The 105,146-nt window shown below is 56.5% G+C and overlaps 1 protein-coding gene and 1 long non-coding RNA gene across 2 annotated transcripts; one reads left to right on the forward strand and one right to left on the reverse strand.

Annotated features, from left to right (window-relative positions):
• Nucleotides 1-631: 631 nt before the first annotated feature.
• On the reverse strand, nt 632-64,783 carry DAGLA (diacylglycerol lipase alpha). Its single transcript, XM_087422801.1, has 20 exons — nt 64,708-64,783; nt 26,300-26,438; nt 25,899-26,110; nt 24,390-24,491; nt 23,882-24,020; nt 20,626-20,713; nt 18,424-18,558; nt 17,745-17,822; nt 15,840-15,964; nt 11,767-11,920; nt 11,156-11,239; nt 10,958-11,035; nt 10,427-10,507; nt 9,483-9,625; nt 9,135-9,203; nt 8,704-8,776; nt 7,239-7,435; nt 6,330-6,459; nt 5,569-5,759; nt 632-4,081 (listed from the first exon to the last, which is right to left on the reverse strand). Exons 2-20 carry the CDS (start codon nt 26,392-26,394, stop codon nt 3,136-3,138), a joined length of 3,120 nt encoding a protein of 1,039 aa, XP_087278927.1. The 5' UTR covers nt 26,395-26,438; nt 64,708-64,783; the 3' UTR covers nt 632-3,135.
• Nucleotides 64,784-99,239: 34,456 nt separating this feature from the next.
• Nucleotides 99,240-100,004, forward strand: LOC147912562 (uncharacterized). Its single transcript, XR_015549787.1, has 2 exons — nt 99,240-99,357; nt 99,692-100,004. It is a non-coding gene; the product is annotated as an uncharacterized LOC147912562 (long non-coding RNA).
• The last annotated feature ends 5,142 nt before the right edge of the window (nt 100,005-105,146 follow it).

Raw genomic sequence — 105,146 nt, forward strand, 5'->3', positions numbered from 1 at the left:
CTGGCAGGAGGCCCAGCTGCCTGCCCACCGCAGCCCCACAGCTGCTCCCCAGGCCTCACTGTCCTGGAGCCATGCTGGGCTGGGTCCTCGGGGTGCCCTGGGTCTGGCCAGGTATTCTGCACCCTCCTCGGGAAGCCCTCAGCAAAGACTTACAGTGGCCCCTGATTTCAGTGCTCCCCACACAGGGTTTACCAGAGTCCTTCCCCCACCTTCCCCCCAGCTCGCAGCACTGGGGGGAGGGACGGGCACTGTCAAACCAGCCTGGTACCCCATTGCTGGCTCTGTGGTCTTGGGCAGCTTACTCACCCTCTCTGAGCCCCAGACCTCTCAGGGAAGAGAAAGGAGTAACAAGCCCCATCTTTCAGGGCCCTAATGAGGTCACAAACACGGATGCCTGGCACATCCCACACAGGCAGGGCTCAACAGGGGGCTGGCCCCATTCAAATGGGGCTTTGAGGGTCTTCCAGTCCCTCACTGAAACTCATAGTGTGGCCCTGGACCAGGGCATCAACAGCAGCGAGAGCCAGTCTCAGAGGTCCCCTCCGGCCACTCTGCCACTGACCTCAGCAGCAAGCCCCTCCTACGCCCCCGCCGCCACCTGCTGGAAGAGAGGTCACTCAGGACAGCCAGCATGCTTCTACATCCAGTTTATACACAGCTCTATACAATATACAGAAACCTTTATATACAGATATATTTATAGAATAAGCTATATTAATTTGTCTCTCCTTTTTACAGCAATATTAGTTTGGATCTTTCATACATTAAGTACAAAAAAAGTCATGGGAGAACAGCACGTCGAGTGCACGAGTGTCTGTGGGGTCGCCGATTGCATATGGAGGTCCCCTGGGAGGAGGGGCCAGCTCACGGCTGGGAGAGCTTGTGCTGCGGGTCTAGGGGACAGAGTGGAGGTCGGTCTGAGCCGAGCCGGGCTGAGGGGGGTGGCTCAGACCCCCCAAGTGTGGTGTGGGGAGGAGGGGAGAGATCCAGAGCAGGCCTACCCTTCAGGGGCGAGGTGGGGAGGGAGCAGGTAGCGGGGCTGCCCCAGGGGCATCCAGGGCTGAGTCCGAGCCTGCCCCAGCCCCAAGCCTGTAACCCCGGTATGGCTGCAGCCTTGGGGGTGGGGAGTCTGTCCCTGATGGCTCAGTCCTGGGCAGGGGTGGGCACCGTGCCCTCTTAGAGGTCCCAGGGCCCACCATGGCAGAAGAGGAATTAAAAGGTGCTTCTTTGAACTTGACTCTGATTTATGATTTGTCTTTTTTTTTTAACTCTAAGAGCCACTGATTGTGTCTTGCCTCTATGCTGGGCCCTGGCTAGGCCAGCAGCAGGGCTCTCAGCAGGGGCAGGGTCCTGAAGCCTGGGGAGGGTGAGAGTCAGACAGAGTGAGGGAGGCCCAGCTCCCAGCTCTCTGTCCCCATCTGTCAGGGAGCGAAGGGGTCCCAGGGCAGGATCCGGGCCAGTCCCAGCTGTGTGTGTGGGGGGGTCAGGACGCAGGGCCCAGATCCCAGTGGTCATGAGACGGGGGGGTCTTGGTCAGGGGAGCCTGGCCGACCCGGGGAGGCGATGGGTGGGGCCAGAGTGGGGGGCGCACGCCTCCAAGGGGACGAAGGCACAAGCGGGTGGTCTACGCCTCGGCACATTCAGGTTTTCCAAACCGGGGGTCAGAGCAGCAGGCAAGATAAGGGGAACGGGCGATGTCCGACACTGAGCTCGTCCGTGTCCCTGCGCAGGCCCCCATCGTGTTTCCTTGGCAGGCTGAGAGGGGTGGCAGGCAGGCAGAACGGGCAGGGTCGGGCGGGCACCCCAGTAGCCCCTCCTCAGGAAGGGCGCACGCTCATGCACATGCACACACACGCCCCACGCGAGCATGCACACCTTCCCCACTTGGCCTCTGGGGAAGGCCATGTCGCCCCCTCCCCACTGCTTCCCCAACCCCACAGGGAAGGGACCCCTCACATGGTGGCTGTGGAGGCTTCAGGCTAAACCAGGACAGCCCCAGAGCCTGTGGCCCTCCTGCCCCCTCCAGCACCCCCTCCCGGGGACAGTGGGCAGAGGGTCTTTAGCCAGGTCCCACAATACTCCACTCTTAGCCCTACTTCCTGCCAAAAGGACATTGGGGGTGGGAGGGAGAAAGCCCTGCTCCCAGGAGAGAGCCAGCGAGGAGGGGGAGCTGAGGGAAGTTGGGGGGGGGGGGTTGGTTTCAGATCCCAGGGCCTGGGCTGCCTGGGCATGGGGGGTAGGTGATATAAAGTGGTTACATGAGGCCCTCAAGGGAAGGGGGATTTTGGTGCCCTCCTTCCTCCCAGGGCCCTGACTCTGCAGCCAAGGGTGGTCACACTTGTGCCCTCCACCCTTTGAGTGGTCAGGATCCCTGGGGGTAGAAGGCAAGCCAGGGGCAGGGGGGGCAGGCCTGAGTGCCCAGGACCCCGTGACAGAGGGACCAGCATGAGGGGCACCGAGCAGAGAAGGCCCTGGAGGCCCCTCGGCAGCCTTGGGCCTTGTGGAGGCTGTCCCCTGCCCTGCTCAGAGAGGGGCTACTGAACACATGATTGGGGGGCTTGCAAGCCCAGGAAACACCCTGAGCCCAGCCCAGCAGCTTCTGTAAACATACACAGCACTGCGGGCCACCTTCATTGGGGGTCATCCCCGGGGGGCTGGCCAGCAGGCACCAGATCTAGGGGTGGCCAGGGCAGATGCCAGCCTGACCACAGATGAGAATATTTGGGGAGGGCACTGCTCTCCACCTTGGCCCTGGGAGAGAGCCAGAGAGCAGTGATGGGGAGTCAGCACACCCATTGCCCATCCTGGAATAGGGGGTGCCAGGATGCCCCTGTGGGGGGCAGTCAGGCTGAGAGAGTGAGTGTTGCCCTGCCCACCTGGCAGGCCACCCCAGGCTCCTCCCTGCTCCACACCCCTCCCCTATCTGGAGGGCCCAGATCCCAGCCGCCTTGGCTTTGGGGGTCCTGAGCTGAGGTAGGGATGCGGACCCCCAGCTCAGCAGCAGCCCCATGCATGAGGCTAAACTGGCCCCTGGGGGCCTCTCCTCAAAGCTGCCCGGCCCTGGGGGCAGCCACCAGGAGCCCGAGGGGCTACCTGCTCTGCCCCGGGCCTCAGGCGACAGCTGCTCCTGGGGTGCTAGCGAGCCGAGATGATCATGTCATCCTGCTTGGCGGGGCTGGCCCCCCGGCCGGTGGGGGTAGAAGTCCGGATCTTGTCCACGGCCAGGCACTCCTGGCTGCTGAGGCCCGTGGGCGTCAGGTCCATGAGCTCGCCCGAGGAGCTGAGCGGGAAGGAGGGCGAGAGGGAAATGCCCGAGGAGGGGTCGGCTGAGCCGGCAAAGAGCCTCGGGGGCTTGGGCACCAGGTTGGGCTCGAACTGGGCGCGGAGCAGGATCTCCTGTTGGCTGGGGGACTTGGGGCCCTCGGCATAGTCGCTGGTGGGGCTCTCGGGCACCACCATGCAGTAGAGATCCTGGAAGGAGCTGCTCTTGCTGTCCAGGTTGAAGAGGCTGTCGATGAACTCGGCGAACTCCAGCACCTGCGGGCTGGGCGAGTCCCCCAGGCGCCCGTTGTGCAGCGCCAGTTCTCCGCGGGGGGCCGCCCCCCCACCCGCCTCTTCCTCCTCCTCATTGGCGGCAGCGCTGGGGGGCCGCTCGGGGGTGGCACCCCCGCTGCCCGGGGCCGCCTCCAGGGGCTGGGTGTCCTGCGAGTGCTTGGACAGGCTGTCGGCCGCCAGCAGCTCAGTACGCGAGCTCAGGGAGGGGTTCTCCTCGGGGATGGCGGGGTCGATGTAGAAGAGGTGGCCCTCGTCGCGCTCCAGCACGGCGTGCAGGCTGGGCGAGCCCCGGATGCTCCGGAAGCCGGAGGAGCGGCGCGAGTCAAAGCTGTACAGCGACTCGGTGTCCGAGAGGCTCTCCATGGTGGCCAGCGGCGCCCGCCGGGCCTGCAGCTCCGCCGCCAGCCGCTCCTGGGTGGACAGCAGCAGCAGCTCCACGGGGTCCTGGCGGGCTGCCGAGGCCACTGGGGACAGCAGCCGCCCCTCCGAGAAGCCCTCCAGGCTCATCTCAGACTGGGACTTGCTCCTGCAGAGGCAGGGCAGGGAGGGTGTGAGACCCGGGAGGGGCGGAGACCGACCTCGCTCCCTGGCTGGAGGGAACTTGGGGACAGGGACAGGGGGAGTGAAGTTGGCGGTTGTTCAGTGGTTTGGGGCATGGAACTCTGATTTCTAAAAAACAACTCACAACAACCCAAGACAGAAGATAAAAGGGTTGAGGCTGAGTTGAGCCAGGGTGGGGGCCCTGAGGGTCTACAGCATCAGGGCTCCGGGAGCGCTGCTGGGGGACCCTGTACAGGCGCCCTGTCACTGTACTGACGGGGGACTGAGGCCCAGAGAGACTGGCCACCCAGGTCACTCATGAGGCAATGTGGAATGGGAGGGAGGCGGGGAGACGGAGGAAAAGGGGGGAGCGGGAGGGAAGGGGGTGGAAGACTGTCCAGAGTGGCCCCCCACTGGTTCTACTCCCACCCTCAGGGCCAACACCCCTCTGTGCCCCTCCCAGAGCTCCCATCTCCCTCCCTCACACTGGGGGCCCTCCCGCCTTTCCCGTTGGTTGGAGCCCTCTGCTGAACAGGGAGCACTGGAGAGCCTGCAGGGTATGGGGGACACAGCTGTTACTGCGGCAGCGAAGGGACTCTTGCGCCCTCTTCTGGTCACCCAGCTGCCAGAAAAAATGCACAAACGGAGGGAGAGATGTCCAGGTGCCCCCACTAAGGGCCGGGAGGCAGCGACTACCCTTCTCAGCAGCCTCCTGGCCAGATCTGTGACCTGGCTCAGGACCTAGGCGGGAAGGGTCCCAGAAAGGCAGGAGGATCCCACCATCAAGGCAGAGGAGCCACCCCTCCAGAGCCTGATCCCCCAAAGAGTGTGTGTGAATGTGGGGGGGTGGGGTCTGGGAGCCTGTGTCCACATCTCCATGTGTGTGTACAGTGTGCGTACTATGTGTCTACAGTGGCTCCCGTGTTCGTGTGGGTGGGGCTGACACAGGTACATTCGTGCATTTACACGCATGGCTGCCCATCCATGCACGTCCTTGTGTACATGTGTCTTGGTCTCTGTCTTGGCGTGTGTCCTGTACATGTGGATGTCTGTATGGGACTACCTGTGCACTTAGAGCTACTACTTGTGAGCGTATGTATATGCAAATGTGAGTGCCAATACAAATACATGCGTGTGTGTGTGTGAGTGCACGGGTACCTAAGTCCATCTGTGTGGATGCACATAGGTATGAGTGAATCTGTGTGTTTGTGGCCAGGGGGCCGTGTGTCCCTAGATGCCCGCTACCCACGTGGGCTTCAGTGACGGCAGGCTGGGAGCCACGGAAGCAGAGAGAGAGCGCGAGCAAAGGAAGCAAGTTCGACTCCTCCCATGCACGTGTGCAGAGCTGCGTGAACATACATGGGCCCAGTACACGCCTGGAACACATATGTGCACAAGCAGATGTGCTCTGAAACCACCCCGGTGGGCCCGGCATGCACTGTCTGGGCCGGGGCCGGGGTGGGCGGGACTCACCTGACGCTGCTGTTTCGGTGGTCTGCGGCGGTGGGCAGCTCCACGGCGAGGCCAGCAGGCACGGGGGGCCCCGTGGGCAGCGGCTGCTGCTGGAAGATGAGCTCGGGCGTCAGGTCCACCTCGGTGGGGCTCACCATGACCTTGGCAGCAGAGAGCAGGGCCGTCTTCCCCTTGTTGTAGTTCTCCAGCACCTGGGGACAGGACGGGGAAGCTGGTGATGGTGGAGGGGTGACAATCATGTGTGGGGGCAGGGCGGCAGACCAGGCCTCTCAGGCCAAATAGAGCCTCCTGGGGTCAGCCGGGCCCCACTCTCCTCTTCCCTCGGGTCCCTGCTCCTCCAGGGAGGCCTGAGGTTGGCCCTGCAATTGTGCCTCACCCCACAGGGGGGCAGTGTTGGAGTTTTCCTTGCCTGTGGTCAGCCTTTCTGTGGCCAGGCGATGGCCAAGGATGCCCTTGCTTGCGCATCTGTCAAGTGCTAGGTGGCCTTCAGGGCCTCTGAACTCAGCCTGCCTCGGGGACAGGTCCCTGGGAGTCTCCAGAACTCCTCCCCACCACGAGGCCACATGGCAATGTGGACAGAGCAGGGGTGAGGAGGCCACGACATGAGTGGGCTTTCCAGCCCCACCGCAGCCCAGCTGGGGCCTCTGGCTGACCTCTCTGAGCGTCCACATCCTCAGCTGTAACATGGGGATGGAGATTCGGCACGCAAGGCACCACAGGGCTCGGAGGCAGTGTCCCCGCCCAGGCTGCCAGGGGCTCACCTTGTTGAGCCCCTCCATGACCACGTAGGGGAGGTGCTCGTGCAGCATGGCCGGCGAGATGATCACCTCGTTGAAGGCCTTGTTGTCGCCCCAGATGGCAAAGTAGGTGGGCTCCTCCTGCTCACAGCAGCTGAGGGGCACAGGTGCCAGATGGAAACTGAGGGCTGGGGGCAACCCGGCCCCACCCCCTGGCCCCCGGCTCTGCTCTTTGTCCTTGCTTAGCAGGGGTGGGGTAGACGTGGAGCCCCCGGCCCCGTCTGGCCAGCAGGGCTATGGCCCTGGGCTCCTTGTTCCTGCCTCGCCCTCCACCCAGCCAGAACGTTCATGCCAAACAGAGGCCGGGAAAGGCTGACCCTGAGCCTCAGCCACGGTCCCCACATAGCCTTCCACTTGCTCTGCCCCAGGCAGGCCCTTTTGTCAGGGCAGGCAGCCCACATGCACGGGAAGGTCCAGAGCCCGACCCTCTGCAGGAGCGGGAAGTAGGGGAAGTCTGTGTGCTCGCCCGCTCCTTCTCTCTCCCTCCTGTCCCGTCCCCATCCTCGCTCCCAGCTGTCTGCCATCTAATCCCCACGGTGATGCCAAGTGACAACCAGGGTGCGAGCTGGCGGGGCCTGAGGGTGACCCCTCGGGGGCATCCACAAGCAGGGAGAGGTGCCCTGGGGGAACACAGGGAAGGGCTGACACTGGGGACAAGGGCTGGGACTGTGAAGCAAGGAGCCTGGGGTCTCGCTCTGGACTGGCCTTTTGTTCCAGGATTGGGGCAATCCCTCTGTGGGGGCCCTGGGCCATGGTTTCCTGGCCTCTGCCCCCAGCCCCGAGGGGTGACTGAGCGAAGGCCGGCCCCCGCCCCACTCCCCTGGAGGACGCAGCCCCTGCCCTGGCCACTGCCGCCCCTGCAGCTGCACCCACCAGCACTGCTCCGCGGGGTGGTTGTGCACCACGTGGATGATGCGGCCGGGCGGGTAGAGCGGCGTGCTGGCCGACAGGGCGATGGTCAGGTCGCTGGGGTGCGTCCAGAGCCGCGTGCTCGCCAAGGTGGTCACCTCCACCTCCTCGGGCAGCTCCGACTTGGGGATGCATTTGGTGGCCCCCACGATGATTCGCCACTGTGCGGGCAGGGGGAGATGGGGACGGAGCTGAGCAGTGCTGGCAGGGTGGGCAGGGGCTGAAGGGTGCTCAGAAGGAGGGCTCACAGGTGAGTGGTGGGAGCTGGGATGGCCATGGGGCAGAGGGGAGGGCAGTGCCCACCTGAAGGGGCAGTGGCTGAGATGTACGGGAGCCAGGATGGCCAAAAAGACGCCAAGTACAGATGCCATGGGATCGTTGAATTCCAGAGCTGGAAAGGGGCTGGCAGACCAGCCAACCCCTTATCCAGAGGATTGGGAAACAGGCCCAGTAGGGGAAGGCACTTGCTCTAGGTCATTTCACAAGTCAGAGGCAGAAAAGGCCCCGAAGTTCAGTCCAGCTGCACCTGCCAGGCCTGGTGCGTCTGGGTTGATCCCCAGCCACCTGCCTCCTGGGCCTGACAAGTACCCAGGACGGGTCTGATGGGAGCAGTTCTACATCCTGGAACCAGGCTCTTCCCGACAGATATGGTCCCCCCACTAAGGCTTCGCTGCCCTGTCCGCCCCTGGCACCTGGTCAAGGGCCCTGCTTGCCAGAGGGTCACGGGCACCAAGGCTGAGAATAGTCCAAACCGGGCCGAGACGGTGAACAGGGTGAGGGCCAGCCTGGGGGGGCACAGAGCACCCGCTGGTCCAGGTCAGGCCCTCCTGCCTGCCTCAGGGCGCCTGGCCACAGCATCCCCACCCCCTGGCCCGGCATGCTGAAGGCCAGCTTGCCACAGGAAGAGCCACGCAGTGTCCTGGGAAGACCCGACAAGGGATGAGGAAGGGCTGATCCTCTCCTCTTGGCCACAGGGTAAATTCAACCAGCTGCACCCAGATCCACTCCACAGGTGATTCTAGCCTCCTTGAGCTGGGGAATCGCAGCAGCCTTTGCAAGAGGCCTTCCCACCACACACTGGAAGCGCTGAGCCTTGGGGACAGCTTTGTCCTGACTTTAGGCAGCTGTGTGACAGGAGCCAGGACTCAGGAGCCCTCAGGACCAGTCCTGACTCAGTTACAACTTGCTGTTTGAGCAAAAGCAAATCCTTGCCCACTCTGGGCCTCGGTTTCCCCGTCTGTACAAGGACAGGCAGGGGTAGACGGGGTAAGCTCAGAGATGCTGAGGGTCTGACGGCCTGAGGTTCCCACGACAACAACCACACCCCAGCCTGGCCTTGCGCGGCGCGGGCCTCTTGTGCTTTGCGCCCAGGGACAGGCAGGGCACGAGAGGGACAGGTGCCTAGGCCGGAGGGCGGGGCAGGGCTCACTTTGGGCTTGGTGCTCCGCTGCAGGACATCCAGGAGCTGTCTGCGGAAGCCTTCCAGCTGGGAGAGGCCGATCCTGGGGGAGGGAGCGAGACAGGGCGTCAGCCGGGCTGGCCGGGGACCCGGAGAGGTGCGGGCTGAGGGGCAGCTGGGCAGGCCCATGCCCGGCCCCCAGGAACAAGAAGACCAGGCCGGCAGAGTCACAGGGTGGGCAGAGGGGAGCCTGCAGCCCAGCAGGGCCCAGCCAGGGACAGGAACGCCAGGCAGGCCAGGTCCCCTTTGTCCTCTCACCCTGAGCACCTGAGGACTGGGAGGGGCCTCTGGGGTCCCTCAAGGAGATGGGTGACTGAATGAGAGAGACGTGGTGCTCGGGTGAGGCCCTGAGGAGGCAGGAACAGCCCAGGCCAGGACAGTGGAGGGAGGGAGCCACTCGCCTGGGGACGAGGTCTTTGCCCAGAACCACGGCGGTCACAAATTCCTTGGAGTATTCCATGGCATCCTCACTGCAAAGGAAGCCAAGGGGACGCTGAGGCCGGAAGGGGCCCTGCCCCAGCACTCCTGGGCTTAGTTTCCTGGTGGGCTGCCTGCTCCCGGCCCCACAATCCCTGCCGGTAGGGCTTTGCCGGGGGTAGACGGTGGGGTCCACCTGGCATATGACAGAGCACCCCCCTCCACTTACCAGGCCATTCCCAGGACTCCAGGTGACCGCAGTCCAGCCCCCGCCAGCCCCAGCCCTGTCCAGCCCCCAGCCCCAGCCAACTCTGAGGCCCCGGGCAGCTCACCTCAGCAGGCCCCCTGGTGGGGAGTAGGCGAAGCACTTGAGGGTCGGGTACTGGGGGCGCAGGAGAAAGGAGAGGATGGCAGCGGTGCCTGCCCCCAGGGAGTGGCCCACCACAATCAGGCCGTAGTGTTTGGTTCCACGGCCCTGGGGACCAAGACAAGCCTGAGCGCCCTGCCCCGCTGCCTGCCAAACTGACTGTCTTAGCTGACACCAGGGGCCAGAGGGGTCTTCCCGGAGTCCTGGGATCATGTCTATGCTGTGCAGTTGCTGGGGCAGAGGAAAAGCCAAGCTAGGCCCCCACAGAGCAACTTCTTGGGGAGACTATTCTAACAAACTCCTACTTATCCTTCAAAACCTTGCTCAGAGGTTACCTCCTTGCAGAAGCCCTCCCTGGTTTTCCAGGAGAGGCTCTCTCTCTCAACACTGCATCTGTACCTGGGATGGATCTTGATATACAGTGATCACACTCTGTGATAATCATTTGGTCTCCTGCCCCCATCCCTGTGCCCTGACAACTAGAGTGGGGTCCCCTGAGGCCAGGGACTACTTGGCTTTGGGAAGGGCAGTTGGCAGCACCTCAGGAGATTGCCCCCAACCAGAGTAGCACCCCTTCTATCTGCTCTGTAATTATTTTTTTTTCTGCTCTATATTCTGGAAGCCCCCATCCAGAACCATCTTTGTGTCTCTGGTGCCTGGCACGGAGCAGGTGCGCATAACTGGGTGGGGCCCAGCAGGGGGGCCGAGGAGAAACTGATAGAAAAAAGGAAGGGGTCAGAGGAGGTGGGAGGGACCGAGCAGGGGGCTGGGAGCCAGGGATCAAAGGAGTGTAGGAGCCTGGCCTGCGGGGAGGCTCCATCGTTCTCCCATCCTGTCCCCCACCTGCTGCCCTGGGGGAGGGAGAGCCGGGGGCATGCGGAGGGCTCAGTGGCACGGAAAACTCCTCACCAGGTCTCGCCCGAAGGCCTGGGACAGAACCATCTCCTGCTCCAGCTTCTTCTTGATGTACTCAGCCGACAGGACCATCCCCTGGGTAAGGAGGAACAGAGGTGGGTGTCTGAGGAAGGGAGGCCTCTCAGGGACCAGCAAAACCACAGTGACCAGCAGCTCACTGACTATTTCCCCCTCTGGTCTGCCTAACCACCTGACTGTGGGGCTGGTGACGTTTTATCACATCGTTTCCATTTCACAGATGAGGAAACTGAGGCTCAGAGGGTTGTGTGTCTAACTAACCAGTGTGACGTCCCCCCAGCTGCCTCCTCAGGCTCTTCTGGGACAGGATCCAGGCCCAGCAGGGCTGTGGGGGCCCCAGAGAGTGGGCCGCAGTGGACCTTCCAGAAGAATCCACACCTCTCTGACCAATCTCTCCCGGTGAGCCCAGTGAGCAGGGAGGAGCCCCCACCCCAACCACAGGACAGGTCTGTGTGCCGGCAGGGAGGAGAGAAGGCAGGGGCGTTGGGGGCCCACGAGGAGGGGTACCTTGTGTCCCAGCCAGGTGCCGTGGTGTCCCTCCACGGGGAGACGCTCGGCGTCACCAGTCAGGTCTGTCAGGGCGTCCTTGTGGGGAGAGAGGACAGGGGAGGGGCAAGGCTGAGAAGAACAGAAGGAGGAAGGGGGGCACCCCTCGGGGGCTGTGAGGGGGTCCACGGGGTGGGCTGGGAGCCACGGGCAGGGTACCTTGGGGGACAGAGTTCCCCGGATGCTGATCACCACCTTCTTCTTGTCATGGTCCACTGCCACATAGAAAGGGGTTTCGTAGACCTAGGAGGAGGCGGCTCGTGAGGCTGAGCAGCCCTGGGAGGGGCCAGACTCGGGGAAGTGACCTAAGCAGGTCTCTGTCCTGGTCAGGAGATCTGACTCCATGGGCCACTGGGCCCCTGCAAGGCTGCGGGGCTCCCAGCGGTCACGGTAGATCCCTCTGACCAGCACGTAGCCTACCTGGCCCTCCCGGCATCGCTGACTCGGGCAGCCCTGGGTCTGCCGTCCCGCCTGCCGAGTCCAGAGGGCCTGCCCCCTCCCCCATGCTTCACTGCTTCTTCCCATTTCCTCCCCCCAAAAGGCTGGGGCTGGGAAGCCCCAACACTGGGTGCAGGGCTGGGGTTCAATTTTTGCCCCAGAGGGGATACAGCCCAGGGTGTGGGGAGAAGGAGGGCCGCCCCCACCATCTGCCCAGCTTGAGGAAGCCTGCAAGCTGCACCCCAGCCCTCAGCTGCCTGCTCCTGACCCCGGCCCCCAGCCCCGCCTGCCCCCGCAGCCCACAGAGAACAAAGGCCCACCCGGCCCCTCACCGCATCATGGCAGGAGGTGTAGACGATGTCCACCGCGGTCATGTTCTCGTCCAGGAAGTGGCGCCGGATGGCGATGGCGTTGCAGCCACAGCAGTTGTCCTCCTCAATGGTCACTCCGGGGGCAAACCGGGGCCGCGCAGGGCACAGGCAACACCTGGGGTGGGGAGCAGAGGGCTCAGGGCCAGGGACCCCTCAGAGAGCAACATCCGCCTTGAATCCTCTCTGGAACCTGCTCTTGCAGCACTACCCCACCCCCCCACCCCCGCCCCCATCTCCAAACCTCCCTCATGAAGTTCCACCGGCTAGTTCTCAGCCCTCTCCTGACTTGGCCTCTTGGCAGCATGTGACCCGGTGGGCCTCTCCCTGCCCCTTAGAACGCTATCCCCACTCTCGGGAGGCAACTCTCTCCTGGGTGGCTCCTCCCTCACTGGGGAGGGCCCAGAGGGCAGCCCTGGACCTCCTCTTCCCTCCAGCTACACTCGCTCCTGCGGGCCTCACCCAGGCACAGGCTTTAAATACCACCCGTGTGCTGATGAGCCCTCCCAGACCTGCTATTGGCCTCCAGATGCTTCCACCCAACCACCCCCTTGTCTCCTCTCAGACGTCCCACAGGATCGCAACCTCTCCAGGTCCCAGTCCCCGATGGCCCGCCCCTCGTGCTCCCCTCAGTCTTCCACACCCCCGCTCATTGCTCAGCCCCACACCGGGAGCCATCTTCAGGTCCTCGTCCCACCTCACATCCCACGTCCAGTCGATCAGCACATCCACTCGTTCTGCCTTCAAATTCAGAACCTGACTCCAACTGCTTCCCTTGCCTCCACCCCCCGACCCCGCTCCCAGCCGCCATCATCTCCGCCTTGCGTTGTCGCAGTGGCCTCCTGATGATCTCCCTCGTCTACGTGCCTCCTACATTCTCAAGCTGGCAGTCAGGGTGAGCCTTTAGGATGTAAGTCAAGCCACGCCGCTTCACTCAAAACCCTACAACGCTGCCCTCCTGCCCAGTGTAAAAGCCGGAGTCCTCACAGGGCCTGAGGGCCCTGCCCCATCCGGCCCTGCTTCTCTGGCTGGCTGCCTCCAACCCCTCTCTGGCCACACTGGCCGTCTTTCCTTCCCTCAGATGCATCGGCCATATTTCTGCCTTGGCGTCTTTGCACACATGGTTCCCTCTGCCCAAAATGCTCTTCTCTCAGACACTGCACGGCGGGACTCCTCGCTTCCTTCAGGCCTCTGCTCAGATGTTATGTTATGGTGAGGGCCACCCTGGCCACCTCATCTAACAGAGCCAGCCCCCCGCACAGCGTTCCCCGGCCCGACGATGCACCCGGCTTTATTTTTCTCCGAAGCACCCTCTGCGCTGACGGGCCATGTTCCCTGGTCTGTCTCCCCACTGGGCAGTGTGATCCACAGGACAGGGTTTGCTCTGGTTGGTTCACAGCTCTGTCCTCAGCACCAAAACAGTACCAGGTACACAACTGGCTCTCCCAAATGAATGGATGAGCGTCTGAGCAGGCACCCAGATAGGAGTGCAGCTGCTCCTCCAGCCACCAGAGGGAGCAAGCACCCAACAGATGGGGCCCTGCAGCGCCGAAAACACGTGACCCACGTCTGCCAGCAGTCTTGAGATGACAACTGAGATTTTTATCAAGAACCGTGAATTTCAACGAAAGGTCTGTCTTCACTTGAGCGGCACCTGAGGGACTGTTACATACTTTCCAACAGGGAGAGGCGTTGATGAGAAAACCCAGGGTCAGGGCAAGTCTGGGAAGCCACCGGGCCTGGGGTGGGCAACCACCTCAATGCACGCTAGGAGGGCTCCCCCTAACACTGCCTGGCCAAGTGGGGGCGCGCCTTGGGCTGGGGGCTGGGCTGTTCTCAGGCAGCTGTCTGCTCTTCGTAACCTCAGCCCTGTCCTCTGGCACTGAGCATGTGGCCGCCACAGTGTGGCCTTTGGAGACAGAGACCCGGGCTTGAATCCTTGCTCTGATGTGACCCTTCCTGACTGCGAGGGCCTGGGGGGCACTAAGCTGTCCGAAGCCTCAGTTTCTTCCTCTGTAAGAGCAGCTGCTGACAGCTACTTCACAAGGCTAGTGTGAGACCAAAGGCCCAAGATGCAGAAAGCCTAGCGTACCACAGGCACTCCATAAATGGCGGCTCCCCCTCTCTCCAGCGAGAGCGCTGCTCCTGAGTCAGTGGTCTGAGGCCAGGGGAGCCGATGAGAGCAGCAGGGCCAGCCATCTGGATGGGAGGGGCCTGCGGCATCTCCGAGGACAGCACTCCTACAGAGAGGAGGCCACGGGAGCCTGAGCCCCGGCCTGGTCTACGGCGGGGCCTCTCCCGCCCACGGGAGACTGAGAACACACCTGGTCTACGGCGGGGCCTCTCCTGCCCACGGGAGACTGAGAACACATCTGGTCTACGGTGGGGCATCTCCTGCCCACGGGAGACTGAGAACACACCTGGTCTATGGCGGGGCCTCCCCCACCCACAGGAGACTGAGCACACGCCTGGGGCAGGGCTGGAGCCGAGTGGGGTCTCCCAATGGTGGCAGGGCCATAGGCAGGCCTGGCTTGCATGCTCTGCTTGGGACGGGAGAACCACTGCCAGGGGAAAGGCATAGGCCTGAGGCGGGTGGGCAGCTCTCCTTTCTCCCGCCAGTGCTGGCACCCTGGGCCACTGTGGACAGGCTGGGACTCGGAGAAGGGGGCCCAGCCCCCTGGCCTCCATCCCGACACCCTTGGCTGCAGGCAGGATTTCAGGCCGGCCTCCTCTGTTCCCCAGGCACCTGGCTGGGCCCTCACAGGGTCCGAGGACTGTCTGCCCCCTCTCCCTGCAGCAGTGAGAAGCTGATACAAAAGACCAACGTTCCTCTTGTCTGCAGGGCACTTCAAGGGCCCAGCCTGCCAGTGGCCCCCGGCTTCTGAAATATCTTATGGGCAGGCAGGACAGACACTGCCTGTACAATGATGTCCCCACTCTGCCAGTGAGTAACGGAGCAGGGACTGTCAGAGCCCAGGTCTCAGGACTCCTGGTCCAGTGCTCATTTTGAGAAGCTTCTCAGCCACGGCAGGGACTCCCAAAGACACTGGGAGGAATGCCAGCTGTGTGGGGGCTGGCAAAGATGGGGAGGGGGTATGGGGTGCCCTGGTCCGCTCTGTCAGTCGCTGGGGGATGGTGAGAACAAAGTCCAAGAGCCACCCACTTTCTGCGGAAAGGTAGGGCCCTGCGGGAGGCGGGTGGCTGCCATGGGCCCCAAGGGCAGGGGTGTCGTGGACAGAAGCTGCCTGCTCAGCATGCCAGCCTTTCCGGAACAGGGAGCCCAGGGAGCTGTCCTCCTTCTGCCTAGCCCAGGAAAGGGCCAAGACACCAAGGACGGGGAGAGGGGCCCTCCTGGAGCTGTGCCCTCCTCTGGCCCACTTAGGAAAGCAGAGGCCACCCGGGCCCAGGCGCTTCGCTGAGGGCGGTGCCCAGCCACAGGCAGGTCCAGGGCTGAGTCTCTGCCAACTCCCAGTGAAGAGGATCAGAGCCTTCCACAAAGGGCCTTCTCGAGGCCCTTCCAGAGGCCTCTATGGATTGGGCCTCTACCAGGAAAGGCCTTTCTTTCGGAAAGGCAGAGCACAGGAGGGGAGCCAGGAGGAGGGAGCTGTGGGCAGAGGGGAGGGGTTGAGAGGGGCAGGAGGGGAACCAGCAGTGCCAGACACTGGGCGGCTCTCATCAAATCCTTTCAAAACCATTCTAACAGGTATGTCTCACCATCCCCATTTTACAGATAGAGAGACTGAGGCTTACAGAGGTAGACCGACCTGCCCAAGACTGCAGGCGACAAAGTCTGGACTCAAAGCTGGAACTGTGTGATTTTGAAGCCCACACTCTTCCCCGCCCAGGGATAATGCAGGACTAGAAAGGTGGAGGCCCAGAGATGGGGCGGAAGAGAAGCACCGCAGGCTGCAGGGGAGCTGGGGGCAGGCAGCAGGCACAGGCCGTTTAGGGAGAGCCTCCCACGGGCAAGCCCAGCTTCACGACCTCAGCCTCAGCCACACACACTGGCCGGCCGGGAGGACAGGATGGGTACTCACGAGCAGGACCGCGCTAGCTGGCAAAGGCCGCAGGCGGGCTTCCGCATCAGGTACATGGGCCACCCGTAGGCAGCCAGGGCAAAAAGCATGTAGTAGCACACCTCTTTATAGCGGAGCATCTCTTGCTGGAAGAGAGGAAGCAGAGGGCGGTCACCTCTTGCCCTTCCCGCCTGCAGCCTCAGGGCGCACGGGCTCCCCTCGATGGGGGAGGGAGCTGCCCCCCGAGGCTCCCCACGGGCTGCAGACCCCCCCCCACCCCGCCCAGCCTTAGAGGAGGAACCGAGCCTCCAGACGATAATTGCATTTCCCTAATTATCTCCGTGCAACCAGGGCACAGACCAGCCCGAGACCTGGCCTGTTGCTCCAATCGCAGAATTAATGATTTGGGAACAGAAAAATACTCAGAGCACTGGATCGATTTTCTTGCCCATTTTCTTGAGAAGGGACGAGAAGGGGAGGCACGAGTGGCAATCACCCTAACTCAGCCACCAGGCCCCGTGAAGGGAAATTTAACCCTGAGAGCCCTGGGCCCTCCAGCTGGGGGTGTCCAGGCCCTGAGCAGACACTGGACACACTGACACGCTGGGCGACCAGACACGTCGCCAACCCTCTCGGCCCTCAGGTCCTCTGTCCGCAAATATAGGGAGACTCCGGCTTGTCTCATAGAGTCACGGGCTCCCAAGGGGCGTCTGGGGCAGATAGGGATCTCCCCGGAGACAGGCACCAGTTGGAAACCCAGTGTCTGTGGCGGGTGGCTGCTGTTATCAGTCTGAGGGGCTGGAGGGAGGCAGGAGGCACAGGTGCCCAAGCAAAGCGGCTGCCAGCAACCCGGTGCCCCAGGCACTGGAGGACTCCTGCACTTAAAAGGAATTAGTCACCTTGTAAAAGTTCAAGAGGGCCATTAGTCATCTTGTGAAGTGAAACAGGTAGTGTTAATCAGGGCCCAGAGGGGTGGAACCGTCCCTGGGCCGGCTCTGCTGCTCTTCAGGAACGAGCTGGAGAAGGTAACTATCCTCCTGCGGCTCAACAGGGCGGGGCGCGGGCGGCGTCTGCCAGGTGGCTGCCGGGACCCCAGCCCCTCGAGGCTCGGCTCCGGTCCCTGCCTCTCCCACGGGTCAGGGGCAGAGGGAGCGGTGGTGAGAGTGAGCCGGGCAGCCTCGGCCAGCTGGGATGGGCTGTTTCCAAGGGGGACACAAACGCCTGCTTGAGGGGGTGGGGGCAGACGGAGAACTGGGGCTTTCCCAGGGGATTTAGGTGCAAGGGGGGGATCCTTTCTAGCAGCATCGTTTACCGGCACCGGGCTGGGAACTGGACTCAGGATGGCTCGTTTCCTCCCCACCGGGGCTCTGGGTGGGCGGTATGCCCAGCGCCACCTTACACCTGCGGGAACAGGCTCAGAGGGCATCAGGGACTTGCTCAAGGGCACGGCGTGAGGCTGCTGCACACCCAAATCCGTCTGCTCCAGAGGCAGGGCCGGCCCTCCCCCACGGGGCCAGCCCACCTCTACCTGTGACGCACAGGCTGGATTTCTACTAAAGGTGCCTGGAAAGAGGTTCTGCTCCCCAAAAAGGCTTGGAAACCAAAGTGCTACGTCTGGCTGCCTTTCTAACAATCACCACCACAGCAGTAATAATAGCAGCTCGCCCTCATGAAGCACTTTGTCACCTCGAGAGGCCAGGACCAGATATTCTGAGCACGGTTAGGCTGATTCTGGGGTTCACTTATAGAACCAGCATGATGGGGGGTTCTCGGGAGGAAGGGGGCGTGAACTGAGGAGAGAGGCTGTCTGGAGAGCTGAGGGGGCACTTGTGACAGAGCACGTGGGGCCGATGCCGTGATGCTTAGGTCATTTGGCAGAGGAAGAGGGATCCGGATGGGGGGGTTGGTGGCGGGATTTTGACTCACCGAGTTCTTGAGGTCGAGGTACTTGGTGTTTCTGGTCACTGGCATTCCAGACAGGAAGGCCAAGATGTCATTGTTGGCCTGTAAGACAGGCGTGTGAAGGTGGCTGCCCAGGTCCAGCTACACGGCTGAGACAGCAGGGTCCAGGCCCCGGGCTCTACGCTCTGCCTGCTTCCCAAGGGCCTGAGGAGCCCAAAGGAGCGTGTGGTTTCTCGCTCTTCCAGCCAGTTTTCCAAAATCGGAGGTCTCCCCATATTTCTCCCCTGCCCCCCAGAGCATCAAATCCCCAGGGATGTTCCCAGCCCAGGTCAGGGGAAATGCATTTTGCATGAGATGCTGGGAGACTCTAACTAGGATTGGTGTGTTGGCAGCAGAGGGGATGGAGAGGCAAGTGCAGAAGGCCGAGCACGCAACAACGTCATTCATTAGGCCCCTATGGTTGGAAGTCCCTTGTGGCGGCAAGGGCAGCAGCCACACACGGCCCAGCAGAGGGAAGTCAGTCAAGCAGAGCCATGAGTGTCTGGCTGGAGGGATGAGCTGGGGAAGGGAGGGGAGCGAGCGTTCACAGGTGACCTCCAGGGCCCAAGAGGGTGCATGGAACCTGGGGAGCAGGGGGCAGCAGTGAGGGGGCCTAGGAGGCGGCTGGTGCAGGAGGCAGCCTGGAGAAGGGCCGGGCGCTCACCTCATCCAGCACGGCGTTGCGCTTCGCCCGCTGCCGCTGCCGGAGCAACACCAGGCCGGCAATGATGTCGGATGGCACAATGTCGAGGTCTCGGAAAAACTCGGCAAAGAGGTAGGCGATTTCCGAGTAGGCATCCTGTGAGGTCCAGGGAGGCAGTGGCAGAGGAGCAGGAGAGAGGATGGGAGACCAGGTGTGAACTCCCAGGGCTGGGTATCTGCTCTGGGCCCCCTGCCCAGGTTCACCCCGGCAACCTCCTCAGCACCAGCTGGGCCCGACACCGTGCGGCCCTCTGCGGCCCTGACCCTGAGGGCCCTGTCCTGGGCTCTGGGCCCCCAAGGACCTGGCAGTGGCTGTCTGGGATGACCACTGACCCTTCTCCGTCCTCCACCTCCCAGCCCTCTTCTGTCCTCGAGCTCCTACGGCACTCACCGTCTACCACGCACAGGTGCCACCGTGAGCCATTTCCTGTTCTTTCCCCAGACACTAGGAATCAAGGCCTGCCCAGCCGGCTTGTTTCTCCTCCGGCCTTTTTCTCTAACAGAGAAGCCAACACTAAGCTCCTGGCTGTGTCCTCCCCCACCTCCCGCCAGCTGTGACCTTGAAAGGCCCCCCAAGGGCTCTGTGGAGCCTCCTGGCTCTCATGCCCCCTCCCAAGGCTGCAGGCTCACGGACCCCCACGTGTGCCTGGAGAAGGGTGTGAGGCTGGGCCAGTGGCCCCTCTGACTTCCCCGCAGCCCTGTCCTCAGCCAGCCCTGCCTAGGAGGCGAGGCAGACAGAGGCAGCCCTGCTGGCCGTGCTCTGAGCCTTCCCTGCCTCACACCAAGCTGGAGGCTGGAACCTCTCCCCTAACCTGCTGGAGAGGCTGCGGTGGGAACAGACTCATGGCACCCGGTTCTCTCCCGCTGGGTTTCTCCCTTGAGTGTCTGGCTCTTGTAAGAGAAGAAAAACCCAGGGTTGCAAACTCAAACGCCTAATGGGGCCAGAGAGAAGCAGCTACTGCTCAGCTCCAGCCTACCGGCCCTGTGAGAAGCTTGCGTTGCCAGATCCAGGAATACGGAAGTTTACACAAACGCTGCTGATTTTTAAATGTTGGCATCCAGTTCAAACGTTTAAGCAACATAGCACGGGCTGATGAAACGCGCTGTGGGACCGGACCTGGCCGCTGGGCCGTCAGTGTTTGATGGGACCCAGGCTCTGGGACCCCAGGGACATGCTGCCTTTTCACCAGGCTCCAGCACCAGACTCCTGTGCCAGGAGGGGTGGGCGTGTCCCCACAGGCCCTGGCAGGGGCCAGGTGGCTACTCCCTGCCCTCTACCTGGTCTGCCTGTGGCCCAGGCCCTAGGCTGTGACCCCTCAGGCCCCCCAGAAATGCCCATGGGGGTGATCCCCGCCCACCAGGGAATCTCGGGGGGCTTTCTCACACTTGATTACTCACTCTACAGCTCACCAGGGGCTGCTGGTGGGAAGGAGCCACTCAAGGCTTCCAGTGGCTTCCTCGGAGGGCACTTTGCTGTCTGGCTCAGAGAGGAGTGGTCTCCTGCCCTCACTGGCTCTGCCACTAACTAGCTGTGGGACGCTGAGCAAGTCACTCCACGTCTCTGGGCCTCAGCTGCCCGATCTGCAAAACGAGGGGTGGCTAGATGGTCTCTAAGGGCACTGCCAGCGTTGGCGGTTCTGCCTCGATGGCCTGAGGGCCCTGCTCTTTCCCGCCCCCCGGGGCCGCCCCAGCCACCCTGCCTTCCTCCTGCGGCACCCTGGCACTGAGACCTCCTGGGCCCTCTGGTTACTCCTCAGAGCGCCCAGGTGCGGAAGGCTGACTGCACGTCAAGGACCACAGTGAGTGCTTCACAGCCGCGACGGATCTTCCAGAGAAATGTGCAGCTGGTGGTACACTGCTTCATTGTCTCCGGGTCGTCCTGATTCTTGAGGCTCTCTTCTCCTAAACTAGACTCTGAGTTCCAAGGGGTCAGTGAAAGGTCTTCGAACCTTTCTGTTCCCTTGACAAAGCAAGGGGTCGCCGTTTCACGTGCTGGAGGGAGTTGCTCAGTGAATACAGGTCCTCGTGGGGGCAGGCTGTCACCTACTACTGCTCACAGCCCAGATCCCTTCTACCAGCCCTGCCCACCTGGCTCTGCGAGGAGCTAGGCTCCTGAGTCACCAACAGCAGGCTGTGACCCAAGGAAAGCAATGTCAGTACTTACTGACTGGGAGTCCTTCGTCCGAGTGCAGCAGAGGAACACTTTGAGCCGGCGTGACCAGCTGGTGGCCTGACCCTCCTCTAAGCGGTGCCTGCAAAGGGGGAGAGTTGCTATGTGTGAGGTCAGAGGGCTAGATCAGACAAGCCGGGGCCCGGACGTTACAGAAACAGGGCGGCCTGTTCCCAGGACCCCACCAAAGGGCTCCCTGGCAGAGGGTGTGGGGGAGAACAGGGCCCAGACCTGGCCAAACTGGGTGGCCAGTGAGCTGGCTGTCAGCCAGCAGAGCACTCCTGCTGGCCTAAGATGTTGTGCCATTGGCCAAGGCCTGGACCCATGCTCCCAGCTTCTGGCAGACTGAACACCAGCACGCCCTGAGGCTTCAGAGCTGGGAACCCAAGGTGAGGGCTGCTCTGCGGCCCAGGTGTCCAAGGGCTCAAACCAGGAGCCCTGGGAGATGGCAACAGGGCACAGGGCCTCTCTGCTGACTCGTTCCAAGGCCTGGAGCAGACCTGCTTCCCCCAGAAAGGATTTCAGATGCTTACCTTCTCAGCACTTGGGGGAAGATTAAGGGACTGAAGGAGGCTCTGCATTTCCCAACTCCTTGGATCTGTTCCATTAGAGGGACAGGACCTCCACCCTTCACTGCATGGCTGGCCCTGTCCATTTCCACCCCCACCTCCAGCCCCAGTGAGTCTGGCTGCTCGGATGGGGAGTCGGGGTATCCAGGAGTCTGCACCCCGAGGCAGGGCGATTGGCCAGTTACCCACGGAGGCCCTTCGAATGCCGGGTGCCAGAAGCCAGTGTGTTTTGAGCATAAAGATAACAAATCCAACATTAAAAATGTACATTTCCAGACTGAGCAAGAAGGGGCTGACTTGCTTTTGTGACATGTGCCCTTCTGCCGGCCCCTGCAGAGCCTGATGCTGGGGGTCAGGAGGGAAAGGCATGGGTGACCCCGAATGCGTGCAAGGCACTTAGCATCCATCAGGAGTGATGGCCGGGCCCTCCTTCCCGACCTTCTCGCCTCCTCTCTGCGGCAAAAGGCCGCCTCCTGCTCCCAACCCTGGTTACACAAGACAGCGGCAGGCAAGGACAGGGAGAGCCACGGGGCCTTCCATGGCTACAGGAGGCGGGTAGGAAAGGGTGCAAAGGAATTGCTGTTTCAGGGACCTGCCAGCCCTGAGGGACCTGGGTAGCCTTACATCCTAAACAAACGTCCCACCTGCTAGGGGCTTAATGAAGGGAAAGCATTCTGGCCAAGCTGGGCTCCCAGAGCATCACATTCTTAAACCCTTTCTAACCTAACGGGGCTTCAAATGTTCACAGAGAAGTTCTGCTGGTCTCCGGCTGAGGGAAGCGCTGACTGTACACTTTACTGAAGTACCCTTTATGCCCACCAGGGGGCAGGCGGAGATGGTGACAGGTTTGGCCTACCGCATCAGTTAGGCTACGGAGACCCAGTCAGGGAAAGACATACTAAATCTGGACATAAAGTTCACAGACCCGGCACCCCTCTGTCTGGTGTCTCAGTAACATGAAGGGAGGGCAGACACTCCTTCTGCAAAGATCCAAGGTTAAGGCTCCCAGGGAGTAGTGCTGAGAATAACCCATCTCCCAACCCCCACCATATTTCACTGGAAGGAGAAAGGGCCAAGGAGTTAAACAGCTTTCAGACTTCCAGAAACTAAAATAACCTGTTGCTGAGGTGCAGCAGGGCTGTGTGTGAGCCCAAACCTGGAAGTGGATGAGGGGTCGGCGGGCTTGAAACATCCTGGTTAGAAACACTGTTGGTTTCAGAGCAGAGGGAGGGCAACTGGAGAGCAGCCTGAGAGGTGGTCACATTAACCAAGCCGCGGCCTGGGCTGCCCTCCCGAGCCCCGCCCAAGAGCTGGCGAAAACGCCACAGGTCGGGCCCAGAGACTGCAGGAAAACTTTCTAATAAAAATGACAGCCATCGCCAACCCCCACCGCAAAGGCGTCGGCTGCCCCAGGCCCCAAAGGCAATTACCCAGAGTCAGGGAGGGGAGATTTTTTTCCAGGGCCCCAGGAGCCCAGAAACCAGGTCAGGTGGGGGCGTGTGCTCAGAGTGAGCAAAGTGGGACGGGTGGCGGCCAGCTGTGCGGCAGGGAAAACGGGCTCCGGGGCCTTGGCTCCGAGACCTGGCATTTCGGGCTGGGTGGTGGCCAGGCCAGGCGCGGGTGTGGCTCTGGCCACAGCGCTGAGCTGACGTGGAGGGCCTGGCGGAGCCAAAGGAAGAGGCCTGGAGGGTGGGGTAGGGGGAATTCCTGCTGGGCAACCTGCTCCCCTGGCTGAGGGCTCCTGACCGGATGCTGGAGGCTGGGGATGGAGCGCCCCCATCGTGACCTTGGGAAATGTGACCTGCCCTCTCTGGGATTTGGACCCCTCATCGGTAGAATGGGTCTCACAATAGCACTGGGGTTGGCCAGAGGAGGAAGCGGACTGCTGGTGGAAGTGGCTCAGGGCGGGGGCCTAACTCACGGCAGAAGCTCGATTATTGGGAGTTACCGTGACCCCCCCCCGGAAGCCCTCCTCTCTTTTTCTTTCAGTAAACAGGAACTACTGTGACCCTGCCTGAACGCCCTCCCTCATTTTCTCTGCCATGGCACAGCTTTCCCCCTTCTCAAAACACCATGCATAATTTACCCCTTCCAGGAAGCCTTCCTTGATTAACCTCCTCCAGCCTCCTTAATGCTAGAGGCAGCCTTGCCTAGTGGTTAAGCGCAAAGGCTCTCCAGCCAGACTGCCTGGCCTTGATCCAGGCCCCATCATTTACAGGCTGTGTCACCTCAGGCAAGTCACATAACCTCCCTGTGCCCCAGTTTCTTCATCTGTATTACGAAGATGATGATAACAGCTACCTCATAGAGCTATTGTAAGTTAATAAATGCAATGCTTGGTCGGCGTATCTGTCCTCCCACTATTACTATCGTTGTTATTAGCACTGAAGACGATGACAACGCTAACAATGGCTACCGTTCACTGAGCGGGTACCAAATGTGAGCATTGGGGTAACCACTGTGCTCGTATTATCTCATACAAATCTCAGGACAGCAGCATGAAGCAGGAACTGTCATTATTCCCACTTTATAGACCAGGAAACTGAGGCCGGGAGAGGCCGAGCCTTTGACTGATACCCTGGTTCACATGAGCTGAGACACAGTTCAAGAGGCGCAGGGCCAGCCTCTGCCCACCCGTCTGCAAAGCCCCGAGGGGACTGCCCACCGCCCCGCCCACTGACCGCAGATTGTAGGTCCGCAAGTTGCGCTGCCTCCTCTTGGTGGCTCTCAGCTTGACGAAGGTGCGGCCCGTGGGGTCGAAGACGCAAAGGACAGTGATGCAGACGCTGAGGATGACCACCCAGTTGCAGACGACCATCCCTGGGGGGGGCAGCAGTGGGAAACAGGAGGTGGAGGTGCTGGGGACAGCTCCCTGGCTCACCAGCTCTGAAGAAAAGGGTGCTGTAGCCTCCCGGCCCCCAACTGCTTCTGGGGCCCAAGAGCCCCTGGCCCCAGCCTCTGGCCATGTGGCTGCCCCTTGCTGAGCCGTGACCCTAAGGCGCACCCCTGGCACAGAGCAGACGGCTGTGCCTCCTGTGCACCCCCAGACCAGGGGCACCTGAAGGTGGACAGCAGACCACAAAGATGAAGGCCACAGCCCGCCCAGCCAACCTGCCAGGCGTCCTCACAGAAGCTGTTCCCCCTGGCCGTGCCCGACCCCGTCACCTCCGCCCCGGGTGGCTGACATACCAAGGGTGACGTTCTTGGCAGTGAGGTCGTCGCAAGAGGTGTAGTACTGGGTGAGCCAGACGATGCCCACGATGGCGTAGATGAACTCAATCACCAGGATGGCTGCAGGGAAAGCAGGGCCCTGGCTGGAGGACAGCCACGGTCCATCCGTCCACCCACCGAGGAAGGGCCCTGAAACCTTGGCCCGGCCCCTCCTAGCACAGGGCCTCCAGCCAGCTGGGCAGCAGGGGCATCAGACCCCTGTCCATCTGGTCCCCCTGTCGCACAGGCCTTGTGGGGAGAGGGCCCAGGGAGTGGCTGTCCCGCCACCGTTCTGTCCTGCTGGGAGGTGCCCGCCTCATGTTCTAGCTTATGTGCCCTCAGGCCCCCGACGCCCCCGAGAAGCTGACCAGGTGATGACGAGGTATTTCCCTGCTCTTTCAGGATTTTAGAATTACATCCCAGAACTCCAGAATCAGACGTATCTTAGACAAATTACCTAATTTCTCTCAGCCTCCCTTTCCTCGCCTGTAAAATGGGGTGACAACGTCTACATTACAGGACTGTGTGTGAATTAGATGAGAGGGCTCATTTCACAGAAACTGCCGTTTCCCAGGAAGAAGTCTCCACACTTAAGGCAAGAGAAGGGAGGGAGGGAGAAGCCTGCTCAGGCCAGAGCACTGAGCCCAGGGATGCGATGGAGTCGGGGAGGGGGATTCGGCAGCCCCGCAGGGGGCAGGGTTGGAAGCCCCAGTTCCACAGGCAGGACCGTGCGGGAGCTAAGAGCCCAGGCTGTGGGGCCAGACAGCCTGGTTCAAACCTCAGCTCTGACACTCACACCCTTACTAGCTGTGTGACCTTGAGGGAGCCCATGAACCTCCCTGGGCCCCAGACTTCTCATCTGTAAAACAAGACCTATAACAGCTCCTCCTTGAGTTAACAGGGGGGAAAGGGCTTAGCACAGTGCATAGGAGCGCAGGAGACATGTTCACTAGGAATGACCAGGAGAAGCCCAGGAGAGGACAAAGGCTGGCCCTCCAGGCCGCTGGTTCAGGCACCTGAGGGCTTCCCCGGAGGGGGGACTGTCTGGGGAAGGATCACAAAGCAGCTGAAGAGATGCGCACGACCTATAACAGAGGCTGGCAAACTTTTTCTGTAAAGGGCCAGAGAGAAAATATTTTAGACTTTGCAGGTCCTACTCTCTGTCACAACTACTCAGCTCTGGTGTTGTCATGAGAAAGCAGCCAGAGACCGCAAGTACATAAATGAATGAGTGGGCCTGGGTTCCCATAAAACTTTATTTACAAAAACAGACGGCAGGCCGGATTTGGCCTGAGGCTGTGGTCTGCCCGCTCCTGTCTAGGATGTAAGCCCAGTAAGTCTGTTGGTTCGCTGCTGTACCCGGTGCTGACACAGGGCCTGGCCCACCGCATGTGCCCATCACCTGCAGGCTGAATGAACGATGGAGCACAGGAGGGAGGAGGTGGGGGTGGTCCGGAGCAGCCCCCACCCGAGGCGGGTGGCCCTTACCCAGGCGCACGTAGAGCACGTACTGCATGGATTCGCGGGGCTCCGTGTAGAGGATGCCCCCGCGCATGCTCAGCCAGATGATGGCCATCTCGGCGATCATGCAGCTCAGCAGGATGCCCAGGTAGCCGCGGCCGTGGTCCACCAGGTTCAGGGAGCAGGCCTCGTGTGGGTTGTAGACCAGACCGAAGAGCACCACAGACAGGATCACAAACCTGGGGAGACACCTGCGTTAGGGCCAGGCAGCCTGCACACCTCCGTGGCCCCTGCAAGCAGGCCCTGCCCACGTGGGTAGCATCCCAAGGGAGTGGGTGTTTCAGACACCTCCTCCTGGGAGCATGACAGGGACAGGAGAGATGGCCGGAGAGCCTCCTTCCAGGCCTAGGCGTGGCCCCGAGACTCACCAGGTGGTGTGCAGGAGGAAGAGGAAGATGGCTGGCAGGACGAGGTCATCGCTGCCCACAGACCAGCGCCGCCGGAACACCACGATGCCGGGCATGGCTGGCTGTTCTGCGGAGGCTCAGCGGGCCTGATGCTCACCTCCTGAAAGAGAGCAGGGCACCTATGGCTGCCCGGGCCACTGTGGCACCAGGGCACGGCACTCCTGGCCAGGTGTGTCCAGCAGCACAGGCATCTCTCCCAGGCCCCACGGCCCAGGGGCTTCCAGGCCACTGGAAATGCTGACCCATCCCCAGGCAGGACCTGTCTCCTGCCCTCTCTACCCGCCAGAGCCAACGTGAAGGACCTCAGCAGCCAGACACTGGCTTCGGCCTGAGGTCTCTCCTGCACCCAAGACTGGCACTAGCCCTTTGGGATCTGCCTGGGGTTACCCCAACAGTAACTGCTCGGCTCCATTCAAGACCTGGGCTCACCCTCTACCTCCCGTACATGGATCAGGGGACCCCCAGGCCCCCTACTGCCTTTCGTCAAGGAGACCTGGCCCAGTGTGCGCAGTCCTGGGGGTAGGGTGGGGGGTTTCTCAGACCAAGCGTGAGCCAAGCAGGGCAGGTGGAAGGCTGAAGGCTGTGGGGAAGGCGGGGGTGAGGGCACGCATAGGGCTGCAAGCATGGAGGGTGGGAGGGCTGAGCACACAGTGGGTGCTCAGTAAATATCTGCCGAATGAGGTCTTCGCTGTCTTGCTCTGCTGGAACCCTGGGAGCATGCTCTATGACTTGGTTTTGCACCCATCAGACAAAAGTCCCAACCACAGCTACGTCTCTCGGCAGGGACGGACACGGGCGAGATACGGGGTCAGGAGCATGGCTGGGGCACCCAGCCCCACTGCTGGAAGGGCAGCGGGCGAGCCCCGCAGGGTAACCCACCCTCTCGGCACCCACACCTCCCACACCACCCTGAGCCAGGCAGCCTTTACTGCCCACTTCCCAACACTCTGAAGTCACTGAATTCAAATCAGCCACAGGCAAGCTCAGAGAGCAGTGCCCAGAATCTGGGGCCCCACTCCCTAGAGCCCCAGGAACAAGGGTAGTGGTGTGGGCCAGGGGGCTCCCCACAGGGGGCTGGTCAGGAGATCCCAGGGAGGGGCTCCTGTGCTGAACTGTGCAGAGGAACCCCTGCTGCAGGGGGCTGGGTGCCCCGCGGGTGGGCAGGCGCCCCCAGGCCGGCAGGGGCTTACACAGCACCTGGTCCAGGGGCGGGCAGTAAGTCCAGGGAAAATGAGTGTCCGCAGAAACCAGCATCACTCGGGAAAGAAGTGGACAAGTCTCCCCCGCCGATGGGCAAGGCCCTCAGGGTGGGCGAGGGGACGTGGGGCCCGGTGATGGGCCGCCATGCCCAGCCCGACTCGTCTCCATCTCCCTTTCCCTCTCCTGGGTGCAGCCACTTCATCCAGCCGCTGCGCTGCCAGGCTGCTCCCGGGGAGCTGGCGGCCTGGCAGGCTGGCTAGCCTGCTGGGGTCGTGCCTACTCCTCCCCCCACCCTCAGGAAGTGACATCATCCCACTCTCTCCCAGGAGGAGTCAGAGCACGGATTCTGGGAAGAAAGGAGAAGGATGGAGAGCGTGGGAGTCACATGGTGGGGTGTCTGGGGTTGTGGGGGGTGGGTCTGGGACTGCATGGGGCTGGGGCTCCAACGGTGTGTCTGTGACAAGCAGCTGACAACACCAGCTTCTTTTCAAAATGACGGGATAGGAGGGGCTGGCTCACCGTGGGTGGCAGCAGGGCTGGGGCAGGACAACACTGCCAACAGCTGGTGTTTCAGCCACCAGTTCTCTACAGCCCCTCCCGTCTCCAGGTGGCTCTCAGAGGGTAAGGTGGAATGCAGTAGGGGGGCTCAGGGAGCCCCCCTCACACGAATGGAATGACTGAGAGGTCTGGGGCCAGCATGATCCCAGCAGGTGCTGCAGCTCCGCATCCCCTCTAATCAGGCCAGGCCTGGGCCGAGGAAGGGGAGTGCTACCCCAGAGGGGCTGGCGGGCAGGCCAGGGTCCTGCCCCTGCCAGCAGCCTCAGGTATGCCCCTCGGAGGGCCCTCCCAAGCGTTCTGAGGGGCACACACCTCTCGTCCCCACCCTTTACCTCTTGGAGTCTAGAGCGGCTAACACTCCTTCAATTCACACGTACCATTCATGCAACACCCTGAAACTCACACGCAGCCCCACACGTGCACACGGCCCCGGCCTCCCCGCTCTCAGGCGGGAGAAATGGGGTGAGCCTGGCCCTGGGCCCTGCAGAGGCGGGCACAGATCCACCAAGACACTGGAGTGACACGGCCATGGCAGCCTCTGCCCCAGCCATGATCAGGGCCAGTGCCCACCTAGATCACAGGGCAGGGCTCCTGCAAGCTGACCCTACTGGGGGCCCCATTACAGGTCTGGGGACCACAGCCTGCTCCCTCCGGCCTGCGCCCAGAGCCAGCCCACCACCGCAGAATCTGAGGCAACAGCGCTGGGAGCCCAGGCTGCTTGGCTTCAAACCTGGGCTCCACCACCCGCTAACTGTGTGACTTACTAGTCGTGCCTCAGTTTCCATAGCTGTAAAAATGTTGGTTATCCCCAACTGCTAGTGTTCTGGTGAGGACCACGTGAGGGAACCTCTGCAGAGGCCCTGGCCCTGCTGCGTAATGACAGCGCCGTCTCAGCGGGGGCAGGTGAGGCAGAGCAAGAGGCCTGAGCCCCGACCACCACCCTCGAGGACCAGCCGCCCCACCCCCGCTGGGCTAGCTGCTCCTCCAGCTGGTCACCAGCAGGTCACGGGCTGGGGTGGGGGTGACAGGGCCTGTGCTGCTGCTGGGGGAGGATGAGACAGCTCTACTCCATGCGGATTCATAAATCTCAGGGCTGCTATTTTTAAGGGCCTGAAAGGCACCCTTTCTCTAAGACCCCAGCCCTTCACAATGGGGCCCTGTTCCCCTGCTGGGATGTGATTTCATCTGGAGGAAATGTCTCCGGATGAGGAGGGCAGAGGCTACTTCCTGGTCTGGGGCTGCCACAGAACACCTCCCCTGGCCCTCTTCCCCCTGGGCACAGGGTTGGTGCCCTCCAACGACCACGGTGGGGGGCACACACCCTCCCTCTCCTTACCCCAGACAGGGCACGTCCAGGGCAGGCGTGGTGCCCCCTTCAGCAGGGGAGAACAGGGGCTCTGCTGGGGGCCCCCTAGCCGCAGCAGGTGTGAATGGGGTGCCGGGACCCCCATCACACGGAAGGAATGACTTGATCAGCCCTGGGGCCCCTCTCTTCCCCCACCTACAAAGCCCAATTTTCCTGCTGGTAATTCAGACCCCTTGGGTTAAGCAGTAACCATTCGGGGAGTTCCTCTTTCTAAAAACAGAGAACTGTTTTTAAAAATGCACACGCTGTCCCCTACTTTAAAAACCACCCGTGGCTCCCCCTGGCCTGCAGGATGAAGTCTATGTCCCTCAGGCAGTAGCTCAGGGCCTCAGTCACCAGCAGGCAGGCTGTGCAACCTGGGGCAGGTGCCTTACCCTCTTTGAGTCCTGGAGCAGGAAGATATTCCCCAACGCATGGGGACAGACTCCAGCAGAGATCGCGCCCCTAGCCGGTGGTTCCTTCTGGCTAGGGAGGTGCTCTAGTCCCTCCTCACACTGCCCTATCCTCCTTTCCCAACCCCCCAAACTTGCTGCTCCCTAAAAACATCTCACTGGAAGATTCCATGCTTTGCTTGCCCCAGTTCCTCTGCCAGGCAAAATCCCACTCATTTTTCTAGGCCAGGCAAAAGTCACCTCCTCTCTGAAACCATTCCTGACAGCCCCACCCACCCCACCCTTCTCAGGCGCAATAGGTTACTCCCTTACGGGACCCCCAGACCCCGCACCCCATTGAGGCCCTGGGCACACTTTCTTACAGGAAACCTGCTGACTCCTTGCTGTCTACCCCTGCCCCAGCTCAACTGAGAGTCCCAGAAGGCTGGGTTCCCACAGCATTGCCCATCTCCACACTCCCGCTCCGGCCCCTGGAGTGTGACCCAACCAACCTCAAACCCAGCCCTTCTCCTCGGAGCAGCCCAGCCCTGCCCCAAACCTCTACTCCGTGCCCCTGAAGCAGCTACACCAGCAGGTTGGACAACAGCTCCCCTCCCTGTCACAAGGGCCCTCTCAGCTCACATCCTTTTCCCTTCTGGAAATGCCCCACCCCAGGGCCTCCCCTGATGGCTCAGGGAGAACCACCTTCCCCTCCTCAGGCTATCTTAACTGTTCTAGGGCTTCAGTTTCTTCTGTCTGCAAAACGGGGACCGCACCATCCCCTCAGGCTGTATGGAGAACTGGCTAAGATGACGTCACTGAGGGTTTGCACAGGTCCTGGCAGACCCCAGGGCTCCATTCGTGGTGGCTGTCACAGTCACAGAGCTCCTGAGGGCCTTCTTGGGGACTGCTTGGCAGGGTTATCTGTGACTGGGTGCCAGGGTCTGGGCAGGTGCTTGATGCCCATGACTGGCTCCAGCTGATCGGAAAGGACCAGACTGAGCAGACATAGTCCTGAGTGGATAACCCACGCCCGCCATTGGCCTTCGGGGGCTGCTAGGGGGTCAGGCTGGGGCTTATTCCCTGATCCTAAGGTTCCCTTAGGCTCGGCCCTGGGAGCAGGTTTTGGGGAGAAGAGCCCCTTGGCAGTGGGGCCCAGCCAGCAGGATGCCAAGGGCCCCCAGGGGATGGGGAGGGCATGGGCTGCTGCAGCCGCTTCCAGATGGCCCAGCACAGCGAGTTCCAGCCCGGGGCTGGTGGGAAATGGGAGGTCACCTTGCTTGCCTGCAGTGGGGCCAGGTCACAGGAGTCAGGCTGCCCCAGTGCCCACAGTGGACAGGATGATGTGCTGTGAGAGTCCCATCCACTGCCACCTCCAGCCTCTAGGTCAGCCCATGAGATTTCCCACCTGACGGAGGTGGCCTCGGTCATCCAGGCCCAGGCATGGGCTGGAGATTGAGCCTGAAGAAAGGGATAACAGCCAGGTCCAGGCCACAGGGACACATCTGACATCAGCTGAGCACCTCTTGTGTCCCAAGTCCTAGACTAATCACCTTCACCCTCACAGCAGTGACACAGGGGTAACAGCGTCACTCTCACTTCACATGCTCTAAAAATGGGCTGTGTCTGAGTCCTGGCTCAGCACTTACTGGCTGTGTGACCTTGGACGAGTTACTTAACCTCTCTGTGCTCAGTTCCTCATTTCTAAAATGGGGCTAAGAACAGTACCTGCTTCAGAACTGTTATGAGGGTCCAATGTCATATACCTAAGACAGCACCCGTCACATAGTGCGTGCCCTTCCATCGTTATTACTATGGAAGAACGAGGAGGTTGAGGCTCAGGGACTTTGACCCCTTCCAAGGGGCAGGAGGCTGAGCCGGCAGGAGGCCCAGGTCCTTCCTGCTGCCATCCAAGGTCCCCACCTCATGCAGGAACGTCAGAGCTAGAAGGGGCCTCAGAAACAGTCCACTGTCCCCTTTTCTGGGTGAGGAAACTGAGGTTCAGAATGGCCCCAGAGGCCCTGGCTTTCCTGTAACGTCCATGCCTGCGATGTCACCGCCACGCGCTGGACATACAGCCTGGAGCCCCCAAGCCGGCCCGCTGCCTTCTCCTTCCTCGCAGCACACTCCCCTCCAACCCCCGAGAGACACTGCAGTGAACAGAGTGTCACCCCAGGGAGCCTGGGTGAGATCCTCTCCTTCATGCTCTTCCAGATGCATCACCCTCTCTCGGAAGCCGCCAAAACCCACGTGAGCTCCCCCCTGGAGATCAGACCGCATCAACCACGTGTACAGCTTCGAACAGTCATCTATGGCTGGTCTCCACCTCCCGGGGGGCAGGGTCCCCATCGCTCTGCAGCTCGGCTGGCGAGGGAGAGGAGATCCCCGGACCCAAGCCCAACTTCCCTGACCCCCAGTTCACCCCTGCCTGCTGAGGCTGGTGACCGGGCCAGCTACAGCCACACCCCAAAGCAGCCAGTCCTGGACCAAGAGGAGCGTCCCCAAGCCAGAAAGTCACCTCCCCTCCAGGCCTCCGTTTCCTCTTCTGAAGAACGAGGAGCCTGGACCGATGGGAGGCTTGTACTTTTGTATTTGTTAGTTTTGTGTCCACAACCAAGGGCTGCATGTGCCTTATCGGAACCAGAACCAATGAAAAAGTAGAGTATATATTTAAAAACAAACTTCAGAGCAAAAGCTAAGTAAATTAAAATAGAACGTTGGGGAATCCATTGCACACATGCAAGACACAAAGACCCACATGGGAGCGATATGGAAAACTATCATTGGACCGAACTTCCTGGCAGCCAAAGTAAAAAGGGAAACTGAGGAGTCTGTAAGGGCTCTTTTAGGGTGTTTTGAATCAGGTGCCCTGAGGGGAGAGCCCAGGACTCCCATTCCCATGATGAGTGGGATTCCTCGTGTGAAAAGGCTTTGAAAGTAGAAGGTGCTCTAAAAGAGGTAATAGGGACAGGTACCTGCTGGCCCCTGGTCTCTCTGATTCCCAGTGTTTCTGTGTTGGGCACTGGGGCTTGTCTAGTCTTGCGGGGGCATGTGACTTAGGAGACTGACCGCAGTGAGGCTGGGCACCGGGCAGCCTGCAGGGCGAGTGGTGGCCCCTAGAGGCTCCATCCTAGCTGGGGTGGGCTCACCGGCGGGCCACCCTCTTGCCTGACTGAGCTGGCAGGCGGCTCCTGCTCTTGAGCCGTGGTAGTCAAATCCCAGCTCCTCCACTCAGCCGCAGGGCTAGTTAGAGGGCTGGCGAAGCTCTCTGCTCACTTGTGTGGCTCACAGGAGAGCACCTGCAGAGTATGGCTTGACACACAGCCCCGGAACCGCTCACCATACTGCAGAGCAGTTCTGCGTGATGGCGGGGAGATCTCAGCCCACCTGTAAGTTGGGGGCCCGTCGTTCGCTTCCTCTGGCATTTGTCGGTTGCCCACCATGTCTTGGGCCTCATCTAAGCCTGTTACAAACATAACTCATTAATCCTCATGATGACTCTATGAGGGAGGCACAGATGAAGAAACTGAGGCTCAGAGAGGCGCGATGGCTTGCTCAAAGATCCTACGACAAGGACGAGGCAGAGCTGGGATTTCAAGAGCCTCTTTAAATTACTTGAAAGGAAAAAATCTGTCTGGCCATCAGTCCGACTCCTTATTCCCACGCACACAGACACCGAGACCCACACGTTCCTTCCACCCCAGATGCCCCTTCTCCTTCCCAGGTCCGCGGCCCCACACAGAGGCTGGGCTCTGGAAGGCACTAGAATGGGGAAGGCGGCGGGGGAGGTGACACAGAGAAAGCACGCATGAGCTGGGGGCCACGTGCGCCACCAGCCTGTGCCCGGGTGTGCGCAACCCAAGTTAGGGGCCCGAAAGCTGTCGCTTTTCACACGTCAGCTGTACAGGAGCAGAAGGCAGAGCTGAGCCTGCCCAGGGCTGGGGCTGGATTTCAGCACGAGATGGGGCCTCACATGCCCAGGCCCTGGGACTGAAACAGTGTGCTTGGCGCGGCCGAGGGCAGGAGGGGGACGCCACTGCCACTTCGTCCCCATCGCCCCCTAGGGTCTTAGACTTACAAGCACCTTCCCCACCCTCCCTGCCAGGATGGCCTCGAAGGACCAGGGGAGGCGCCTCCTACACCCCGTGGGTGTGTATGGCTGTTCCCATGTCACAGATGGGGAAACTGAGGCTCTGAGAGGTTAAATAACCTAGTGAGTGAGGGGCCAAGTGAGGCTTGGAAGCCAGATCTGTCTGCTATGTTCTCTCCGCATCAGTGTGCTTGTCGGTCAGAGCCCCTCCCTGCAGATCTGGGGCCAGGCAGAGAGTTCAGGGAAGACACAAAAAGGAGCAGCTCCAACTCCTGGGGGCCGTGCCTATGGCCACCCTGGGCTGCACCCGGAAACAGCTCCAACAATTATTCTACCACCTGTTAATATTTTAAAACTCTTAGATAGCATTTACCCCACATCAGGTACCGTAGCAAGCAGCTCACAGACATTACCGCCTTTAATTTAATCCTTTTAACAACGCTATGAGGTAAGTGCTATTCTTAGCCCCATTTTATGGATGAGGAAACAGAGGCCCAGAGAAGTTAAGTAAATTACCTGAGGTCACTCAGCTAGTAAGCGGCAGAGCCAGGCCGCGAGGCTCTGGAGTCTGCTCCCAGTCCCTCTGGAGGAGCCCTCCGCAGGGCTCCATTTATCACAGGGGCTCCAGCTTCTCATTCTCACGCTAATTATCTTCCACTCATCTACAACAAGCAGAATTTGCCATCTGCCACTGGCCCTGACACTGACACCAGCTAACTCCCTGGGAATCAATTGGGGCCATTCGTTGCCTGCTAGTTGTTCTGGGAGGCCGGCTGGCTGCCGGGGAAGGGGAACAAGGAGGGAGGGCCGGGAGGGCAGCAGAATCCCCGCCCCGGCCCCCAGGGCTCACTCAGTCCTGGGCCGGAATGGATCTGTTTCCAACAGTGGAAGAGGTTCCCCAGGTTCTGGCCAGGCCAGGTTTTGTTTCTAAATCTCCCTTGGAGACCGTTTATTTTCCTGAAACTAGGAATGGGCCCTCGTCCCACACTCATTCCAGTGCCCAGAGCTGCGGGATCCGGCCTCGTGATGAGCACTGCCCGGCAGCCTGGGTCTCCGAGTCCCAGGCCACTTCCTCCTGCCTGTCTGTGGGAGGACACAGGCGGGCAGGCACCCATCCCAGGGCTGCTTCTGTTCAGGCGGAGTCCTTCCTACACCACCCTGCAGTCTTCTCACACCCTAACACTCGAACACATCTCACCTCACTCCCCCAGGACCCCCTCCTCTTTCAGAGGCGAGCACCTGGAGGGTGGTGGCCATCCAATGAGCCCACTGCTGCCGTCCCCCCGGCCCTGGAGTGGGCAGCCCTGGGGTTGAATCTTGGATCCACCACTACTCGTGGTCTGTGATCATCACTTCTCTGAGCCTCCGTTTTCTCATCTGCAAAATGGGATGATGAGGGTACCGCTGCATAGAGAGTCATGAGGAGTAAATAAAACAATGCATATTGAACACTCAGCTCAAAGAAAGCATCAGTGGCTTCATTATTATTAATCACCTCTCCTGAGAGTGCTCAGACCTTTTCCTCCCTGCTCCAAGACCCTGCCCCCGAGGTGTAGCAGGAGTGCTAATCTCTCTGCCATTTAAGTCACCCTCCAAAGAGAAAGGCCCTGTTCTCTATCACTGGTGTCCAGGCTGACCCACGCCTGCCCTCACCCTTGCCAACCTATTAACGCCCCGACCTACCTTCTCGGGCATGGGTGGCAGCAGCTCCTAGGAGCCCCACCCGCCCAGGCTGAGGCTTGGCTGGCCCTGCCTCCTTCATCCACAACGAGCTAGGGAGATGGAATCACCATCCCAGGGGTCAGCTCGGACCATGGAGCTCCAGCCCAGGGCCACGCCTTGCTCCTGCCAGAATGCACCATGTCTGTCTGTTCTGAGTTTTCAGGGCGTCCCATGGCAAGCCCCTTCCCAGCTCAAACTCTGGACACCCCGAGGAGCAGAGGCCCACCGCTCATGCCCACTGCCCAGTCCAGCATCCTACCGGCTCCCCCAGGGCCTCTGCTCTCCTGTGACGCCCCCACCAGGCAGTGTGTCTGCAATGCTCAGGCCTGGCTTCTCAGAGCTTCCCCGAGAGGAGACTCTCTGTGCCAGGTGCTGGCAACACCTCTGAGAGGAATTAGCACCTTCCACTTAATGAGAAGCCGTTAATGAGGATGCTAAATGGGCACACCTAGCCTGACACCTCTGTCTGGGAAGCCCCACCAGCACGCCCAGCATACCCCGTGCCACCGCCGTCCTGTGCACCGCCTCAGGCTGTGGGCTGGACCTCGGGGTCTGGCCTGCATTGGGGGAAGTGCTTCCCAGACTCCAGGAGGCCGCCTGGGCCATGGATCCAAGGAGGGGCCACCTCCCTGGGCAGCATGGCCATGTAGGGCACAGGACCGCTGCTCGGGCTATTGGGTTTCACTTCGACCATTCCCTGGGCATCGCAGAAGCAGGCAGGGATCGAGTGGCAGCCTAACACAAGCTCTTTCCCAGGGGAGCAGGTCTGCAGAGTTCCCATGGGTGACAGGAAGGGCCACCTTCCCCTGGCCCCACGGAGCACGGAAGGAGGTGGCACATGCTGCTTCCAACAGCACATGGCCCCAGCCCAGGCCCTGCCCCTCGAGGCACTCCTCTCCCATGCCCAATGAGGGGTGTCAGTGCTCTTCAAAGCGGGTTTCTGGAAACCCTCAGGACCCCCAGGTGACGGGAGGCAGTCACAGCAGGCGGGGGCTTGCGGGCTGTCAGTAAGAGCAGCTTTTAGCTGTTGTACGTATTGAGGTTCCTTGTAATATTGCGTTGAACTCAACAGTCTCAATGCTTAAAAATGTTCGAGAGGCACTGGACAGGATGACCTCTTGGGTCCACTCTGGCCTTGACTGTCAGAGTTCCACTTGCTGTTTTGGTGCAGGACGGCCGAGGGGAGAGCCAGGGGGCTCCAGGCAGGAGCCCAAGCTAGTTCGACCGTCACTAGTGTCTCCTGCCCTGGCCTGAGTCACGAGGGCAAAAGGGGTCACAGAAAACCCTGACCCAGGAGCTTGGAGACGGGGACTGTGGCTGACTCTTCTGTCCTTCAGACCCCTTCATTTCCTCCCACCTCCCCGGGCATGACAAAGCTGGACCCAAGCATAAGTGACCAGAGGTGTCCCAGAAGGGGTGGGGACTCAGAAGGCCCTCTGCCACTGGGTGGAGGACACAGCTAGACCAGGCTCTTATCCTAGAGCCTCTGTGCACACAGACGTCACTGAGCCTCGACCTTCAGAGTACAGTGCAGGAACCTCTTCCCAGGACGAGTCACCACCGTGTCGTCATCCATAAAAGGGAGACGGTGATGACAGTGCCTCCCTCATGGGGCTGCTGTGAGGACAAAGTGAGTTCAGAGTTGTAAAGTGCTGAGAGCGTTCTCAACACGCACACAAAGTTTACAATTTAATTAAATCAATCCCCTCCTCAAAAGCAGGTTATGGCTCTGAAATGCCCTTTAAATAAGATTAAATCTCCCAACCATTAGCTATAAAGCTCTCCACCAACCAGGGCCCCCCTCCATCCCTGCCAGCGGGCAAGCCCATTTCCTGCTCCCATCTTCGTCTCCCGCCTGCTCATCAACAGAGCGAGCCGCTGCTCTCCAGATGGCCCACCCACTTCAGGGGCTCCTCCTGGGAAAGCTTGGGGCCGTCCCCACTTGGCCTTAGGCCTCAGCCCTGGTTGATCAGCCCACTAAGGATCAGTGAAGTCAGGACCCACTTTCCTGCAGGGTCCTGGTGCCCCTGCCTCACCTCGGCCTCCCCGAGTGGGGGATGGGCCCGCAGGCTCTGGGCAACCAGAGACTGGAACTAGGGGGGGAGCCCAGGAGGTGAGCACTGGCCCCTGCAATGGGGGCAACCCCATCAGGCACCTGATAAACATCAGCCTTCTGCTCGCTCATGCCTGGGTAGGACGGAAGGACCCGCTTTCTGTCTGGGTAGACAAAGGCTCGGAGAGAGCAGGCCCCAGCCGGCCCAACCTCAGACTCCAGAGTTTGGCATCACTTTCCCTCCCAGAGGATTCACTCTTAGCACCTGGGGCATCAGCCTCGTCACACTGTCCCTTGTGCGGCCTCTGCTTCCCAGCCTGCTCCCTGAGTGCGGAAAAAGGTGCAGCTGGGGCCGCATGCCTGGCACAGCGCTGGTGACCACAGGCTGGGACTGCTGCCCTTCCAGCCCCGAGTGGCACTCCATTACCACTTAACAAGGTCACAGCAGGGAGGTAACGGGCATTTGGTAGGGCCTCCTCCCAGTCAACCTGGGGCAGGGGCCCACAACCCCATTAATTGCCTGCTACTAGTGGGACGAGGCAGGCCTCTGGCTGACCCCTGCCAGCCCCAGGGAGGTGGGCGAAGCTGCCTGTGACTCTGGGGGATGAACCTTTCAACAAGAGCTGACAGTGCCATCAAGAGACAGCAGCAGGGCCGGGCGCTGAGTGCTAATGGGATGCCCACCCGGGGCTGAGGAGGCAGACAAGGTCCTGGCCAGACAGGATGAGGCCGAGGCTCCTGCCAGGCAGAAAGTGGCACCTCGCCCCCTCCAGGGCTTAGGGAGGCAGTGTGACAAGGCCTGTTCCCTGAGCAGGCCTAGCCCTTCCTGGGACGAGCTCTGGAGTTGGGGGTGGCAATGAGGGAGTCAGCGAGAGCTAGGGGACCTGGGGGTGGCGGCCTGCGTCATAGCTCCTGCTGACTTCCCCTCCCTCAGTGGCCACTGGCTGCTATAAATACCTCTCCTGTCTCTGGATGTTGCAGGACGTGACCTAGAATTCTGGGCTCCGGGGCCTCCTGGGTACACCCTCCCTGCCAGCATCAGACGGAGCCTGCCTAGCCAGAGCATCCTCGCAGCCTGGGAGCCCACCCCCACAGTGCGCAGGGCCCTGCCAGGAACGGGCAAACCCTGACACGGAAGGAGACAGCTGCAGTCCCAAACCCAAGTCTCCTACGACCAGCATTTCTACCACCTTCATGGCAAGCGCAGAGGACACCGGGCCCCCGGGGAGCAAAGGCCTGGCGGCCTGCAGGGGAGACGCAGCACCCAAGGCTGCCAGCTCAACTCGAGACCACCCCACCGCAGCGCCAGCCTCAAGCTCCAGCTCAAGCAAAGGCTCCAGAGTCATCCGGTCCCAGGCCCTCTCCCCAACTTCTCAGTCCCATGGTTCCTCCACAATCCAACCTGGTTTCCACACTTGTCATCATCCCGGAAGCCTCCTGGGGCATACTCTACTCTGACAGGGCATCTGGCTGTTGTGCATTCTTCCAGTGGGTAGCAAGCTTCTGAGCAAGCCCTCCCTCCTCCAGAGACCGCAGACAGGCCCAGGCCCCAAACCCCAGGCTTGGCTGACCCAGGAGCACAGGACAGGAGGTGACCCCGGGCCCGGCTGTTGTGAGGACGCCAGCCCTCACATGTGGCCAGGGTTTGATCCAGACCCCCTGGCTGAGGGCAGGGCCAGGATTTGAGGGGGAGAAAAGTCTGGAAACAGCTCCAGGGGTGGGTCCTGGGCAGTGTGAACACAGGTGAAATCTAGTTAAAATTAAATTCATGCGAGCAGCCCTTCTCCATCCATCTCACAAATAATCAGAGCGCCAACTATGCATCAGGGGCCACGGCAATAAATAAAAGCCGACATGGGGCCAGCTCTCACGGAGCCAACAGGAAGGAAGGAAAGAGAGACTTCAAGCTAATCTTCACATACAACAATGAAACACTCTATGACGCGTGCTCGGAAGAGGGGTCCCATCAGAGCCTGAGTAGGGAGGTGAGGGCAGCTGCCCTCAGAACTGGGAGCCAGACGGAGCTGAGATCTGAAGGACGAGCCGGAAGAAAGAGGGCACAGGAGAGGAGAGCAGGGAGCAGCATGGAGGACGCCCCTTGGCAGGAGGGCCTGTGTGTGAGGACCATGGAGGACGGAGCAAAGACCAGACCAGCCGGACAGGAGCAGAGAGGAGGGCCGAGGTGGAAAGGCTGGCGGGGCCTCGTGAACCAGGCCTGGACTCTGAGCTTTATCCCGAGAGCAACGGGAAACTACGGGCCAAGGCAGGCAAGAGCGTGGAGAGAAATGGGGCCCAGACTGAGATGCAGTGGACGATGGTGACAGGAGGACAGGCCAGTAAGGGAGAGGGCGCTGTCAAGGACGCCCCTGCCTAATGACCCGTGCAACTGGACAGGCAGGGGGGCCCTCGGCACCCTGGAGCACTTCCTGCTCAGTCTCTTCCTGCAGGCGGGGAAGGATGGACGGCGCCCTGGTTGCCCAATCCTGGAGGAAGCTAGGAGAACAGAGGCCTGGGGCAGCCTGCCCCACCCCAACAGTGACTACTCCCCCAGATGTGCAGCAGGCCTGGGCCTCGGTCCAGCAGGCACCCGCTCAGGGGTGGTCACTGGGCTCTGCTCCCACACCTGAGGGTCCCCACAACCAGCTGGAGGTTGGAGGCATTTCCTCCTGAACATTTAACTCCCTTTTCCTGCCACCTGGCTCTGCCCACGAATACGGCCACGCGGAGGGGGCCTTAACCCAGGCGGAGAGCTCAGAGCTGAAGCAAACCCCACACAGGAGGGGAAACGGAGGCTGGCAGAGAGGATGCTTCTGTCCCACCTACCACTTCCAGTCACTGCACAGAGCTCAGCACACTTAGAAAATCTGCCCCTTCTTCCCCTGGTCTGCAGGTCCTCCTCCCCTCCCACGCCGCCCTGCCCATGGCCCTCCTCTCTGTCCCCCAAACAGCCGAGCGTGGCCTGTCTCAAGGCCCAAGCCCTCGCACGCCCCCACACCTCTGGGTGGCTGGCTCCCTCGTCATTCACTTCCAAGCTCAAATGCGCCCCCCCCACCTTCCTGCCCAATCTCAGGTGCCCCCAGGCCTTCTCCATCCCATCACTGTTTTATGTTCCTCAGCACTTTCCACCATCTAACACTCTCTAGTTCATTCATTTGTTAATGTGTTTACTGTCTGGCCCTCCCCCCCAGGTGTGGCTCCCGGGGGCAGAGGCCCCTCCTGTCTTCTTCTCTACTGTGTCCCCAGCACCCAGCAAAGGGCCTGGCAGGTGGCAGGAGCCCATCCAAGTCCCTGCTGCCCGAGGAAGAGCCATGTCTGAGCACGGCCCGGCGTAGCCAGTGCAGAGCTGAGCCCAGAACCCAGGGCTCCTGACTCTCGGCCCCGGGCTCTTTCCACACCCTCTGTGGCCCCCGGGCTCTTTCCACACCCTCCGTGGCCCCGTGACCGGGGTCCAGGCTCAGTCCTGAACTGCCCTCCCACAGCAACAACCACACACAGGGCTTCCCTGGGCCCGAGGTCCATGCTGTGGGCGAGGCCGGGAAGAAATGCAGCGTCTTCGTTTCGCTGATGCGGAACCTGTGGCAGGAAGAGGGTGTTGGGTGGTTTGCCTGAGGTGACACAGTGAGCAGCAGAGCCAGGACCATGACCAGTTATCCAGGGAGGTCCTGCTGCCCGAGGCACTCCACAGCACAAGCCTGCTCCCCTCGCCTCCCAGCCCCGCCCTGGCCTCCTGCCCGTCTGTGGGAGGGTGAGTCTGTGGGAGGGTGACTCGTGGTGTCCACCGAAGGGAGGGAGCCTCTCCCCAGGGAGAGCACCAAGGGCCATGCTCTCGGGACGTAGCTGGGCTCTTTTGCCCCCTCCCAGCACCAGGCTCCCTATGGGACTGCCTGGCCGGCCTGCAGCCCAGGGCTGCCAGGGGGGCTCAGCAAGAACCCCAGGCCCATTGTCAGCAGAAGAAAAGGGAGGACTTAGGAAATGACTTCTCTCAAATTCGCTTTTTTATTTCCCCCGAACGATCCGATGGTCCCCAGCCTCTGCTGAAGGAATACAATCCCACAGAAGACTCAGAAATACTGACACCACCTCACGGCCACCCCGGCAGGGAGATGGGCCTGCAATTACCAAACTGCAGCCCAGAGTTTTAAGGGCACCAACTTGTGAAGCCAGTGAGGACTAAGTTCAAAACCTAACCCGTCATGGACTTGCCCGTGACCTTGGGGCATCTCCAAGCCTTGGTCTCTCCAGACACTGAGACACAAACGCTCGCTGCCTCCTAAGCTGCTGGGGGGGCAGAGGTGACGTGGTAAAGGGCCTGTCCTCCAGATCCTCATTCTGTCTTCCTCCCCATGACCCTGATCTGCTCTCTGCCAACTTCCTAGGATTGTGAGAACCAACAAGATACAGCGGAGGATTCTTAGGAGGAAAGCACTATAAAAAGCCCCAGCAATATGATTACTTCCCTTTAAGACAGAGCTCTGGGCTTCCACATCCTGGCCCCCCGGGGCCTCATCCGGATTCTCCCAGCTTCCCACCTTCTCCTGGCTCACACCTGCGCCATCTCGAGGAGAGCAGAGCAAGAGAGCTGGCAGCACCAGGAGGCACACCGCTGCCCCAGCATCTTCCCTAAAGAGGCAGAGGGCTGAGGTGTGTGGCAGGGGCTGCCGGGAGGGTGGACTGGTTGTTAGACCCTGGGCCTGCTCCGTGCAGCCCCTCCTCCACCCTCAGCACAGGGTCTCCTTCCAGCTCTTTGGGGCCTTGGGAGGATGCGTGAGATCACATCTGGGACATGCTATGAGCTCCTCAGAGAAAAGGCCAGAGAGATCCAGGGTGGGATGAATTAGGTGTCAATGTGCTCATTTACTAGTACTTCGGTTTGTTGCAGAGTGGGAAATGCGTGGGGCTTGGGGTCAGAGAATCCAGGCTTGGCATTGGGCTCAGCCACTAATAGGTGTGGGCAAGTCACATCCTCTTGGAGCCCTACTTCCTGTAGAAGGGAGATAAATGACATCTGAGTGACGCTGGTTAAAGTGTGACACAAGCAGGAGTTTCCATACCTGCAATGGGGATGGCGAGGGTACCAGCGTCACAGTGTTACTGTGAGGAGTGATGCTGAGTGCTTGCAAGGGGCTGCGTGAGCACCGTGAACGTTACGGACCCTCAGTACTGCTGGGGAGTAGAGAGTTGTGGGACCAAAGGCCTGACGATGGGGCTACTGCAATGCTGCTCAGGCCTGGAAACTCTGCATCCACCCCTAGGCCAGCACCCAGCCCTGACAGCAGCAGGAGAGAGGGCTGTGCAGGGCCCGGCAGCCACAGTGACTTAAATGAGTTACAAACCTCAGGAGGGCCGGCCCCGTGGCTTAGCGGTTGGGTGCCTGCGCTCCGGTGGTGGCGGCCAGGGTTCGGATCCTGGGCGCGCACCGACGCACTGCTTCTCTGGCCATGTTGAGGCTGCGTCCCACATACAGCAACTAGAAAGATGTGCAGCTATGACACACAACTATCTACTGGGGCTTTGAGGGGAAAAATAAATAAATAAATAAAATTAAAAAAAAAAAAAAACCTCAGGAGACTAGCACCCGCCTTCTTCCTTGTCAGTCCCGCTCCTCAGCTAAGAGGAGGTGGTGGAGGGACCTGGGGTCACCACAGCCAGGAGCCAGAGGCTACCCTCACCAGGCCAGGCTGCCTCCCCAGCCCCAGCACATGGCTGGCGTGGGAGTAACCAGGCAACCTCCGACAGCTGTGCCCACCTGTAAAGGCTGTGCCCAAGCCCGAGCGATTACACTCGCAGCTGCCCTCTGTTTACAGAGCTCTTGGCCCATGGAGGGGGCAGCACAGCTTCCTGGTGACAGCCTGCTCATCCTCACAGCTTGTCTGACAGGTACCGAGTGGTGGAAAGACCACGGGCCAGAGCAATGGGTTTGCTAAGGGCCACAGTGAAAGGGCCATAGGTGGACACCCTATGGCAGTGCGGGATTCCTCATCCTCACACGACCGAAGCCACTCTGTGCAGCTGGCCACAGGCAGGACTGTACAGAGAGAGGCCCCAGCTCCCTGCCCAGCTAACACAGGCCTCTCCCTGGGGTCCCAGTGTGGGGAGAGGAAGCGCTCCCTCTTCCCTGGGACGCCAGGTCCACCTGGCCTCTGTTTACCTAATCTGTTCCCCTCAGTCCCGAGGACCAGACTCATGGCCTCCAGCAGCCACCAGCACATTCCCCGGTCAGTGACTGCCCACGCAGGGGCACGCTCAGGCAGACCAGGGAGAGGATGCTGGAAGGCCACTCTCAGGAGGGCAGACAGAGGGGTGGGCCTGGGCCAGGGAAGAAATCCTCAAGATCCTGGGGCTGATTCATCTGAAAGGGGGTGAAGGGCAGGGTAGGGCAGGGATTGGCTGAAACAAGGCAGGCTCTCCTTGCTGGGAGGAAGGGTGGGGGCTGCGGACAGACAAGGCAGCTCCAGGAAAGAAAGGGGCGGATGCGCCTGTCTGGGACACTCCTGGCTTGGGCCATGTGCTCCTCTGCCCCTGGCCACACAAAAATCCCATTGATGCCGCCCTTCGCCCCCGTGCCCCGGGGCCAGGGCCCAACACAAGGGCTCTGGGGACCTCTCCTGCTCCTTGCCGACCGTCCAGCTGCTGCTGCCACTGCCACCCAGGCACGTCAGGCATGTCAGGCTCAGCACTACCAAGTCACATGCTGTGCGCGGGCGCGGCCAGGCCCCGCTGGGGCAGCACCCAGGACTCTAAGTCATGGCGCTCACGGGCACTGCAGCCCTCCTGGGTTATGCAGAAAAGCTGGAAGCCCAGAAGCAGCAGACTACCTGCCTGCCACCCTCACCCAGCCCCTCCCATCTACCTGGAGGGCAAATCCTTGGGCAAATAGTCAGCCAGGTGTGAGTGGCACAGCAAACGCAGGTCTGGGAAAAGCAAACACCGTGGGCACCTCTCTGCTGGGCCCGCTGCCCAAGAGGACGGCACTCGGCTGTTTGGAGCGGCCTTGCCTGCAGCTGCCGCTGGGGCCCCCAGGGTGAATGACCTGGCTTTCCCCTCCCCTCACCCCAGAAAAGCCTGAGTGTGAGGTGAGGGGAAGGCAGCAACAGAGGACAATGGGCCTCTGATGCTTCGGTGTCACCCCCCCACCCCCCAACGCATACTGAGCCTTCCCTAGGGCACAGGGTACGTAACCCAGCAGAAGGCACGCTGGGGAGGGTCAGGCTGACCTGGGCCTGGAGCCTCTGCTTGGCCACCTGCTGGCTGGGTGACTCTGAACAAGTCTCGGGACCTTGGGGCCAGTGATGCCCACGTGTGCGGCTCTGTGAAGGTTAATGGGACGAGGCCCGTGTGGGAACCCGTAGCGCAGAATGTGGCACAGAAGAGCGTCTCGATACGTGGATGCTCTGCCCAGTGTCACACGGACGTGGGGTGGAGGGCAGGTCACAGAATGAGGGGCAGCACTGTGGAAGTCTGGGCACCACGGCACCACACCCTCCGGGGGCATGCTCCCTCAGCTGCTCCATGACCCTCTAGCCTCTGGCCCCAGGCCTTCTGACCTGTGGCTGCACCAGCAAGGGCTGCTCCACCAGCAGGGGCTGCTCCTGCGGGCCCCCCACTCAGGGCAGCCACGAGCCAGGTCCCAGAACTCCCTCCAGCTGAGAAAGGCTGTACCACCATGGGCCCCCGCACGGGGCTTCTGCTTCAGGCTGACCTCACCCCACAGGCAGTCAGAGCAGCACTGTCTCCTCCTGGACGACCCTACCTTGGGCTTGAACCGCACACGCTGATGAGGCAGCCTGGCCTTTATCCACTCCACTCCTCGCCACAGTCGGGCGCCCTGCAGGGTCAGAGGTCTCCATGCCTCCACGCCTTTTCACAGGCTGCTCCCTGCACAGAATGCCTTTCCCAATCTTGCTCTCCTGGGACCACCTCAGCCTTCCAGGGCTTAGCCTAAACACCACCTCCTCAGTGAAGCCCCCAGAAGCCTGCCAACCCTGAGGCAGACCTGATCAGGGCCCCTCTATTCCTGCCCCAGGAACCCGGATCCCCACCAGGCTGGGAGCTCTGGGGCGGCCTGCGTCCTTGGCACCCAGCACAGCGCCTGGAGCCTAGCAGCTGCTCAAGAAACCAGGCCCTGGGCCCAGCTCCCGTGTTCCTCTGCGATCACGCTGCCAGCTCGTTTGGCCAAAGAGACTCAGGCAGCGTGCGGGAAGCAGGGCAGGACTGAGCTTCCCTGACGAAGCTGGCAGGGGCTGGAGGTCTCTCCTTTGGAAACTGTCCATGCTCTGAGAACCAAGCCTCAGCACAGTCAGGGGCGGCCCTCGGGGCTTGTCAGCTGCCTCCTCATCTCCAAAAGCAGAAACCTGAGTTAACAGGAGGGCTGAGCAAAGGGAAGTGCAACCGGGACCACGGGGAGAAGGGCGTTGTGGCTGCCATCTGCTGTGAACAAGATGTTTGGAGAACACGCACTCCCCGGCTCCGAGGTCTCCCAGCCAACTTGTAGAGGGTGGGCCACCCCTCTGCAGATGGGAGCCACGGCTCAGCCAAGCCGAGAGGTGCAGGCCCCCGCCGGCCCGCCCAGACCCTCCGCTGCCCCCGTCTGACCCGATTCTCAAGCAGAAGAGGGTGGGGAGGGGAGGCAAGGATGCCAGCCCAGGACACGAGCCGCACCGCAACTTCCAGGGAGCCCCCCCGCAGGCTCTGAGGAGCCAGCCCCAGAGTAATGATGATAATAACTCAAACGTAATGATAATAAGGGCAACAATACAAGCTATTGTTTAAGGAGAGCCCAACAACCTGCCAGAAGGCACTGTACTGGGAATGTCTTCATTATCTCATTTCACCCATCACCCGGGGAGGAGGGGGGAGGAAATGGAGAGTCCAAGAGGGGACCCCTGCCCCAAGCCTCACTGCAGAGGTACCTGGCCACTGAGGCCCACCAGGAGAAGGTCCTGGGGCCCTGCCTTGTTCTCGAAAGCCAGGGGCTTAATAAACAACAGAACATCCGGGCGGGAAGGCACCTTCTGGGCCACTGAGTCACACACGCTCATTTTAGGAAGGAAGGTGAAGTGCAAGGATGCAGAGACATGGCCCAGGCAGCAGAACCTGGAACCCTGGCCGGAAGCCCAGCTCCAGGGCCTCAGCAGGCTCCTGTGCAGGGCTGTCCTCTGTCCTCTAAAGACAGCTGCCCTTGGAGGGCTGAGGTGTGCCTGAGGGCCCACCCCAGTTCAGGCCAGGCCTCCCTCGTGCCCCACCTGTCCATGCTGCCCACTCAGGCCGCAGCCAGTCAGCCTCGATGCTCCTGACTGCAGCAGTGGGCCGAGCTGAGGGCCGGGCAGGGAGAGCCCTGCCCTCTTGGCTGTGCCCCTAGCCCTGTCGCTCAGGAGGCTGGGCCCACGGGCCACATTCCTTCCCCGGCCTCTCTGCTCTGAGCCTGCTCACAGACGGATTAGCGTGGCTAAGGGGGCTGGACGTGCTTGTGGGGACTGAGGCAGCCTGCTCATCAGGGATGCTGGAGGTGCCCATGGCTCCCACCCAACAGAAACTGCTGCATTTCTCACCAGGTGGGGGATAGGAGGCTGAGATGTCTGTCCGCGAAGACCAAGCTGTGCCAGGGTCCCACATGTCACCCTGGGAACCTCAGCCCTGGCAGCCTGGCCCCTGCTATTCCAGCCTGGAGAGGTCAGGGGGCGACTCTCCCTCCCATGGGCAACAGGAAGGCAGGGACTCGGGGGCAATCACCCAGAACTGTACATCCCATCCCACCCCCAAGCCAGCTCGCTCCACGCGGCTCTGCTGCCACCGCCCCCACAGGCCTGCTAGCAAGCCGCGCACTCCACATTTCTGTCTGCTCGGTCCTCCCCCAACCCCCCACACACCGTTAATTGCGACACCTCCATCCCGCTGCCTGCTCTCAGCCGAGGCAGCACAGGCAGCCGGGGGCCGGGAGGGCCCAAAGATGTGCTCCAGGGCAGCCAGGGGCTGGGAAATGGCAAACAGACTTGTGTGAACTCTTCCAGGGGGCGAGCTGTAGTTTTCTCCCTTTCTGCAAGGGTCCTTGGCCCCTGGCCGGGTCTCTATGCTGGCCCCACTTCCTGCCTCTCACAGTCCACCACCAGGGCACCCTGTCTGTGAAGTGCCTGGGGATCAAGGGAATCAATGGCTCCTCTATTCTCTGCCTCTTCTGGCAGGGGACGGGAAGGGAGGGCATTTCGCCCTTGGGGGGAATCTTATAGGGAGGCAGGGAGCAGCCCTGCTGTGATCAGGACCCTCGCTGCCTCACTGCTCCTCCTGGGTTGGGAAGTAGGGGCGCTGTGCTGGATGGAAAGTGGGCTGCGGGGTCTCCCAGCCATGGGGGGTAGGCAGCCGGGGGCCTGAGCTCTCTACAGCCGGCTAGAGTGCCCCTCGGCCCCCGCTCCCTGTTCCTGGGACTCCCTCCCTATAAGTCGCTGTCGCTACCCAGACACCTTCCCAGACGATTCCTGCCTAGGCTGAGGCACAGCCAGGCCGGGTGAGTCAGCCAAGGAAATCCCAGCCCGGCGCCCGCCACTGGGTGACAGTTCCGCTGACACCTACGGAGTGGGGCGCCCAGCCCCTCCCGGCAGAGGGTGAGAGGAACACCCTGGCTCTCCCACCCCCATTTCCTGCTCCCTAAGAAGGGAGCCCAGCAGTGGGGGCAGGGAGGAGCCCTACCAGAGGGCTCAGGTCCTGGGCTTTGCTCTGTGGCCTCTTCGGGCCTCCTGTACCTTATCCTGGGCACGTCAGTGAGGGAGCAGGTGAGAGAATGGTCCCCATGGGCCCTGCCAGCCCCTGCCTGGTGCCTGTCACCCCAGACACTCGGTATCCTGCTTCCCAGGGCCTCAGCACCCCCAGGGTCTCACAGGGCGGGGGTCATGGACACCCCACCTCGTTCCTGTGGGGCCCTGACCTCTGTCTCCTGCCCTGGACCCCAAGAAGGGCAGGTCAAGGCCCTCCCTGAGAGGAGAGAGGAGGGGCAAGGCCAGGTGAGGACGGCCTGAAATGGGAAGAACAGAAAGGACGTCTAGACACAAAGCCTGCTCCAGCAGGACCTCCCATCCCTCAAGAAACCGGGCCAGATCCCCACAAACCCGCCAGACCGGTTGGTGTTAGCGGCCACTTCACTGCTGCCAGCTGCCTGAGGATGCAGGGGGGAAGGCCTGTGAGATCCTGCCTGTGGCAGCTGCCAGCCAGGTCCGTCTCCTGGCACATTCTGGCAAGTGCCTCACTGTCGAATGCCACCCACCCCATTACTCCATTCTCTTCCAGCCTGACACCTGCCCAGGGAGGGCCACCTTCTTTTTTTTTTTTTTTTTTGTGAGGAAGATCAGCCCTGAGCTAACATCCATGCCAATCCTCCTCTTTTTATTTGCTGAGGAAGACCGGTCCTGAGCTAACATCTATTGCCAATCCTCCTCCTTTTTTTTTCCCCGTTTCTCCCCAAAGCCCCAGTAGATAGTTGTATGTCATAGCTGCACATCCTTCTAGTTGCTGTATGTGGGATGCGGCCTCAGCATGGCCAGAGAAACGGTGCGTCAGTGCGCGCCCGGGATCCAAACCCGGGCCGCCAGTAGCGGAACGTGCGCACTTAACTGCTAAGCCACGGGGCCGGCCCAAGGGTGATGTTCTAAGCACACCTCACCCACTGCCTTGGCTGGGATCCAAGACCAGGGCAGGGCAGAGCAGACTCAGGACCTGGGAGTTCCAGCCGAGGCCTCAGATGCACTAAAGGGTACCGTAAGGAGGAGCTTCTGGAGATACGAACATGAAGATGACAAGCCCCACCCTCAAGGAGCTCACAGTGCAGAACGACAAGGAAACCCACATGCAGGCCAGCAAGTATGGAGCTACGATGCCGGGGACCCCACAGAAGGGACAGCTGCTCAGCCCAAGGCAGACAGAAAAGGCTTCCTGGAGGGCACCGACAGCTGAGCAGGAGTTCACCACTAGGCAGAAAGAAGGGGAAAGCAAGGCTTCCTTGCTCTTCTCTCTCCCCTCCTCTTGCCCCGTGCACAAAAGCCCCCAGAATCCAGAAGGATGCACCTTGCGCACAGGCCGGATCCCCGACAGCACAGAGGCCCGTCTCTCTTGCCTGTGCCCTCATACGGCTCTGAGCTGAGCACCATTACCTCCCAACTCCTGCCTCTGGTTGCTGGCAAAGCTGGTTTCTGCAGGATCCCTGGGCCAGAAAAAACATGCTCGTGACTGCACAGAGGCCCCGTAGGGCTGCTCTCCTGGCAGACACACACTAGGTGTACCTGAGCAGGTATCCAGAGCCCCTCCACAGGCGGGGGAGATGGAAGCTCAAGTTCAGGTTGGCGCAGACCCCTGCTTTGATCTTCCCCTCTCCAGGCTTCTTGCACATCCCAGGCAGGGAAGCTGGTGGTGAGAGAGACCCAGAAACCCATCCATTGCTTTGAAAGAAGACTGAAAAGATGTGACCACACAAACCCCATGGGTTTACTTACATGTCTTTAAAACAAATGGCTTGAATGGATTTCTCCCCCTTTCCCTCCCCAACTGAGCCACTCAACGGAAAGGAGCCGCTCCAAGGGCAGGAGTCTCAGGCCTGTGGCGGCCTGATGGAAATGGGGTCTCGGCTGCAAAGCCGGGCAGGGGGCACTAGGATAAAGGCAGCTCTGGCCAGGAGAAGATCAAAAGCAGACACCTGACCACAGGCAGAGCGAAGGCTACAAAGGATTCTCGGGAGGCCAACGTCAGATCCAGGAATGTGCAGGTGCCCGCACGCCCTCTGCTATTGATGGCTTACTCTCATTTCCGCACCACAGGTCTCCCTTCCTCCAGCTCCTCTCTCATCCCCTGCCTGGAGGGCCCTGCCCTGAGCAGCCGCTTCTGCGCACACTCACCGGGCAGCTGGAACAGACAGGTGGGGTCTTCTTGGACTGCACAAATTGCTTAGAAACCAGGCAAGGGGGCAGGAGTGGGAAGGTATGTGACTCTCCAGAGATTAGAGCTGGAAGGGCCCAGGGGAGTCAAAGTTCAAACCTCCCCAAATCCCCGAATCTTAGAGATAAAGACCCTACGCCCAGAGAGGTAAGCTGACATGCCCCAGGTCCCACAGCCATGGTCCTCGCTGTCTTTGGCTGTATTCCAAGCCTCACTCATTCAACCGTTACTTCCGAGCACATCCCATGTGCCTAGATTCTGAACTCAGATTTAGGCACTTAGGTGACACCCTGATGAAAACTGAGCTCTATCCCAGAGGCTCGAAAGTTGGGGGGTTTCTCACCCCTTGGCTCTCCCCTCCCCGCTCCTTCCTTTCGTGTAAAATGGAGGAGGCGCCCTTGCCATCGTCAGGGAAGACTCAAAGCAGAGAGGAAGTAAAAAAGTGGGAAGGGGCCGGCCCAGTGGCATAGTCGTTAAGTTCGTACGCTCCGCTCCGGGGTTCGCAGTTCGGATCCCAGGCGTGGACCTACGCACCGCTTATCAAGCCATACTGTGGCAGTGTCCCACATATAAAGTAGAGGAAGATGGGCACAGGTAGCTCAGGGCTAATCTTCCTCACCAAAAAAAAAAAAAAAAAAGTGGGAGAAACAGTGCACAGGACTGGGGAACACCAGGTGTAGCCCAGAGGGGAGGGGGACTATGGGGAAGGTCACCCAGTGGGTAGGTTGAGCAGGAGGAGGACTGTCCTGGGAGTCTGGGCCTGCCACCAGCACCTTTGGCCTCAGGCTTCTGGACTAGGCACGCTTATCGATGCCTACTTGTTTCTTCTTATCGCAAAATACATGTTCTCTATAAAAAATAGAAACAAAAAAAGGGAGGGAGAAAAAAGAAAGAAAATAGAAATCGCCCATGATCCCACTAGGAAAATTATTAACTATTAACATCTGTCTAGTCTTTCTTTTTCCTCTGTCCAAATATGAGATCATTCTGTACCTATCGCTTTTTTTCACTGAGCTAGAGAAGGTGAACCTTTCTCTTCATTAAACATTTTCCCCAATCCACCCTCATTATTGTAGAGAAGTCCACGTACACAGTGTATGTGAGTTTATTCAACCAATTCCCTATTGGAGGCCATTAGGCTCTTTCCCTCTTCTCACTGTGAGAAAATCCCTGAGGCTGGGCCCAAGGCCGAGCAGCTTCTGGACACCAGGTGGGACCGCACTGGAGCCTAGGGCTCCTGACTTCCACCACTCCCCCCTACCCCACCCTGTCTAGTGCTCTTTCTCCCCCAGCAGAGGCAAAGCCTTGTGCACAAGGTGGGGAGGGGGTAGGGAGTGGGGGTCCTGCCCTTCTCCACAGCTGTCAGGCAGTGAGTGATTCCCAGTGACTCTCAAACTGGAATGGTCAGTGAGGAGATGGATAAATGCAGATTCCCAGGCCCCACTAAAAGTTCTGAATCGGGTGGTCCGAGGTAGGGCCCAGGATCCTATATTTGAGCAAGCCCCACCATAGCCAACCCCAGAAGACTCCGAGGCTGGGGTTACTCACCCTTACACTCAGAGAATCCCTGCTCTAGAGGACACGCCGCACCATGGCTTCTACTAGACGGAGCAAAAGCACTCAGAGCTGAGTGAACTACAGATTCCTGGGCTCTACTCCCAGAGATTCTGATGGGGGGGCGGGGCACTGAGATTCTGCATTTCTAACCTGTTCCCAGGTGATGCTGCTCTGGCTTGTGAGCCACACTCAGGAGCACTGAGCTAAACCCATGTGGGCCCTCGGTGCAGGCGACAGGCACTTTGCCTGGATAATCACACTTCCCATGGGTCAGACACTGTGCCCTGGCCACCCAAGGTGTGGTCCGTGAGCCACCTCATTAGGAGCAGATCTGGGGCCCCTTCCAGCCTCAATGGGAATCTGCACTGGCAAGCTCCCCAGGGATCTGCATGCCCATTACAGAAACACTATACTGAGTCCTGACGAGCATCACCCCACATCATCCTCCTAATACTCCTCAGAGGCAGGTCAATGAGGCCCCTGATTTTACAGGTGGAAACTGCAGCTGAGAGGCTAAATGACTTGGCTGAGGCCTCACAAGTGCCACCAGCAGGAGCTGCGACAGGGAGCCAGCTGATCCAGCTCCAGAGCCTGAACGCCTAACCCCGCATCCCAACGCCCCCTGCGGCTTCCTGTTCAATCCCCACAACCACTCTGCCAGGTGGGCTCGAACCCTGCACTTTATGGATGCGACCTCAGAGACGGGGACATCAGGCCAACTGCTCTGACGCTCTCGCTGGGAAATGGCAGACCTGGAGCCTACCCCGTCTGCTGTGTCCACGCCTGTGCCCATTCCCTCCTGGCCCACTCCATCTGCGGCACAGAGCCAGAGCACAGGGCCTGGGGCGGAGGGGGCGGGGGGGGGGCGTCCTGCCTCCAAAGCCAGCAGGCTCTGCAGACACGGTCGGGGGCAGGAAGTGGGAAGTGGGGCGGAGGAACCAGGAGCTCGGTTTGGTCTGAGGACATTCTTCTTTTCGCAGCCAGACTCAGATCTGCGTGCCTTTTGAAAGGAAGTAGAGAATAGCTGTGCTCAGCCCAACGAGGCCGGCCTCTTTCAACCTTCCAGTTGCTGCCATTTCCAATTACAACTTCAGAGGGCTCCTATAATTTATACATCCCAGGCTGCACTGCTCCAGCGGCTTTATGGTGGGAGTTCATTACAACATTAAGGTTAAACTTTTTATAAAGTACTGAGCAGGTGGTAGGCTGGGCGCCCGGCTTAGTTACCGGTGCCGGAAGCTTGCTGAAAGGGGTCCACCTGGGGAAGGGAGGGGGTCAGGCTCTCTAAAGGGACCAAGAAATGGAGAGGGCGGCTCTGGAGAACAGGGGCCCTCCATTAGCCTGTTTATTAAACTGTATGGCAGAGCAGGCAGGCAGCAAGGAGAACAATCCCCAAGTGTTCAACATTACTGGCAGGGGGCACGTGGGGTGAGAGGAACAATCCTGCATGCGCCTGGAAGCCGCCTGCCAAGGCGGCCGAGGTGCGGGGTCTGAGGAGGTGGCCGTCAGCCACAGATGGCCTCCACATGGGGAATGGCGAGGGCTTCCTGAGAACGGGGGAGGCTGGTCCTCTCAGCAACAGGGTGGCCGAAGGGGGCCTTCCTTTGTAGGAACCTGTTCCTCCTGTGGCTCACAGGGTCCCCAAACCCAGTGCAAGGAGGGGGGCAAGAAGGAACACCCCAAGAGCAGGGGCCAGATGGAGGTCTGAGTCCCAGTCTGCCAGCTGTAAATATATGGCCTCTAGCAGGTTCTTTCAATTCTCCAAGGAAGCTGAGGTCTTTGACCTGTGTCTCTGCTATAAAATACATGTGCCTCCCTCCTAAGGGTGGGTGGGCACCAGCCTGAGCACAGAGCTGGGCGAGTGCCCACTGAAGGAGCACTGTCACTATTCTTGGATGGATTACTACGCATAAAGCATTAGAGCAGGCCAGCAGAGAGGACGCCCAGGAAGTGTTTGCTGTTGTTACATCTGTAACGTCTGTTGTGTGTCAGTCTCTAACTCGGGAGCTCCCTGAGGACCAAGTGGTAACTCTTCTCTGATTCCAGCTCCAGGCACAAAGCTCAGCTGTAGTAGGTACTTGATAAATGTCCCTGAATGAACGGGCGGACGGGAGGTTACAAGTGGCAAAGCTATTCTCTGCTCCACGGTCGGGCCCCGCCCCAGGGAAGGTGTCCGAGGAAGACCAAGTTCTTTTCCACGGTATGAAACTCAAACAGCCTCTTAAGAAAAATTCCTTGACTTCCCAGGAGGAAAGAGTCTCCCGATGTGGCAGGTTTTCTGGCTCTGGGACACTGGGGTTGACTCTGGCCCTCCTCGTCTGCATGTCCTTGGAACCGAGGAGGGTTTGCTGTGACTGGAACCTCAAACCTCAGCTGAGGCTTTGGGGCCCCCCAGGCTGGGTTCACCATGGCCGCCAACCCGGCTCCCGTTGGAAGCGCTGCCCTCCTTCTCCAGTCGCCGGAGAGGCTGCCCTGACAGACAGGCTCCCTGGGCAGGAGAGGATACAACAGGGCTCTGGATTGTCAAGGTTGCCAGTGTTCTTGGCTGTGAGGCCAAGTCGTGACCCCCACTCTCAGGATGCACAGTCTAACTCACAGGCCGCCTTCCCACAGCCGAGGGGAGCTGGAGGGGCCAAGGAGCCGCTGCTTGGCACAGGAGGGTCAGACGGGCTCTAAGGAAGGACACTGGCTTCCCCCAAAGGCCGCAGGGGAGGAAAAGGTGGACAAAAAAAAAAAGGCAGCCGGATGGAAGAGGCGCCAAAGGGAAGGAAAGCAACATAGCAGAGCAACCAAAGGAGCGGGGGGCTGGGGGCCAGCTTCGCAGAGGGTGGGGCGGGAACAGGGTAAGATGCCAGAGGGACAACGGGACGCTGCCAGCTCTGAGGAGCAGTCCAAAAGCCGGAGGGGAGTGAAGGAAGCCCAAGGGTCACAGGAGTGGCGTCAGGGTTGCCTGGCTGCAGAGCAGCCACAGCCTCAGGAAATGGAGTGTCCTCTCAGTTTAGCACCCGCCTGGGCTGACAGAGAGGAGTCTAGAGAAATCCCGATAACTAACAATGGTAGGCGACATTTATTGAGAACCTCCGATGCTCTTGGCGCCCGCAAATTCTGAGGTGGTGTCTCATTTGATCCCAACAGCAGCCCAGTGAGCCATATTCCATTAGATCCCCATCTTAGAGATGCAGAAACTGAGGCTCAGAGGTTAAGTGACTTGCCCAAGTAGGAGACAGAATGAATCAGAAGAGAGTAATCAAAGGAACTACGGGGGTGGGGAGGAAAGGAGGCAGGGTCCTGGAGACCAGGGAGTCCTGAGTGGGGGAGGTGGGCAGGCAGTCACTGGAGAGAATGCACTGGGGATGACGGCCCCCATGGCTGAGACTGAAAAGGCCAGGACAGTCCCCTCAGCTGCCACCCTAGGGCTGCGCGGAGATTCTGCAGGCTGCCCGATACCACTGCAGGGCAGCCATCCCAGGGCAGTGCGGGAGCCTGGATGAAGGGGCAGTTGGCTCAAGGGCGGGCCCCTGGAGCCTGACGTAATCCCCGGCCGCAGAAGGCAGAAACCTTGGAAGTGAAACAAAACGTCACCTAACAGCAGCCGGCCACAGCCTCCCAACAGCAATGCCAGGCATGCTTCACCCCTACCCACAGCCCGAGGCCTCTGCCCTCTTCTTCAGGGCCCGGGGAGGGGGGAGCCCTGGCAGCACGCGTCGAGTTCCCCAGGCCCAGCCCGGCGGTGAAACGTGCTTGGAGTAGAGCTGATGAGAAAGCAGAGGATTCCTAGCCAACGCCCTGGGAACCCTGCCATGGAGAGGCCGACAGTCTCACCGCTTTCCGGAACAGACACAGAGTTCACCTCTTCACCAGGCTTTCCGCATATTTTGAGGGGTGAGGGGAGGTCCCAGTGGCTGCCTGGCGAGCCATCCTCCTTCCTCACCAAACCCAGCCTGAATCGACCTAGTTAGGCTGCCCAGGAGTGTGAGAGATGAAAGGGGTGGTGGGCCCAGAACCCCAGGTGGGACCCTGGCACTTCCACACAACCCACGACCCCAGAGCAGGACAGACTGCCTCCAAGGACCCAGGCACTGGTCAGCCAACCAGGACACCAGGCTGGGCCCTGGCACCCACTCTAGGGACCTCTTGGCCAACTCTCGGCCGAACAGGGTCCTCCAGCAAGTCTTTGCCAGCTGGCAAGCCACGGAATTCACTAGCCCGCTCGGGCAGCTCAGAGGGTGGGTGCAGATGCCTTGGCCTGGGTTTATGTGCCCAGCCTCAAGCATTCCTGGCGTGCATGCTGGCTCTTGAATCTCACACACAAGCAAGTCTAACCCTTGATTAGCACAGCATCTTTGCCATCCAGCATCTTTACCATCCAGCATCACCTTTGAGCATGGAGAGAGCCAGGGAAGGAGAGAGAATAAATATCATTGCTGCTATTACACAAATGGGGCAACTGAGGCTCAGAAAGGCTGAGTGACTCATCTGAAGTTGCCCAGCAGAGCCAGGGGCAGAATCCGGGCCCAGCACCCTCCACATGCCTCGCTGCCTCCCTAAAATCACCTACCCCATGTGAGTGGCTGCTCCTGGTCCCCATGGCAAAGGAGGGGGCCGACACACGTCAACACTCAGTCCAGACGAGTGAAAGGAGATGAGGCTGTTGGATAAATATACAGATATCTGACACACATAGAGGCCCGAGGCGCTGGAGAGACAGGAGTAACAGGGAGAATCAGACAAGGACCCTGTATCTCAAGGCCGCTGGGGGCCAGATCCTGGCCCTGACGTCTATTACCTGAGTGCACAGAGCACGCTACTAAACCTCATCTATAAAATGGGTTAATACCTCCTGCCTCTCCGCATGGTTATAAGGATTAAATGGGCTAACATATGAAAAGTGCTCCACGTGGCGCCTGGCATCTGTGCTCAGTAAGTGCTATTTTGCCATTATTATTAGTCTTCAATGAGGATACAGATTAGCGAAGGCACAAGCCACAAGCATTTAAGAACACACACACTCTCAGGGGGCACCAATGCTATGCCCCCTCATGTTAGATAGGACAGTCCTGGAGATCAGTGGAGAGGAAGAAAGGCGTCATGGGAGAGATGGGCTGTGCAGCGCCTGAAGGAGAAGGAGGGCTCAGAGAGGGAAGGGTCCTGGGTTCAAACCCTGGCTCTCAGCTATTTGCTGTGTGTCCTTGGGCAGGTAACTCAACCTCTCTAAGCCTCCTGTAAGACAGGGTTGGACGGATACGGGAGTGGAGGCAGTACCTCTTGCAAGGAGTAATGGGATCCTCTACACAGTAGTCCCCCGTTAACCAAGGGGGATACGTTCCAAGACCCCCAGTGGATGCCTGAAACTGAGGATAGTATCAAATCCTATACACACTATGTTTTTTCCTATACACACATACCTATGATAAAGTCTAATTTATAAACTAGGCCTGGTAAGAGATCAACAACAACTTCTTGGCATATCCAAACTGCCAGCATCACTGCTCTTAGACTTCGGGGCCATCACGAAATAAAATAAGGGTGACTTGAACACAAGCACTGTGATACCGCAACAGCCGATCTGATAACCACAATGGCTACTAAGTGACTTACACTCACTTGCATACAGGGTGGATGCGCTGGACAAAGAGATGATTCACATCCCGGTCAGGAAGACGCTGGCCGGCGAGATATTTCATCACGCTACTCGGAACGGCGCGCAATTTAAAACTTATGAATTGTTTATTTCTGGAACTTTCCATTTAATATATTTGGACTGCAGTTGACTGCGAGTAACTGAAATCAGGGAAAGCAAAACCGCATATAAGTGGGGACTACTGTATACCATGCCGGGTTTTGTTACTCAGCATTCACAAAATGGAAACAATTGTTTTTACTACTGTTATTTTGTGGCTGAGCAAAGGCTCCCGGAGACAGACACCCTGGCGCCTTCCCCGACCCCCAAACCTGGAAGGGTTTGACAAAAGCCAAGTGCAGGCCTCTGTTCTCGGGAGTGGAGGTTGAGGGGCCAGAGGTGCAACACCCCCACCCCCATCCCCCCGCCTGGGTGCAGGCTGCCCAGCAGGAGCAGCCACGTGCCGGGAGGTGCAGGGTGGATTGTGCATAATGACGGGACATCAATAATAAATTAACCTCAAGTAAGCCCAGGAACATCAATCATAAATTAATTAAATGGCTCCAGGAGAGCGACGACAAGGGGCCTCTTCGGGATGAATTAGAAGCACATCCTGCCTTACCTTACACAGCCGCGCCCACCCTCCCCCAGCCTGGGCCGCAGGCTCTGCAGCCAGGAGCACCTCCAGGTGTAGGAACTGGTTCTCAGGAGCAGCTCTCAAACCCAGGTGAAGACAGGCCCTGTTCCTCCCTCCCACCCCCCCAGCTCCAAGAACTCGCACATGCTGAAAGGGTTTTGATGAAACTTCCCAGAATAGTAACCTCTCGGGCTGAACTCAGGCAGGCGAAATTTCAAGGGGTAATTTGGTGAGAAAACTATCAAACGCTTGGAAATAGGTGCTAGGAACACTGGACCCCCTTCGGTGGGTCCTCACGGATGAGAACAGCCTCGTGGGGAGCCCGGAAAGCCTCCCATTCCCATTGCTGGCCTGGAACCCTTCCAGAGTCAAAGCAGGTGAACGCATCCCAGGCCGGGACTTGGAGGCCCCTCCTCTAGGCCCTTCCCCATGCCCGCCTCTTACTCACTAAACTGACAGATCTCAGGGCTTCCGCCTCCCCTCCATAATCATTCAGGTTGGTCTCCCCGTCCGCTCCCCAGGGCAGCCACCACCCCGGCTCAAGCCCTCTGCACCTGGCTACTGCCCTAGCCGCCAGCTGGCCTCCCCACTCCTGTCCCCCAGAACTCCCTGGCCCCTGCTGCCAGACGCCTCTTCCTGGGGGTCCAGCCCCCACACTCTCGCTTAGAATGCTTCAGCGACTGCCCTGTTTCCCACAGACCAAACCTCTAGCCCTGCAGTCATGGCTCTCCGGGACCCAGCTCCAACTCACTTTCTCAACCTCATTTTCGTTACTCTGCCCCCTACACTCAAGCCAGACCACAAATGGTCAGCGCCTCACTTCCCCAGAACATCCCCCCGTTGCTGCCTCCACAATCAGCTGGGTGGCCCAGGTCTCCCGTGATCTCCTTGGTTCGAGTCACCCTCTCCTTTGACTCTGGTGGCATTCCCTCCTGAAACTGCAGCATAGACCTGCACGTCCAAATCCTAGCTTCTCAACAGACTTGGAACACCTCCAGGGCAAAATCTACACCGTGTAGGCTCTGGTATGTCCACTTCACCTTCATGGCCTCACGAACGCCACCCCTCAGTAGGTGTGCAAGAAATAACTATCCACTGAATCTGCGTGGAAATATTCCCCAGGGGCCAAGACGTTATCTTGTGTATGATTCTGTTGACAGATAGGCAAAGATTCCATCCATGCCAAGGGGAGGGTGGAGCTAACTTCTTGTCAAGAAAGGGGACGCGGGGTGGGGGGTGGGGGCGGCGGCGGGTGGCCCAGCGGTGTAGCGGTTAAGTTCACGTGCTCCGCTTTAGCGGCCCAGGGTCTGTGGGTTCGGAACCCGGGTGTGGACCTATCCACCGCTCATCAAGCCATGCTGTGGCAGGTGTCCCACATATAAAATAGAGGAAGATGGGCACAGATGTTAGCTCAGGGCCAGTCTTCCTCAGCAAAAAGAGGAGGATTGGCAGTGGAGGTTAGCTCAGGGCTGATCTTCCTCACAAAACAAAGAAAGAAAGAAAGAAAGGGGACAGGACCTATGACATCTTCCCTGGTGCTAATGTATGCAGATCATGATGTAACCGCTTTTCTGTGGAAAAGGTTTTGACTGCCAGAGTACAAACATTCCCTGAGTGTGCCTGCTCTCATCATGATCTCTCCACGTGCGAGTCAGCATTAGGTCGTGGAATTCTTAGAGCCACCCTGGTGGGAGGTCTCACTGTTCCCATCTTACGGATGAGGAAACTGAGGTATGGAAAGGTACCAGGATTCAAATCTGGGTCTGGCTGACTCCACAGCTGTAAGGCCCCTATATGGGCTATAACGTTATCTTCTGTCACCCAGGGGGAGTGTCGCCAGCTGACTCCCAGGTGGGCTTGAGGAGGAGCGTGGAAGCAGGCGTGTGTGAGCACACATGGGCGCTCGAGAGGCACACCTCCAGCCCGGGCTTCCTTCTAAGGAATACTGAGAAAGCACAGAGGCTCCTCTCGTAAGAACCACAGCAGCAGATGTGAAACCCCCGCTCCCACCCTCCCAGGGCTGGAAGGCCGCCTCCCCCCGCTCCCACTGTTCTCTCCTGCTTAGAGGAGCCCAGCAACGCCCCGCTCCACACACCCACTGACACCAGGCCAGCCAGACACAGAAGCCCACAAGTTCCCACACCGCCAGGCGCTCCGCACCCCCTCAGCCCTCACTTCCCACAGAAATGATATAGGCACACGCGGCTTCACACACGTGCCATCCCTGGGCAGCCCTGCGGCGGTAAGAGCCCCACCCCTGTGTGTCCCAACTGGGAGCTCGGGAAGGACCTGGGCATTCCTGCCTAACACCCTTACCCATGGCCACACCGCTCCCCTGCACATCACCTCCCCAGACTTCTTCCTCGGTGGCCAAGAGGTCCCCATGGTAAGGTTCCTGGGTTTTCCTCGCCTACACACACACATTCCCGTGTCCAGCCCAGAGAAATCTGGCCCAGCCAGAGTCGGGATCAGAAAGGAAAAATGATGGAGATAAACAGTTTTCAGGCCTGCCTGCTGGCAAGGCAACCACATCCTGCGATGTCCCGGGCTCTGCAGTTCTAAGAGATTTATCTTCCTCTGACCACACGCTCATTGATACTTCCCCCAGCGCTACTTACCCGGTCCACTAGAGCGTGATGTGAGAGTATTCCAGTGAGAGACTGAACGCAGGTGGAGCGCTGGGCCAACAGGTGATTAAACCCTGAGGCCCCCTCTGGTCCCGGGGAGAGGGGCTGGGGGAGGAGTGGCTTCCACTGACAGGCTGTGCCTTCAACCGTGGCCGGTTGGCCTAGTGCTCTCAGCTCTGGTCCAGAATCCCCAGTCCAGAGATGCTCAACTCCCTGGCACCCCTGAAGCAGAGCAGCCAGGCACCATGATTGATGAGGCAGCTGAGAGAGGAAAGGGTGCCAGGCGCTGACTTAAGCAACTTTCGGAGAAACAGGGACCAACAAATGGGAAGAGGACTGAGGAGCAGCGTTGAAAACATCTCAACTCCAGGGAGCCGCTTGCCCTTGATGCCCGCTCCTATAACACTCCCCCGGCCCCATGCTGGAATCTGCTCAAAATCAGCATCTGCACACAACGATGAGGGGAGGTGATCTGGCTGGCCTCCCAAACCCTGAGGACCGGGAAAAAAGTTCAGCTCTGCTTTTGGGGAACAGAGGCCAACTCCTCCTCTCGGCGTGTCCGATCTGCCCCACCTGCCACCCAGCTCTGCTGTGCAGAATCCCAGCCGCCCAAGCAGATGGCAAGGGGTGGCTGCAAAGGGCTCCTGGAACCCAAAACCATAAGGCTGAGCGTCAAATCAGAACAAACAGGCGGAGGTGTGCAGGGTGAGCCGAGGGGACGTGAATGCTGAATATTCACAACAGGGAGGCCTGAGGCTTCCTCTTAATGGACTTGCACTTAGCAGAGGTTTCCAAGCAGGATCTGAAGTGCTGGCAGCTCCTAGAGAGGCAGAGAAAGGCGCTGCGAGGAGCATGCGGGACAGGCCTCTGGCGTCCCTTGGACGACTGGGGAACCGGTGGCCAAGGAAGCACTTGCAATGCCAGGCAGTGTCCAGACGACAGCCACTGGGCAGGGTGAGTCCCTCAGCACAGAAAAGTTGGCTCGCCACCCTGGGCCTGGCAGGGCCGGGACCTCTTTCTACCCACGTGGCTGGACACTGCAGCCCGGACAGAGGCAAAAACTTTCTGCCTTGGGGAGCAAGCTTGTGAAATGGGTTGCCGGCTAAAGCAGACATTCACATGGAATGCTCGAGAAACAGGCCTGGGTTTGACAGAAACAGGCCTTCCAGTGTGAAGCCTCCTAGCCACGGGGGTCTGTAATTCAGACTCTGCAGCCCATGGTCAGGAACTAGGCCCCTGGTGGCAGAAAGGAAAGCAATTTGCAGCTACCCTCCTCTTCCTCATCTGGGAAGGCCCTTCAGATGGAAGTGGACACATGTGGGGAGAGATGTTCTGGGGAATTCGTGCCACACCTATCTGTGCTGGGAGGACATGTCTGACGGTGCCCATCGCCCCTTCTCCTTGCCCCATATGTCTGAGGGCATCCCCCACTGCCCCCAGCCTCCTGGCATCCAGCCTCAACCTCCCTCGCAGGACCACACAGCCCCACGTCCACTCTGGGGGCCCTGACCCACTTCACTGTCCTCAGGGCACAGCCTCAAGAACGCTCATGCGGCAGTTCCCCGCCCCCATCCTCAGAACCCGGAGCCAAAGGAAATTCTCAAGAGAAAATACACACTTCCAAGTCTCCCTCCCACACAGGTACCCCAGATCTGTCAGCTACAGACACCTCCCAGACCCGGAAGGACCACCGAGCACGTCCGCAGCCCCAGCGAAGGGCTCCCTCTTGCTCGGGCCACTCCTGCAGGACTCCACAGTCGCTGCGGCCATGCCGGGGACCGTCCTCGGGAGACCTGAGGCCTGGTTCCAGCTCAGAGCTGACTCACAGTGTCAACAGATCCCACTTTTCCCCCACCAGGAGCCTTGACGCTCGGGGCCTCTAATTCCCTGTGACAGGCCCTCGACCTCCCGGTTGCCTTCCTCCCCAGTCACATTCCATGCCTCCATCTCCTATCGCTTCCCTCTCTGGTCTCTTCACCTGCCGAGAATCCCTGACCTTTGCACAGCCTTTCACGGGTTACAAAGGGTTTCCGAGTGCGTCATCTCCTTCCATCCTCTACGACCACCTGGTGACATGGCCTTCTTAGAGGTAAAGTCACCTGCTCAAGGTCACACAGCCAAGACTGGAATTCAAGTTTCCTGGCTCCAAATGCACCAGGCGACACTCCAGCTTTAAGGAACCACAGCAGCATCTCCAAGCACCCACCTTGGCAAAGGAGCTGCCACCCGCCACTCTGGTCTCCCACACCCTCAACATCATCTTTCCGGACTCCTAGAGGCCTTTCTAGACCCAGCTCAAGTTCACCCCATTTATTCTTCTACCCTTGAATCCACTTACCCAAAAGATCCACAAAGACCAACAGATTTCCCCCACAACCTAAGACTCCTCTGGGGGTCTGTAAATTGCCCCTCTGCAAAGTAGAACACCAGGTGACGCTGAGTGAGACCCTCACCCAAAGCTTCCCAAAGGACTGGCGGGCGCAGACGCAATCCTAGCGCACTCCCCATGGCTGCAGACTCATCTTTCAAGTATTCCCCAAATGGTCCTCTGGACCCAAAGGCTCCTAAGCATCAAAGAAGAGAGGCAACTCCCAGATACCCCGGAGGGAACCATCAACCCAAGGAGAAGGCAGGGCCCGGCGACTACACATAGATGGTGCACCACACCACTCCTGGCCCGCTGACACGGGTCACTCTCAGCCCTGCACGTTCTCATGACACATGTCCAGGGATGGTGATCATCCCTGAGAACCATCCGTCCCTCCCTCCTTCCCCAAAGCTGGTTGAATTTATAAGCCCAGGACAATGCTGGTACCTGGACAGATCTCTGTCTGGGTGATCATCAGGGTCCTCGTGGTAGAGGCAACTCCTGGCATCTCCTTTTTCACATCCATTATGAAGAACGCCAATCTTCTCCCAGCCTTCTGCTCTCCTCAGTCCAGTGTACCCAACAGGCATTAAAGGTGCGCTCCATGACAGAGGCAACGCCCCTCATGGTCACCAGAAATGGAAGGATGGGGATTTACTCTTCCTATCCACCAGGGTCTGAAAGCCACGGATTCTCCCCTCATAGGGCAAGACAACCCCTGGCACCATGCTGTGCCAAGGCCATTTCTCACAGTCACGCCTAGGAACTCCTGCCATGCTGAGGACACCAATTCTTCAAGCCCCAAGCGCCATCACTCCAGACCATGTCCAGGCCAGAACCCTCCAACACCCCAGCAATGGCAGCACTTCCTCACACCCATGCCAGGGGCACCACCATGCGCCCACAAGCTGGCCACTGCCACCCCGGAAGCAGTCCGAGTGCTGCGCCCATCACCTACCTGCACAGAGGGCTGCACTCGCCTCACACCTGGGTGGCCACCACCGGGCCAAGGTGGGGGTGAGTCTTCTGCCACCCGTGCCAGAAGAACCACGTTGCCTGTGCCAGACCCACGCTGCCCACGCCCGTGCCACGGGTGTCACCATCCCCACACCGGTGCCTGGGGCTCCACGGGTCTCACACCTGCCACGGGCGCGCGTGGCAGCCGCACCTCCGCGCGCGGACCCGTCGGGCCGGCCACCGCGCGCCCCGGACACTGCTCAGCCCGCCGCGCCGCCCGCCCCGCGCCCGCGCCCGGAGCCCAGCCCGCCGCGCCCGCGGCCCCCCTTACCTCCCGCCCGCCGCAGGGCTCGGCCCGCCGCCGCCGCCGCGACCGCCACCTCCATCCTGGGCTCCCCAAGGCCCCGATTCACTAACGCCGCTTCCGCAGGGCGCCGGCGCCGGCGCGAAGGCCGCCTCCGCCCCCCGGGGGACGCTGCGTCCTTTACGTAAACCCCACACCGCCGCCAGCGGTGACCATGGCGACGGCCGCGGGGCGGCAGCGCCCCCTGGTGCCAGGGAGGGGAGCGACGCCGAGGCCGGAGCAAGCGGAGCCTCCCGCGGGCGCGGGCCCCGCGTGGGGGCGGTGAGCGCCGAGCTCTGACCCGGGCAGGGGCTCCGTGGGCGGCCGGGAGGGGTAGGACCCGCCGCTCTGCGTGTGGGGAAGGAAGCGCCTGGGTCCCCCTCCTTCAGGCCCCTCGTGACCGGGTTTAGCGTGGGAGAGGCAAAAAAGCAAGGAGGATCACTGGAGAACTGGTTCCTTTGGGGGGAGGAAGGAGAGGGATGGGTTCCACCTCCTCGGGGTGACTGGGCGCGCCTTGAGGGATCGGAGTGCTTTCTTCATCATCTGTGTCCTCCCTCCATCCTCCACGCCCACAGTGCCCAGCATCGTGCCTGGCATCCAAAGGGGCACTTGGTCCATTTTGAATTTCTGGGAAATGAATAAAATCGCCGTTCCTATTCCGCTTCATACACGCCCATTCATTCAAGCTGTAAATCATTTAACACACCTTCCCTGAGAGCTGCTCTTGAGCAGGGAGCACCACTGCCTTGCATTGCGCTAAGCTGGGGAGGTGGGTGGGCACAAAGAGAAGAGGAAGCCAGACCCTGGAGCTCAGTCTACAGGAACTAGACCATCACCATGCAGGGTGCTTGTGCGGTAGGAGGTCAGCAGAGAGGACACAGAGCGCTCTCAGAAGGCGCACTTAAGCCAGCCCTGGGAGAGGGTGTTGGGTCTGGAGGACTGGATGACCCATTGGGTCTCAAAGGTCAGAGGCAAAAAGTGGCATGTGTAATGTGTTTTGGGGGCGGGGGGGAGTGCCTCTAAAATGGTTCCTGGGCCCTGTGGTCATCCCAAGACAATGGGGTGGTTGGCAGCAGCTTGGTACAAATGGGAGCCACCGTGGAGCTTAAGGAGCTGTGTGTGAGGGAGGTGAAGTAGAGTCTTGGCCTGAAAATTACCTGGACATTTGGGTTTCAAGTGAAACTCTGACTCCAGAGCAGGCTTCCCCTCTGTGGAAGCGGGTGGTAGCTACTTCTGGAAGGAGTCCTGGATGACTTGTGGTTATTTTGAAGGCAAACTCCAGCTTAGGTAAAAAAAGAAAATAGAGGGGGGACCAATAGTGGGTGGGATACCTCAGAGGATTCAAGGAGGAGCTGAGCCCTCCCAGCCTCCAGAAGGGCAGGGATCAGGGAGGCTGTAAGCAATGACTGTAGCAGTAGCAGTTTAGGGACCTTCTTTCTAGATCATTGCAATTAATCAGAATCAAAACTTCTAGGGCCGGCCCCGTGGCTTGGCGGTTAAGTGCGCGCACTGTGCTGCCGGCGGCCCGGGTTCGGATCCCGGGTGCGCACCGACGCACTGCTCCTCTGGCCATGCTGAGGCCGCGTCCCACATACGGCAACTAGAAGGATGTGCAGCTATGACAGACAACTATCTGCTGGGGCTTTGGGGGAAAAATAAATAAATAAAGTCTTTAAAAAAAAAAAAAAAAAAAAACTTCTAAATTTAATGTCTCTTGGTTCAAAGTTCTAGATTCCCAGAAGAAAGAATCTTATTGGTCCAGCTTGGGCCATGATCAATCATAGTAGCTACATAAGGGCACCCCTTACCTGCCTTGTGCATACAAATTCAAACATATCCACACACACACACACATATCCTCCTTCCATTCATCCAAAGTTGTCCTCATCAGACAATTCCAGAATTCCATGGTCAGCCACCTCCAGATCTAATGTCATGATCAAGATCCAAGTCCAGCGTCTTCAAGGTGATGTCCAGTTCTCCTCAAGTTCTATGGTGATGGCATCTGGGCATTTAACAACTGAATTAAAGGGGCGTTTAACCACCAACAGCATGTCCTTTGTACTTTTGCTACTCAAAGTGCGACATTGGCCCCATCTGGGAGCTTGTTAGAAATGCAGAATCCCAGACCCCAGAATCTCCACAGGTTAGCAAGATCCCCGGGAGAGTTGTATGCACATTAAAGATTGAGAAGCACTTCTATTATAAATATTGGGGGACAAGGAAGAGGAAAGATATGAAAAATGTTTTCTAATTGTGATCATTCCTATTTAAAAAGAAAAGGGGGAGGGGTTAATTATTTCAGCTTCAGCAACTCCAGTAACCAGCAAGGAAACACAGGTAGAGGCTGCAGTCTTTCTTTTTGCAACTGCTTGCAAACTCCTAAAAGGTGTTTATGATTTCCTATCTCTGACTCCTTACTCCATGTTCCACCTGCCTCCTGCCTGCGTCTCATTTGGTCAGGATTCTTTGCCTGGTGGACTGACCTAGTCTTTATTATCGAGCCTGAGCCGTTGGTGATCCTGGCTGTAAAGCATTGTGGCAGGCTTCCATCTATATTTACCACTGGGCATGATGATGTAGGAGGTACTCCATGGGGACCCTGAGTTCCACGCATACCTCTCCTGTGTGTGTGTGTGTGTGTGTGATGAAGATCCCCAAATGGCCAGGTAGCAGTTTTGGTTTCCAACTCAGTGGAACCATTATTGTGCCTCCTGATGGAAATGTCCCTGCTTTCAGTTCTAAAACCACCAGACAATCAAAACCCAGAGTTGCCTGAACAGAAAGCAGACAGCAGACATTTTGATGGTGGTGAGAGTCACCATCGTCACCTCCACCCCTAGTTACGAGACCCTTTGGAAGAAACATACCATAACAGGTGTCTGGTTCAGGACACATGTTCCCTGGGGGCCTGACCTGGCCCAGCTACCAGGCTGTACCCTCTCCACTCCAACGCTATGCTGGCCCTTCCCTCTGAGTGCCTTCAGGCCCAGTTCTGACAGAGTTTGGCCAGGTGTCTTTGGAGACAGGCACCAGCGTTGTGAGCAGATTGGAGCTGGGAAGGAGGATGGGAGTGAGGGCACCAGAATGAGCGACAAGCCATAGCCTGGTCCTGGTCCAGCTGCCTGGCTGTGTTCCCTCAGCCCAGTGCCAAATTCCCACTCTGGCCTCAGTTTCCCTCTGGGTCCCAGTGGGGATAATAACATAGCTCCTCCTCCTAGGGGGGCTGTGTGGATTAACTAATTAATGAGTGTGACATTGTCTGCTTCCACAAAGGGGCTGATTAAATGCTGAGTGTTGTTATTAGAGCGATGGAGGGTGTGTGACAGGCAGAGTCGATTGGAGACAGATCTGCTCCCCTTGCCTCCTCCCCACCCTCTTTCTCCGTCTGCCCCATGCTCTGCAAGCAGAACATCTTGCAAGACAAAACCAAGATGATTTTTGGCACCCCAAAGACAGTGTATAACTTTTGCGCATTTCCCTGGTACTGGAACGTGAGTCACGGCCGAGCTTCATAGCGTAATCTGTCTCCGACAGCTGGCACAGCTGTGCCCTGCCCCAGACTCGCAGCTCCCAGCAGCTGCAGAACGGGATGGCTTGGCCAGTGATTGCTTCAGAGGAGAGCTGCTTGCAGAAAGACAACTGCAGAATTCCTGAGCTGGGCACCAACCCCCTGACTGCATTGCCACGTGGTCCCAGGGATTGAGTGACTGGCTTTCCTTGCAGCCCAAGGGAGGGAGGGCCAACATGGGGCACTGGCTTAAGGTTGGGGGAATTCAAAGCATGCAAGTTCTAAAGTATAAAGTATCTACTCTTGGCCGCGGGAGATCTAATGACTATATTTTAGCTTGGATGCAGGGTATAGGATGACAAATGAAATCATAGCTCTGGGGCATGGTGACTTTCCGAGCTTCTTCCAAGATGCAAAAGTCCAGAGGCCCTTGAGTGGAATAGTGAATGTGACTTTCCTAGTAGCTGGGGTGAGATCATTGCCCACCCCCAGATGCTGGGTCCCCTATTCCTGAGTGTTGTCAGGTGCTGGCTCCCACCCTGAGTCCTGGTACCCGTGATGGGGTGGGTGGGAAGGAATTGCGCAGTCCCACCACCAGGTAAATAAGTCTGCATCTGACAACCAAGGGGAATGTTGCTTACCCAAATAGCACAAACTCAGCCCGCCTGGTGAGGCGAGAAAAAACCTCTGGAGGCTGAGCTGTCGGACTTCCACAGGGAGAGAAATCAGCCAGTTGGAAGTCTAGGAAATGCAGGCGAATTGGGATTTGGGGCACCTGGAGTCAGCTCTGGATCATTCAGGGCATCTCCTAGTAGGATTTCAGCCCTTCTTCCCTCTGAAAATTGCTACTCTCCCTGCCCTCTTTTTCCTCCTGCTGTGAGATACAGGAATGGGTCACAGGGCAAATAGCCTGGAAGTGGGAGCTGGACCACCCAGAGATTAAAAGATCAGCCACCACTGGGATGTGCTGTGTAAGAGGTAAGTCGTTCCCTCCCACAAGGGGGGGGGGCCTACAACCCCATACCTTTTACCTGAGGAAGCACAGTTTGCAGTCAGGGTCTCAACAAATTTATGTGGTGATGGGGGTGGTCATTGTGAAGATGCTGGAGGAGGTGACAGCAATGATGATTTGGGTGGTGGTGATGACAGAGAGGAGAAAAATGACTGATGGCTTCCAAGGGGAGGTTCTAGGAGGCTTTTCCATGCCTGCCTCATCCTCCATTCACTTGGGTATCACCAACATTTTCGCTGTAATGCCCAGAGGATTGGGGGATCCTTGCATCTTATTAAACCAGCCCTATTTGTAAGTGTCTGCTCCCTGATGGGCATTGTAGTAACTAGTTTTTCTCCTTGGGGCACTGGGGAGTTACAGGAGTGTAAATACAGATGTCTCAGGGGAAAGCCTGTGTGCTTACTGACTAGTGTGAGTCATCTGCACTTTCTGGACTCCAGTAACAAGAGTAGAGAGTCTGTCCTCTTGAGGGTGTTCATCCATCCACCCATTCACAGATCCAATCATACTCCCACATGCCTCTTCACCCACCTGTCCATCCACTCACCCATCCCTCCACCCGGTCTGTCCATTACCCAACTACCTACCCATCTACTCATTCATCAATCCACCCACTCCTCTATCCACTCACTCACCCATCCACTCATCCACTCATCCACACATCCACCCATGCATCCATCCATCCATCCACCCACTCATCCACATATCCATCCATCCATCGACACATCCATCCTTCATGCCACTCATCCACACATCCATCCATCCACCCACCTACCCACACATCCATCCACCCACTCCTCTGTCCACCCACCCACCCATCCACTCATCCATCCCTCCAGTCACTCATCCACATCCGCTCATCCATCCGTACATCCATCCATCCATCTATCCATCCACTCATCCACACATCCATCCATCTACCCACTCATCCACATCCATCCCTCCATCTACACATCTATCCATCCATTCACTCATCCACACATCCATCTACCCACCCACCCATCTATCCATCTATCACCTCAATCATGTCCTGTTGAGTCTTCTGCCTAAATATCTTTGAAACTATCCACTTCTGTCCGTTTCTACCAGTACCGCCCAAATCCGGGTTACCTTTGTCTCTCTTCAAGGCACTACAACAGGCTCCTAACTGCTTTCACTTCTCATCTGTTTCCACTCAACAGATAGAGTGACCTTTTATAAACAAACATCAGATTATGTCACGTCACTGCTTAAAACCCTGCTGTGGTTTCTCATTGTTCTTAAAATACAGACTCCAATTTTTTTTAGATCTGACATATACAATAAAGTATTGTATTGATGAATTTCTACATATGTATATACCTGTAACCACACCCAGATGAAGATAGAAAACATTTCCGGCTCTCTGTGCCCTTCTACAGTCAATACCCGCCCCCCTGCAAAGTAACCACTATTCTGATTTCTATGCCATAGGTTAGTTTTTCCTGAACTACCTACTAATAGAATTATATAATATGTATCCTTTTGTGTCTGGCTTCTTTTGCTCAACATTATGTATGTGAGATTCATCTACGTTATTGTGTGTATCAGTAGTTCATTCTTTTTTATTGCCATGTAATATTTTGTTAGATGAATATACCATGATTTGTTTGTCTATTCTGCTGTTGATGGATAAGTGGCTTTTTCCAGTTTGGGTCTCTAATGAATAAGGCTGCTAGGAACATTCTTGTACAAGTCTTTTGGTGGATATTGCATTTTTATCCCTTGGCTAGTATGGTAGGCAGAATGATGGTACCCCAATGATGTCCACATCCGAATCCCCAGAACCTGTGAATATGTTAGATTACATGGCTAAGGAGAATTAAGGTTGCAGGTGAAATTAATGTTGCTAATCAACTGACCTTGAGATGGGGAGATTATCCTGGATTATCTGGGTGAGCCCAGTGTAATTACAAGGGTCCTTATAAGTAGAAGAGGGCAGCTGAGTGAGAGAACCAGAGAGATGGCAGCGTAAGAGGGGCTCAACCAGCTATTGCTGGCTTTGAAGATGAGCCAAGGAACGCAGGCAGCCTCAAGAAGCTGGAAAAGGCAAGAAAACGGGTCATCCCCTAGAGTCTCCAGAAGGAACACACCCCTGCCGACACCTTGATTTTAGTCCGGTGAGAGCCATTTTAGACTTCTGAGCTTCAGAACTGTAAGGTAACGGATTTGTGTTCTTTTGAACCAAAGTGTGTGTCAATTTATTACAGCAGCCATGGGAAACTGATACACGTGGATGCTTAGGAGTAGAATTGCTGGGTCATAGGAAGGGCCGAAGACTCAAATTCTTCTCATGGTCTCCACTACCTAGCATGTCTGGCCCTGCCAACGTGTCCACCCCCATCTCAGGCCACTCTCTGCCCTGCCCTGCACCCTCCAGCCAAGCTGTCCCCCAAAGACCTCTTTTGCATGTGCTCCTCTCTGCCAGGATGGCCCTCCCCCTCTCCCACTCTTTAGATATCAGTTCCCAGGATGCTTCCTCAAGGTCAGGTTCCCTGGTACTCACGCAGTGTCTAAGCATGCCGTGCCTTTCCTTTGGAGCGCTTGTCAAAGTTTGCCATGACATATTCATTTAAGCGGTTGACTTTGCCCCAGACTAGAAGCTCCATGTTGCAGGGACTGGGTCACCACTATATCCTCAGCACTTAGCCCCAGTACCTGGCACATAGTAGGCCCACAGCAGCTGCCTGCTCAATGTTGAATGAACTCTTTCTGTTTGATAGAGAGTGGGAGTGTCGTCTGGGGTCAGTGACGATGTCGGAGAGAGTGAGGAGAGGAGGGAGGAGAAGGAAGGAAAAAGAGAGGAGGAGAGACTGGAGAGAGAGAAACTTCCACCCTTGAGATCTCCATGGCCCAGGTTCTGCCCACAGCTTCAGTCTCTTTTCACCAGCATCCCCAGGGCAAGAAGACTCTTGAAAACCGTTCCATGTGGATCAAACCCACAGGAGGGAAATGCTGCTCTCTTAGTGAGAAAGGCCTGTATTCCTTTACAGACAGCTCGATGCCTTTCCAGGGACCTATGACTCATGCTTACTGCCTTGGAAACCGTCAGCCTGGCCCCTGGGGCGAGAGGGGTTTTATAAGTCTTGAGGTGACCAAGACTCAGAGAGGGGCAGTGAGTTGCCCAAGACCCCCCGACATGTTAAATCCGACCTGAAACTGGGGCTCTTGACTCCCACCCCAGTGGTGGGGTGGGGTAGGGTTGCCAGATTTAGCAAAAAAAAAAAACCAAAAAACAAAAAGAGGACACGCATTAAATTTGAATTGCAGAGGAACAACAAATAATTTTTCAGTATAAGTATTTCCCAAATATTGCATGAAACATACTTATACTAAAGAATTATTATCGTTCATCTGAAATTCAAATTTCACTGAGCATCCTGTATTTTTTTTTTTTGCTGAGGAAGATTTGCCCTGAGCTAACATCCACTGCCAGTCTTCCTCTTTTTGCGTGTGAGCTGCTGCCACAGCATGGCCACTGACAGATGAGAGATGTGGGTCCATGCCTGGGAACCGAACCGGGGCCACTGAAGTGGAATGCACCAAGCTTAACCACTAGGCCACCAGGGCTGGCCCATGAGCATCCTGTATTTTATCTGGCAATCCTAGGTGGGGGGATGGGGGGTTGGGGTAGGACTGTAGGAGGGGAGTGGGGATTAATTCCTGCTTCACTACCAAGCAGGCCTTTCTGGGGACCTGAGTCCCCGCGCTGTCCAGAACGCAGCCTGATTGTCCCCTGAACAGAGCTGGCCACCCTCTGATCTCCTTGGCCTGTAAGCAGACCCCAGCCTTCTGTCAGGTCGCTGGTTCTCAACTTAGTACATCGGAACCGTCTGTCCAGGCTGCACCCCAGGCCAATTACAGCAGAATCTCTGGGCCTCAGACTCAGGCCTCAGGCATTTTGAAAGCTCCCCAGGCCATTCCAGCATGCAGCAGAGGCTGGGAACCACTGAGCTAGCAGGACCCATGTCTTGGCTGCTGAGTCGCATTAGTTCTGCCCTCGCCCACTGGAAGTGCCTCGGGAACCTCCACACTCTCAGCTGCTCCCCTTTTGCAAACCGATCTGCCGCAGGCCCTTCTGCCCTTGGCTCCTCTCGGCGCTTGCTGGTTGATTCTGAGGAACTTCGGCTTCAGAGAAGGACAGTTTCTCTCTGTCCCCAGGCTCCTCAGGAAAGCCGGGCTGGGAGTCCCTCTGCGGGGATCCCTGTGCCCACGAGGTACTGACCACAGGCGATGAGACCTGGAGCACTGGGGGAGCTAGTTGGGGTTCCAGGAAAAGGCCAGGCAGAGAGCAGGTTGTTCTTCAAACTGATTCTTTGTTCTGGGAGCCCAGTCTTCAAGGCGGGGTTGAATCTGTCAGCTGTGGGTCTCTGTAGCCACCCATACCTCAACCCCACGGCACATCGTGTCCTTGTGATTAATCATCAGTCTCTGTCTTCCTCACTAGACTCAACTTCAGGAGGGCAGGGGACGGGTCTATCTTCTATGTACCCAGACCTTGACTGGTGGCTGGAGCAGGGGCTCAATTAATATTTGTGGATGAACCCTTAGTAATCATGAACTCCCACCCTGCCCTTGTACAGATAAGAAAACAGAAGCACAGAGAGGGGAAGGGACCTGCCCCAGGTGGCACAGCATGGTGGAGGCTGAGTTAGGACTATATCTCAAGGCTCTGATTCTCATTCCAGGGCTCTTTCCCCTTGTAGTACCACCAGGAGGGCCCCCACCTCTACTCCTACCCCACCACTCTCAGCCCTGTTCTGAGCCATCAGCTTCTCCCACATTCAAGATCACCCACACCCCTACACACATGCACAGACATACACTATCTCTGTCTTCCCAAGACTTTCCTTGCTGGGAAGGGTCAGGGTGACCCTGGCAGTGGGTAGGGAGACAGGCAAAGGCAGGAGGAGAGCTGTATTCTGTGGGAGACTGGGGAAACCTCTCTAGCCAGAAGTCTCCTCTGCCAAACAGACTTCTGGGTGAAGAACACCTGCAGGGCGTGGAGGGAGCCAGGACTTCTATTTTTATAGGCCTGTCAGAGTGGACTTTGCCCTCTCTCCGGCTAGGTCTTATCTTCAAGAAAGGACTGTACAGCCTTCGAGCTCCCAGAGCCTGCTTCTCTCCTGGCCAGTCTCGAAGCTGGAAGGTCCACAAGCAGGATTTGGAGCCAAGTAGAGCCCACTCTAAAGTCTAAACCCCGCCTTTACTGGCTGTGAGACCCTCTTTGAGACTCAGTTTCCTGGTCAGGAAAATGGGTGTAATAATATTGCCCTGGTGAGGCTGTGTGAGGAGTCCAGGTGAGGAGTTTGGCATAGAGAAGGTGCTCAGCCAAGGTGCTTTCCCTGAGCCCTTGCCCTGGGGTTTCAGGGACATTCTGAACGTGAGCATAGAAATGCAAGGCTGATCCCCAGATTAGACAAACCTAATGTCATCCATCCCCTCCTGAGGTGTGAGTCAGAAGGTGGCCTTTTTGGTAAATTCACGAATGACGATGGCTTCCGAATGGGCTCCAAAGGGATCGAGCACCTTCCAGAGACTTTGCTGCCTTTTGAAGGGCTAGCCAGCACTCACACTGCAGGGCACTGGAGGCAGGTTTGCGAGGGTCTCCCCAGCGGGGGCAGCTGTCAGAGGGGATAGAACCAGACAGGCTGTAGCAGGTGGGGCGGATCCGGGAAAGTGCAGGCTGGCCTTGGATCTCAGACTCCCTTCTCTTAGCAGTTTAAAAAAAATTGGGGGGGGGGTGGTAAAATATATATAACGTAAAATTAACCGTTTTAACTACTTTTAAGTGTGCAATTCAGTGGCATTAAGTACATTCATGTTGTTGTGCAACCATTTCCGGAACTTTTTCATCATCCCATCCTGAAACTCTGTCCCCATTTAAAAAACAACTCCCCAGAGCTGGCCTGGTGGCCTAGTGGTTAAGTTCAGCACACTCCACTTTGGCGGCCCAGGTTCGGTTTCTGGGTGTGGACCTATACCACTCGTTAGCAGCCATGCTGTGGCTGCGACCTAGATACAAAATAGAGGAAGATCAGCACAGATGTTAGCTCAGGGCGAATATTCCTCGAGCGAAAAAAAACAACTCCCCATTCCCCCTCCCCCCAGCCCCCCCAACTCCCCATTTCCCCTCCCCCTTTCTGCTGTCTTTATGAATTTGACCATTCTAGGGACCTCATATAAGTGGAATTGTACAATATTTCACCTAGCAGAATGTCTTTGAGGTTCACACATGTTGTAATATGTGTCAGAATCTCCTTCCTTTTTAAGGTTGAGTAATATTCCATTATATGTATAGACCACATTTCATCCATCAATGGGCATTTGGGTTGTTCCTTTTGGCAATAATAATAATACTATGAACATGAGTAAACAAATATCCGGTCAAGTCCCTGCTTTCAACTCTTTTAAGTATACATCCATGTTAAAAGATAAATTGAGGCAGATTAAAGATTTTAAGAGTTTATTTAAGCAAAAATTGATTCAAATCAGGCAGCATCCCATCTAGCAGATGGAAAGGAGCTCCGAGGAGCTGTACAGAAGGAAAGACTTCTATAGGCAGAAGGGAGCGGCAACAAGGAGCTACACTAGACAAAAAGCGGCTTGGTTATTGCAAGGTCACTTTTCTTTAGGGGATTGCAGGGGTCTCTCAGGCAGATGATCTCACCAGTGCCGATCAGGCGACTCCTGATGGACTGGTGTAAGATTCAGCTGGGAGAGCCGAAACTGTAATTAAGTTAAGTCTCAGTTTGGTGACATGGGGCTTAGCATAAGCAACTCCATTTTGGGCCTGTTGTCTTGTTTTTAACACCTAAAAGTGAAATTGCGGATCATATGGTAATTTTATGTTTAATTTTTAGAGGAACTGCCATGCTGTTTTCCATAGCGGCTGCATATTTTACGTTCCCACCAGTAATGCACAAGGATTCCCGTTTCTCCACATCCATGCCAACCCTTGTTATTTTCTGTTTGTTTGTTTACTTATTTATTTATATTTTTATTGCTGAGGAAGATTCACCCTGAGCTAACATCTGCACCAATCTTCCTCTATTTTGTACATGGGTAGCTGCCACAGCATGGCCGACGAGTGGTGTAGGTTCACGCCTGGGATCTGAACCCGCAAACCTGGGCCACCAAAGCAGAGCACACCAAACTTAACCACTATGCCACAGGGCCGGCCCCTGTTTGTTTATTTTTTATAATAGCCATCCTAATGGGTGTGAAGTGGAGTCTCATTGTGGTTTTGATTTGCATTTCCCTGATGATTAGTGATGTTAAGTATCTTTTCCTGTGCTTACTGACCATTTTTAAGTAGGCTTTTTCTTCTGTTTTATTGACTTAAAAGTTACATACTAATCCTAAGTGTGTACAGCTTGATTAATTTATTAATCAACTGGGTAAGCATCGTCTAGATCAAAATTTAGAACATTCCAGCATCCCAGAAAAGTCCTCGATGTCCCTTCTCAGTCAGTACGCCCTGCAGGAAACCACCATTCTGACTTCTATCACCATGGGTAATGTTACCTGTTCTAGAACTTTAGATAAATGGAATCGTAGAGTATGTTTAGTTTTGTAATTGGTTTCTTTCACTCATTGTTATATCTATGAGATTCATCCATATCATTGCATGTGGCAATAGCTCATTCTTTTTCATTGCTGTATAGTAGTCCACTGTGTGAATATACCACCATTTATTAGGATTAATCATATGAAATTGCTAATCTTCAACCTTTTTATCTACAAAAAAAGGCCACTTTATAAGGCTCAACCTAATATTTATCTATTCTATAGTTGATGGATATTTGGTGCTATGAACGTCTGTGTATATGTCTTGGTGAGCATATTCCTGGGGATAGATTTGCTGGGTCATAAGATATATGTAGGTTAGGTTTGGTCAACTCTTTGAGTTTTACAAAGTGGTTTTTACCAACTTACACGCCATCAGCCGTGTATGAGAGATCCACTAGCTCCACATCCTTGCCAACATTTGGCGTAGTCACTCCTTGCAGTTTTAGTCCATTTTCCAGCCACCTTTTGAGGCGTGTATCCCCAACTTGTTCCCTTCTCCATCCACTGCAATGGCTCCATTGGTCAGAGCTGATTGCCCCGGGCTGGCCCCCAGTCTGAAGGCACCTCTGGGTTGGCTGGACAGGAGGTCAGTTAACCCCCTGGTGGGGGCTGATCTAAGCTAATCTCCACCCCGTGGAGCCACTCAGTAATGAGCGTGTGATGTGATTCATAAGAAATACTTACTTGGTCATTCAGATGACCAAAATATATTTCTCATATATTTGGTTTTCCTCCATGGTTCCTGGCTCACAGCTCCCAAAACCCTTGGAATTTCCTTTGCGATGAGAGCAATGGGAACATCCTCTGTTATACTATTTGGTCTCTTGTCCTCAGTTCCTGAAATCGCTTCAGAACTACAAAGCTGCAATGGGCGTCTTGTTATTCATAACAAGCCCCTTTCCACCACAGCTGGGTTTATGTTATGAGGTGACTTTTGGAAAGCACATAGGGATGGGGGCTGGGTGCCAGGGGAACCAACCATAAATAGAAAGGTGTAACTTTCAGCCCACTTCCTGACTTCCGGGGAGGGGAGAGGGGCTGGAGGTGGAATCTATCACCAACGGCCGATTTGTTAATCAATCATGCCTATGTAAAGAAGCCTCTATAAAACTCAAAAGGACGGGGTTCAGAGAGCTTCCAGGTTGGTGAACCAGAAGGCTTCCATGTGCCACGGTGCAGGGCCCCAAACTCCCCAGGGACAAAAGCTCCTTTGTTCAAGACCTTGTCCTATGTACCTCTTCATCTGGCTGTTGATTCATATCCTTTGTAATAAACCAGTAATCTAGTGAGCAAACTGGCTTCCTGAGTTCTGTGAGCTGCTCTCGCAAATTAATCGAACCCAAGGAGGGGACCGTGGGAACCTCTGATTTATAGCCAGTCTGTCAGAAGCACAGGTTACAACCTGGACTTGCAGTTGGCATCTGAAGTGGAGGGCCGTCTTGTGGGACTGAGCCCTTAACCTGTGGAATCTGATGCTAACTCTGGGTAAATAGTGTCAGAATTGAGCTGAATTTTCAGATACCCTGCTGGTGTAAGAGAATTGCTTGGTGGCATGGGAAAGACGCCTCGCCCACACCACCTGAGACACAAACATACACACACATTGGAATTGGGTCCAGGAACTCAAAAGAGTGTGGCACTAGGATCGCCCAGTCAAAGCCTTTCTTCAGGACATACACCAGCGGAGAGCAGGTGCCATGGATCAGGACCATTGTGGAGACACTGAACCTCCCCAGTGGGGTGATCTGGGGCTGGGACATAATGGGGCTGATGCATCAACTGCCCCTTCTACGCCTTTTCCTGGTTCCCACCTGTGCCCTTAGCCCAGCATTGTCTGTAGGTCCCCCAAGCATTGTAGCTGGAAAGCATTTGGCTTCTGCATATATAATGCTTTTGAAATGTATGTGGATGCCATTGTGATTAATAACATTCAAATTCACTGAAAGCTTTTCTGAATTCACAGTAGTCTTTTGTGTTATATTTCCTCGGCCAATGAATACATCAAAATACAGCTATTAACAAATGGGGCAGGAATAGGTGAACCGTGGAAATGTAAGCGTTCAGAAAACAAGAGTTCAGATGGGCCCTGAATGTAAGCCAATATAGCCATTTGGGGGTCCCGAAATGGAGGGACAGAATGCTTAAGTCTTCCACTTCCCTGGAGTTCCCCTTCCCGGAAAGATCCTGTTGAAATGGCTTGAGTGCCTCTTCTTTGTACTGGGCGAGTCCAGCATCTTTCTCTGTCTCCGAGAATCTTGGATGGACGCTGACGACCATCTCATGTTACCTCTCAGTCCAGATCCCTGCAGCCTTGCCCCAGTTTCCCACCTGCCACCGACCTTTCTCTCCAAGCACAGGCCTGGCCCTTGCTGATGGGGTGAACAAGCAGGACCATAGAGCCAGACTCTGCCGTGGACGAGCTGATTGACCTTGACCGAGGAACTCTGTCTCTCCGGCTTGGGTTTTCTCATTAGAAAATGGAGGCTAGAATGGACCCTCCTCTTCAGGTTGGCTGAAGGTCATATGAGTCGATGTGGGTAAAGCACTTGGTGCCTGGCAGTTAGGGGACACCAGCCATCATTTTTATTTATACCCCCACCAAGCGCTACTGTGTGTAACTGATTTTACGAAACGTTTGTGGACAGAGGAAGGGGATACAGTCCAGCATCAGAACAACTTACAACTGAACCTCTGGCCTCACCATATTCAGCATCTCTTATCCATCCTCATTACAGGAAATATCTCACCAGCCAACTGTCTCTGGCAGGGGCCTGATACCATTTCTTGGGGCCTGCTCACTGCCCCTCTCTCCAGACCCTCCCCCCAGTTCCACAGCCTCCCACTCCCCTCTCAGCCACCAGCAAAAGATGCAAAGTTGACTTTGCAGGGCATCTACATTTTGGTCTCCATAGCTGTCATTATAGAAGAGTCTCTAAGACAACGATGCTCAGTGAGGCCAAGACAGCTCCTTAGGAGGAGTCTGGGAAATTTGTAAGGGCATTTTTCTTTGTCAATGAGTGTGTGTGAGTGTGTGTGTAACCTGTTTATGTATAAACACAAAGTAATTTTTGCATGCTTTTAATACACACGGAATTTTCCAGGAATGCAGCTATTATGTACACGGAAAGAAAAGATCGTCTTTTGTTCGGAATTTTGCCAGGATTTGTTGCCCATTTTCACGTCACCAGCAACAACATCGCTCATGGTGTCTGAGTCACCATCAGAACCACCTGGGTCTGTCTGCCTCCTCGGCTGTCGTGCTCCTGGTGGTCCCACCTCTAGGAGCAAATGTCAGCCACGTCCTCCTGTCTCCTCCTGGAGTCAGTTTGCACATTTTCATCCTGAAATTATTTTATTATAAATTGCTTTCCTTTTATTTCTCCTTCATACTATGGTTAGGAGATTACATTGATTTTTTTAAAAAGCTTGCGGGAGGACATGCGTGATGATTTATAAATTTCATTTCGGCTTGGAGAAGGGGGTGTTACAAAATATTTGAAATCCACGGGGGGCTTGGCTCTGACGGGGTTGCCAGCCACCGCTCAAGGGCCCACCTTTGCATAATTTAAGAAACCCCTTTCTGAGCTCTCGCCAACCAGGAGTGATTTGTTTCTGAAATGAAGTTCTCGGCTCGCTCGAATGGGAGGCTGCTGCCATCATTTATTTTTTAAATAGCTCTTTTTCCTCTCGACTTAAAACCCTTCTGTGGTCCCGCATCCCCTGCGGTTCAAGTCAGAGTCCCACAGCCTGGCCCTCAGGGCCCCCTCAAGCTGTGCACAAGGCACAGCCTCATCTCGGCCCACTCTTCCCTCTCATTTTGCCATCCAGCCCCTGTGCCTTTGGCCATGTGTCTCTGTCAACCAGGGAAGTCCCTAAAACATTTTCCATGTCTAATGCTTTATTTTTAAGTTGTGCTTGCATATAGGAACCAAGACAGAGCAATGCCAGGTGACCAAATGGCAGAAGCAGTCCCAACCAGAAAGGTCCAAGACGGCGATGGGACGCCCTGCGCCAAAGGAAACGTGTGCAAGAGGTGCCGTGTGCAAGAAGGGAAGATCTGCACATGTGCAGGGAGAAGGCGTTTCAGAGCACGAGCTTTGCCTCCTCCATTTATTGATCAATGAATAATGTTTCTGCTCTGCTATTCCGAACCCCATCTCGTTCCATGGGGTTTGATAACATCTCCTCCGTCTGGATCCCAATCCCCACTACCACCCTCACCTCCACTTCTGGCTGTACCCAGGGACTTCCTGTTCCCCTCCTCTTCAGTAGAAATTCAGTCCTGAAATTCCACCTCTAGAAGATGCCTCTAGAAGACCAGCTTCCACCAGGGCCTGGAGTTGAGCAGGGGAGCAGCGGCCACTGGAGGGGAGAGAGCAAGATGCTGGGTTTCAAAGGATCCAATAACACACACTCCTCTTCCCCATCTGAGTTGGGAACCAACTAGCGAGACATAAAACAGCCAGCCAGACAGAGATCAAAATATTTCTTGATGGCCGTGACTTCAGTCTGTGGCCAAGGGGATTTCCTACTGTGCACACTTGAACTCGACATTCACCCACCAAAATCACCCAGCCCCTGGCGCAAGTAGGGATGTGGGAGGCTCCTGACCACAAGGCTTCCAAAAGAGCCGGGGCTGGGCTGGACATGCCCAAGAGTTCCTCCCAAACTTGGCCATCAGATAAATCACTTCTCTGCAGGGGAGGAGGAGAGAGCGAATATCAAGAGAGAGGCGGGAGTGTTACTGTAATTCAGTGGACACTCCTCCACGTGGAAACGTGATGGGAGGGAGGGAGAGAGGGAAGCTGGGGCCGGAGACATCAGTGCCCTTGTTGGTGCCAATGGCAGGTCCCAGACGGAGCAGGTGCTGGGAGAGGAGGCTGAGGCCAGAGGAGACTGTCAGAGTTAGGGACTGTGCAGAGAACTTCTCGAATTTAAAATACCCTTTGATTATCACCAAAGCTGTGTATGTACACCGTAGAAAGTTGGAGCACGTAGATAAACACAAATAAAACAAAACCGCTCCGTTCCTACCATCTGGGGAGTATCAGTGTAAATACCTCATTGTCTGTCCTCCCAGATCTCTTTATGCATATATTTTTGTTTTTATCAAAACAAGATCATAGTGTCCTTGTTGCATTGCAATTCACATTTTTTTTCCAGTTCACATCTCGACCTCTCCCTGTCAATACATGTTTATTTTATCTAGCACACAGCAGTAGTCACATTCCTCCCTCTCCCCTAAATGTCCTTCTTGCTGATCCTTGCAGACTAGGGTGCAGCTAGGACCCTCTCATTGGATGCCCTTAGGTCTCTTTTGGTCTGGCAGGTCCCTTTCTGATGACAATGACTTGTGAAGACTGGACGGGTTGTCCTGCAAAATGGTCCACCTTCAGGATTCGTCTCTTTGTTTCCCTCTTGTCTTGTTAAGTTCATCCCTTTGTCTCCTGTATTTCCAGTAAAATTGGTGGACTCAAGTTATTAGGCATTTGGGGCGAGGACACAGCGCAGGTGGTGGTGGGACTTCACGTTGCATCACGCCAGAAGCCACGTCTGGTCTCATGAGTGATGCTGAGTTAGTGATGATTTCTTACAGGGCTGGGCCAAAGGGTCTTCCCACCTAGAAGGACCCTTTGAGCTCCTTGCTCCCATTTTAGACGTGGAAACTGAGGTCCGGAGAGCAGCCTCCTGGAGTACAAGCCCTTGGAGTTTACAGAGGGTCTTCTTCCTCCGGGGACCCCCTTTGGAGCTTCTGCACAGCCCCGAGATGTAGGAATTATGATTTCCATTTCAAGGAAACTGAGGATCCGCATGGCTAAGTGACCAGAGCTGGGACATGACCGCTGGTCTCTGTCTCCATGTCCTTTCTCTTTCCCCTCCGCCAGGTCCCGGGGCTCGGCCTGCCTTTCTCCATCAGAAGAGCTCTCACCATATCCGGCCCTGGAGCCCTCTGGGCCCAGCCTGTGGGTCAAGCGTAGGACACACTGCTGCCCCAAGGAGGCCCTGCACCTGTCCTTGCCTTTCAGAGGGACAGACCTTCACTCTGGGCTGGGGGCAGAGGGACACAGCTGTCTGGACCCCAGAATGTGCCAGCTCAGCAGGGTTCAGGTTTCCTTCTGGGAAGGAGGGAGCCTTTTTGCAGGCAGCAGAGGACAGAAGAGTGGCTCCGGGGCTCCGAAGGTGGCCCTGGCTTTGGCTGCCTTGTTGCTCCCTGGCTCTCTCCTTCCTGCAGGATCCTGCTTTTTTTTTTTTAACTTTTAAAACATTATTTTATTGAGGTCATACTGGCCTGCGATATTGTGTAAATTTCAGGTGTATATCACTATATTTTGGTTTCTGTATAGATTGCATCGTGTTCACCACCAACAGTCTGGTTTTTATCTGTCACCATATGCATGTGCCCCTTTACCCCTTTCGCCCTCCCCCCAGGATCCTGCTTTGACTTGGGAGTAAACTGAGTCTCATAAAGTTTGGAAAGCAGCTGGCCCTGGGGCACACAGCTGGACGTGGCAGAGCCAGGAACTCAACGCAGGATCCTGCCTCCTAAGCCAGGCAGCTTCCTTTGCACCGCACCCCCCAAACCATCCTGAAGGAGGTCTCCACTCACCAACCAGTCCCCAGCCTGATTAAAAGCTAGGTGAAGGAAAGAGAGCACTGGATAAGGAGTTCTAGTCACAGCCCAGCCTGCTTTCCACCTAGCCATGCCTGTTCATTCACTCATTCATTGACATTCATTGTTGCCTGATGTGCACCAAGCTTGAACTAAATGTGAGGGGTACAGAGATAAAAAATGGATGGGAATCAGATGGAATTGTTTTCATACCTTGGCTCGGCGACTCACATGTTGTATAACCTTGGCCAAGTTGTCTCACCTCTCTTAACCTCGTTCTCTTATTCAAAACAGTGATAAGGTTTCTGGTTGCTTTGTGGGGAGAATTAAAGGCATGGAGAGTACTTAATCATGGGAGCTCACGCTTACATAATGTTTACTATGTGCCTGGCAGCGCTGTAGGCATGTTATACAAATTAATTTGTTTAATCCCTGCGACAGAGGTAGGTACTATTATTATCATCCTCATCTTATAGATGAGGTACCTGAGGCCCAGAGATGTAAAGTGACCCACCCAAGGTCACACAGCATATAAGGGGTAGAGCTGGGTTTCAAACCTAACAGGCAAACCTAGTTCCAAAATAACCTATGCTTGTAATCACTATGCTTAGACTAAGGCCTGGCCATAACCCTTATACCCACTAGATGCTATCGTTGGGTCCCCAAAGGGAAATGCTCTTCCTCAGACACTCCCTGCCATTGTGGTTGGCCCCTAATGTCCTCTGGGACCAAAAGAGCTTGGGGCTGGTGTGTCCATCCACAGCACAGTCTGAGACAGCGTATTAGGCAGTTAATGCTACAATAATGCTACGTAACAAAACACCCCAAAACTCAGTAGCTTAAAACGACACTCCTGTATTTGTCTTTCTCTGTCTGGCTTAGTTTGCTTAGCATAATACCCTCAAGGTCTATCCACGTTGTTGCAAATGGCATGATTTTGTCTTTTTTATGGATGAGTAGCATTCCCTGTATATATATACACCACATCTTCTTTATCCATTCATCTGTTGATGGGCACTTGGGTTGCTTCCACATCTTGGCTATTGTGAATAATGCTGCAATGAACAGAGGGGTGCATGTATCTTTTTGAATTAGTGATTTCATGTTCTTTGGATAAATACCCAGAAATAGAATAGCTGGATCATATGGTATTTCTATTTTTAATTTTTTGAGGACTCTCCATGCTATTTTCCATAGTGGCTGCACCAGTTTGCATTCCCACCAGCAGTGTATGAGGGCTCCCTTCTCTCCACATCCTCTCCAACACTTGTCATTTATTGTCTTTTTGATAATAACCATTCTGACGGGTGTGAGGTGATATCTCACTGTAGTTTTGTGGAAGATAAACAAACAAACACATAATAAGGAGAACAGATTAGTGCTTACCAGAGGGGAAGGGGGTGGGGGGAGGGTGAAAGGGGTAAAGGGGCACATATGTATGGTGACAGATAAAAACTAGACTATTGGTGATGAACACAGTGCAGTCTATACAGAAGCTGAAATATAATAACATACACCTGAAATTTACACGTTATACACCAATATGACCTCAATAAAATAATTTTAAAAACCGCACTCATGTATTCTCACACTTGTGGGCTGCAGCACGGTTGGGCTCGGCTATGCGGCTCTGCTTCAGGTAGCAGGTCCAGCTCAGCTCAGAGGCGTGTCTCATCCTGGGGCCCAGACTGCAGGAGCCACAGCCATCTGGGACGTGTTCTTCCATTGGCAGAAGTACAAAGGGGTGAGCTCAGCCATAGAAGCACATTTCAAGCCTCTGTTCATCTCAGAGCCCACTGATCAGAGCAAGTCACATGATCAAGCTCCAAGTCAAGAAAGAAGTGCACCCCAGCCACCACGAGTCCACGATAAAGCGGTAACGCACAGTGCCACCATAGGACAATGAAGAACTGGGATCAAAAAGTGAAATTTCCACAGAATGGGAGGGTCCAGGGCTGGCTGACCCGGCCTGTGGTCAGACATCAGGCTGAGAATCTCTCCGAAGCTGAGAGAGAGGCCTGGGCCACTTCCAGGTTTTTTGTTTTGTTTTTTTTTTGTGAGGAAGATCAGCCCTGAGCTAACATCCATGCTAATCCTCCTCTTTTTGCTGAGGAAGACCGGCTCTGAGCTAACATCTATTGCCAATCCTCCTCCTTTTTTTTTCCCAAAGTCCCAGTAGATAGTTGTGTGTCATAGTTGCACATCCTTCTAGTTGCTGTATGTGGGACGCGGCCTCAGCATGGCCGGACAAGCGGTGCGTCGGTGCGCACCCGGGATGCGAACCTGGGCCGCCAGTAGCGGAGCACGCGCACTCAACCGCTAAGCCATGGGGCCGGTCCCGGGCCACTTCCAGTTTTGAAAGCTCCCGGCTTATTAAAAAACCAAGACACGCTAACACAGCTTATAATAATTGTGGCATATTTCAGATGTTTACATTTAACAAATTAATGCTTTTAGCACACACACAAATTGCCAAGCAATATAATTATGCTATTCACAAGAAAATTATAGGATTTATTGGAAGTATTAACTGCTGGTACACTACGGGCAGTGGGGTCCAGCAATGGGCCGCAAATGTGAAGTTTCCTGACAAATGTCTTTATTCCGTTTAGGCTCTCTGTCACTGGCCAGATGACTTCCTTGGGAGATAATGCCCACGTCTAACCTTGAGGCCCTCCTTGTGCATTAGAAATACCTGGGAAGCTTTTGTAAAATGCTGATGCCTGAGCCCCACCCACAAAATTTCTGATTTAATAGGACTAGGATAGTGCCTGAGCACCAGATATTTTTTTTAAAACTCCCTGTGTGATTCTGATGTGCAGCCCCAGGATTGAGAATCACTGGATTATGGCGTGGGCAGGTCTAAGCCAGTTTGTCCTAATGAGATGTGAGGCTAGGCTTACTCAAATCTTTGGGGAAAGAATCATTCTTATTCTTGAGAGAGAACCCTGGAGAGCTCAGTCTCTCTTCTGCTGGACACGAACAAGGAAATATACTGCCCCGCTGCTACTGGTGGCTGTCTCACAGACATGAGGGAAGCCAGCCTGAAAACTAAGGGGATACAGAGGAAGGCAGAGAAACAGCCAGAGCCTTGATCTCACCATACCTGAAGCCTACTAACCTTCAGTCGTTCAAGTCAATAAAATCTCTTCTTCCTTAAGCTAGTTTGAGTCTGGTTTGTGTCACTTACACCTGCAGGCATCAAATAATGAAATCCCTTCCCGGACAGGGCTATTGGGAGGACCAAGAGAGATGCTGCATGCGGTGCTCAGCATCTGATACGCGTGAGCGCTCCATAAACGTTAGCTGCAAATAGTCACCCCTGCAGAAGGGGTGCACAGGGAACAGGCTGCTCTAGGAGAGGCAGTCCGAGGGCACGCTGCCTTGCAGAGCCTAGGCCTGGGGCCCCTACATGGCAGGTGCTTGATAAACGTCTGCCCAATGGGATGAACGCTCCATGCTTTCATTTCCCTTTTCGTAATCCCCTGGTCCCTGCCAGATGCGAGGGAAGGGAGTAATCTGATTATCTGATTAAAGTAATGTGGCCCCAAGTACCGGCAACTGCACGGCTTAAGCCACCAGGGCAGATCCGTGTGGGTAAGAGGCTTACCACCCCAAGGGTGAAATAATCAGGCTAGCGGGGGAGCAATTACTGAAACAGATGCTTACTAAGAGCCTACTACGTGTTGGGCACTGTGCCAAGTCAAGGCAGCCAAGGAAGCCTCAGGGTCTTTGCCCCCAACAGAAAGCTTGAGGGGTCTTTGAAGAGGGGAAGAACACCCCTACCTCTTACCCATGTCATCTTCTACATACCGGGGCCAGTACAGTGGGGGTCAACGCCCCAGAGATGGTCCAAGGCTTCACCCCTGAGCTGAAGCACCAGACAGACAGACAGACAGGTGCAACCCCGAGGGGATGCCCCCACACCCAGAGCTCACAGCAAGCCACCAAGCCCCCTCCTCTCCAAGCCTTCCGCAAACCCCAGATGGGGGAGGAGCAGGACAGGAAGCCACTATTTTGTGTGTGATGTTTTTGAAAATTATTTTTTGTCCAGGCAATACACTCCTATGGTTCAAAAATTAAAATAATATAAAAAGGCAGAGGCGGGGCTGGACCAGTGGCATAGTGGTTAAGTTCACATGCTTCGCTTTGGCGGCCCAGGTTCGCAGGTTCGGATCCCGGGCACAGACCTACGCACTGCTCATTAAGCCATGCTGTGGTGACATCCCATATACAAAATAGAGGAAGATGGGCACAGATGTTAGCTCAGGGCTAATCTTCCTCAACAACAACAACAAAAAAATGCAGAGGGCACAAAGTCTCTTTCCACCCCTGTCCTGTTCTCAACATTTTCCCATCTCTACAGGCAGCCACTTCTGTAGTTTCTTCTGCACGGTTACAGGGCCAGCTGTCATCTGTTCTGTACTGGCTGTTAAATATTTTGATTATCACTCTGCCTTCCAGTATCATTACGATAAAGTACAAGCAGACACAAAATATATTTTCTCTCTTCCCTATTTCTCACACAGAAGTAATATTATGAATACACTGTTCTGAATCTTGCCCTTTTCATTAAAAATACCCCAGTGCTCTTTCCTTGCAGTAGAGAAAGCTTCCTTGTTCTCTTTTATGGCTATGTAATATTCTTTCCAAAGTCTATTTAACGGAATCCCTATGAAATGCAGACTTAAGTTCTTTCCAATCTTTTTCTATAATCAGCAATGCTGCAGCGAGAACCTCACACAACATCCATAAGATAAAATGTACCTATAGGATAAAAGGTAGACTCAGGAGTGCTGAGTCAAAGGGCAAATGTATTTGCAACTTTGATAAATATTTCAAAATTCCACACATGGTATGGAATTCTCAGCAGCAATGGATGAAAGTTGTTTATCTTTTAAGAGAACCAAATAAAATGCTTTTCTTCCTGAAAACAAAAACATGCTCCTTGTAGAAAGTTGGGAAAATATAATCGCAAGGCAGAAAGTAAAAATGACTCTTAATCCGACCATGCAGAGATCTCCCCTATCCACAGCCTGGCATATTTCCTTCAAGTCTTGATTCATACTCTGCATACTGCTCCATAACCTGATTTATTCACTGAGCCAATATTTTGTGAACAGTTTCTCATGTTGGTAAATATTTTATCTATCCTTGGAGAGGCGGTAAAGGAGAGAGATTAAGCAAATGGATCCTGATTCAAATCTCAGCCCCACCACTTTCCAGCTGCGCGACGTTGGGAAAGTTACTTAAGAGCTTCCTGCTTCTGTCTCCTCATTTAAAACAGGAATCATGAGAGCACCTATCTCAAAGGGCTGCTGCGATTATTGAGTGAGTCAGCACACGTAAAATGCACAAACAGGGCTTGGCACTGTAAGTGTAATAAAAGTTAGCGGATACTGAGTCTTTTTTGACTGCGTGGTATTTCCTTGGATGGACGTGGCAGTTTATTGAACAAATTCCTTATGGTTGGACACTCAGGTTTTTTCCTGCTTTTCACTGTTCAGCTATGCCACAGTGATACGGCCTTGTGCATATGTAACCAGGGAACGAGGCAAAGAAAGGGTTACTGAGGGGCTGGCCCCATGGCTTAGCGGTTAGGTGCGAGCTCCACTGCTGGCGGCCCGGGGTTCGGATCCTGGGAGTGCACCGATGCACAGCTTCTCCGGCCATGCTGAGGCCACGTCCCACATACAGCAAATAGAAGGATGTGCAGCTATGACAGACAACTATCTACTGGGGCTTTGGGGGAAAAAATAAATAAATAAATTATAAAAAAAAAAAAGCGTTACTGAGGATCTGATCAATAACTAACATGGTTTGTCAAATGTTTTCCAGACAGGATGAAACTGTGTGTTCTGTTTTGCAGAAATTGATGTCCCTGTTTTCCAGATGTTGCTATCTTGCAGAGAAACTTACACGTTTGCCCCAAGATCCCTGCAAAATGTTCTGGCTCCAAGCGTCCTAAAGCTACCTTAAACTTATTAGCATCTTAAATTCTCCTCCTCTGGGAGGGCTGAAGCCGCCATTTTCAGATCATGCAATGTATATAGTAGCATGTTTATCGGCTACACATGTGCCCGAAGTGAATACAGTTGTTACACGGTTGTTACAAATAAACCTGTTACCCTCTGCTCTCTTGTACATAAAGTCTCCACTGACACTAAGCTCGGAGAGACAGTGCATTGGGAGCTATCCCCGGTGTTCTCCATTGCTTGTGCAAGCAATAAAACTTTTCTTCACCTACTTCTGCCTTGGTTCTGTTTTTCAGCTCCACGCTCACCAAGAGAGGAACCCACTGAGTTCCCTTACAGATACAGCTACGCCCAGGTCCCTGGCTATCTTCACTAAAGGAGGTGGGAGGACAGGCATGGCCTATGTCTCACTGCTGCTCAGGGTGCCCCCCACTGTGTCCCTTGGAGCTCTTCAGGGTGATTTTCATGTCCCTTCTCCTCTAGGTTTTCCCTCATGCAGGCTCAAGAGGCCGTGTCCAGGCTCCCTGGTGACTCTCTTGGCCCCACCACCTGGGTAAGTCAGGTCACCTCTCTTGGCCAAGAGAATGTCAGAGCCTTAAAACCATCTGTCAACTGATTAGTGGATTTTAAAAATGTGGTACACCATGCAATGGAACACTACTTGGCCAGAAGAAGGAAAGAAGTACTGGTACATGCTACAACATGGATGAACCGTGAAAATATTTTGGTAAATGAAAGAAGCTAGACACAAAAGCCCACGTATTGTATGATTCCATTTACACGAAATGTCCAGAACAGGCAAATCCATAGAGAGAGAAAGTAGATTAGAATTGCCAGGGGGGTAGAGGGAGGGGCAATGGGGAGCGACTGCTAATGGGTGCAAGGTTTCTTTTGGGGGTCATGGAAATGTTGTACAATCTGATAGAGGTGATTGTTGCACAAACTTGTGAATATACTAAAACCCACTGAACTGTACACTTTAAAGGAGTGAATCTTACTTAAAAAATAAATAATAAAAAGCAACTGAGAAGACCGGAGCGCCGGGGGAGGGAGGGAGCCTCCACAGGCTTACTACCCAGCAGAATAAAGTTGAATCTCTGTACCGTGGCCTGCAAGGTCCTCCTCAACCCCGCATGCCCCTTAGAATCACCTGGGAAGCTTTAAAAATCCCCGTGCCCAGGATGCACCCGGACCAAGTAAATCTAGTGAACCCAATATGCAGCCAGGGCTGGGAACAGCACCCACATGGTCTTAAAAAACAGCAACAGAAAACAAACAAAACATCTGGCCTGCCCAAGGAGGGCTCTGAGGCCCAGAGAGGTGCGTCAATTTGCATGTAAGTCACGGGCTGTCCCACTGAGCAGACATATTACCTCGTGCACAAGAACATGGGCTCTGGAGCTGGGCAGACCTGGGTTCAAATCTCGACTTTACCTAATCACCTAAACGACCCCGTGCACCAGCTTCCTCATCCACGGGCTAGGAGTATCTGTTCCTCAGAGATCAGAGGAGACACCATATGCAAAGGGCTTCTCCCAGTATCTGGCACATTGTGAGCACTTGTTTTAAGCAAGTTTCTAGCAGTTTCCAGTGCACTTGCAGAAGAGCAAGGGAACGTGCCCTCTGGCCCAATGCCCCGCCCTTTTATACTTTTAATAATCATAATAATTTTTAAGCTCTTCCTCAGTCCAGATGCTCTGTGGGGCACCACTCCCATGAAGCAGATGCGGAGAGCCAGGCACAGGAGATGGGGTGTCTTGCTGAAGGTCCACTGACTGATAGTGAATTCTCTTCTCTGTGGATGTACGGAGGGGTGGACCAGACTCTGCAATTCTCCGGGTGCTGGGCTTTTCTGGGCTGGGAATCACCTCTCCTCTGCCTCCACAGCACCTAGCACAAGTCCTGGCACATAGTAGGGGCTCAAAAAATGTTTGCAGAGCCACAGAGGGAAGTCGTAGGACTGAGAGCAGGCCCCCTCCTGGTGGGAGGTTTCACGCGGAGATATGCACTCCCCCACGCGGCCACTAGGTGTCTCCACGCTCCACCAAATGGCTCCTCCAGGGTCCCTCCCAGGACTCCGCTTGCGACAGCTAACTTGGAGGAGGAGGGTCCGCGCCCCTGAGCCCCGGCTAGATGGTGACCCGCGTGGGATGCCGTGCCCTAACCTCCAGCATGCCACCGGCGCCCCCTGCTCTCCCCTGGGGTCAGGTCACAGACCTGGCGACAACCAGCTTCTGAAAGGGTCCAGCGCGCTGTCAGTGTCAGGGGGAGGGGTCGAGGCTGGGGGGTTGGGAGTGGTTGAACACTTAACTCTGTGCCCGCTCATTTTCTTTAATCGCCACAGCTACGACCCTGTGCAGCAGACGTTTTCTCCGTTTTATTAATGAAACTGCAGCTCGGGGAAGCGATGTGACAGTCACTGGGGGCGCTGAGATTCCAGCCCGACTCTGCCCGCTTCCACACACACACACACACACACACGCACACGCACACGCACACACACACACACACACACGCCCCTATCCAGAATCTCAGAGCCGCGCCAGGATTTGATCCTCTTAGCCCCTCAAACCACGGCTCGTGAGGAGTTATTACCCTAAGATCGGTTGTTCTAGTGTAACCATCTCTGTATTTTTTATTTTCTTACCTCTGAATATACTTTGCATCAAGGGCTTGTCTTCTTGGTTCCTGTAAGAACGCTGTGGTTTTCCTTAAAGGAAGATTCTTTTATGGTTTTCTCCTGTTATTACAAAAGCAAGTGGTGCCATTGAAGAAAACACAGAGAAGCCAAGAGAACAGAACCCCCCCATCCCCACCTCCAGGGACAGCCCAGGCCAGTGTCCTTCCTTGGCGACCCCTTCTCCCACCACGGAGCTTGGAATCCCGTGTTGTGTCTGAGCTGGTTCCACGAGACAGAACCCCAGGCTGGGAGTCAGAGTCCGGGTCTTCATCCTGCCCTGCCACTGGGTCCTGTGTGTCTTTGGGCAGGGCCTTCCTGTCTTGGGGTGTCCTGGCATGAGGATGATCCCAAAGGGCCATTTGTCCTGACACTCAAGGATTCTGGGCCTGTCAGGAAGAGTTCAAAGCCCAGGGCAGACCCAAAGTCTTCTCCCCATGCAGGACAAATGAATCTGGGGCTGAGCTAATGAGAGGGGCCTGTCGTGAGCTCCCGGTAACAAGGGGGCTCTCCTGGAATAATCTGGAGACCAGGGGAAGCAGAGGTGGGGAAGCCCCCACCCAGCTCCAGTGCTGAGCATATGGGGCAACCTTCCCAAGGACAGCCAGCTGAGTCTCTACAAGAATCCTGGTGTCCTGTCTCCTGATAGGAGCCCCACGCTTGGTTTAACGTTCTCCTGTCACTCTCTTGAAATTCTTAATAATTTTTGAACAAGGGCCCCCCATTTTCGTTTTGTAGTGGGCTCTGCAAATTATGTAGCCAGCCCTGCTCCTAATAATAATACCTATGACTGACAGAGCTTGCTGTATGCCGGGCACTCTGTGCTTTTCCTATTTATATAATTCATCTGTCCCTCACAGCAGTCAGGTGTAAATTGTCTCTCTTAGACTTGGTCAACCCAGATGATGATGTTTATGGGGTGGGAGGCACTTCATATAAACTCACGCTTTTAAGGCTCTCAGCAATGCCAGAGATGCTATTGCCATCCACATTTTATAGATGAGGAAGTGAGGCCCAGAGAGGTTAGGCAACTTGCCTGCAAATGCAGAGCTACTGAAGGGTTTGGCTGCAATGTGAATCCATGCTTATAGCCCCTATTCATCCTGCAGTGTCTGGGGAGCCAGCTGAAAGCCACTGCCTTTCCTGTCTGGATAACGGGGGCCCTCCCAGGAGCTTTGCAGCCCTGCCCCGCCCCAGCCTGTGCCCCAGCTGTGGCAGGTGCCCAGCGGTGCCTGGGTGGGTGAGCTGTCAGTTTCCATCCCCACTACGTCCTGATCTGCCGACAGCTGCCTCGCTCTCCCACCTCCCGTGCCCAGGTGTGCGATCTGCTCCCCCGCTCAGGCGCGGAGCCGTGGGACCAGGAGGTGTCACTTTCCATTTCTCCCTGCAGTGCTGAGCTCCCCATGTGTCCAGGGCAGCAGCTGGGGCTCCAGGGAGCCTGGTCCGTCAATGCCGCTTATCACTGAGATGACAGCCCAGGCGGAGGGGGCGGATGCCAGGGGTGGGCACAGGTGGCTGGCAGTGGGGTGACCAGATCAGTACTTGGGGACTTTCACCTGCTCAGGACGACTTGCTCAGCCTCTGGGTCTCAGCTCCCACATCTGTAAGACGGGGTGGAGACAGCAGGCCCACCAGTGAAGAATTCAGAGCCTGGGGTACACAGTCCTGAGTTCATGTCCCACGTCCAGCGCTTAGCAGCCATATGACCTTGAACAGGTTGTGAAACTGAATTTCAGTGCCCTCCTCTGTAAAAAGACAGCAAGGACAGAGGCATCCCAGTTAAGAATTCAGACCCAACAGACGGACTCAAATTCAAATCCCAACTCCAGTATTAGTTATGGGACATTGCACAAGTCACCTCACCGTTTTTTTTTTTTTTTTTTGGTGAGGAAGATTGGCCATGAGCTAACATCTGTTGCCAGTCTTGCTCTTTTTTGCTGAGAAAGATTGTCCCTGAGCTGACATCGGTGCCCATCTTCTTCTATTTTGTATGTGGGCCCCCGCCACAGCATGGCCTGATGAGTGGTACGTCGGTCCGCGCCTGGGATTCGAACCTGTGAACCCCAGGCCGCCAAAGCGGAGCACGGGAACTTAACCACTACACCACCGGGCTGGCCCCCACCTTGTCTTTCTGAGCCTTGGTTTCCTCGTCTCCCAAATGGGGATAGTGCTGTGGCATCCTCATGGGGTTCTGGAAGAACTGAGACTTTTCTCCAGTACCTGGTGCTCACTAAGTACTCAGTAAGGTATATGACCTCTCAGGGTGATTGTGAGGACCAGATGGGATTGCTGTGACGTCACAAGAGCTGGTGCCCTGCTGGACGCGTCTGTGTCAGGCCAGGAGTGTAACAAGGAGGCCGAAGGCGGGGCCCTCCTCCACAGCCGGGCTGCAGAGGAGACGACAGTTTCCCACGCAGAGGCCAAAGCCCTAGGAATCTATAGCTGAGGCCTGGGAGAGCTGGCCAGGAGGCGGGTGATGGAGGGCCAGGGGCTAAGCCACCAGGGGCGGCCCTGGTGCAGAGGGCCTTTGGCAGGTGTTGGGGACAGCCTTATTCAAAGGTGACGTGGCAGTGGGGTGGGAGAGACACAACCAAGCCCACTTCAGCCTGGGCCACCTCCCTGGCCTCTCAACAACCCCTCCTGGGGGGGGTCTGGCGTCAAGCCTCCTTCCCCCAGCCCCCAGCAGACCTCATTCTGTAAACCCTGAAGCTGTGCTCCCCAAATTTCACTGTGCACGCAAATCCCCAAGGGGCTTCTTAAATGCTGAATCCAATTCAACAGCCCGGTGGGGCCTGAGGGTCTACATTTCTCACCAGCTCCCGGGGATGTCGACACCGCTGGTTCGGGACCAGACTTGAGTAGCCAGGATAGAAAACATTATATAAACGTAGGTAATGAAAATTAATAATAATTTGGAGTGTTGAGTCATTACCTGGTCTGACTTGAGTAGACTACGAGGGCCTCTCTGGGACACAATTCTCCCCAGAGGTCGAAGGGAACACCTCCTCAATGTCAGAGGTCACTGGGATCTGATTTGGCTCCTAAGAGCAGAGAGACAGGGAGAGGATACCCTTCAGCTGGAGTAACATGGACAGTGGTTTCCAGACCCGGGGCCACATACCAGCTGCTTCAGAACTACTTGGGGCTTCTAAAAAAATATAGCTTCTGGGCCGGCCCAGTGGCACAAGCGGTTAAGTGCGCGTGCTCCGCTGTGGCGGCCCGGAGTTCGCAGGTTCGGATCCCGGGCGCACACCAACGCACCGCTTGTCAAGCCATGCTGTGCTGGCATCCCATATAAAGTGGAGGCAGATGGGCATGGATGTTAGCCCAGGGCCAGTCTTCCTCAGCAAAAAAAGCGGAGGATTGGCAGATGTTAGCTCAGGGCCGATCTTCCTCACACACACACACACAAAATATATATATAGATTCTGAGTCACAAAAAGACAAATGTTGAATGATTCCACTTATATGAGCTATCTAAAGGAGTCAAATTCAAAGAAACAGAAAGTAGAATGGTGGTCACCAAGGGCTGGGGCGAGCAGGCAAAGGGAGCTGTTTAATCTACATAGTTTCAGATTTGCAATGAAAAGAGTTCTGGAAATCTGTTTCACGACAATGTGAATTTACTTAACACTACTGAACTGTTCACTTAAAAATAGTTAAGATGGTAAATTTTATGTTATGTGTTTCTTACCACAATAAAAAAAATTACAGATTCTAGCCCTGATGCCTGAGATCCGATTTAGGGATTTCTGGGGTAGATCCTGGAAATCTATTTTTTAAAATCTCCCCCCAGGGGATCCGGTGCACGGCCATGCTTGGAAACCACTGGTGGGGGGAGGCTATACCCTGAATATCTCCCAAATCTGCCCCCCTCCCCTGCCTCAGCAATCCATTCTGATGATGACAGAAGTCCCATGCCCTCCTCCCTGTCTCCCTCCACCATGCAGCTGCCCTGGTGACCTTTCCAAGTTACAAATCCCATCCTCACACAGCTCCATTAAAACGGTTCCATGGCCTCCTGTTACCCTTGGCACAAAATAGAAAAAAGTGCTGCCTTCTCGTGTGTTCCCGGGGCCTTAGGACAGGAAGCCTTCAGAGCTGTGGCAGAGTTCTGTGCAAGGGCCCCGAGCACCAGGAGGCAGAGATTAATTCTGCCATGAGGAGGGGGCGGCAGGGAAGCTTCTCAGAGAAGAAGGCCTTGGAAGATGAGTTGGTGTTTGTCAAGGACTGAGGTAAAGGCAAGGTGGGGGGCAGTGGGAGGGGGTTCCAGGCTGAGGGACAGGTAGGCAAAGGCAAGGAGGAGATGGCCCCAGGGGAGGGGATGGGCGAGCAGGGAGAAGATAAAACCCCATTCCGCTGGGGTTGCTGGGGGAGATGAGAGTGAAAGCCTCCAGGGCAAGCTCCACCCTGGCCTCCTGGAGCCATTGGATCCCCAGTGTGGCCTCCAGGCCTAGACTCGGGTTACCAGCTTCAGGGCCGAGTGATGCCCAGCACACTCAAGGAGGTGGCCTCGGCAAGGTGATCTGGCTGGGAGGGGGCACAGCTCCGTTTGCTTGGAAACCCCAGGGCTTCCCAACTGTCTGCTCAGCTCACCCGGAGCTCTCGGCCCACTCCCCGGGGCCTGACTGCCCCTTGACCCCTGCTCCTCTCCTTTGGCCTGTGTGTGTGTGTCTGTGTGAGTTTCCTCAGGGTCGTGTGGCCACACGGTCTCTGTCTTTGCCTGTCTGTGCATCTGTGTATTTGTGGGTGTTTCTTAAAAGCTGGGTGTGCCACAGCATGCATGGGTTTATGAGTGGCCCCTCAGATTGTCGGCGAGGCCCCGGGGCCCTCCTAGGGTGTAAGAGGGGATTCTGGGGGTCACTGTGATAGGAACTTGGCACAAGGGAGCTGAGAGGGCTCCAGCCACCCCAGATAAGCACACAGCTCAAATAAAAAGAGAGAGCCTGCTATGGTTCCTTCTAGTCCGTTCCATGACCCCAGGGTCGCCCTGACCATCACCCTAGAGGAATTTGGGAGCTGCTGTTACCCAGAAAGCATTTCAGGAAGGGCTCCTTTCACCCCATTAGAGATCAAATAAACAGGTCCCCTGGGGCTGGGGGCTCCCTTTTCACATCCCCCTTCTCCACTGGGGAAGCCTCTCTCCTCTGCCCCCCACAACACACACACACACACACACACAGTTCCTCGCCGTGAGGGCAGGGCCTGGCTTCCTGGCGGAGGACCCAAGGGCCATATGCTTAGGGCCAGTGTCGCGTGGCCCCAGCTGGGGACATCAGAGCCTCCTCAGGGCTCACACAAGTCTTCTGTCTTTTGGGAAGGAGATGGGGACAGAGATATCCCAGCGAGCTCCAGAAAAGAAATCACATCCCGTAATTGTTGGCAGGAAGGTTAATTGGACGTGGTCGTAAGCTTGTTCCTGGACCAGGCGTGTTAATAGAGCTAAAACATCTGAACATGCCCAGGGCCACGTGGAGGAATGAATAGGCTTGGAGAGTCCAAGGTCGCAATGAACGGCACCCAGGAGTGGAAAGAGCCCTGAACAGAAGTTTGAGCCCCTGGCCCCTCACCCTGGCTTGGCCACCAGCTCCTGCCTCTCTGGACCTTGGTAAACAATACTGTGTGCAAGGTGGGGTCACCTGGACACATGATTGAAGCCTCGCTGTGGTCCTGGGTGGGGGTGGTATCATCATCTCTGATTGGGAATGAGGAAACTGAGGTCCCCTGAGGAGAGGTGACTTTTGCCACGGCTGGCAGTGGTGGGTCAGCCCTGGACCTCAACTCCAAGCTGAGAGCCGGACGTTAAGGGGCTGGGCTAGAAGCCCCATGATTGTCCTCTGCCAGGGCAGACATTCCCTTGGTATCCACTAGGGGGCGCCCTAGACTGTTTCTCCTCATTGGCACCAGCGCCTTTGTCCTCAGCCAGTGTGGTCACCCCTGGGTGGTCTCTGAGCTTGGTGGGGCTGAGGGCCAGCTCTTGGAGCAAGGTCGGAGGGCACAGTGATCCTCCCTCCTCTTCCTAACCCACCCCCATGGAGGAGCCTCCAGCCCTCACCTTCCAAGGGTGAGGGAGGGAAGTGAGATGTTCAAACCCACAGGGATGTGAGGGCCCATTGGTCCCTTCCTCAGGTCCCTTGGGAGCCCCATGTGCCAGATTGCAGTCAGCTACAAATATCAGAGGCTCAGAGAGAGTTAGCAACTTGTCTGAGGTCACACAGCCAGGTCTGTTGGATTCTAAATGCCGGAGCCCAGTCCTGGTTCAGGGGAGGCTCAGGGCGGGTGTGCTGGACTCAGCCTGCCACGTGGTCCGCGGCGGGCAGGAAGGTCCTGGTCAGCTGGGCTTGTGAGTCTTGGTGGTGACAAAAGGGCTGAGCCTTCCACAGAGTCCCTCCAGTCACTCGAGAGGCAAGAGCTCGGTCCAGGCGGTCAGGGCTGGGCGTGGGGGCTCATGAAAGGGCAGGAAGGGGTGGTCAGCTGGCAGCTGGTGGATGTCCTGGGCGTTGGTGTCGGTCTCTTTATCTGAAAGTGGGTGTGTAAGTGGGGGGTGGGGGCAGAGGGGACATGAGTCAGACTCAGGACCGCCTGGTCATTCGGGGGTAGAATTCAGATTTGTCAGCGTATTGGAGGATTGGGGGCGGTGCCGACTTGGGAACTGCAGTGGAGAGAGGCCTTCAGGGGGATGGAGGTGTGAAGGCTGTGATTTGGGGAGGGAGGTTGAGCAATGGCCGGAAGCTGAAGGATCCAGCGGGAGTTGGGGTGAAGCTGACTGGGAGGGGCTTCGGAACCCCAGAGGGGCTGGCCTGGGTGAGGGGAGGTGACAATGACATTGAGAGTGGGGCCGCAGGGCCCTTCTCTCCCTGCTCAGTGTTCTGGAGGGTGGGTGCTTCTCCACCACCATGATGGGAGGCCTGGACCTGTCAGGGAAGCAGGAGGAACGCTGAGTGTCTGAGGAGAGAGCCTCGTGCCTCCCCAGAGTGACTGCCCTCGTACCCAGTCAGGCCCCTCCCCAGAGTAGGCCTGAGCCTCTCGGTCCCCTCCCCAGCACAGAGACATCCAACCCCACCCCTGTTACTCAGGTCAGCACGCAATGACGCAATGACGGAGGCAGGGTCAGGCCCAGAACTGGGCTCCGGGCCGGGAGGATGGAAATGAGCACAGCCCAGGCTCCAGGGCCCACAGCAAAGCCGGGGAGACGAGAGACCATCCACATGCACAGGGATGAGGCTGCTCCAGGTGTGGGGGCTCCGTCTCCCTGGTAGACAGGTAGGTGAGGGGGACATTGGACCAGAGGAGTCGTCCTGGAAAATCCCAGCCCTTTCCCAGGCAGGTCACAGAACCTGCTTTCCCAGCCTAGGGCCCGTCCCTCCCTCCCAGCAACGTGTCCAGGGGCACCTGACTTGAACAGGCTATAAATAGAGGGATGACGGAAGGCTCCGGAAGCCCAAGGGAGGGCAGGAGAGTAGTTCTGGTTTTGTGATGGGGAGTTAAGAGTAACTTACAACAAGTCAAAAGCGATCCGAGGCTGCCTTCTTTGCCATAGAACGCTTGATTTTTAGCTGGGCATACAACCACTTGAAATAAAGACTATGTTTCCCAGCCTCCCTTACAGCCAGCTATGGCCATGTGAATAAGTTCTGCCATCAGTGGATAAGAAGAGGTGTCGTTCAAAGGCAGGAGGTTGCCTCCTTTTTGCCCCTTCTTCCTGTCTGCTGGCTGGAGTATGCGTGTGATTGCTGGAGCTGGAGCAGCCATCTTGGATCACAAGGCAGACGCCACATGATAAGGATGACCAAGCAACAAGAAGGAAGCGATCTGGGTTCTGATGTTTGTGGAGCTTCCACATCAGTCCTGGACTAGATACTTCCAAATGTTGTTTACTTGGGAGAAAAATAAACTTCTGTATTGTTTGACTCACTCTCTCTTTGGGTTGTTCTATTCCCTTCAACTGAGTATAATCCTAAACAACACACAGGTCAGAACTGAACCTCAATTATACCCAATTTTTCTGCCACTGAGATAAATCCATAAACCAAATATAAAAAGGAAAACCCCAGGGGTATTTACACCTCTGAAGCAGTGACAACGGGCATGTTACAATTATATTCCAGGTATCAACCCTCACTCACTAGACCCTTTCCAGAGTCTTCCTTCCCTGCAGTTTCAACAGGATGCTTGGAATGTGGTGTCTTTGTTGCAGATAATATGCAACATCCTGAGAGAGCTTGGCTTCCTGTGCTAGGCCCCCACCAGACATGCCTGGTCTTCTGGATGCTATGACTCAGGGTCCCCATCTCCCAGCCTGGGATCCATGTGCTCACGGAGGCACCAGAGACTTGAGCCACTCGTGCTTGAGGAGTAAATACATGAGGGAAACTTAAGTTAATGCCCTCGGCATTCCTGGGTGGGTCCTTTGAATCACTTTCCCGATACACAGGATCGTGTGGTGTTATCTCTGCCATGATATAATAATAATAATAACAATAAGTTGCCATTTAATGAAGACAATAGAATGTTCAGCTCTCTACAGAGGACTAGACAAATGCCCCCTCCCCTTGGCTGAGATGGAAACAGGAGAACACAGCCCTTGGCTAAGGATTTAATGGAGCCCTTTACGGGAAGAACCTTCTCCTTGTGTAACCGAGGGAGCAGTCGTTAAGGCCCGGGCTCTGCTCCGCACGGTCATGCCACTTACTGGATCCCGGGCGGGCGGGAGCGGTGTCGAGAAAGTGAGACAGCTGGGAAAACACATCCGTCCTCCTTACACAGCTCAGGTCGTTCTGCCTCTGAGTGTGATGTTTACCTTCCCTAGTGGCTTATGGGGCTCCCAGAGCTGGTCGGCCAGGCCACGCCTGCAGAAGGCGGGCTGGGGGGAGGCAGCAGGGGCGTCTGCCAGGGCTACCCAGGGCTGCTGCCAGAGTCAGCACCCCCCACCCCCCATCCCTGTGCTGGGGTGGATGCCTTGGCCATTCCTCATTCTCCTAGCTGCTGGGGGCAGGCCTCGCCTGGTGGTGGGGATGAAGCTTCCCACATGGCAGGGACGGGAGGGAGGGGGTATGGCAGAAGGAGGCAGAAGGCTGAAGTTAGGAGGGTGTGGGCTGAATGAATGATTAGAGCCAGACTGCATGGGTTTGATCCCGGCCCCACTACCAGCTCTGGGATTTGGCCAATGATTTTTTTTTTTTTTTTTGGTGAGGAATATTGGCCCTGACCTAACATCTGTGCCCATCTTCCTCTATTTTGTATGTGGGACGCCACCACAGCATAGCTTGATGAGCAGTGTGTAGGTCCACCCTCGGGATCCGAACCCTCGTACCCTGGGCCACTGAAGTGGAGTGCATGAACTTAACTACTGCGCCACTGGGCCAGCCCTCACCCAGTGATTTAACCTCTCTGTTAAATCAGTTTCCTCATCTGGACAACGGGAAACTTACAATCCCTTCCTCTTAGGGCCGTCATGAGGATTAAATGGGTTTTTCGGATGGTGTGTGGTGCATGAAATGGGCCGGAAGAATATTAGCTGTCAGTTTATTATTATTACTATTATTATTGGGGAGGTATTACAAGAGAGAAGCTCAAAGTCAATGAGCCTTCAGGGAGGGGAACTTCTGGTGAAGAATGGAACTTCTGAGGCGTGACCTCAGAAAAGCTCTCGAGCACACACCTTGAGGCATCAACTCCCACGTTGTAAAGCTGCCTAATCACTCCAGCCCATCGGGGGAGAAGGTCTCATCCTGTTCAGGGAGGCAGAGGAGTGTACAACACAGACTCTGGGGCCGGACGGCCTGGGTCTGAAGCCAAGTCTGTCCTGCTGGAACATTCCTTAACCCTTCTGCACTCTGATTTCCTTACTCGTGACATGGGATGATGAAAGGGCGTCCCTGGAAGGTTTCAATGAGTTAATAGGTGCCAGGTGAGCCCTGATGACAGCCTGGCATTGGTGGTGTGGGGAGACCAGGGGCCAGGGCAGTAGGGGGGGGCTGCCCCAGGCCACGCCCACTGGTACCCCTGAGGGATTGTGCCCAGGAGCTCCAGCATGGCCAAGAAGTGGGGTGTGTGTGTGTGTGTGTGTGTGTGCGTGTGTGGCAGAGCTGTACCTGGGGAAGCCCCCCACGAAGATGAGCCACGCCTGAGTGGCTGCCTCAGGTGAAACGTAGATTCAGGCTCCGTCCAGCTTTCCCACCGAGCTGGAGTTCCTGACTATGAGGGGCACAGGGCGGGGCACACTGGTTCCCTGTTGGTTGTCTCACTTAATCCTCTCCCCACCACTAGGAGGCCACCGTTCACCACCCCATTCTGCAGATGAGGAACTGAGGCGCAGAGACCCAAAGATGGGGGTATCCATGCCAGGCTTGACGGACTCTGGAACCCCCATCCCTGACCAGAACATCCTGGCTTCCCTACTCTGGGATGAAGCCGCTGTCACCCACCCCTAGGGTGCAGAGCAAGCCAGATGCTCTTTCCATCAGCTGACTCTCTCTCCCTCCAGGTCCAACTCACTTTTCTATTCCCACCTTCTGGTCCCGCCTTTGTCTATTTATCCCAAAGAGTAGTGACTTATCCACACCAATTCTGTCCTGACACCTCAAAGACTCACAGAAGCAACAAGCAAACCCTCCCCTTCTAGAACGTGTCCTGGAGCCTGGGAGGGGGTCGTGGTCTGCAGTAGACACACTCCCGGGCGCATGGAGGGACCTGCACTGGAGCCAGCCAGGAAGGCTTCCTGGATGAGGTGGGCTTTGAGAAGGGCTTGGAAGAGGTGAGGCCCCTCTGCCAAAGCAACGCCAGGAAAGGCATAGCTGCTGAGCTCTGTGCCTGCAGGCCTGGTTTTGAATCCCAGCCTTGCGGTCAAATAGCCAGGTGACCTCGGGCCTGGTGATTAACTTCTCTCTGCCTCAGTGTCCTCATCTGAAGCAGAGGCATAGAGTCACTGATGAAGGAAGCGGTGAGTCCAGGGACCTGGGTCCCCACTCCACGTGTCTAGCAACTTTGATACCAATCACGGCTGAGCCTGTTGGGTGCCTGCTTGGTGCAACATACTTTCCATGGATCATCTCATTTAAACTTTGCGACCACCTTACCTGGGAGATCCTATGATTGTCCCCAATTTTGAGATGAGGAAACACGCCCAGAGAGGTTGGCTGACTTGCCCAACGTCACACAGTGGCAGGTGGTGAAGCGGATGCTGTGAACCCAGGGCTGTCTGATTTGGGAGACCGTGCCGCTACCCCGCTGGCCGCTTTCTCTGACCCTCCCTCTTAGGCTTCCCTGTCACTATAAAGGCCAGGGCCTGGGCAAGTGGCATTCTGCTCCATCGAGGCTCAGAGCCCCAGCTCCCAGCTGCAGCAGGAAGGGTCCCCACTGGAGCCTGGTGCCCCCACCCGGCCTCTCAGCAACATCCCTGATCCACCCAGGGCAGTGAGGAGCAGGTGCTGAGTGAGAAACCCATCGTGGGGCTCACTTTCCTGCCTCTGCCGAGGGTGGGGGGCTTCGGGGGAGGAGCTGGGTCCCCAGTGCCCAGGCTCTGCTGGCTAAATTTAGGTGCTGGGATATAGAAGGCACAAGGGTAATTAGGGGTGTTGTGTCACTTTCCAGCTGCCTCTCACGTCCCCTGAGCAGTCACAAGCCACTCCTGAAGGAGGGGGGAGGTGTGGGTGACACAGATGGAGAGGAGAGGGGAGGAGAGGATGGAGAGTTGGGGCTGGAGGAGGTGGAAGAACCCACAGCCTCTGCCTCAGACTCGAGGGCTCGAGGAGCACGGCTGCCTGGGCCAGATACAGCCCCCGTTACCCTGGGACCCTGCCTGTGGGGATCACAGGGAGGCGATTTTCAGCCAAACGTCCCAAGGGCTTCCTCCCATTAACATCATCCATACATGGAAGGTCCTGCCCCGGAAGTCGAGACCCTCTTGTCTTTGGGAGTGGTCTGCCCAGAGGGAAATCCACCAAGTATTGATCATGCACAATATGCAACAGGATTTACCTGTATGTTCTCAGCGAGTCCTTCTAACAACTCTGTAAGGAAGGCATTATCCATCCCATCTCCCAGAGGAGGAAACTGAGAAGGCAGCTGCTCAGGTTTGCACCACTGAAGTTTGGGGGAGCACAAGTATGAGCCAGGCAGCTCACTCTGGTCCACTGCACCGTGATCAGTATCCCTCTGTGACCCGAGAAGGGTCACCAAGAAGGCTTTGCTGAAGAGATGAGAAGAGAAGCATTCTAGGCGCTAGGAACCGCCTTGCAAAGACTAAAAGGTAAGTCAGCCCACCCCGAAGTGCACGGGCCGGCTTAGAAGTCAGCATGAGGCTTCTGTGTTGGGGCCATAATGATTGTTGCTGTATCCCTGTAGCTATTAAAACCAGACCTAAATCACTCAATTAAATAGAGGGCAAGGGATTTGAGATTTGAATAGGCATTTCTCCAAAGAGGATATGCAAATGGCCAGTAAGGACATAAAGGATGCTCAACATCATTAGTCACCAGGGAAATGCAAATCAAAACCACAAGGAGATGCCACTTCACACCCACTAGGATGGCTGTAATCAAAAGACAGACAATAACAAGTGCTGACAAGGTGGTAAAGGAATCGGAACACTTGTGCATTGCTGGTGGGAATGCAAAATGGTGCAGCTGCTTTGAAAAATGGTTTGGCAGTTCCTCCAAACATTAAACATGGAGTTACCTATTCCACTCCTAGGTATCTACCCAAAAGAATGAAACATATGGCTACAAAAAAATTGTACATAAATGTTCATAGCAGCAGTATTCATAAAAGCCAAAAAGGGCAAATAATTCAATTGCCTCTCAGTTGAATGGATGTAACAAGATGTGGTACATCCATACAGTGGAATATTACTCAACCTTAAAAAAGGATGAAGTTCTGACACATACTACAACAAGGATGAGCCTTGAAGAGCATCATGCTAAGTGAAAGGGCCAGACAGGAAAGGCCACATATTTTGCCTGATTCCATTTATATGAAATATCCAGAATAGGCAATTTCATAGAAACAGAAAGTAGATTAGTGATTTCTAGGGGCTGGGGGGCAGGAGAGGA

This window comes from Ceratotherium simum, chromosome 34 (assembly GCF_057802395.1).
Source record: "Ceratotherium simum simum isolate JZ-2026a chromosome 34, ASM5780239v1, whole genome shotgun sequence".
NCBI classification, from domain to species: domain Eukaryota; kingdom Metazoa; phylum Chordata; class Mammalia; order Perissodactyla; family Rhinocerotidae; genus Ceratotherium; species Ceratotherium simum.

Coding starts and splice junctions, on each gene's coding strand:
- DAGLA (XM_087422801.1), bottom strand. CDS start 26,394: ATGCCCGGCATCGTGGTGTTCCGGCGGCGCTGGTCTGTGGGCAGCGAT. Junction 15,965..17,744: donor ACCTCGACCTCAAGAACTCG/GTGAGTCAAAAT, acceptor CCTCTCTTCCAG/CAAGAGATGCTCCGCTATAA. Junction 5,760..6,329: donor TCATGGAGGGGCTCAACAAG/GTGAGCCCCTGG, acceptor TCCTGTCCCCAG/GTGCTGGAGAACTACAACAA.